Here is a 144,179-nt window from a genome sequence, read left to right as displayed (position 1 = left end):
TTAGTTGAGACCCCTGAACAGCTCCTCCTAAGAATGAGAGCAAACTGGAAGAAGGCCAGTCCTCACAAAGCCTGAAACACAACCTGAAGCCATCTTAATTCCTGATTAAATCAAGGTAGTCTTCCCAAGGTAGTCTGTCAGAAGAAAATTAAATTCTATCTGGAAGAATATAAATCATCTAAAGCCTCTATATTTTAAAAATATACAATAAAACTAACTAAACATGACAGTAAAAAATGACCATATGGCTGAAAATCAAGAGAAAAAAGGTACAGAGCCATAATGTAAAAAAAAAAAACAAACGTACAAACAAAAAACCCCAAAAACCTCCAGATGTACAATGCAACTCCAGCATTTGGAGTTATCAGACAGATACTGTAAAGAAACTATAGTTCACATGTCCAAGAAAATAAATAAAAAATTTCAGTGGAGAACTGGAACCTATAAAAAGAGTAAAGTGGAAATTTTGGAACTGAACTAATTCCAATAGCTGGGTTCAACAGAAGTTTGATTGCAACAGAACTGAGTAATAGTGAACTAAGATATGCAGTAGAAAATATGTACATTTAATCACAAAGATAAAATCTGAAGAAAAAAATGGGGCACACTAAGAAGTCTAAATATGTGTGATTGAAGTCTTGGGAGGAAAGGAGAGAGAGAGAGAAAAAAAACAAAAGCGGGGCATAAGAAATGTTTGAAGAGTTACAGTGTAAGGATTTCACAAAATCTAATGAAAGACCTCAAGACCAAATTCACGAGGTTCTGCAAACCATAGCAGAACAAATACAAAGAAATCTACACTTGAATACATTATAGTAAAATTGCTGTAACCAAAGTCAAAATGAAAATCTTAAATGCAGCCAGAGGAAAAGAAGGCCCATTAGCTTCACAGAAGCAGCAGTAAGACTGACACAAACAACAGAGGGTAAAACAAGACCAAATTCTGAAAGAAAATATTCTCTAACCTGTTGTTCTGTATTTCAAAAATGATGGAAAAATACTTTGCAGACAAACAAAAAAAGAGAATTTATTGCCAGTAGTCTCATGCTAAAATAAAGAATAGGGCTTCCCTGGTGGCGCAGTGGTTGAGAGTCCACCTGCCGATGCAGGGGACACGGGTTCGTGCCCCGGTCTGGGAAGATCCCTCATGCTGTGGAGCGGCTGGGCCCGTGAGCCATGGCCGCTGAGCCTGCGCGTCCGGAGCCTGTGCTCCGCAACGGGAGAGGCCACAACAGTGAGAGGCCCACGTACCGCAAATAAATAAATAAATAAATAAAGTAAAATAAAGAATAAAAATATAAAAAGAGATATCACAATGATTAAAGCCTTTGCTCAAATGGAAATTATAAAGACATAAATTTGTTTGCACTTAATAAGATAAATTATGTAAATTTAAATATATACATAAAGCAAAGTGATAGTGTGAAAGATTTCAGCATGTCCAAAATCATGGTGGAGATTTTAACATCTCTTTCCCAGTAACTGGTAGGAAAAGGAGATACGAAATCAGTGGAGCTATAGAAGACTTTCATAATAACAACAAATCTGTTAACAAATAGAAACAAATGTCATCTGATTATGCATATGTAGTCAAACCCTGCAGAATATATTATCTTTTAAAGTACACATGAAATTTTTATCTAAATAGACCATACGATGGGCCTGAAAGCCACCCACACAAATTTCAAAAATTTGAAGTCATACAGTTTATTCTCTGACCACAGTGGAATCCATCTAGAAATAAAATCCCCAAATACTTGAATATTAAGTAAAACACATTTAAATAAACCGTGGGCCGGGCTTCCCTGGTGGCGCCGTGGTTGAGAGTCCACCTGCCGATGCAGGAGACACGGGTTCGTGCCCCGGTCCGGGAAGATCCCACATGCCGCGGAGCGGCTGGGCCCGTGAGCCATGGCCGCTGAGCCTGCACGTCCGGAGCCCGTGCTCCGCAACGAGAGAGGCCGCAGCGGTGAGAGGCCCGCGTACCGAAAAAAAAATAAACAAATAAAAAAAATAAATAAACCGTGGGCCAAAGAATAAATCACAATGGAAAATTGAAAATATTTTGACTCAAATAATGATGAAAATATAGCATTTTAAAATTTGTGGGATACAACTAAAGCTATGTTTAGAGGAATCTTAGAGCTTAACTTGATATATTATAAAATAAAAGACTGAAAATAGATGTTCTGAGTATGTATCACAAGAAGTCAGGAAAAAAGACACAAAATAAGGAGTACTTTATTTATAATTAATTTATTTTATTTATAGTACTTGATTAAAAATCAAAAAGCCAAATATTATTTCTTTGAAACATCATTTAAACTGACATTTCCTTAGCAAGGGGGAACATGAGAGTAAAGAGAAGATTATATTACCGATAGCAGGAATATAAAAGGGAACATTACTATAGATTTAACAGATATTAAAATGTTAATAAGAGGTACAATTGCAAAGAGAGGCCATTATATATAAAAAAGGAAGACCTTTCATATCAGAGTCATGAGCTGAGGGAAACAATGGACTTATGTGATGAAATAGAGATTATGGAAGTGGGAGCTGCTGCAAGGGAGCAGTTCTCTGAGCCCTGCAGTAACTACTACTGAGGTCCACTAATTCCTCTGCTTTCGTCATATCACTCCCATCCTTCTCCAACTCCTAACCACCCTTTGGTCTATGAGGCTTTTGGAAGGAGACCACTATCTCCCGTCATGTGTTTCCCATGTATGGTGCTTATGCACAGACAGCACTCCATTACCAAAGGACCAGTGCTATTGCAAACCAAAGCCAAGACTTTGGCCCTAACTCACTCCCACTTTATCTTCTCATCACATTCTTTTCCCAAGGCAATGAGCTTGGAAAACTGAATTACCTGGAGGAAAGAAAAAATGATTAACAATTCAGAAATACCTTTTAGTCAAAATTGGCTTGTCACTGCCTATTTTCAATTCTTGTTTTATACCTTCCGAAGTATTCTTGCAGTTAATACATATAATTTATCAAAAATTTTTAATACTTTTAAATAGAGTTCCAGCTGCTTAGTTGATAGTAGAGTATTCTTAATATGACTGTGATTCAAGAACTTCTCAGAGGAAGATGCATCTGAAAACTTCTCACCAGCAACATGAGTAGTATTCGGAAAGTCATATTTAAATATGAGTCAGGTCAGATATTTTGTTAATCATCCTTGCAGATTCAGGAAAATTTTGTTTGTTTGCTTTGGAAGATTTTATACCTATTTCAGTGGGATTTAAGGGAAAGATATTCATGGCATGTAGTAGATCCATGATTTCTGTTTGCTTTCCCATATGGTATTGTCCCACTATTCCACAGTTAAGTCTCTGGTACTCAATTTCCTACCAAGAAGCATTTTTCAAATGCCTTGAATTTAAAACATAAATCCACTCATGCCGGCCTACCTCTGTTTATTTTTATAGGATTATTCTTTCTTTGTGGGCTAATTAGAAATGTAATTAGGATTTGCTTTGTAATCCATGCAAGCCTTCTCACTGATTTCACTGAGTACTTAACTGTAATAGGAGCAGTAGGACACAATTCTCATTTTCACCTCGGAGTTCTAGACTGTTTACTTTGGTCCTTAGAGTTAAAATGATATAGTGATTCCAGTACTCAGATGAATATTAAGTGTGCAGAATCTTTGATTCCCTGTGTCTCTTCCTTTTTAATCTTTCCCAGATGCCAGATATAGTCTGCACTTAGGTGTGAGGAAGACTCATGGGATTCTTCTCTCCTGACCCACAGCCATAAAGAAACCAAAAGCTGGGCTTCCTCCTTTTGAATCCCAGAAACCTCTCTTTGGTGACATTCTACACAGATAAATAAGCTCCTGGTAATCTCCTATTGCTGAGACTCTGCAATGCCCAGGGATATTTGAATCTTTAAACCACTTTATCCAACCTTCAAGGGCTATGGCCCAAAGTCTTCTGGAGTAAGGAATTCATATCGTCTTCCCAATAAAGGAAAAAAGATTTGCTATCAAAATGAATAGTTACATTCCTGACTAGCTTGTCTAATCTGATTTCCAGCAAACATACTTTTGCCATGGACATACATGCTCCATATCTTCAATGGCAGCTTGAACATGAAAGTTTAATTCCAGGCATATAATAGACTGTTGGAAGCTTCAAATGAGACATCTATTTCAGTTTTTTTTTTTTTCTCGGGCATAAGATTGAAAACTAGAGTTAATCCAGATAAACCAGGTGCTAGGAAAACCTGTTTACTATGGCCCATCCAGGATTATTCTAGTTATTACTGCTGCCTTACAAATTCCTCTAAAACTTAATAGCTTAAAACCACCTCTGTTTTGCTCAGAATCTTGTGGGTCAGAAATTTGGAAAAGGCTCATATTACTTGGGTTCTTTCACATAGGTGCAGTCAGATGTTGGCTGGTGCTGCAGAATTGTGAAAGCTTGACAGGCTGGGTATGCAAAATAGCTCACGCACAAGACTGGTAGTTATTGTTGGTTTTCTCCTGGGAACTCATCTGGGCTGTTGAACTGGTGTGTGCCTATACATGGCCTTTCCACTGTGGTGGTCCCAGGGTAGTTGGGCATTTTGCACAATGACTCCGGGCTCCAAAAGTCAGTGTCCTGGCTCATAAGATGGATGCTACATCACCTTCTATGACTCAGCCTTACAAGTCACACAGCATCACTCTGCCACATTCTGTTGGTCCCATATGGGCAACATTCCTGCCCAGATTCAAGAGGGAGGGGGGTAAGACTCTATCTCTTAATGCTGAAGGAGCAAAGTCAGAGATGAGGATGTGGCGTGAAAGTGTTCTAATCAATTTGGGGAAATATAATCTGTTTCAAAGGTAATATAATATTAGAATCTTCAGTTGGACCAAGAAGTGCCCAAAAAGCCACTGCTCAATGTATAACTGAAAAGGGCAGCTGGGACTCCAGTAAACCTACACAGAGGCAAAGTGGAAGCTGAAGATGGGACCAGGAGGATGGCTGAGGTGTCCATGTGAGTGTTTTCTCTCAGAAAATACGTGGACACTAACTGGACAAGAAGTTTCCTTTGTCTACCAGTTCCTGTCCCCCTTGAGGATCTGACCAAGAGGACTTTTAAGTATTGAGACAAAGGAGGAAAACACACTCATTTTATCACCAGTAGATTCATAGAAAACATTGATTAAGTTTGGTACCTACAAACTACAGAAAGACCGAGGCTTTCTGAATACTCTGAAAATTAATGAAGAAACTGGGTAGATCCTTCATCAAGTGACCGGTGACATATCACTTTGAGTAGAGGGAGGGAAGAAGAAGCTTGTGACAAAGTTGCCCAGTCATGGGGTGATAGGGTTTCATTTGTGTGTTCTTTTCAGAGGCTGTTCTACTAAGTAGTATTTTACGATTTTCTGAAGACTCAGTTTTTCCACTATGGGAGGGGGTGCTTTGTGTAATGCTTTAGAGACCCTCCTCTTTTGTGTTACTGCATAGGCCAGAGTGGAAATTTCCTGAGGGGACCTTTACTCCTTCTACAACTGGAGATGAAGAGTGACCTTTGAAGATCATAGAAGGAGTGAAATTAATGTCTTTTTGATCAAGACACTATTTTGGGTGTCCTATTGTCTTATTTTATCTTCAAAACAATCCTGAGATGTTAATAGTATTATTCTCCCTTGACAGATAAGTATATGCTCATTGTTAAAGGATAAATTCTGAGTAAGGTTTTCATAGTTAGTGTTCTCTGTGTCATAAAAAAAAAAAACAACCATGTGTCAAATGCCAAAGCTCTGGTCTCCGTCCTGCTCTTCAATGCTTTTTAGGATACCAGTGACATTCAGAGGAAGACATTTGCCATTAATGCTTCTCTTCTTCTTGATCTTCTCTAAAGTGCTGTTTTGATTTTCTCCAACTCACAGAGGAAACCTCAACATAAGAAAAACAAAGCCTGTGGCAAAAGGGAAGTTATAGATAATTCTGTTTGTAATCCTGCTGAGATCCAACACTGGGCAGTCAATCCCTGTAGTCAAAGGTGGGAAGTCTTAAGACAGTTTGAATGAGATAGGGCTACAGATGCACTTCTACTCTAGTTTAGAGACAAAGGAGAAAGGTCTCAGCCCTTTTATAGGTATTACTCCTGTGCGTGGATGAAGCAGGTGACAGCAAATGCCAAATGAAATTAACAGAAAGCTCAGTGGGTAAAATAATTTCAGGCCTGAGATAGCAGAGAATAGAAAGAGAGCATTCTAGGATTCCCTGCATCCCTACCTATATATAGATTTTTGATAACTACAAAATTAAATTTCAGAAAATGAGATTTGATTTAGTACTACTAATTCTTTTATTCATTTGTGGATATCTGGAATTTGTTTATATATCCAAAAAAGGTGGATTGAACTTCTACCAAGCAGTGAGGATGTATTGGTATATAAGGAAAGCATGATCTCTAGCCTCATGAATAGTCTAGTTGGGCAAGCATACAATACAGTTTTTAAAAAATTACTGTGGGAGGGAGACGCAAGAGGGAAGAGATATGGGAACATATGTATATGTATAACTGATTCACTTTGTTATAAAGCAGAAACTAACACACCATTGTAAAGCAACTATACTCCAATAAAGATGTTAAAAAACAAATTACTGTGAAGTTACCAGTTTTGATAAGTACTGTGAGAGAAAATTGTAAAGTGCAGTGATGGGGATTAGAGTGACCTGCTCTAGAAGGGTCAGCAGAAAATGTCTTGCTGTGAAACTGAGACCTGAGTGCTATGAGAATCCATGAGAAGAGTGATCTAGGCAGAGAGAAAAGATCTATGGAGATGGAAGTCCAGAAGAGGGAAAGTGTGCATGGCCTTTCAAGAACTGTAAGAAGGTGATTGTCCTGGCTCATGGAGTGCAAAGAGAAGCATGTGGCAAGGGTGAGCTGCTGGAGATAGGTCAGGACCAAGGTATGACAGCCCTGTGGGCCATAGGCGACACTTTGCTTTTATTCTCAGTGCAGCAGGTGGCTGTTGGAAGCTCCTTGAGAAAAGAGTGACGTGATCTGATTTACATTTAAATAGTCATTTGTGGAGAAGATGGGTGTTTGATCCTCAGCACTTTTCTGAAGGCTAAATTAATAATGAAGTATACCGGGGCTCTTTTCCAGAGAGCCGATAATGGGATGCTACCTATTTCCTTCTGTTTCTTCTATATTCATCTGAATTCTCTATAAGCAAGCAACAGGAAAAGGAATTCTTCGTAACTAATCAACTCGAGTTTTGATGCATGGTCCTGCTCTAACCAGAACTAGCCCAACCAGCTGATATGATGGAGTCTCCTCAGAATGGAAGGCAGTGAGCTGAGCTCAGAGGGTAGAGACTGAGGGAAGGAAACAGACGGGGAGTTGGCAATGAGGGAACATCCAAATTCTAACCCAAGCTCAGGGATATTGGGGTTATATGAAAAGCATGATCCATAGGGAAGGTCACTTGTTTACTGCAGGAGCAGATCTCAGTACTGGGTGGACTCCTGAGTCCAGAGAGAACTGTCTGCATTGATTCATTTGACATCAGATGTGAAACCCACCCCTGAGTGGCAGTAGCTGGCAAGACCAAGGCTGCCATTGGCTAGATGAGAGTTCAGGTCAAGACTTTCAGCCCAGTGAGTGCAGCAGTGAACACAGGAGCAGACCAGAGGGTCATTCTGGTAGATGGATCACGCCTGTCCAATGCCTGCTTTTGCTTAGCACATGTGTTTTAAAGGCAAGAAAGAGATGACGGCCTTTTTTTTTCCTGTAGTGGTGGGGGACACAAGTGACAATTCTAGCTGTGTTCAGAGAGATGTAAATATCTGATGGGCTTTCTAGCCTATACTTTTTGCCATAATGTGCAGCAGATCCTACTGCTCTATATGTCTAGAGGAAACTCTGGAATCATGCTGACATGTCACTATGAAACTCCTATCCACCAGCAGGAACCTTCCTGCTTAGGAGGAGACAACAAGTCATTCACAGGCTGAACATGGTGCTATACGGGACAACAATGAAACCATCAAACAGACTGCATCTCCTTCTCAAAATGCCCCTTCCAGACTGGCCACTGCTCAAAGCAGGAGGAGCAGACGGAATCAAAAAAATCTACAAACCATAAATGCTGGAGAGGGTGTGGAGAGAAGAGAACCCACCTACACTGTTGGTGGGAATGTAAATTGATGAAGCCACTAGGGAGAACAGTATGGAGGTTCCTTAAAAAACTAAAAATAGAACTATCATATGACCCTGCAATCCCACTCCTAGGTATATATCCAGAGAAAAACATGGTCCAAAAGGATACATGCACCTCAGTGTTCATTGCAGCACTGTTTACAGTAGCCAAGACAAGGCAGCGACCTAAATGTCCATTGACCGAGGAATGGATAAAGAAGATATGGTACATATATACAATGCAATATTACTCAGCCATTAAAAAGAATGAAATCATGCCATTTGCAGCAATATGGATGGACCTAGAGATTGTCATACTGAGTGAGGTAAGTCAGACAGAGAAAGAGAAGTATAGTATGATATCCCTTATATGTGGAATCTAAAAAGAAATGATACAAGTGAACTTATTTACAAAACAGAAACAGACTCACAGACTTAGGGGACGAACTTATGGTTACCAGGGGAGAAGGATGGAGGGAAAGGATAGTTAGGGAGTTTGGGATCGACATGTACACACTGCTATATTTAAAATGGATAACCAACAAGGACCTATTGTATAGCACAGGGAACTCTGCTAAATGTTATGTGACAGCCTGGATGGGAGGAGAGTTTGGGGGAGAATGGATACATGTATATGTATGGCTAAGTCCCTTTGCTGTGCACTTGAAACTATCACAGCATTGTTAATCGGCTATACTCCAATATAAAATTAAAAGTTTAGAAAATAGTTTTAAAAAGCTGATCTTCAGAGAATGACATGGAAGAAAATACGAATATGTGAGATTATTAAAATACGTGACTTTGACATTTAAAAAAAAAAGTGGATTAGACTGAAGTCCAGAAAAGCCCTCTGTAATCATAACAGCCACAGGAAAGCGATCCCTAAATCAAAATCTTCACTGGGGTAATAAACAGGGAATCTGATATGCAGTGCCTAGTTCGTGGAACAATGGTGGCACAATACAGAGGGGGCAGGATGGAGACCGCATCCTGACCAGAGCCCAACATGCTTTACATTCCACCTGAGATGAAGCTAAAATATTAGAGTATCTGAGTGTCTTTGGCTAGCTACTGTGTCACTAAACAAAAATTTTTAAGGTCACAGGGTCAAATGACCACAAGAGATGTGATGTGAATAATACAATAGAGAGTGGTGGAGACTCTGGTCAACTGAAGAACGTATGCTAGTTTCAAGTCCAACAGTTAGCTATTCAGTTCTGGTATACTGTTGCCGTGTTGAAGTCTGGAGCCAGTATTACCAGATATTTCAAGGTTTAAGAATAACCACGTAGGGATTCGCTGGTGGCGCAGTGGTTGAGAGTCCGCCTGCCGATGCAGGGGACACGGGTTCGTGCCCCGGTCTGAGAGGATCCCACATGCCGCCGAGCGGTTGGGCCCGTGAGCCATGGCCGCTGGGCCTGTGCGTCCGGAGCCTGTGCTTCACAACGGGAGAGGCCACCACAGTGAGAGGCCCGCATACCGCAAAAAAAAAAAAAAAAATAACCACGTATCCATGGTTTTAAATGGCATATCCTATTTTAAAAAATTATTGTGTAACTTGGTTGACAACATTGTGTGGACAGAACCTAATGCATCTGCAGTGCTGCACCTGTCCTGGAGGCTATTATTTGTAACCTGGAGGTTTGCAAAGATAATGATTATGTATGGTAGTTCTCCTGCTCACTCTAATCCAATCTAATTCTCTGTGGGACTCTCGGTCTGCTGGTAAGAGTGGCAACAAAGCGAGTTTTATGCACAGCAAATGAGATTGTGAATAGATGACCTGGCTGTAAGCTCCTTAGATACTAAAATAATGTGACAGATTCTCATCTCAGGAGATAGCTGTATGTGACGATGGTGCTTCACCCCTGAAGCTTCAGGGACAAACCCATCTTGCAAGATATGAGCATCCACATGATCTTTGCTTCATAACTGACGAACAGCAGTGGATGATGAGCATAAACTGTATGTTCTCTGTATTACTGGCCTAATCTGATCAAATCCTCCATGTCCATTGGCCAGGGCAGTAATTGCGACTGACAGATGATCCAACTTTAAAGACAGAAGCTTTCACAGACTGGAGAGGACTGGGCAGAAACTCCATGCTAGGACAGAGGCACAGGAGGCAGGCAAAGGTTAGACATCATGCCTGGGTCCCAGCTGCGAGTTTCAGTCTCTGTGGGCTCCGGAAAACAGCTCTTGACTTTTACCAATTTACTGCGGTCTGTTACTTTGGAAAAATGCCTCTAAATATTTCCTGGGCAGCTCAGCCCCTCCCAGAGCCTCCACAGGAAGCTCAAGTCCTTCCTCCTTGTCTCATTAATTCACAGAATGTACTTTGTTTCATATGATGGAAAATTCCTTTGTTGGAAAAGGAGAAGCAACATTGTTCTGTCGGGAATAAAATGCAAAGCATTACCCTAACGTCTGTCTGAGGTGAGCCAGACCTCAGGGAATGGCCAGGAGAGAGTGTGGGAGGCAGCAGTCCAGCCCCACCCTGTTGCTCAGTTCTCTGTGGTCCAAAAGAAGTTGGGCGAGAGGGGTGCACATTCTCCTAGGACGGAGACCCTTGAAATCACAAGGGCTGTGCATGGATCTGTGGAAATCCTGGGTCTAAATTCTCAAAGTCTGCTTTGTGAGTGGGCCCAGGAAAGAGGGCCCCACCAACACACACACCCCACACACAGCCAGAGCCCATGATTTAGAATGTTGCCTGGGGGGAGCTGCGCTCAGTTCAGTGTTTGGAGGATATACCCTTTAGTTGTGAAAAAGCAGGCACAGATGAGATCCATGGCTGGCCTCACCACCTGGCATAAACTAGTTATCACTCTTCCCTCGTTCATCCCAGAGGTTGTTGGAAGAATTTCCCACTCTCTGCATCCCCAACAGAGCACCTGGGCCCAGGCTGAGGGCACAGAGCTTGTCAGCTGGCTCTTTTCTTTCCTCAGACTTTCTCAGAATGAGTAAGTCTAGCAGCAGGTTTGGAAGTTATAGCCAATGTACTTTGAATGTGTGTCAGCGTCACTGACCCTAACTCACATCATGGAAAAGTAAAGCGGCCACATTATACCCGTATGGGATGGCTAAAATCCTAGAGTGGCCCCTCTACCTGTCTCCTTCAGATTGGAGAGTTGGAGGATCATCCCTGAAGAATTGCTAAGCAGGACGAGCCCACTCATCCCAGAGAGCATACGCTCACCAAGGCAGGAACACAGCACCACACAAACATCCACGGGCCAGTGAAGGTCCCCCCACACATACCTTCATCAGCTGAGTGTAGGCTACCTTCTGCTGCATAACACTTGGCCCCAGATTACAGTGGCTTACAACACAGAGTGTTTCTTTCTCACTCACATCCCGTGTCTTTATAATGGATGGACTGGGGCTGTGTCCCACATCTTCATTCCAGGACCAGAGATGCCGGGTTAGCCTCTATCTGGGATGAGAGTGATGGGGAACCACGCTGTGGCTCCTAAAACGTCAGCTTATGAGTGGTATCCACTACTTATACTCCTATTTTCTTAGTGAAAGCAAGTCACCAAGCCAAGTTGGAATCACTGGGACAGGGAAATACAATACTCTTGCATGAGAATAGCAACTACTTGGGAAGGGTAATACACCCATTTCACACCCCTGTTCCTTGCAAGGTATATCCTGTCTTGGGAAAGGGAAGCATAAAGCTCAGAACAATAATCTATTAATTTAATATTAATTGAATACCTACCATGTGTCAGAAAATTCCAGGTATAAGGGATAAGACAAAGCAGGACACATTCCTACTATTAGGGAGCTTAGATTCTAGGGGGGAGACTGGAAATAAAGAAACATGTAAATATACAGTATATTTGTGATTGGTGCTGTGGAAGATGATATAACAAAGTAAACGGGGAAGAAAATTCCGGGATGTGTGTATGTGCACGTGTGCTGTTTTATTTAGTGCTGGGGGGCTGTTGGCTGGCTTTCAGTGGAGGCGTGGCATTATCCTGCTGCCACTTTGAAAGGTTACTCTGTATGCTGACTGGCAGAGGCAGAAGCAGGAGGACGAGGTGGGGGATTTTGTGGGAGTTCAGGCTAGAGGTGGTGGTGGTTTGAATCAGGATGGTGGTGATGGTGAGGGGTATGACAGTGGTCAGATTCGGCATATATTTTGAAAACGGACAATGGATTTGTTGTCGGACTGGTTGTGGGGAGTATGAGAAAAAGAGAATTTGAGGATGACTTGGGTATTTTGTCTTGAGCAATTAGAACAGATGAATTGCATTTGTCAAGACACTGAGCTGCATAGGGAGAGGTTTGGGGGTGAGGGGAATAGGGCAAGGTGGAATTTCAACCTTGGCCCTGTGATGTTTGAGGTTCCTGTCGGACATTTGTTGGAGATGTCGTATGGGCAGTTGTAAATGTGGTTTTGGAGATCAGAGAGATGTTCAGGCCAGAGATTTAAATCTTGAGTCATCATTTGTTTGCTTTTAAGGCCATGAAGCCAGATGAGATGACTCAGGGAGTGATGTGGGCAGAGAAATGGCCTGAGCGTAGAACCTGGGGGAGGAGAAGCTAGTGAAGGAAGCTGGGAAAGGGTGCCCAGCAAGGCTGAGTGAAACCAAGAGAGTGGTGTTATGGACGCCACACAAAGAGGTTGTTCCAAGGAAGAGGGAAAGATCAGCAGTGCCCAGAGTGGCTGGAGGAGCTGAGCATGGCCACCGCGTTTAGCCAAAGGTGGCAGAGAAAAGCTGCTGCACAGACAGGGTGTCTAGGGGGAAATGATGGCACATGGTTCCCGCCTTTCTGAGCGCTCTCAGCCACAACCCTGAGGATTCTCAACCTCCAGACTGAGCGTACCCAAGCCGCTGTTGGCCCGGAATCGCGGGCTATCAGCTGGCTCAGGCTCCAGCCTGCGGAATCTGGAGGCCCTTTTGGACGGCTGGGTGTCAGGCACTCGAAAGTCCACTGAACCACGTTTGTTTAATCAGCATGTAATCCACATAAAACTGGCCCAAATACACGGAGCTGCATTCAGAAGTAAAACTAGTATGATATCCAGAGAGCACTGAGAAGCAATTGACTTTTTTACTGAGGGCTCTTTAAGAAGCACTAGATAGGGATTACTAGCTAACCCACATCCAACACTCTGAAATTCCTTTCCTTGGTGTCTCTCCTACCCTTTCATTTATGAGGTGCTGAAGCTGCCCCTCGATCTCTCCTTTCACGTCTACCAACTCCCATGAACCCTCTGTAAACACAACCTAGGCTGACTCCTCGCTCTCTCCCCTTCTCCTCCTATCTCTTTGGCTCTACTTCTATTTGTTTATTTTCCTATCGTGCATAGCTTTCTGCCCTTTCTAGTGTAGAGTAATTTAGTTTTCCTGGTGGTCTTTCCGTTTTCTTCTCTACAGTTACCAGGATCAGTAAAGCAAAGGCCAGGAAGCTGGCCAGAAAGCACAGGAATCTCAGAAGGAGAGGAAAGTAGCACTGGGACGCAGGGCTGTCCGCCGTGACGTGCCTGCTTGTGCTGCTTGGATTTGCATGTGCCCACAACTCTCTTTTTGGGCCGAGAGTCAGACGGAGCCCCCTCACCGCTCTCTGGGTGCTTGTGTCTGCTGGGGCCCATAGAGGGGTCTCTAGTCAAAAGCAGGGCCCCTCCTCCTAAGCTCCGCCCACTGCTAAGGAATTCAACTTTGCTTCTGTTTTGACCTATTTCTCCTCCCTTCTGGGATGTGTGGGTTGATGTTCCCCTTTGAGGATTTGCCAGAAGCAAAAATCACCATCCCGACTGCCTGTCACTTAAACAAGAGGAGACTTACTAGATTTATCAGAAAGTACATAGTGCAGCAGAGATAAAAACACAAGGTTAACTTCAGGTCAAGCGGTCTCAGCTCCTGCCCAGTCAGGCCTTCCCAAGCAATCATTTTTCAGGCCCCGTGGGCATCTTGCTAGGCCCAGCATCTGACCCCTAGAGAGCATCCAGGAAAAGGAATCAGATGCTCCTGCAGCCCAGGAGGCTCCCCTAGTTCTCCGTCTAGGAATCAGTCGGCTTTAGAGCTTTAGTGGGGTGAGGGGCTGTGACTCAAAGTGGCGGCTGCCTTCTCCCAGCTGCATTGTGTGTGGTCTTTCAGGGGTGGGGATGGGGGAGATTGGTTACCTTCACTCTTGCTGTTAATTCCAAGGGCACAGCAGGGGTGAAGTAAGCTTGCAACTGGACTTAAGGAAGTGAGGGGTAGGGTCTGCAGCTGTGATTCCTGTTGCCACTTTAATCCATCATGGGAGCTTTGAGTGGTGAAGAGTTGAAATTGAAAGTTCCATTCAAGCAGCAATCAAAGCTTATTTAGTATCTCCTTAAACACACAATCCTATATCCCCTTGGACTGAAGACAGCAGCCATTTCCATTGTTACAGAGACCCATTTTCTAGAAAGAAAATACAAGATATTTCAAAATGAGTGTTCAGAAGAGAAAAGAAAGTTTGTGCGTTTGTGTATGATATATGTATGTTTGTGTATTCTGCTCCTATGTGCCCTCTTTCCAGTATCCTATTCCAAAGCAGAATTGTACATTGCCCTTAAAAGACAGCAAGCTCTATGACAACAGGCATCGTGTTTATCGTGCTCACTTCTGTACCCTCAGAGGGGATACTGACCGGAGTTGGGTGTGTTGAATTAATGAAAGCAGAGAGAATCATCAGGGTCTCTCCAGTTCCACCTGCTTGAATGAACACTTCCATGCTCCCTGGTTCTGCTTTCCCCACCGTATCCAATGCCCACAGATAATCTAATGCCAGAACTGAATTTGAGTTTGCTACATCTGCTGGGATGCTTGGCTTTGGACCACACCCCTGAAGCCACAAAGAATAGGCAGAAAGCAACCCTTAGCTCGTGACCCACATATGTCCACCTTTATTCCTCTCCTCCCTCAACAGTAGTTTGAGCAAGAAGCGTAAAAATGGTAAGACTACAAAAGTGTCAATTTTAAAGTATCTTAAAGATCTCAGTATTCAAGGTAAAAAACAACTGCACTGGATCTTGGGTCTCCCCTGCCTGTGATAACCATTCACCAGACACTCAAAGCTGGTCCTCACTTCCTTTCTTTATGTTGGTATAATAGGGACGAACCTGGGGCGGTAGTCAGTGCATGAGAGTGAGATGTTCTCCAGGAACAGGTAACATGACCACTTCCTTGAGTGGGAGGCAGTGTTGATGGGGAGTGGGATGGGCGGTAAGAATTGTTCACCAGGAGCCGTGGAGAAGCTTTTCCAGGAGTTTCAAAGCATATCCTTGAGGGGTGCAGCCAGACCAGAGGGTTTACAGTAAAGTATAAGGAATACCAAGGTAAAGACCCAGCTGTTCAGGGATTCTGCTGGTCACTCTGGTCTGTTTTTATGGAGCATTGTTTTCGTTTTCATGCTCTGCCTTCATACTAATCTCATTGTTTTAAACAAATATATAGTATTCCATTGTGTGACTATACTTTTATTCATTATACTCATTCCCTATTAATGGACATTTAGACTATTATTCTATGTTGTTGTTGTTGTTACAAAGGTGCTATAATATGCGTGTAGCATAATAACTTGTGCTATTATTTTTTAGGATAGATTCTTAAAATTTGAATGATAGGGTCATGGGTGAAGCTTTTTTTCTTTTTGGTAGATATTGCAAACTTACAACCTGGAAATTTTGTTGCAGTTTATTTTTATTTTTTAAATTTAATTTAATTTATTTTTATACAGCAGGTTCTTATTAGTTATCTATTTTATACATATTAGTGTATGTATATGTCAATCCCAATCTCCCAATTCCAAATTCTCATCAACCAGATTTCAATTTCAACTCATCAACCATCATTATACTTACCAACAGTAGGCATTCTATTGCTTTCATGGTTTTACTTATGTATGTGATAATCAGTCTCTAAATACTTGTTTTTATTTATTGATAAAGTATACCTTTTCCATAATTTATTCATTCTTGGTATATCTTTTAATAGAATTTTGATTAAAAATTTTGACCCTTTTTTCTTATTGAAGTGGTATTGGTATTTTTTCTTAATTTGCAAGAATGTTTTGCATATAATGGATAAGGAATTTAAGTCTATGTGTTGCAAAATTTTTCTAAGACAGAAACCATGTCTGTTTTTCACGTGATAGTTTTGTTTTTTTTTTTTCTGTCAATTCACACCATGCTTGGCCCAGAGTGGGCCATCAATAAATATATTTTAAGGAGTGAACAACATGGATGCACAACACTGTAGAAATTATGAGTGCAAAGACCCTTGCTTTACTTAAGCCTTTTTGGTATTGACTTATTGACTAATATCAACCCAACCTCTTTGTCTACCTGAGCCCCGAGAGTATGCCTGGTTCCATTCTCAGACAAACACAGTTCTTCCTTGGTATAATGCCAGTCTTTTCCTGGTATGTGCCTTCAGATCATCTATGGACTTTTTAATAATGTGGGCACAATTTCTCCTCTGCAGGGAATGACGATGGTCCAAGGAATGATCTTTAGTGATGAAATGCAGCGTTACTTGTGTATGTCAGCTTTGTTCTGTTAGTAATTATTTGATTATTAAATAAGATACTCAGTGTTATTTATTTGGGGCTTAGCTCATCATCTGTGGTCTCCTCCAGTTGTTTGTATGTTGGCTTCTTGAAGCGAGACATCCTCTCATGCAGATGGAAGATTTTTTGAAAGTTGATTTAACCTAAAAAAGTACAATAATCACAGCCTGTATATGATAATTTTATTATCTTAACCTCTCAAACCACCAAGATATAATACAAACAAAAGTCAAACTACATCTTTTTTAATTGAAGAGCTCAGTCTTTAAAGGTAATCTTAGCCTCTTAACATTCCTAGAAGAAGCCTTGAATTATCATTTTCTAACCGAAGACATGGACTATCTTGGCACTAATAGAGAGCTATGGCTTCCACTTGACACTTGGAATTTAACGGCGTACCTATGCTGTAATTTGTCAAGTATTGAGCGGGACACTGAATATCCAAGTGCTATTTCCCACCCCAGAGGACTCACAGTAAATGAGCACAAGCATTATCTCCCACCAACCCAAATAATTTGCAGAACACCTGACCTATATGAGCACCCTGAGACAGGTGGAAAAACACAAATAAATTTCTAGGAATACATACCTTTACAGTAGGAGGCTTGTTAACGGGGAAAAGATTCTGATTAATTTCTTCACAGGGCACATACAACACTCAACTTTAAAGGATGGAGGGTGGGGAGTCCTTAGTGGATCAAGGAAGTAAAAAATGTAAACATTTTCTTCCTATTAAGACAAAAAGCAAACAAACCCAGAAACAAACAAAACAAAACAAAAAACAACTTCTATAGAAGAAGTCAAACATAAAGATTGTTTATTTCAGTTCACCCAGAAATTCTTACAGTGTGTACCTAGAACTGCACAGAATGAAGGAAAAGATAGATTTTTATGCCTTGAGAAAACTGGGATCTGATTGATGAGTGGAGGCTTACACATTGCAATTAGACTATTACATAGAGAAAGCGTGTACTATCTTTTAGATTTCACATATGAGTGATATCATATAATATTTGTCTCTGTCTGACTTACTTCACTTAATATGATAAGTTCTGGGTCCATATATGTTGCTGCAAATGGCATTATTTCATTCTTTTTATGGCTGAGTAATATTCCATTATATATATACTATATCTTCTTTATCCAGTCATCTGTCAGTGGACACTTAGGTTGCTTCCATGTCTTGGCTATTGTAAATAGTGCTGCTGTGAACATTGGGGTGCATGTATCTTTTTGAATTAGAGTTTTTGTCTTTTCCACATATATGCCCAGAGTGGGATTTCAGGATCTTATGGCAACTCTATTTTTAGTTTTTTAAGGAATCTCCGTACTGTTTTCCATACTGGCTGTGCCAATTTACATTCCCATCAGCAGTGCAGGAGGGTTCCCCTTTTCTCCTCTCCAGCATTTATTATTTGATATTACTTACATGTGGAATCTAAAAAACAGTACAGGGCTTCCCTGGTGGCGCACTGGTTGAGAATCTGCCTGCCAATTCAGGGGACACGGGTTCGAGCCCTGGTCTGGGAAGATCCCACATGCCACGGAGCACCTAGGCCCATGAGCCACAACTACTGAGCCTGCGCATCTGGGGCCTGTGCTCCACAACAAGAGAGGCCGCGATAGTGAGAGGCCCGTGCAGCACGATGAAGAGTGGCCCCCGCTTGCCACAACTAGAGAAAGCCCTCGCACAGAAATGAAGACCCAACACAGCCAAAAATAAATTAAAAAACAGTACAAATGAACTTATTTACAAAACAGAAACAGACTCCAAGACATAGAAAACAAACTTATGGTTACTAAAGGGGAAGGAGGGGGATAAATTAGGAGTATGGGATTAACAAATACTGTCAAATATAAATAGATAAACAGCAATAATTTACTATATAGCACAGAGAACTGTATTCAATATCTTGTAATAACCTCTATTGGAAAAGAATCAAAAAATATATATATAACTGAATCTCTTTGTGGTATACCTGAAACTAACAGAATATTGTACATTAACTATACTTCAATAAAAATAAACAAATAAATAAAAAATAAAGTATGCCAGAAGACAACAGACAAGCAAACAAAAGCGTGTAGAATATGGTGCTAGGTTCAATTCAACTGAACTTGAGAACCAAGTTTTAGTACATAGTGCCTGCAAAGTACTGTAGAATATAAGATAAAGGAAACAAGTCCCTGTACCCTGGTTGTTTATTATTAAATTAGAAAGTGTGTATGCAGCCAGTAAACACCTAGGAAGTTCCTGAATCTAATAAGCCCCTTCAACAACAGGGAATATGATCTTAGGACAGCATGGGGCTCTCTCCATGGGTGTTAATGAAGACAAGCTTCCAAAACACATTTTTAAACTCTGTATGCCTTGGTTTCCTTGGCTGAAATGATCCCTCCCATTGACAAAGTGAACCAGTGGGCTTGAAAGCACTGTGTCATTGCCAAGAGTGAGCTGTTGGGATACTGCAGGGATCCTTGTAGTAAGTTCTTAGAGGTAACAGTGGGGATAAGCAGGAGGGGACAGAGTGTCTGGATACTGCCTTTACTACTCTTAGATTAGGGACAATAGCTCCTTATCCTACCACTTGGCTTCTCAGGAATTATACCTCCTAACTGTTTACTATTTGGCCTTATTTCTAAGAGTAGATTTGTTTTGGACCTGAACCAGGAAAAACAAACAAACAGAGAAGCAGGAACCCCTCAATGGCAGCCTGACTTTTCAACAAGTATAGGAGATATGCAACATGCAAGGTGAGAAAACCCATGACCCAACATCACTGCATTGAGCAGAAGTGGATGTCAGGACATTTGGCAAAACTGCGTGGCTGAAGTTATTTTCTAGCTATTACCTTGAGCTCTTTATTTTTTCTAAATCTATCCCTGCTTTAGTTTACTTTAACCAAACAACAGAAGGCAAAGGGTATTAAAATGTTTGTTTTTTATTGGAACCCAGATATGATTTGATATTACGAAATCTTATACTGCAAACAAACAACCATACCAATCAAACAGCCATTTAAAAAGTTGGCTTCCAGTAGAGCAAGCCACTGAGTTGAATCAGAATCCTTTCTAATTATCCCAACAAGTTAAGTGCACGGGTCAGGATTCAGGCTGAACAGGGTCCTGGGAGACAGGGCACAGAATGGGGCAAACCTGGGGAGATTCCAGCTCTCGGGAAGCAGTGGACTCATTGGAAGCCACTGAAGAAGCAAATGAAACAGAAGAATAGACTCATATGAGCTGTGGGAGAATCTAGTTAAGTTGAATGTTCTCATACATCTTAGAAGCTGGCCAGGACACATGGTTACTTCCTTGCTCTGACTTCTGATCTTGCCACATCTAATTTTCCTTTCATCTTCCTGACTCTGGGAAGACAAGTTTTAAGCTGATACTAAGGTATAGACAGAGGCAGTGGGGAAAATTTGAAGTCACAGCATATTTATAATTTAGGGGAGACCCATGTATTATGCAAAATGGTTCTGTTCTTTCCAAATCAAAGATAATGAGTGACAACAGAGGGCTTCCCAATGTGGTTCTGCTGGGGAAGAGAAAAGAGAATCATTCAGGACAGTTGACAGGGAAGGATACACACCCCATCCCCAAGCTTTTGTGATTTATTTTCTTGTCTGTTCATGCTCACCTTGGTGGAAAGCCAGGCAAGAGATGAGCTTGGCTAGTTGGACCCTGGAGTCAGATGGAAAATGGCACACCTTTTATCTTCAGTTATCTTTCAGGGACCAGAAAGCACATACTAAATTTATGTTGTTTGAAAATCTTGGAGTTTAATTCAGATAGGCAATTCTAAACATGGCTGTCAGGTAAGAGGTAGGGATAGCATAAAAGTGATATCCTTGGAAAAGTATTGGAAGGCTAGTTGGGAGAAAGGGGATCTTAGGGAACCTAGAATGTCAAGAGTTGAGAGTTAGGGTGGGCAAATAGAAGGTGGTCGCAGAATTCCATTGTCTAAGGCCCCATGTACCTGGCTGATTTGCGATGACGTGGGTTTCTAAGTACTGAGTAGGTTGATTCGAAGAGCAGGGCCAGAGAGCTCCTTCCTTCCCGCTATTAAAGGCCCATGTCTTCCTTGCCCTGTGGTGCCAAATGGAGGTTTTAGCTGTCATTTTCTAGGAGAAAGTTCGTGGGTGTGGGAATTACACGCAAGACCCAAGTTCACTGAAAAAGAGAGGAAGGCTCTGTCAGGTCTCTGGCCACCTCTGACTTCCCAGTAATTTATATTTAGAATCGTGAATTCTGTGTTTGGCTCTCTGCATGTCCTTCTGGCTTGGGTGCTGCCTCTGCCGTACTGGACCCTGAGAACCAGTAACCTCCAGTGTTCTCGTGCCCCAGCACAGACAGATTCTTTTGCATATTAATTCAGTGAGGCGGGGGGGGGATGCACAAAAACTCCAAAGCCTGGAATAATATGAAGCTTAGAGGGACATTAGTCATCTTAAGAAGAGGGTTCTGTCTTGGGGGATGCTAAGACCTCCCCCAACCACATGGGCCTCACCTCAGTCCATTGCTAAATCTGGATTCCCAGACCCCACCATTTAGGCAGTTTTAGGTGAGTGCCGCTTCAAGGTCTTGGGTGTCCTTTGTTCAGTCTGTATGCTGATGTCCCTGCTTCCTCCTGGCTGTGGCACTCAAGATCTTCACTCTGGCGGGGGCCGTCTTAGTGGGCTTCCTTCAACCTTTCGGAGTTCCTGCTTCTGCGACCCTAAACACTAGTGCCTTCCCTTTGACCTATTATGTTAACCTAAAGTGTATTCAGACAAGCTTGGGGGTAAGGCTGTGATCCCCTTTTGCAGACTTCAGCTTTTTTATATGAGTCAAGACAGACATGTAGGTCAGGACAACCCCTGCTTTTGAAAATGCCATAAATCTCTCCTCCATTCTGTTACCAATCAAGTTGTTGCCTCCTTTCTCTCCTTTCTGGAAAAGTCTTCTGCTCTGACTGTTCTTGTCCCTTCACTCCTATGGCCACCAGAGGCCCCTGCAGTCTAGCCTCCTTTCCCATCTCCTCCCAGAAGACTGCTCTCTGGCCCCGACCCCCTACTCAGGCATCCGAGACTTCTCTGCAGTGTTTGACCCTGTGGGTTGCTCTTGCCTTGAAACCTTCTCATCCTTTGCTTTTCTTAACATTACACTCTCCTTGGTTATCTTCTGTGATGTCCATTGGTCTCTCTTCCTAGACTTGCCCCCCAAATATTCGTGATCCTCCTTGTCATTTACTGGCTGAGGAAAGTAAAAGTGTTGGCTAAGCATCTGTGCTGTGACTACTTGGTTGTGAATCCCAGCTTGGTCACTTCTATTCTTGGACAAGTTTTTAACCCCTTCGTGAATCAGCTTCTTGTGGGTAGGAGAAGCAACTATAGTACCTAACGTATGGGGTCGTTGTAAGAATTAAGTAAAATAATATATGTAAAGTGATCACACAGTGAGCACCCAAACACATATATCCTGTTGATTATTAGTCTCTCATCCTCTCTGAGAGCTTTAACTACCAGCACTGGACTCTTGAGTCTCAAATCTATTTCACTAACTCAAAACTCACCTTTAATTTCCAGACCTCTATTTCCATTTTCTACATTTCTGGATATACCAGAGGAACATACAAATCAGCATGTCCAAAGCTAAACTCATTATCTGCTTCCTAAAAACCAGCTCTTTTTCCTGCGTTCCATATCTGGGTTAATGATACTGCCATCTGCTGGGTTGTCATAATTAGAACTTTCAGAGTCCTTATCTACTGCTCTTTCTCTCTCACCTTCACAGTCAGTTTTGAACCAAGCCCTGACTATTCATCTCTCAAAATGTTTCTAAAGTCTTTTTATAGTCCTTCCTTAGTAACAGAGCTTCAGTTCAGTCCCTTATCATCTCTCACTTGGACTGTTAAAATAATTTCTGCCTCCATTTGTACTCCTTTCTTCAAAGCTTTCTGAAAAATAATGATCATGTTTCATTTCTGTTCTTAAGAAAATAAACAAAACAACAGCAACATCGAAAGTACCTTCATGGAGTCTCTGATGCCTAAGGAAGAAGTTACAGATATGCAGCCCTGCATTCTCTCAGCTCTAAACGCTGTCTCTAACTAACTTTGAACTCACATTTGCCACTTTTCACCTGAAGTATTTAAACTCTGGTACTGAAAAGGGATTTTTGATTTTATAAGCAAGTCACACCCTTTCAATTTTCCTTATCATTCTTTTCCCCCTTTTCTCTATTTGACAAAAATCTTACTCAGGTTTAAGTTCCGAAAATATGCCTTTTTCTGGGCAGCTCCTCACTGACCCCAAGCTCTATCCCCCAGTGTTCAAAGCGGATATGCCAATACCTCTTCTAAGCTTCGTTTGCTCTTCTTACAGACCTGGATACTGAGCTTATAATATTACAATGATATTGTTTATTTCTGTTTCTTTCTCTTAGCTGCATGTTCTCAATGATCTCTTATTCACTATATATGACACATATTAGCACTGTCAACTGATTGCATTTTCTGAGACTCTTTCTTCCTCTTGTCAACTTCCCTCCCAGGGCAACTAAACCTGGTGCCTCTTCCCTTTCCATTCAGACATTTGTTTGGCTTCTGCCAGGTGTCTGTGTGCTGGCAGCGGGTCTTCCCAGCCCACTGGCATCACCATGATGGGCACGAATTTGGTTAATCGAAAGTTTCCTAGTGACACTCAAAATCCGTATTTACACAATGAAATGCATGTTATGGGATATACACAGTGTTACACTTATTAGAGTGAGTGCTTGCATCCCTTTGGAAATATTTTGATTTGTTTGGCTACTTTTGAGTATTTCAAGTATTTTTAGAATCAGACAGCTTCCATTTATGAATTTTACATTATGTCATATGCAGTTCATCAGATGCATCCCTTGTGATGTTCTGGCCTACATTTTGCTGTTTAGGGGCTATTTTAGGAGACTTTGCACCCTTTGTGGACCTATGAAGCAAATCATCTGATACCCAATTGGCCATTTTAGTGGAACATTATACTTTGACACAAGGAATAAAAGTTATTTAGCTCCATTTCTCTGTATTATTCAATAATCTACATCATAAAGTAATGCTTGATCAAAAAACAGTTAATCACACGCTACAATAATTTAACCTAAGACTTTGAGATTTGTAGGCTACTGCTTTCACTATAAATATAGTATATACTCATTAAATAAAAGTTGGAAAGCTCAAAAGAAAGCTCAAAAGAAAAAAATTTCCATAATTTTAAGAGACATTCCCTTCTAATTGTTCTATGGTCATTGATGCAATTTTTATTTGATATTTTATCTTTAATATTTATTATATATTAAATACAATTTTTATTTTATGGGGAAGTTTTATTTATTTAACATTGTAAGGATACAAACTTTTATGAAATATGTGATGTGTATTAGGGACAGTTATATCAAATAGATCTTAAAATTAAAAGAAAAAAGGGGGGAAATAGAAAGTCAGTATAACTAAGAATTTTTGTGAGTCAATAGTGAATATGGGTATAATATGAATATTAACTCAAACACTGTGTAAATTGTGATTAAAAATTAATTTTATAGTGAAAAAACAGAAAATTCTTTTAAACCCTGTATCCTACCAGGATCTTACCTTGAGCAAGCTTATAAAACCTATTTATGTTGTGATTCACCACATTGTTTTCAAATATGAACTGACCAAAAACATTCATGGAAAAGAACTAGTCACTGGTAAATTGTCTTCTGGCAAGATGATGATATATTCTTCATGGCTGTAGTTTTGATGATCAGACCGGAGCAGTACTCAGTGGCAGCCCTATGACAGAGATGAAAGACATCATCGCATCCTGATCAGTCACGTTATGTTTTTACAGAGTCAGGTACAATGTGGACACGGACCACAATGATAATTAATACACTTGTGCTCCTCTTGGTATCTTGATGTGCTTTAATGCCATATTGTTTCCTCCAATGTTCTTCTTTTTTTTTTTTTTTTTTTTTTTTTTTGTGGTACGCGGGCCTCTCACTGTTGTGGCCTCTCCCGTTGCGGAGCACAGGCTCCAGACGCGCAGGCTCAGCGGCCATGGCTCACGAGCCCAGCCGCTCCGCAGCATGTGGGATCTTCCCGGACCGGGGCACGAACCCGTGTCCCCTGCATCAGCAGGTGAACTCTCAACCACTGCGCCACCAGGGAAGCCCTGTTCTTCTTCTTTTTTTTTTAATTGAGCAAGGTCACATTTATGAGTAAGTAGCTGATTCAGGATTATGAATCCAAGTCTGTTTCTGTCCAGAGGCTGAGCATTCATCTACAAAGTTGCATTTATTCTACCTCTTATTTATCTTATCACATTTTTAAATTTTTATTTAGGTACAGGTGACGTACAGTATTATATGTTTCAGATGTACAACATAGTGATTCACGATTTTTAAAGGTTATATTCAATTTATAGTTATTATAAAAGAAGATAGTAAAATATAAACATGTCTTTATTCTCTTATATTTTGGGGGGTTAAATCCAATTTAATTATGATTTTGTATAATTGACATTATATTTTGTATAATTGGCATAAAAGAAAATGCACATAAATTTACACTCTGTAATATTATACTTTTGTATAATTGACATACAATAAATTGCATGTAAAGTATATAATTTGATAAGTTTCACAGATGTATACACCTATGAAATTATCAAAACTATCGTGATAATAAATATCCATTATCCACCCCCAAAAAAATTTTTTCATGCACCTTGGTAATCCCTCCCTGATGCCCCTCCCAGCCCTTCCTCTCCATTCCTAGGAAACCACTAATTGGATTTCTGTCATTATAAATTAATGTGCATTTTCTAAAATTATGTATAAATGAAGTCACACAGTATATAATTTTTATGTCAAGCTTTTTTTCACTTACATTAATTATTTAAAAACTTGCTGTTGTGTGTAAAAATAGTTCATTCCTATTTACTGCTGAGTAGTATACCATTGTGTGGATATGAAACAATTTGTTTATCTGTTGATCTGCTGATGTCCATTTGGGTTGTTTCCAGTTTTTGGCTATTTCAGATTAAGCTGTATGAACATTCAGATATAAGTTATATGTTTATATGCTTTTATTACTCTTGGGTAAATACCTTGGCATGGGATGACTGAATCATAAATTAGTGTTCGTTAACTTTTTTAGGAAACTGCAGAAATGTTTTCCAAAGTGTGCCATTTTACAGTCCCACCAGCTATGTATAGGAGTTTAGTTGCTTCACATCCTTGCCAACGCTTGGTATGATCAGTCTTTTAAATTTTACCCATTCTAATAGGTGTGAAGTTGTATCTCATTGTAATTTTAGTTTACAATTCCTAGAGACTAAGGTGTTGAGCATCTCTTCATATGCTTACTTGCCATTGTACATCTTTTTTTTTTTTCTTTAAACTTTTCGCCCATTTTCTTTTGGGCTGTTTTTATTTTGTTGGGCTGTTATTATTGAATTTTGAGACGTCTTTATATTCTGGATATAAATCATTTATCAGATAAATGATTAGCAAATACCTTCTCCTAGTCTGTGCTTATCCTTTTATTCTGTTAACAAATACTTTTGAAGAACAGAAGTTCTTAATTTTGATAACATCCAATTTACCATCATTTTAAAAATTATGGATTATGTTTATGGTGTTTGTATTACTTTCCTATTGCTGCTGTAACAAAGCACCGCAACCTGGCTTACAAAAGCAGGAATTTATTATCTCATAGTTCTGAAATCAAAGTGTCAGCAGGGCTACTTCCTTTGGAGATCTGTGAGGGAGAATCTGTTCCATGCCTCTCTCCTAGTGTCTGGTAATTGCTGACAATCTCTGGCATTCCTTGGTTTGTAGCCCCATCACTCCAGTCCTCTGCTTTCACATGTCATTCTCCCTGTATCTTTTCTCCAAGTCTTCCCACTGTGCATGGCTATCTCTATTGTCCATGTTTCCTTTTTATAAAGACGCCAATCATATTACATTAGGGCTCACCCTAATGGCCTCATTGTAACTCAGTTGCCTCTGTAAAGACTCTGTTTCCAAATAAGTCACATTCTGAGGTATTGGAGATTAGGACTTCAGCATATCGTATTTGGGGGAACAAAAATCTATAGTGGTGTTATATCTAAGATACTTTCAGCTAACCTAAGTTCACAAAGGTTTGTTCTAGTTTTCTTTCTAGAAACTGTATAGTTTAAGTTTTAAATTTTAGGTCTATGATCCCTTTGATTTTTGTATGTGGTGGGAGGTACGGACTAAAGGGTTTTGGGTGTTTTTTTTTTGCATATGGCCATCCAATTGTTCCACCTCCATTTTTTTGTAAAAGACTATACTTTCTCCATTGATTTGCCTTTGCATCATGTCAAAAATGGGTTGTCCATATTTGTGTGGGTCTATTTCTGGCCTCTTTAATTTGTCTGTTTTTACCCCAGTATCACATCATCTTGACTACTGTAACTGTTCTTTCAAATAAATTCTCTCTCTCAATAGCTCTCATTTTCTCAGCAATTCCAACAGATCTTATGTTAGGCGTTTTAACCTTGAATGTTTATTAAAATTTCTCTCCAATTATCTGTGTCTTTGTTAATGTTCTTCATTCTTTATAATTTCCTTTGATCCTATCCTTTATTTTACTCTTCAGCTTTGTTGAATTAGCTGTTGAACTTAGTTATTGAATTTTTAAATTTTCATTACTGACTTTGTTCCACTTCTAGAATCTCAATTTGATAATTTGAAAAATCTATTTTGGTTATATTCTATATTTTCCTGTCCTTCAATCACAGTTTCAATTTTTTTCCTTTAAGCTTACATTTTTAAGTTGATAATTCCACTATTAGACATTTTGCTGATCTGATTTGTCTATGTTGTTTCTTCTGTCCTTCACTCATGATTTTTACCATATGCCTTTTGCTTTCATCTTTAACCAAGAAATATCATTCCTTGAAACTTCATATATTTAAATTCTTTGACACTTATTTTGAATTTTCTTTGCTCCAGAGACTATTTGCCATTTCTTCTATCAAGCTGGAGGTTTCCTGTTTGTTTATTTTGTTTTTTAAATCAATATCATTGATAAATGTAAACATAATTTTTGCTCTGTTTGCCAAGAACTTTTAGTAGTTTCAACAGTTGCATTCATCAGGTCATCTGGTTCCTAGACCACCCAAAGTATAAACATCTAGGCTTTTGTTTTTATGTAGCAATATATCTAATGACTCATGTACCAGGATTGCAATTATGTAGTTAATACCTGACTGAATAACCACATTCAAGCACTTCTCTTCACTTAATGTTACCTTTGGTTCATCACTGATGCTACTAGACACCCTAGATATCAACTAGATATCAACTTTGAGATTTGTATATGATAAATATATCAATAAATTAGTATTTTCCAAATTCTTATTGGCCTTTTAAGTTTTTATTTTACATGTGATATTTACTTTGAGGTAGTCAGAATTGTCTTTTTTTTCCTTTGTCATCTCTTCTATTAAATCTTAGTTTTCAAATGTCCTCCCTGCAGAGGTTGAATAAATATACAGTTCTATTTTTTAGGGATCTATTGCTTTATTTTAAAAATATTTAACTGCTCAGCCATTAGGAATTCATCTTTTTGTGTTACTATATGAGTCTCTGAGCAAGTGTCTCTTTATAACCTCTTGAAGAAAGGATCCATAGTGATCTGGTGCACTGTTCTCCTCTTCACTTCCTGATTATTCATTTTCCTCAAAGCTCAACAGAAGGTAAGATAAATATGTGCTCTGAGATGATAGTCATTCTACTTTATAAGGAAGACATTGACACTTCTTGTACATTTACTTTACTTCCTCTGAAGCTGTACATTTTTTATTATTACATTGAAATTTTCTTTGTTTTAGAAATGCTTAAAAATAAATGAGATGGAAAAAAATACATCTAGAGGAATATAAATAAAAGGATTTCCAATTTCTGCTTTAACAGCAACCTGTCATATCAGAAATAAACTTGATACACAGGCATCTCAGTTAACAGATTATTATTAGAATTTAGTAGAATTGGCATAGGAAAACTGACCTGGAGCCTGAGTTCTCAGGTACTCCCAGGTCCACAAATATTCGTTGGCTTTTCCCACAGGAAATGGTTCTGCTGAGGCTGATTGCCACAGATTCCTCTCAGAAATCCTTGTGACCTGCATGGACTTTGTCACCCATAGCGGGAGGCTGGTCATCTCACAGACCTGCATACAACCTTGATGCAGCATCTGTAAATAGAGGCTTCGTCAGCCATCTCCAAGAATATCATCTGTTTCAATACTGATGCATAAAGCATTTTTTAATGCAATTTGCCTAAACCAGATTCTTATTAATAATAATGAAAACTATCTATATGTTGATAATGGTTTTATGGAAGGTTTCCAGATTCCCTAAATCAAGTGGGTTAACTTATTTCATGGGAAGTTGCTAGTGTTAATCATTTTGAATGATGACTAATTTTATCGGATGATGTTCCTTATTCACTAAAATAAGAATTAGGAATTGCTCATTTAGTTCAATTCAGTCCATGCTTCTCCAGCTACATTGGCCAATGTAAAGGCTGTGGGTTATTCATCTTGAGGCCTGTGGCTCCAGCCTGACAACGGTGTGGACAGGGCCACTGGTGAAGGGAGAGCTTTTTTGATGTACTGGGTTGGCCAAAAAGTTCGGGTTTTTCCATAACATCTTATGGAAAAGCTGGAACGAACGTTTTAGCCAACCCAATATGCTGAACGGATTCTGCTGCCACCATTAGGGAATTCTCTCCTTCCTACCTCTTGTGGCCTGGGCCACTGATGGCTGTGCCCTGTGCTGGAACTTTGCTATTATGAGGTTTTAGGTTTGTTAGGAAACTCTCCCTTTACTTACACAAATTTTGTTTTTTAACTTTACTGAAACCCCAAAAGGTTTTCACCCTCTAAATACCTCTCTTATTTGTCTGCTGTTGCCCATGCCCAAATGCTCCTGACTTGGTTCAGACCTTATCATAAGAACTTTTTTGTTGGGCCTAGTTGACCAGTATCACCCCACAACCTGTTTACCACACTAGGGCTTAGAGGAGCCTCTCTAAGACACAAATGACCTGTGTGGCCTTCTGCTACTGCCTTCTGGAAAAAGTCAGACACTTATGCAGTGTCTTAAGGTCCCCTGTGATCTAGACTGTGCCTGCCTCACCAGCTGCTCCACTTTAGTGCTTGTCTTCACGATCCATGTTTCAGCTAGCAAGACCAAACTGCCACGGTTCCTCTGTTGTTCTCGTGCTTTTGCGAGAAGAGCCCCACCAAAGACTGCCCCCAGCCCTCGAAATAGCCCTCATTTGTCAAGCCTCAAACACTGCCTCTCTGGGGAAACCTCCTCTCTTACTTAAGGTCCCCTTTGTCTCTGTTTAGTGACCTGTGTGTAACTTAGTCATGCATTCCCCACACTGAAGTTGTCTTTCATTTTCTCATGTCCATCCCCCGGCATGGTGTAGGGTAGTGGTTAGCAAAGGCAGATTTGGGGCCAGACGGTCTGAATTCTCATCCTTATGTGCTACTTACTAGCCATGCCATCTTGAGAAAATTGCATCCTCTCAGCCTTTGCCTTGTGTTCCTCATCTGTACAACAGGGGTACTAGTGGTGTGCAATGCGTGTAATGCTGATAGTTAGAAAACAGATAAAGTACTGGGAGTGTCTTGAAACAGAGTAAATACCCAGTGATTGCTATCTCTTCTTAATATCAAGAGCTTTGTCCAACCCAGGAACCTTCCATGTATGGATTTCTCACCCTTTTACCGGGATATCCCTAGCCAGGGGCCGGTTCAGTTTTACATATAGAGTCTATGGCTTCAGTTATACATGAGGAGGCAGAAAAATGATCATAAACCCCAGAAGGAGAAAGGAGGCGGATCATCAGGCTGAGGTCCAGGGTAAGGTTTGGGGCAAGTCAGTGGAGCCAAGGACAGATATCTGAGTCAGGTTAGGAAGCTAAGGGTTGGAGGCTGGACAACGAAGGGGAAGCACGTTAAAGTTAGGGAATGGGGCAGGATGTCTTCCTGATTGTTACATTGATCACCTGCTGGTGTTTGAAGTTCATCTACATGTCTGGCTAGAGTCTGAGGATGGATACTGTTAAGAGGGAGAGTGTTTTCCTTGTTCCTGGTATCTTTGAGGGAGATTTTCCCAAGAATGCTCCTGGCCTCCTGCCCCACCCTTTACTCCTACCTATGAAGATAGAATAAGTTACTTGGGTAGAGAACAACAACCACTGCATCTCTCAATGACAATCTGTCAGAGATTCTGAGCATGGTGTATGGGTTATCATTCTTCTTTCTTCTTCCCCAGGAATAGTGGGATGACCTGTGTAAGTGTGTCTGCTTTACAGACTCATGTTTACCGCAGATGTGCTGCCTACAAGTGTAGCCCAAGTTTTCTCAGCCTCAGCACTATTGCCATTTTGGTCAAGTGATTTGGTGTTAGGGTTGGTGTGGGGTTTAGTAGGAGCTCTCCTGTGCATTGTAGGATCTTTAGCTGCATCCTTGGACTCCGCCTGCTAGACACCCATAGCATCCCCACAGATGTCTCAGATACTGTAAAATTGCATTACCACCCCACCCCGAGAACCACTGTCCTAAACAATTGTGAAGGGTTGGCAGACCACTTGGACCTGACGCCAAATTGTGGCCTCTCATTTAGCTTTATCAACAATAAAGCTGATGTTTTGGGCTCTGTTTTTACTCTTCATTTTAATAGTTTATGACTTAATCAGAACCCAGATGAAAGTCTCTTCAGAGAGCTCAGGGAATTGCATAGGGTGGGTGTGTAGGTCCCAGTTGGAGTGGACCTCTGTCACATGAGTGCTTCACCCCTAGCATAGCTATTCCTCTCATAGTGTTCAGACAGTTATGAAAGAGAGGACTCTGGGCCCTGTCACTGACTGACATTTGTGGCTAAAGTTCAGGGGAGGCTCCATTGGGTCTCCTGAATATCTAACCCTGAGATGAGTCCTGTAACCTCAAAAGCTGGGTCAAAGGCAGGTAGTGACCCCCTTAGCAGGTCAGCAGCCTTATCTTAGTAGCCAGCTGGTAGGTAGACCAGTTGGCTTTGGTCCCAGCTACATTTTCTGGAAAGGCAAAGATAAAATACTTTTGAGGCTGGGAAAGTTCTCTGCAGGGCTTCTGTGCATAGTCAAAACCCAAAGCTGGGCCTGCAAAGTTTGGACTGGGCATTCCAGAGGCTGTTTGCCAAACTTGGGCCACGTTCCCGGCTAAGCATCACCCACAGACACTGTGCCCCAAACAGACCCAATCCACAGAGCAGAAAGGCTTCATTTTCAGCTCTGCAGAGGCAGAAGCCTTTAGGCTAATTAATAAATCATCAACACATTTGTGGTGTGAAAAATGAAATATTTATGTTTGCCAGAGTAATATTTCTGTCTTGCAGCCCCATGCTCTGTTGATACCTGATGGAGGATGAAGTAAATACCAGCTGGTGAAGAATGAGTGGAATATAATTACTCTCTACAAAGTTAAATGAATATTAAAGCACAGAAGTTACAGGCACTGGCACTCATCCCTCCCTGACTCTACTGCCGAGTAACTGGCATACTGACCTGATGTTGGCTTCACTACAGATTCCAGCAGGGATCTCAGTAGAGGGCTTGGTTGTCAGTGATGCTAAAGCAGCTGAGACACAGGCAGGAAGCTGTTGAGCAAGGCAGGAAGTCAGCCACCTTCCAGAAGCATGGGGAGGAGATTTCCCTGATGCCTGAGGGACAAATCAGGGAGATTTCCCTGATGCCTGAGGGACACTGTATTATGAGGAAAAAACATGTAGCTTTGGAGCTAGAGAGACCACATCAAGGTCTTTCATCTCTCTATACCTTAGTTTACTTACGTAGAAAATAAGGGTAATACTGCATTACGTAATAAAAGAACTGTGTTTCAGAAATTAATAGGCAACGTTTTGCATGGTGACGGGGAGGCAGAGATGAAATGTGAGGAGAACTGTAAGGAGATTGGGTAAGTCATCCACAGACCTTAAAATGATGGCCGTGGAAATGCAAAGGAAGGAAGTCTTGTGAAAGGCAACATTGGCAGGTGATTTTTATGACTGGCGGGTGAGTCAAAGGGGACTCAGTTGTGAACCCAAGAGCAGTTGTGAATCCATGACAGAGACTGGGATGTCCAAAAGGAGAGCACACTTAATGAGAGGAGAGGGTGGAGATGGGGGCTGTGTTTGGGCGTGGAATTGAAGTGGGTAGTCTGAGAGGGGTAATGATCAGGGGGATTTCTCCAGCCTTAGAAAAGTGTGTGTGTGTGTGTGTGTGTGTATGTATACGCACACCAGGGTTTCTGGTGCCCTCCATAATTACCCATACCACATAAACACAATTTCCACTCAGCAAAATTTCCACCTTGCGAAGACTACATGGTTCCCTCTGTTCCTTTCTGAGCATCTCTCTGTCCTTCGTTTCCCATGTTGAGTCTCTGTAGCCTCATAGCCAACCCAGATCCTGAAGGTCAGTCCTGTTTATGTGCTGCGGGGACTTGCCCTCACAATAGTCATCTTTTACCTTCACTGGGATCTCACTTTGAAGGTCCAGCCTCACCTCTGTGTAGAATCACTGTGTCATCAGCCCTGCCCAGTGTCCAGGGCAGAAGGTACATGGTGTCCAGTGAATGTGGATGTGGTATAAAAGACATGCATATCTTCTAGGGGATCCCACAGGATGCCAAAGTCCCTGCCCTTGAAGAGCAGAAGCTCTCACTATAATCCAATATGACATCCATGAAACAGTTAGAGAACCAAGTGTGTGCACTTGCGTGTTTTTTTTCTTTTTTAAGATTTTTTTTGATGTGGACCATTTTTAAAGTCTTTGTTGAATTTGTTACAATATTGTTTCTGTTTTATGTTTTGGTTTTTTGGCCGCGAGGCATGTAGGATCTTAGCTCTCCCCGACCAGGGATTGAACTGGCACCCCCCTCACTGGAAGGCGAAGTCTTAACCACTGGACCGCCAGGGAAGTCCCCCTGTATGTTTTAATATTTAATAGACTGTAGGTATTCTAGGGAGAAGAAGAAAATCCACTTTTCTTTGCACTTATTGTGTGCAATCACTGTTTTAAGCATATTACAAAAACTAATTTTATTTAATCCTTATAGCCACCTTGTAAGATAGGCATTTTACAGTTGGGAAAGCAGCCTCTAAGTAACTAATTTGACGTTCATCAATAACTATGGAAGTGATGACAGCAGGTTTCAAACCCAAGTCTACTGTCTTCAAGGTCTATGTCCATTTTATCTTTCCTTCTACACTCATCCCTTTCTTCCTACACGTCTTTCCATTCCCCTCCCCTCTTCATTTTCAAAGAGGTTTACAAGTGTGGCAGTATTATTAGAAGCCTACATCGATTGTGTCCAAGTTGGTAATATGCCAGCTTAAAAAAAATACATTCCTTGTAGATGAATGTGGCCATGTGACATAGTTCTGGCCAATGACATGTATGTGGAGGGGGTAAGTTCAGCTTACCTGGTGCCCACTGTCCTCCCCCTTCCTGGAAGGAAGACTTGGTGCTCACGGTAAAGCTGCCATCCCGTGAGCACTAGGTGTTGGACATATAAGCCTACCTGCGATCAAATATAGGACCTTGGTCTTGGAAGACACAGTCCAACCCTAGACTGCCTGTCTTTGGACATGTTCAAATCACTATTCTCAAGGCTCTGTTACTTGTAGTGGAATGCAATTTCTAACTTCCTTTAGTTAGATGCACTAAAACATTTTCTTAAATTTTTTTAAGAAAATGAACAAATCAAACAAAAGCAATCTCATAGATACAGAGAACAGAGTGGTGGTTACCAGAGGGGTAGGGGTGGGGGGAAGGTTAAAATGCTAAAGTGGATCAACTATATGGTGACAGACGGAAACTAAATTTTTGGTGGTGAGCACACTGTAGTGCATACTACAGTGTACTAAAACACAATGCTTCACGTGTCTTGTACACATGAAACTTCTATAATGTTATAAACCAGTGTTACCTCAATAAAAAATAAATTAAAAGAAAAAACTCCCATTCTCCACTCAGAGTAAACCACTGGCAACAGGGGACTAGTGTTTATTTTCCTATACTCATCCTATTCTTACTCAATGCTTATGTTCACATATATCTTTTTAGGCCATTAATGTTGTGCTCTATGTATTTTTCTGTAACGTGCTCTTTCCACTGGTGTGAAACTATGATTTGGAACCCTACCATTTCAAATATTTAGATATTTACTAGGCACTTTCCTCTGTATATCTGTGAAACAGTGGTTTTTAAGTGGAGGTAATTTTTCTCTAGGCCCACAGGCTGTCTTTTGGCAATGTCTGGAAACATGTTGTCATAAGGCAATGTCTGGAAGCATGTTTGGTTGTCACAGTTGTGGGGAAATGGGTGCCAGGAAGGATAGAGGCCATGTTTAGATGCTGCTAAACATCCTACAATGCACTGGACATCCTCCCACAACAAAGAATGATCCAGCTCAAAATATCAAGGTTCAGATTGAAATGTCAGTGCTGAGGTTGAGAGACCTGGCTGTGGAGCATTCCATAATGTAATATAGTTATATCATAATTTGTTTAAACAGCCCCTGCTAAGCAACACTAAGATTGTTTCTAACAATGCTGAAAAGATCACCACTGCCCATATCTTTTGATATTATGTATTCATGCTGTTTAAGAATAAAGTTTTATTCATGGAGTTGCTTGGAAGAAGAATATGCACAGTAAATATTTAGATGCTGCTGCCAGATCACCTGCCAAAAAAGGCTTCCTTGATTTACACCCCCGTTGAAAGTGCGGTAGACATTGCCCATTTCCCTGAATCTTCACCAACATTAGATATCATCAATCTTTTTAATCTTTGTGAAACAACAGAATTATTGTTGCTTAATTTTCATTCTCTGATGTGAATGAGGTTGAGCATCATTTTGTCTGTTAATTGACCACTTTATTTCCTTTTATGTGAAATGCTTCATTTATTTTCCTTACCCATTTTCTTTCTGATTACTGTCTTTTTTCTTATTGATTTGTAGGAGCTCCTCCTACATATTGAACGTTGGGTTTTGTTTGTTTGTTTGTTTGTTTGCTTGTTTTGTATTGTATACGTTACAATCATGTTCTGTCTGTCTGCCTTTTCCTGCTCCCTAACCATTTAGGAAAGAGAATAAATGAAGGTTGTCGAAGTTAGGAAACATTTCAATCATCATTAATTAAACCTGATGTGTTTGGGTGCTTCTTATGGGTCATGTAGGTACTATGGGCAATGAAGCGGGAGGACAGCCCATCTCTGCCCTCCAATATCTCAGTCTAGATGTGGATGAGAAAACATGCACATTTCATCTTTACTTTAATCCTTGTTAGGAATCAAATGCCTAATAACAGCATCCTCTCCTTTATGCATAGTTAGATGAATCTATGGAGCACTAAGACCAAAAATTAGCAGAAGTGATATCAAAATAGCTCTTCTCTTACCTATAATAATGACACTGGAGAGGAAGGCAGATGTTTGTAGATCATGGCCCTAACACTGATCCCCGGGATTAGATAGACAGACCTGCCCCTTCATTGGCCACATGGCAGAGAGCAGTCGAGGGCATGCACCCTCTGCTGGCAAGGCTTGCTCCTAAGAGGAAGAGGGAGGCCCTGAGTCATGTGCACTGAGTTTATTCTTTCCATGTTTACCAAGAAGATAAATCCCTCCACACACCATGGGGGAAGACTAGGTGGGGGGACAGAGAGAGTCCAGCCAGTGTTATGTTAATGATGACCTTTCACCTGGAAGGAAAAGAAGGGCTGGGGAATAAACTCTGCCTTCCTCTCAGTTATAGAAAACTCCCCTAAGGTCTTTAAAAGACCCTTTACCTCCTCCACCATTTTGTTTTCAAATGATTCATCTGACAGTGTGTCAACTTTTCCATCCCACCTCTGCTATTCGGTGGATCGCGTATTCTTTCTTCCTCCTCTTTGCACTCATCTTTGATGTTGAGTGGTAGCAGCTTTCTTCATGTTCAGAGTTCTCACATCTCCATCTACCGTTTTCCCTTTTACCCTCTGTCTCCCTCCTTCAGCTTTCCAGGTGGGATATTTTCATACCCACAAGTATTTAGAATAGTTTACCAAGAAGACCACTGTGGCTTTGTTTTGTTCATAATTTACTCTTCTTCCTTTAATTCAATGTCCATTCTCCCCTCTGCATTTTTTTTAACAAATTTATTTATTTATGGCTGCACACGGGGGCTACTCTTCATTGCGGTACGTGGGCTTCTCACTGCGGTGGCTTCTCTTGTTGCAGAGCACGGGCTCTAGGTACATGGGCTCAGTAGTTGTGGCATGCAGGCTCAGTAGTTGTGGCTCCTGGGCTCTTGAGCGCAGGCTCAGTAGTTGTGGCACACGGTCTTAGTTGCTCTGCGGCATGTGGGATCTTCCTGGACCAGGGCTCAAACCCATGTCCCCTGCATTGGCAGGCAGATTCTTAACCACTGTGCCACCAGAGAAGTCCCGCCCCTCTGCATTTTGCGACCTTTTCTTTATGTTTATTCACCATTTATTCTAAGTGTTTTTTGGAGTTAATCTTCCTTTACCCTCTCCCTGCTCCCTCTTGCTATATAAAATGCCTGTACATACCAGAATACCATCCTCAGTTCTTTCCTCATTCTCTACCTCCTGTAAATGTGTGATTTTAGCTGTCAACTATATAATAACAATTTCAAAATTCATATCTTCTAAGCTGCACAGACACACATGCCTGTGTTTCCAATGCCTCCTGCATATTTATACCTGGCTGTCACACTGCTATTTCAAACTCAACGTGACCAAATCCTATTTTTCTTTCTATATTTGTCTCAGTTAATATCATTAGCATCTGTTCAATTAAAAATTTAGGCACCATTTGCAATGCAGCCCTACCTATTTTATAAATCATAATTTGATTAAAACTTTTCAAGGGCTCTGTATAACCCAAAAGATAAAAAAAAAAATCCTGGGAATTCTAAACATGTCTTTTTACTTTATGGACCTGTGATGGCTAATTTTATGTCAACTTGGTTGGCCACAGTGCCCAGATACTTGGTGAAACATTATTCTGGATATTTCTATGAAGGGCTATTTTGGATGAGATTAACATTTAAACTGATGCATTTTGAGTAAAACAGAGTATTCTTTTTTTTTTTTTAATTAATTTATTTTATTTTTGGCTGTGTTGGGTCTTCGTTGCTGCGTGTGGGCTTTCTCTAGTTGCAACCAGCGGGGGCTACTCTTCGTTGAGGTGCACAGGCTTCTCATTGCGGTGGCTTCTCTTGTTGCAGAGCATGGGCTCTAGGCACGTGAGCTTCAGTAGTTGTGGCACGTGGGCTTAGTACTTGTGGCTCGTGGGCTCTAGAGCGCAGGCTCAGTAGTTGTGGCACACGGACTTAGTTGCCCCGTGGCATGTGGGATCTTCCTGGACCAGGGCTCGAACCCGTGTCCCCTGCATTGGCGGGCGGGTTCTTAACCACTGGGCCACCAGGGAAGCCCCAAAGCAGAGTATTCTTCATAATGTGGGTGGGGGTCATCCAATAAATTGAAGGTCAAAATAGAGCAAAGACTGACCCCCCACCCCCCACCCCCGCCCGAGCAAGGAGGGATTCTGCCAGCAGCCAGCCTTCAGGCTTGAATGGTATGTAGTACCGGTTCTTCCTTGGGTCTCTAGCCTGCCAGCCTACCCTGCAGATTTTGGATTTACCAAACCTCCACAATTGCATTTGCCAGCTTCTTAAAATAAATCTCTCTTTCTCTTTCAACCATTCTGTTGGTTCTGTTTCTCTGGAGAAAGCTGACTAATATAGATAGGACCTGATCTTCTATCTTTAAATGAGATAATTCACCTTTTGGAATACTTTTTTAAAAGAAAAAGAAAAATCACATAAACCATCAAACAAAACAACCAAACAAGAAACCCACAAGTAGAAAAACAATTCAAAACAACCAGCAGCACAAACCTGTGTTCTAATTGTGTCAAAGCCCCATCGTTCCAGATACACAACTAATTCTTTAGTGCCTGTGTGCCAGATTACGTGCTAGGGTCTCATCTTGGAATACTCTTCCATTTTTCTTTGCCTGACTTTTCTCAGCTACTCCAGGTGGGTTTAGATGTGACCTCCTCTGTGCCCCCGTAACACTTTGCCCCTGTCTTTATTTGGTCCATTCGCACACTGAGTGACAACTTTTTACATCTTACCTTCCCCACTGGGGCTCACAACCTCAACACCCACTGGGTCCTCACTTAATCTCTGTGGAATGGAAGATCTTTAACCTACAACTCACTTCTCCCCATTAAGTTCTTGTCTGCCATAGGTATAATCAGTTCCTCAAGAGGAGATCAAATCCTGCCTCCTCCCCACCAAGTCCCTGACATTCAAGCGTTGTCTACCTCCTCAATTCCTTTGGCAATCCAAGTGCTGTCTAACCTGCAGCGGGAAGTCCAGGAGACAAAGATAGCTGTCCCCTGGGATCCAAGATCCTGCAGCCCTTGGACATCCAAGGCTCATGACTCACAAGGGCAACAACTAGCAACCTCAGAGGAGGCTGCTGCTTTTTTCTTTGCTGAGTAGCAAGCGCAGAGATCATCACACTAAGACCAACCCCAACTTTCTGTACACCTTGGAGAAGTGGTCAAGTCCCTTAATTGTAGACTGGGGGCTCCTTGAGAGCAAGGGCTATTCTCTTCTCCTCATGACTCCCTATTGTGTGCAAAAATAATAGATGAACAGGTGTGTCTTTCTCAGTAGCTATTGATACATATTGCCTTGAGTTGATTGGTATGGTAGGTATGGCTGGGAGACTGGCTTATTGAAGTCAAGTAAACATATGTGATGAGTTTTGAGGGAAGCTAGGACGGACTTTGTGTCTTCCTAAAAACTGAATCTATAACATCACAAGGTATTACCTCACCAGACATCATAGGATTTAGTGTGAGTTATATTAAATGACTTTAACCTTACTGTGTGATGTTGGGTAAATATTTTACCTCACTAATCTCATTGTCCTCATCTGTAGTTAGGTCTAATAAATCCCTCTTTTGGGGAAGAGTAGTTGAATAAAAATATGTCAAAGTGCCCATCACCAGAAGTCCCTCAATAAAATGGTTGTTGAATCTGAGTCTTCAACACCCTCTTTATTATAGGCAATCACAGTTCTTATTTTACCCCCACTCTCTGTGCTGTAAACCTTGCCAAAAACACTCAGACTATATTAACCTTGCAGTAGTAAAGAAAAACAGCAAGCTAATTTGGGAAACTTCCAATAACAAAAATGTCTATTAAAATTTGAAAATGCTGTAAAAACTATATGACCACAATAGCCTCTTTCTGTTTTGCCTGGGAACCAGAGGTGATCATCCGATTTCTAGCTTTTGGTTTTTGCTGTTTGCTTCCAGAAAAGACAATTTAAGTGCTGGTTATTAGAGCCTGTCAATAAATTTCAGAAGTGAAGCAAATCTTGCTCAACTGACTGACAGCTGAAAATTAATTTTGCTTTCTTTAAACAACTAACCAGCCTAATGTTCACACAGCTGACAAGCCTCACTGTGTGCGCTCTCTTAGCCCAGAGCAGGGTGGTCTGAATGTCATCACGTAGTATAAATTCTTTTGCCTTCACTCAACTTCTTATTGGGGAAGACGGTGCAGTGTATTAACAGACACCTTGGTGACAGAGGGTGGCAGTTTAGAATTCTGCCTGTTGAGAAATGCATAGCCCTGCTAGGAGACGTTTATAGCAGGAATGGTTCCACATTTGCAGGGGTCCCACGCAATTCTGTTTGTGATTTCCTATTGCATTCATTCAGCAACATTTGACTAAACACTGTGTTAAGTGCTGGGGAGGAGAAGAAACATGCTATTCAATCCCTTTTCATAAAGATGCCCAAGGCTAAGAACAAAAGAGGCACCAATAAGGGCCATGTGTTGTAATTAAGCTGTAAAAGACAATGGGAATATAAAAGAGAGAGTGATTATTCTATGAGCAGAGTTGGGTGGCAGTGGCCAGTTGGACATAGGAAATGCTTCTTCCAAAATGTCACTTATCTGTTGGTATTTGTTTTCTTTTTAAGTGAGGTATAACATACATACAGTAATGTTCACACATCTTCATTGTATAGCTCAGTGAATTATTGCATATATGCACACTCAGGTAATTATCACTCAGATTAAGATATTGGGTGGGGCATTTCAACATCCCAAGAAAGCTTCTTGTGCCCCTTCCCAGCCAATCCTCCCCACCTCCAAGAGGTAACTACTGGTTGATCACCATGAATTTATTTTGCCTGTTTTTGAATTTCATATAAATGGGTTCATATGATACGGGTGGGTTTTTGTTTGGTAACTGTTTTCTTTATCTCAACTTTGGTCTGTGAGATCCATCCTGGACAATGTGTACCTGTAGCTCTTTTAATCCCTATGAAGTCTTCCATTATAGACAATGGTATTTGAAGGATGGATACAAGTTGCTGCCACATGGACAGTTGGGAGAAGACATACATTTAAGCATGGTATATTTGGAGGGTGGCTGTAGCTACAGTATAGGGATTTGGGGGTTCATATAGGAGACTGCACTGAAAAGATTGGAGCTACATTGGGAAGGATGTAAAATGTACCTCAAGATGCTTGAACTCTGTGTTGGGTGATCATCCCCCAACATCTTCAGAGGTCAACAGGAGGTGTGGTATGAGCAGATCTAAGTGTTGCACCCATTATTCTGATGTAAACATGACTGGTGCATGGTGGCAAGTAGAATTCAGCATCAGGAAACTAGAGGACAGGCCATCATGGTGACCCAGCTGGCTTGATTCAAGGTCAAGGAAAGGAGAGAAGTGGAATAATCAGAGTGAGATTAACATGTTCAGAAGTGGACAAGAGGGGAGGGAGGAGTGAAACACTGAGTTGTAGCATGTAAGGCAGAAGCGGCAGAGGAAACGAGAAGTTAGCGCCCACTTTTGACGTTTATTTGAAACTGGGATGTGGGAGTGTGTGAGAGCATCCAGGCTCTGCTGAGACCCCTCCTGTCCTCCCCCCACCCCCACCCCCATTAGACCTACCCTGACCCACTAGCTTAGCAGCACAGCCCTTAAGGGGAGATGGATGCAAATGCCTCGAGGAATTATGCACATTTAATTTACATCTGGATCTGAATTCCCATGCCCACTCTTCTGTCATTTTGCCATTTCAAAGAAAAACACACCAGGGCTTTTTATTCCAGCCCTGTGGTGGTGCCCTTTTTTGAGAGAATAAATCCCAAGTAGTGTTGCCAAAAGCCAGTGACATTTGCCATGTTTGAAAAGGCATTATTTTGAAGAATGATTATTGATTCTATTTCACATTTCACATCATTCCTTTGATGCTGCCTTTGGCCCTAGTGAGCAACCCTCAGCTGCATTCCTGGCTCCCTGACACAGCAGTTCGCCTGAAGAGCATGGCGTGTTCTTCCAAGCAGTGCTCACCCTGAGCCTAACCACCGGAAAAGTCACTGTTTCTCTGATTATTTCATCACATAGAGGAGCTTCTCCAAGCCTTGGCAGGGTTGTTGAAAATATGCAGAGATGCTTATAAATGAGCACAGGTAATGATGGTGTGTCTGGAGGGAGGGATGAGAGGTACCAGGGCACCTCATTAGAATGAGTAATAGCAACTTTGGGATTCTGTCATTGCTGCGGGCCTGCTGTTTCCATGTTTGGAAAGAGAGGGTAACAAGGGAGTAACAGACCAGGAGAATGTGATAAATAAGCCACTGAAATTGCTCACAACGTATTGACTCCCAAGGAATAAATATTGAAAAGAACCATTGGGTGTGGATGATGTCCCTGGAACAGAAGACCCTGATTTCTGGATTTCAGAATCAGGAAGTCACTCACCCATACATCTTAGTAATCTCGACATCACTCAGGAGTGTTAGAAGTGAAACCTCTCATTCAATTGCAGTGATGGTTTTGTGGGCCTAATAGGAGCAGTAAAAAAAAATAAAGAATGAGGCTTCAAGTTATGGTATAGACTCTGCATATTTGAAATATGTTGTTTATTCTCTATTACATATGTCCCTTGATACTATGTTGCCTTTAGGGTGTTGTCAAGGAGAAGGGACAGGACACTGCATGTCAATGAATTTCTAGGATTAGGAAAGAACTTTTTATCAAATACTGATTTAATTCCTCCATGGGAAGGTAGTGCTAACACCCCAATTATATCAGAATATATCTAAATATATATTGTGTAAATAAATAAATTATATATATAAATAAAATTAAATGTAGTTGAGCACTTACCTCTTGGAAGGTAAAGCCTTAAATTGTCAATAAAATGTTTAGTATAATGCATAGAACAAGGTAATTATTTTTCTATCTTTTCCTTTAGACCAACTCTCTACCATGGGTATGAATGCTTCTGTTTTAGACCTGAAAATCCAAACCTGTACTCTAATGACTATTCTACCAGCATTAGGATTTTTAAGTAGAGAGTCTATGAAATCTCTTTGGCATTGAATGGTTGAAACGTGTCCATAAAGGATGGACAACCCTACGGCACTCCATCTTCTGTCTTCCCTGAATATATCCTTATGCCAACACCATCATGGACCCTGATATAGCTTCAGAAATGGAGAATCTCCTTACAGAAATTTATCCATCCAACTAAGAACCTACAATGGAGTGTGCTATCTCTATATGGCCGAGGTACCTGGGCAAGACGATGGTAAAAGAACAAGACCTGTAATTTAGATAGCTTCTCTCAGATAATATATGTGTTTTCTCCTTTAAAAACTGTATCTTCCCATTTCTAGTATTTAACATCAGAACAAAATGCTTCCATTTATATTTTTTATCAGCCTTAACATTGCCTTTTCATGGATGCTTATACGTTACGATTTACAGTTAATACAGTAGTTCTCAAGTGTTAGTGTACATTGTAAGCACATGGGAAATTGGTTTAAAGTGCCAGTTGTCCAAGCTGAGTTCCAAACTTACTCAAGCAGACTCTTTAGATGTGTTAAAAACAACAACAACAATAATAATTCTGACTTTGATGACCACTGTTGGCTTAATCAACCTGAACTTTTCTTTAAAATTTACCCTAACTTCAATTTTGGAGTCAGATACATCCTATGACTGGACTAGAATCTGGTTATCTAAGTTTGTGCCACTTCTGAGAATTGTTAAGTCCTTTGTCTGCCTGCAGCGTGATCAGTGAGTTCATTTGCTTTATAATTTTTGGATTATTAGAGGTATGGCTTTCTGGTCTACTTCTCAGTGAAAGGGTTGACTATTGCACATGTCATGCCTTGTGTGCACTGGGGAAGAAATAATGAGCATGCACATGGTGACTCTGTGGTCCCCGATGTCCATGACAGGGGCATGAAGTCAAGGAGCAAAATGCCAGAAACTAGGAAGTGTCTCAAACTAGTAATCGATCATATTTAAGAAATAGTTATCAGAATTCCATAGCATGCCAAAGTCAAAAACTCCAGAGATATCACTTCAGCAAGTAGAACAGACATGTGCCCGTGATAAATCCTGTCCTATATTAGACACACCCATGCAGATGTTTCCACTTCTTGGATGACTTAAAGATCTCAAGAACCTTGTGAAAAATGTGTGACTTTCTTTCCTTTGAAAAGAATATATGAGTTGGGGTAATGTTAACTGCTGTAATAAATACTAACAAAATTTCAGTGCCTTGAGACAACAGAAATAAAACGTCTGGCCCCTGAAACAGTACAATATGGATAGTCCTGGTCAACAGGTGACTTTTCTTTGGGCAATAATTATGAGAATCACGCTCCTTACAACTTGTGGTTTCACCATCCCTTTGACCTCAGGCTCCTCGGGAAACAGCTGAGGGAAGGGGAAGTAGAGGATGAAGACAGCATACCCACTTCCTAAATGTTTCTGCCCCAAAGTAACAAGCAGCACATCTGCTCATTTATCTTTGGCAAGGCTTGGTCACATGGCCTCATCTAGATTCAAGAGGTCAGGCAACTGGGGCCGGTGGCCCTTGGGCCCTCCCGCAGCCCTGGAAAGAGCAGGCTGCCCAGAGGAGGTGGCTTGGCCGCTGGCAGTTTTGCAGATTAGTGAGGGAATGAGAAGAGCAAACAGCCATCTCTTCCCCGCGCCAAAGTGTGCTCGCTTTCCTGCTGGGGCTTTTGAGAATCTCAAAGCAGTCTTGCAAGCCAAGTATTTTGGAGTTCATTGGCATCACAACTTGAGTTCCAGCCGTGATGTAACTGTAGCTGTGTCCTAGCAGTGTGACCTTGGGTATTTAAACTGGCCAAAGACAACTTCAGACCTGTCTAATGTAACAGAAAAGGTCAGAAAACATTAAGCAGTAGAAGAGTAGCATATATTAAGCAAGATGAACGTCTCAGGAAGCAGTTGTAGAAGCCCTAGTTCTGCAGATGTATCTAATGACTTTAAGGATCTTTGGATAAAACTAAAGGAGTATCATGATAAAGAAGTACAAGGTTTACAAGTAAAAGTAACCAAACTGAAAAAGGAACAAATTTTAGGACACGGGTTCGATCCCTGGTTGGGGAACTAAGATCCCACATGCCACAGGGCAACTAAGCTTGTGCACTGCAACTACTGAGCCCACGCACCACAACTAGAGAGCCTGCGTGCTGCAACTACAGAGCTCAAGTGCTCTGGAGCCCACACACCTCAACTACTGAGCCCTTGCACCACAACTAGAGAGCGTGCACACCACAACTACTGAGCCTGCACGCCACAACGAAGAGCTCATGTGCCACAACTAAGACCTGATGCAGCCAAAAATAATAAAAATTAAAAAAAAAAAGAGGGCAGGCAACTATAATCCCTGATTGAGCATCCACTTTCCAGCATCAACTCTATTGCAAAGCTGAAATTTTTATTCTTTCTTGGGTAGTTTCAAATGTTAAGACTTGCCTCAATATGAAATTCCCTTTTATATGCATGTAATGTATTTGTTCTCAGTAATGATGGAAAGATAGCCAAGAAGGTCTTTCTCCTAAACCGTCTCTGTCTGAACGAACCCAGCCTTGTCTTAGTAGCCATTTAGCCACTGTCTTCTCTCAGATGTACTACTTGAAATTTTATTATAAAATGAATTCACTTAAAAACAGCTGCCCCAATTAAGATTTAATTTTTCTTTGTTTTTAATTTTTAATTGAAGTATAGTTGATTTACAATATTATATTAGTTTCAAGTGTTCAGCATAGTGATTCAGTATTCTTACAGATCATACTCCATTAAGTTATTAAAAAATAATAGCTATAATTCTCTATGCCATACAATATGTCCTTGTTGCTTATCTATTTTATACATAGTAGTTTGTGTCTCTTAATTCCATCCCCCTATGTTGCCCCTCTTCCCTTCCCTCTCAGCACTGGTAACTACTAGTTTGTTTTCTATATCTGTGAGTTTGTTTCTATTTTGCTATATATGTTTGTTTGTTTTAATTTTTAGATGCCACATATAAGTGATATCATAAAGTATTTGTCTTTCTCTGTCTGATTTATTTCACCAAGCATATTGTTCTCTAGGTCCATCTATATTGCTGCAGATGGCAGAATTTCATTCTTTTTTATGGCTGACTAATATTTCATATATGCCATGTCTTCTTTATCTGTTCATCCGTTGATGGCTACTTGGGTTGCTTCCATATCTTTGCTATTGTAAATAGTGCTGCTGTGAACATTGGTGTGCATGTATCTTTCCGAATTAGAGTTTTCATCTTTTCCAGATATATGCCCAGGAGTGGGATTGCTTGATCATATAGTAACTCTATTTTTAGTTTTCTTAAGGAACCTCCATACTGTTTTCCATAGTGGCTGCACCAGTTTACATTCCCATCAGCAGTGTAGGAAAGTTCCTTTTAGTCCACACCCTCTCCAACATTTGTTATTTGTACATTTTTTGATGATAGCCATCCTGACAGGTGTGAAGTGATATCTCACTGTTGTTTTGATTCACATTTCTCTAATAATTAGCAATGTTGAGCATCTTTTCATGTGTCTGTTAGCTATCTATATGTCTTCTTTGGAAAAATGCCTATTTAGGTCTTCTGTCTATTTTTTGATGGAGTTGTGTGGGTTTTTTTGTTTTTGTTTTGATGTTGAGTTGTATGAGCTGTTTATATATTTTTGGATATTAACCCCTTGTCAGTCATATCATTTGCAAACATTTTCTCCCAGTCTATAGGTTGTCTCTTTGTTTTGTCAATGGTCTCCTTTGCAGTGCAAAAGCTTTTAAGTTTAATTAGGTCCCATTTATTTATTTTTGCTTTTATTTCTTTTGCCTTAGGGGACAGATCCAAAAAAATAATGCTGTGGTTTATGTCAAAGAGTGTTCTGCCTATGTTGTCTTCTGGGAGGTTTATGGTTTCAGGTCTTACACTTAGGTCTTTAATCCATTTTGAGTTTATTTTTGTATATAGTGTGAGGAAATGTTCTAACTTCATTCTTTTACATGTAGCTGTCCAATTTTCCCAGCACCACTTATTGAAGAGACTGTCTTTTCTCTGTTGTATATTCTTGCCTCCTTTGTTGTAGATTAATTGACCATACATACGTGGTTTATTTCTGGGCTCTCTATTTTGTTCCATTGATCTATTTGTCTGTTTTTGTGCCAGTACTATAGTGTTTTGATTACTGTAGCTTCGTAGTATAGTCTTAAGTCTGGGCAGGTGATACCTTCAGCTTTGTTCTTTTTTTCTCAAGATTGTTTTTATCTACAAAGTTCTCCAGAAGTTGTATTCTAAAGGGGCGAGTGCTCCTTCTGGTACAAAATAATTTTCTACAGTGTGTAATTAGAAAGAAAAAGTTATTAAACAGATTTTTTTAAATGATTTTGTTTTGCAGATGTAAAGGACAAACTGCATCTGAAATGGATATGTTGGAGAGACTGGCATGTAAGGAGCTAGATATTCATGTATCCTACCAGTCTGTGTAGACTGTTGGGTGTGGTGAGTGCTACGTGTTTTATACTTAGATGTGAAGTCCATTTGTATGCCCAGACCAGATGTTACCAGAACATTCTCTTTCCTAATGCTGGCTAGTGACTAGAATGTTGCTTAGGTGATAATTATAAGAGCCCCTGCTGAGCCCTCCCAGAAGGAGAGACACCGTACATTGTTTTAAACAGTATAATTGAGGATGGGAGTTTGGCTGTATTTGGGAAGCCAGAAGCTCTCGTGGGAGAAGCTGTGTAGTGCTACAACTTGATGAGGACTGCTTCTCAGGCTGAGCTTGGAGAGGCAGCAGATGGTCTGCCTGTGCTATATCAGGGTCAGTTACACTCTCAATCAGCTTTCAGAAAGAACTGAGCTGCCATTGATGTTAACTCTGCTATGATATCAGCTGCCTGAGCTGAGTTTTAATGATACATGCAAGGCATTTATCATGGAAATAGATTTCTACTCCACATCACTCTTAATAGTAGTGAGCTTTGAGCACTGGGAATTTTTGAGTACTTACCCTGTGCACTATAATAGGTATTTGTGGGTACAACACAACCTGATTTATATCTTACTGTAACCTTATGTGGAAGTACTATATTATCTCCATGTCACAGAAGGGAAAATGCTGAGGCTTAGAGATATTTAGTTCCTTGCTCACAGTCACAGGATAATTAAATAGCAAATCTGTGTTTCCATCCCAAACCTGTCCAGCTCAAAAGCCTGAGCACCAGCCTCAAGATGAAACAGCTTTGGCTTCTCCTACAAGCTTCCTCACTTATTCACCCAGTTCATAAATATTTATTGAACCGGTACTGGGCTAGATGCTCAGAATAGAGCAGTAAATCAAAAAGACATGGTCTCTCTCAATATGAAAAATACACGTTAATAGGGATGACTGCAATTAAGTGAAAATTACATAAGTAACCATTTAAATGCATTTGTGACAAGGGCTATGATGAAAAGTGCAGGGTGCTCTAAAAGGATCGGAGAGGAGAATACGGTATCAGAGGTGTCCCTGAGGAGGAAGCACTTAAGCTGGGAGCTAAACCTAGGTAGACAGCCTCAAAACAAGGGCAGAGAGCATACCATGCAGAGGAGTAATGTGGGTACAAGCCCAGAGACAGGAAATGGCTGGTGGAGAATCAGAAACCAGAAGAGGGAAGGCCAATGTCGCTGGATCAAACAGAGCCCGGCAGAGTGGTGAGAGAGGAACTTGAGGAAGCAAGCAGGGCTGCGCTCAGGGAGAGCCTAGACTCCACAAAAGTGGTAGAGAAAAGCACGGAACAGTTCCCTGACTATGCCTACTGTCATATTCTGGAAGGCTGAAAGCTGCTGACGGTTCTGGTTTGCTTTTTAAAATAACTTTAAAAACATAATCATTGACAGTGCATTAACTCTTTGTGACAAGGCATTTTACCTAGGACTAGTCTGTTTTATCCTTCCTTAGAGAAGTTCATGCAGAATCAAGTGCTCAAAACGTCATCAATAATTGGGAAATCAATTAAGGCAGATTTTCCAGAATAGTGAGTTAAGAAACATAATTTGTAGTTTATTAAATAGACTGCATATATGAGCTATGCCACTTGGGATGATCAAATTACAAATAATTGGAATATAATTAAATACTTTAAAAATTAAAACTATAGTAATGTAGTTTACTTTTCTCTGAGGCTTCCGGTCAAATATAGCATCTTACTGGGTAGTCCATTGCATTATCTCCTTCAGCTTCTCCCAACTTCCCCCCAAAACCACAACTGATGGCATGAGAAAACAAAACCTATCAAATAAATGAAACATTTACCTGAAATTAAAAACACAAATTTCTGGAAATCCTGAAATCTGAAAACCCTCCAGTTAATAATTGTTCATTGAACACCTACTAGGTACTGTCTTAAGCACTTCACGTATTAAGTGCTTTCTATGCTTTATAATCTTTCCAACAACCGTGCCAGCTAGGACTTTTAAATTTAAATTTTAAATGAAGTTAAATGCTGATAATTTAAGTAACTTGTCGAAGATCACACAGCCCATCAGGGATGGACCTGGACTCTGGAGCCTGTGCCTTTAACCACAAAGCCTCATGGCTTCTCCCCTTGAGAGACCCAAGGTGTCAGTGAAGATCCCCTAAACAGAGGCACCAAAGACTTTTTTTTTTGCCCCACTTGCTAATCTCACCTATTCTTAGTGAGTACTGTTGTCACTGATCCCTAAACAAATGCTAACTTATTCTCTGGAGAGTCAGAGTTGTACACGTGTGAGCACCAACTATCGCTAACCGGCCCTTCCCTTTCCTTTCCTCCATCCTGCCATTTCTGGAAAGAGCTGGCTCACCCTCTTCTCCGAAGGGTTGCAGGCCAAATGTGGCCTGCAAGCTTCCCAGCTGAGACTCAAGCACTACCCCACCAAGTGGCCTCGTTTCATATATAACATTTCTCTGTGCTGAGTCCAGATGCTGGGTAAATCCCATGTGTTCTCGTAACACTGGGTCACCTTTTCTGCAGAGAATGGAACAGAGTATGTGGGGCTGAGTCCTGACTGGTCTCATCCAGTAGGTGAGGCAAGCTGGAGGATGCCAGGATGTTTCAGGTGTTGAGAGAAAGCTGGGCAGACAGAACACAAGATGGTTCCAGAGCGGAGATATCTTACTTAGGTGTATTCACGTCACAGGTGTTTTCCTGTAGGTATGCAAACGATCCTGCAAGGCGGGCCAGTTGAGGAAGAGAAGTGCAGTGTACCCCTGAGCTCTGGTCTGTGTCTTGTGCCCCAGCCCACACCTGAGATTCTGTAATGGCTGCACCGTTTCCTGACCTGTTCAGCGTTAACACCTGGGAAGTAAGTCAGACGAGTGCATGAACCATCATAATATAATGTTGTCTCTGTTACATGAGGGACATTCAGAGATGCAGAATTCAAATGAAAAAGTATTAACTCTCTGTGGGTAACTCCAGAAAACTTCCACAAAGGAAAGTATTGATATTAGAGGAGAGAGGGCTTTTTGTGGTCAGACTGATGGGGGAAGGCAGACACGGGGGAGAGAAAATGTTTTATAGACGTGAAAGGATATAACTTAGGGAGTTGAACAGACATGGTATTGTTGATATAAATTAATCTGTTGGTACCGGTAGTGTGAGATATTTTGTGGTGAGCCTTCCTTGTGGTCACTGCATATGTTCCTTGGATGGCAAAGAGACATGGTTTCTTAAGAGCACACAGGAGGCATGGACGTATATACACTACCAAATGTAAAATAGATAACTAGGGGGAAGCAGCTGCATAGCACAGGGACATCAGCTCGGTGCTTTGTGACCACCTACAGGGGTGGGATAGGGAGGGTGGGAGGGAGGGAGAAGCAAGAGGGAAGAGATATGGGGACATATGTATATGTATAACTGATTCACTTTGTTATAAAGCAGAAACTGACACACCATTGTAAAGCAATTTATACTCTATAATAAAGATGTTAAAAAAAAAAGAACACACAGGAGATCCTGAACCGCCAAAAAACTCGGGGTGTGGTCCTTTCCCCAGTATCCGCTCAGAGCCTATTCTCTTCCCAGTCTCACGTGGTAGAAAACCAGGGATTATAAAGTCTAGAGATTATTAGCCTATGACCATGCTCATTCTTTAACAAGAAACAAAATTAACTTGATAGCATTCTTGTCAAGGATATATTCTTTCTAACTTGGGTTAATAGCATTCTCAGCCCCTTGGATGTGGTCACCTCAGTCTCCTTCACACCTCACCCAATGAGCTGCCTTCTCGCCAAGGTTATTTGTGACTGCCTCATTGCTAAATCCAGGGATTCCTGTCAACCCTTATGGTACTGTGTGCTCTGCAGCCTTTGTCACTCTTAACACTTTCCATCTTTCTTTGAAATGATCCTGGCATTTTCCTTCCTTTGCCGTTCATGGCACTCTATCTCCAGGCTTTGTGGCAGATGCCTATCTGTTTGCATTTCTAGCACCCTTTTTTTTTTTCCTCCTGAGAATAGTCCCTCCTTCTCCAAACCCCATCAACACAGTTGCAGTGGGAGCGGTGTGGTTCTAGCCCAAGTGGGCTGGTCCAGTGGTGGGAGTCTGACCCAAGTGGGACCCATCATCATTCTTTGTATTGGAGAGAGAGCACAGGCACTGGGGGAAGCAGTTTTGGGGTGGCTTTGATAAATAGTCTCTCATTAGATATCTGAATTCCCAGATACAAATGGCAGGAACTGATGGCAGTAGAGAAATGGGCCCTTAATGATGCAATGAAAGATAGAGCAGGTGCAGAGAGAGGAGAGACTGAGAAAAATAACTGCTGATGTTTGATACTTGGGCTTGCTCCTCATTGTGAGCCCTTGGTTTCTTATTCCCAGAGCTAGCAAAGGAGGGACAAGGGCGCTTTGAGTCAGGGCAGCATGGACAATGGGAAAAGCCTAGTGTCACTGCAGTGATGTCACCTAAGGATTTGTGGAGGAAATCCTTGAAGGTAAGTCGAGGTACTCTTTGCAGAAAAGGTAGAACGAACCCAAGGCAAATAGAAACAGCAGATGTCCTCCACAGAGGAGCCTTCCTCAGATTTTTTCTCTTTTTGTAATATTAATCAATATGTTTATTGAGAGCCTAATCAAGAAGAAAACTTTCAATGAAGCTTTAGAACATTTGCAGACATATAAAATTAAGCTAATTAATATTCAGTTAAGGCAATAAATCTTTTAAAGAGACTCATCCTTGTTGAGGACTGGCTCACCATTCAAAATGAAAGATGATTTATCACTCAGGTTCTGTTTGAGTATTTCCATAAAATAAGACCATTCAAGTGATTTGTTCAACATTTTAAGTTGATTGATTTATACTTGTAGCCATAAAACAGCACTACGCCCTAAAGTTGGACTAAACCTACCATGTAACGTAATTGTAAATCAGGGGCTCAAACTCCCAATGCAGTCCAGTCAGCTGTGCCAAGAGATGACCTACTTAGCTTGCATGATATTTTTAATAACTTTTGTATTTGAATTCCTTTAGTGTGCTTTTACTCTCTAGTTGCTTCTAGAACCTACTACACCCTACTGTGATTACACTAGTTTCCTTCGATCAGTTGAGTTACCAGTCTATCCTCTGAAGGCTTTTTTTTTTAGCTTTTGTAGAAATTGTAAAATATTGGCATAAATGAATAGATTGGGGCTCATACATGTTATGCAAATTATACATGGCCACATAGGAAATGAGAGGTGGAAGAAATGTCAAATTGAAACTGCTTTCCGCAATGCCTGCACTCTCTCCAATGCAACAAGGATTTTCCAACACCTTTATTTTTCTTCATTGTTTTCTTTTCCTTTCTCCTCCTTCTTTGTCCTCTTCTTCCTCCTCTTCCTTTTTCTCCTTCTCCCCCTCTTTTTCTTCTTGACAGAATAATTTTTTAAAAAATAAACTCTTATCCAGAGATTTAACATATAAGCAGATCTTCTCTGATAGAAATGAGAGTTGAAGATAAAGCCTCACTCTCTTTTCTGGCAAGTTCTTGGTCTTGATTAGTAGAAAAAACCACGTGGGTTGCTTTCTAATCAATTGATCAATTTCTAATCAATCAATAGCATCTCTCTTGCATTCTGACCATCAAGTGACACACTGTATAACACTGAAATATATAAATACCCAACACAAAATATAATCAAATGTCTTTACCAAATTGATAGGCAAGAAATGAGGTAGCAGTTACATTTTCAATTTGCATCTTCCTAATTATCAGTATGAGAGAATGTAGTTTATTCTGAACATTTATAAATTTTATCTTTAAATTATCCATTTTTGTCATTTACTTATGCTTCTGTTGGTTTCTTTGCCTCTTATCTTTTGGTGCAAAGGAGCACATTAAAGAGTGTAGCCATGAATGCTTTATGTATTATATATGTTGCAAATCATTTTCCTTGAGCCATGATGTCTTTTAACCTTATTTATAGAATGTTTTAAACTCAATTGAATAAAGAGGGAGAGTTCATAGTTGAAGGGGTAGAAATGTCACTGCTTTTGTGTCCAAGGAAGATCTGGATTTAAATCCTGACTCCTGCCTTCACTGTCTGACCTTTTGGAAGTAGTCTAACTCTCTTTGAGACTTTATTTCTCTTAAACAAAGAAGGTCAATATTATCTGACTAGTGTAGTTTTGAGAGGATTAAATGAGATAACACAACCAAAAGCACTGTGCAGTTATCAAAGTGCCATTCAAATTTAAGTGGCCCATTGTGATTACACGCATGCTCTTTGATAGCACTTGGTGTGTTCCTCAGCCTGAAATAGACATAACCGCTGTCTTTGCTACAAGCAAAATATTCCACATTTAAAACATGGGTGATCTTAAGCACTAAACCTCAGGTCATTGTTTGCAGTCTTGTCTTTTTCCATAACTGAAAGCATATATACAGATTGAGGGGCTTGCTTAACTTTTTCCCTTTTGTTGAAATAAGAATAGCCTTTTGTGTGAAATGACCCACTCATTTAATGAACTCTGTTCTTCAGTCTAAAATGCACTTTGTATCAGTCTGTTTGTCTGTTTGTTACCAAAAGTCCATTCCTCTTATCTCCTCTGCTCTGTATTTCAGAGGATTATATTTTTCAAGCTTCCTTGCCTGCTGGCTTTGTTTACCACATCTTCTGTAATTAAAAAACAGAACTTCATTTGGAATATATACAATCTATTTTGTCAAATTTGTAGCCTCTAGTTTCTTTTTTTAAATATTCATTAGGAAAGATTTTACCTTATATAAGAATATGAAAATATTCTCTATGTTTTATAGTATATTTTATAGCATTGAAAAGTTATGTTATCTATCTAGAATCTGTTTCTATGTATGGTGTGAGATATTTATATTTTGATCCCAAGTGAATAGTGGTGGGTTGTCCCAATACCATTTTTTGAATAACCGAATAATCTATTCCTTTCTCACCTATTTGAAAAGACACTTTCTGCATATATTAAATTGGCATATATACATTGACTGTCTTGTTCTGTTTCAATGACCTATTCATCTATTTTTATGCATTTTTGCACCTTTTCTGTTACCAACAAATTCAGATTTCTTCTTTTTGAGGCTCTGAAGCACATTAAGTGATACTAAAAACTTGTTGTTCCATCATCAAGTTCCACCATCAAACCTTTGGCACTGCTACTACTGTGGTATTAATACTCTAGTTTAGTTACTACATAAAGTAACTCCTAATATCTGAGAGAATATGTGTGCCCTTACCCACTTCAGATTTGGCCAGAGAGAAGAATGAAAATCATTCCACATACAAGCAGCTGATTTTCACAGAACCTGCCCGGTTAGATTCTATGCTTTTTCCACCACTGTGTATTAGAGCAAATAAAATATTTTTATTCCCAGATCACTGGCCCATGGTGATTTACAAACAAACCTGATGGAGAGGAATGGGAATCATCTGGAAATACCGAACTTTGAACCAGATAGGCATGGGTTATCTCCTTCTATAGGGGGAAGGATAAAATGAATATTTCATGATGAGAACGGTAAGGTGTTTCAGATAAAACACTGTGCATTCATCAATGTCCTTTTCTTACTTTTCCTGGGTTCAAAGCTACCCTGCATTTTCCACTCTTCTTTGCACCTTGTTGTGACTGATGAGCTATTTTCCAGCCAAAAAAATGTGAGCAGAAATGATAGATGACACTAGATAATCAACATTCTCATTTTGGATTTTATGTGAACAAGAAATTAACTTCTATCAGGTTTGAGCCATGAAACATTTTAGGGTTTGTTATGGTAGCTAGCACTCAGGTATGATTTTCATTTTAGTTTTTTTGATTAGGATTTGGTTTATTTCTAGGATTTGAAGAGCGAGGCATTTGATTAGTTATAGACTTAACTAGATATATACTGTCTCTCCTTCATTCTCTCTTTTTTTCTGGACCCCAGTTGCATGTATGTTGGTCCTTATCAGTCTGTCTACCACTGGGTCTCAATCTGTCTTTCATATGCTTAATTGCTGTGTTGCCTTTGGGTTATTTCTTGAAATCAATCTTTTCTTTCACTATTTCTCTATCCAGTTATGTCGATTCTGTGTTTTAACCTATTCACTGAGTTTTTAATTTAAATGAGTATAATTTTTAATTTCAGGACGTGTTTGATTTGGTTCATTTTTCACATACTCATGTTCTTCATAAATAGCATCTTCTTTTACATATTTTAGATTCTCTTTTCTTTAAACATTTTCAGTAAAAGTCTCATGTTCTGTATCTAATTTTTCCTCTGTCTAAACTCCTTGGAGATTTAATTCTGTTGATTGTTGTTTCAGCTTACTTTAGCTTTTAATGACTTCTTTCTGTGCATGAGCTCATTTTCACCAGCTATTTATTAGTGACAAAGTCGAGAAGGCTGTCTTCTTTTTTCTCCTGAAAAGGATGTCAAGAACCTGGAACCTCTTAAAGTTAACATCCAGAATTGGTACTTTCTGGAACATTCAAATAAATTGAATCCCCTTACCTGTGTATGGGCAAGACTGAAATTATGACTTTTTGCTTTTGGTTAGAGCAATCAAAGTTTTGTGTTACCTTTCTTTGAAAACAAGTATCTTTACCTGACAGTATAACCTTCTGAGGGATTTATATGGTGGATTCAATCTAACTCCCACCTATATTCACCTAAGACCCTTTCTCCTAAAGATCTTGAGGTTGTTAAGAGCCAAACCTGGTTTTATTATAACTGGAAAATGCCCTTAGTACAGCCAGGTCTTCAGTTGTAGCTTGTGATCCCAATTACTAGATGTCAGACTATAAAGATTTCTCTAACATTCTTGAAAATTCAGCTAGGCAAGTAAAGTAATCTTTATTGAATTTTATCTGCTATTTCCAGGTCGTTTTAAATGAGAGGATTTTCATAAAATATAATCAACAACATTTCTAGACACAGTTTATGTTTTCTCTTTATTAAGCTTTATTTCATTAAGTTACAATGGATTTTTTTTCCTCTACCCTGAGTTTTGCTAGATTGATCTTTTTCTGTTGTCCTCATGGATTGGACTTTCTACTTCACACATCTGTTCTACTAGTTATTACATTAACTTTTAAGCAGACACATTTGTCAAAACTGGATTGCTAACCATAGCCCAACCCTAGAGTCCCATAGAACAGGCAAAAATTCTAGTAGGATTTGAATTCTCTCTCTCTTTCTTTTTCTTTTTTTTAAATTTTGTAATCTGTCAGTTTTATTCTTTGGTCTTATAGCTTTGAAATGGGTATTTTTTTTACATTCTTTTCTTTTATATATTCTTTTCCATTATGGTTTATCGCAGGATACCCTGTGCTATATGGTAGGACCTTGTTGTTTAGCCATCCTATATATAATAGTTTGCATCTGCCCATCCCACACTCCCAGTCCTTCCCCCGCCCCCCAGCCACAAGTCTGTTCTCTATGTCTGTGAGTCTGTTTCTGTTTTGTAAGTAGGTTCATTTGTGCCATATTTTAGATTCTACATAGAAGGGTTCTCATATGGTATTTGTCTTTCTCTTTCTGACTTACTTCACTTAGTATGATAATCTCTAGTTGCATCCATGTTGCTGCAAATGGTATTATTTCATTCTTTTTTATGGCTGAGTAGTATTCCATTGTACTGTATATATGTACCACATCTTCTTTATCCATTCATCTGTTGATGGACATTTAGGTTGTTTCCATGTTTTGGCTATTGTGAATAGTGCTGCTATGAACATGGAGGTACATGTATCTTTTTGAGTTATAGTGTATGCCCAGGAGTGGGATTGCTGGATCATATGGTAATTCTATTTTTAGTTTTCTGAAGAACCTCCACACTGTTTTACATAGGATTAGAATTCTTCTCTTCCTCTTGGACCCTAATTTTTTGGGACTAGAACACTTTTTATTTATTTATTTATTTTTTGCGGTACGCGGGCCTCTCACTGTTGTGGCCTCTCCCGTTGCGGAGCACAGGCTCCGGACGCGCAGGCTCAGCGGCCATGGCTCACAGACCTAGCCGCTCCACGACATGTGGGATCTTCCCGGACCGGGGCACGAACCTGTGTCCCCTGCATTGGCAGGTGGACTCTCAACCACTGCGCCACCAGGGAAGCCCTAGAACACTTATTTAACAGCTGGATTAGGTTCCATAGCATTATTACCTATGACTATTTAAAGTTAATTACTTTTGTCATTATGTATCCTCCACATACTAAGATTCATTTCTCAGTTTGCAAGGATATGTTAGTGAATACATTTTGTGAAAAAAGAAGTGTAAGTAAAATATAGCTTTTTTCCATTGATGTCTAAAAAGTCTATTTTTTCTCATAGTTGGATCAAAGTTTTGATAGGGATAGGGTTTTTTTAGTTCAAAAATCCTTCATTCTTATTTGCTACTTTCTAGAATTCAGCGTTTGAGATGAGAAGTTGGATGTCAGTCGGAATCTTAAAAGGATATTGGCAACTGTAGATCTAACCTCCATGTCTTCTGCTTAGTATCTTTCAACTCTTACTGCTTTGAAATTTTAAACTGTACATTGGGATCATTCTTCAGCTTTATCTTCCCAATCACAAAAATAATCTTTATCCGTGACAATTTTGCTATCCAACCTTTGTGTTATTATTGTATTTTTAATCTTAGTAATCATGTTTTTAATTTAAAGAAACAATTACTTTCTATTTTTCAGAGCATCCTTTCGTTCTATGAAAATATGAATACAAGACAGTTAAAAAATCTTCCTATATTCAGTGCTAACTCTGATTCCGCTAGTGTAAGTTATCCTGTTTGTTGATTTTGATTTCTCCCTTTCATAGTGTTAAATTTTTTTAATTATTTTTTTCCTCCAATGTCTGATGATTTTTTTCCTTGCTCATTTCCATATATTAATACACTTATAGATTTAGCTGTGATCATTGTTCATGAAAATTTCCTTGGCACATATGACAGTAGTTATTGCCACAATGATGAGTGCTGAGACCAGCTCTGTCCAGTGGACAGGAAGGTAAAAGTAGGCAGGCTGTACCTTAAAGGTGCAGAAAGAACCTATGTGGACAATGTAAGTGGCCCTGTCCCCCACAGGGGGGACAAAAGTCTGAAGTCACCCCTTTATAGACCCTTTGGCTGAATTCCCACAGTCAGTAAAAAGTGGCCCTGCAGATTTTATCCAGTTGGAAAATATAACAGACAGCAGGCCTGAAAGCAGGGACCTGCAGTACCTATTTTGTAATCCTTTAATTACACATTTAAAAAAGCCCACACTCTGTTCTAGCTCCTTTGCTCTTGCTCTCTGTGACCTTGTTTTTGAGGGTCTCTTTTGGACAAACTTAATTTTTCAGAGGTTCTCTCATCTGTTTCGTAAGTTTCAAGGTTCCTCAGACATATTAGGTATGGTGATCAATATTATTGTATTAGCTTAATATTGTCCAGAAATACTCTATATTTCTCTGCTTTTGAAGGCATTCTTAATATTGTAGCATTACCTTTTTTCCCCTACATCAGAGAAATTTTGTCATTTTCATGAGATTTTGAGAGAAAGAAGAGGGAAATTTTTATGCTCAGTGAGTCATTTAAATAAGAATTCAGATTCTCTTTTTTCCTTTCATTTTTTTTAATTTCAGAAAGTTCACCATCAACAGTCTGGGTAGACTTCTTTAATAAAAATTTTCAGTGTGAAGCCTCAATCCTCAACTCAGTAAAATTTCTCTTTTTTTTTTTATTTATTGCTTATTCATCTATTCTATAGTCCTTTTCTTGAATGTGTGTGTCTTTCTCCATAAATACTCTTGTGTTCATAGATTCTGTCCTTGAACTTGCATTTATCTCCTTATCCTTTTCTATTGGGCTCCACTTGATATTTTACAAACTTGATTTTTTAATCCACCTTTTGTCTTCCACAATTTCTTTGTCTTTCCACAGTTTTCTGGGCTTCCACAGAATATCACTGTTTCTGATATTCCCAACCTTCATTGACTTTACACTTTTTGATAATCTAATTTTTCATCTTAAAACAATATTTTCTCATTGTTCATTTACTTCTTTTCACACATTTATTTTAATCTCAGATCTTGATAAGTATATGAAGTAAACTATTTCCTGAAGGTATTTCTTAGAATACCTTCAGGACCTTAGAATACCTCTTCTTAGAATAATCTGTCTTAGAAGGAAACATTTATTCTTATTCCTCAGTTTAAAAAAAAATATATATATATATATATTTTTTTTCTGTTTGCTCTCATTAAAGAGGGAGCTCCATGTCTGTCTAATATTGGGAATCAAGATGGGCATGGTTAGAGACCATGAAGAGCACTGTTCAGATTTCTAGGGCTGGATGAGTGAGAAGAACATGTTTACATTTGCTGACTTTTCTTTTTTGCATGGATGTATAGGGGTCCAAGCACAAGAGGTAAATGTACCTGCACACTCTGAAGGTACAGAAGGCCTTTTCTCTGGCTTTCTTTTTCTCTGGATTTCTTTTTTTTTCTCTCTCTCTCTTGTTTTTATCTTTGCTTTTTTTATGATAGCTTAGAGATATCTGATTAGTATATGCATTTTTTAAGGAGAAGGTCATCCCTCATTTGCAGCCAGTTAGAGCAGGACCTCCTCCCTTCTTTAGAGCAATGTTCGCAAGAACAGGTCTGCTGTGCTGGTTACCACTCGCCCTTGTAGGGCTGCGTTTGAACTGAGCCAGTTATGCAATGGCTGAAGGTTGCCTTCAGGTCCTGCTTCTTGAAATTTGGAATTGATGTTGAGGATTTGCTGGAGGAAGTCCACCCACTCCTAAGCACAGCCGGCTCTGTTGGAGGCCGTTGGCCCTTCCTTTTATCCAGAGCTTTTATGCTCTAGTTCACAGAGCCTTTGAATTTTTCTTTTGCCTTTGGGTGCCATGTTTCCTTAGTTTCATGTGGTGATACATGTTTCTACCAATTTTATATTTCATTATTCATTTTAGTGGGGTTGTTAGAGAGGCAAGTTAAATGTGTGGTTTTAAATTGCCATTTGAACTGAAAGTCCTACTGATTTTGTGTTCAGCCATTTCAGACCTGCTCTTTTTTTATGCTCTAACATGGATGTTAATTCTGTTTTTTGGTTGTGTAGATGCCTTGTAACTCCTTCTGTGATCATCCACCTCTCTGTAAAGCTCATCTTTTTCATTCCTTATTGCATTCTGTTGAATTTCCATCTCTATCTTTCATTGGCTTAAGGTTTTCTACTCTTGTTTCACTGAGGATATGTCTTTTTCTATTTTATTGAAGATGCCAAGATATTTTGGGCATTGTATCCTCAACCAGTGTTTTCCTTATCCTTCCCAGAACTTTGCTATACCTCAGAATCTTTTGACTGTGCTCTTCTTATTTTACGCTATGGTATATTATTATGTGCCATATAATTTATCTTTCATGATGAGACAATTTTGAAGGAGAAAGAGGGTACCTAGATGTTAAATAATATCATTTAAAATATCTCTGAATTAATAGACATTGGTTTTATTATATTGGATACCTATACCATAGTTCTGATGCAGAAATCCTAAACATAATATTAGTGAATCAAATTCAATGATATATTAAAAAGATAATCTATCATGACCTAGTAAGGCTTATCTGGATCTGTAATGCTGAGTTAACATTTGAAAATCAATAATGTTACTGACACACAAAAAGAAAGGAGAAAAACCATGTGATCACTATGACATGTAGAAAAAGCATTTGGTGAAATTCTATAACCATTTATGTTTAAAAAATAAATAGCAAACTAGTATGAGTACTTCTAAAATATCTACAGTAAACATCATATTTATTTTTGAAATACTGAGTTTTCTTTGTAAGTTAAAAAATGAAACGAAGGTCTCATCACTTTTGTTCAACTCTGTATTGGATATCCTAGCCAGTGCAATCCAGTCAAAGTACTAAGTTTAATAGTGGATTCCAACACTTCTTAGCAATTTTTGACTTCTTGTTCCCATGCAGCAAGAAAAAGTACTATGGCCCCATAGTAAAAAGTAAATTTTGATAAAAAATTAAGCTACAGGCTTGTCATCAGCTTTTGTAAGAGATGGAATTTCAGCACTTTTTTTTTTTTAATGAAATTTGCTCTTACTTTTGTTGTTCACTACTGCCAAAGGGCTTACTGCAAAAAATTTTTTTAAAGCATTGCAAAAACAATAAAGTAAATGCATACTTTCAGATTTATAACATATAATAAATAAAATCACAGTAGCAACAGCCGTCAGAGAATTACCTTGTATTCCCTTCACTCTATGACAGGGCTGCTTAGGTTTTATTTTCTACATGTATTTCATGTACATCTAATCTATAATTTACTACATTTTCTTCTAAATCTTCTGACTGGCAGCCCAGCAACTTCACGTGTCGGACAGAAAGAGTCACAATGAACTTGTGCACTAAGCAGCTAGCTGGGAAAGCAGCATCAAATCCTGAGAGAGAAACAATTAGCTGAACCTGGCCACTCCTCTCTGAGCACATTTTGTTGTATTAACAAACTTCCCACAGGAATCGTTGAAAGGGAGGGTTTACTTAAATTGAACTGGGGGGAGTTAGGAAGGGAGGGATGGTCCTCCTTCCTGGCCATCTTGCAGATTTCTCAGTTTAACAAGGAGTTAAAATACCTTTGTGCATTATTTTATACTGGTTGCTATGGAGATTACAACATACAGTCTTAAATTTTCAAATTCTACCTGGAATTTATATAGTATTACTTCATGTAAAATATACAAGCTCTGCAACCATGTAGGCTCTTTAATCTTTTCACCTCCTTTTTCATATAGTTGTTACATGTATTGCATCCACTTACACAAGTAAGATAATTTACATTTTTTATGTATTTTTTGCAGCATATATATTTGTAAAGAAGCTAAGAGAAAAAAATAATCTTTTATGTTTACCATTTCAAATGCTTTTCATTTATTTCTGAAGAGCCTAGTTTTCACTCATGCTGAAAAATTTCCTGTGAACATTTCTTGTGCTACAAAGTCTGGTGACAATGAATTACTCTATTTTTCCTTTAACTACAAGTGTTTTTATTTTCCCTTCATTTATTAAGCTATCTGCTGCTTACAGAATTCTGGGTTGACTGATGTCATTTTTCTTAGTCTTTTGTTTGTTTATTTGTTTTTTTGCGGTACGCGGGCCTCTCACTGTTGTGGCCTCTCCCATTGCAGAGCACAGGCTCCGGACGCACAGGCTCAGCGGCCATGGCTCACGGGCCCAGCCGCTCCGCGGCATGTGGGATCCTCCTGGACCGGGGCACGAACCCGTGTCCCCTGCATCGGCAGGCGGACTCTCAACCACTGCGCCACCAGGGAAGCCCTTTCTTATTCTTTTTAAAGATGTTATTCACCATCTTTTGACCTCCCCTGTTTCTAAGCAGAAGTCTGTTGTCATCCAAATTATTATTTCCCTGTATGTAACGTGTTGATATTCACTGGTTGCTTTCAAACTTTTTCTCTTTGTACTGTGTTTTAGCAATTTGATTATGATGTGCCTAGGTGTGGTTCTCCTCAAATGTATCATGTTTGGTGTTTACTGAGCTGCTCAAATCTGTATATTTGTTTTTGAACAAATTTGGGAAGTTTTTGACATTAATTCTTTAAATATTTTTCTCCCTCTTCTCTCTCCCTCTCTTCTGAACCTTTTGAAATTTTCCTCAGGATTCCCAGACTGTTTAACTTATTTTGATACTTTTCTTTCTTGTCTTTAGAGTCTATGATTTATATTAATCCATCTTTGCATTCACTGATTCTTTCCTTTTCATTGCTACACTTATTAAACCCATCTGTTGAAAAATTTACTTCACATATTGAATTTTTCAGGTCTCGATGGTCCAACTTCTTAAATTTTTTTATTATCTGTTTGTTTGCTGACATTTATTATCTTTTCAATTTAAGTGTGTTGTCTGTGTATTTTACTTTATTTCAGTGTGCATACTTGTAATAGACTTTTTAAAGTCCTTATCTGATATTGCTAGCATCTATATCATCTCAAGATTGGCATCTGTTCCATATCTTTCTTCTTGTTTTTCATATGCCAGGTAACTTTGGATTGCATCTTGGATCATAACATTTTGAATGTTATGTTGTGAGGATTCTGGATTCTCATATTTCCCCAGAGGTTGTTGATTTTTTTAAGCAGGGAATTGACTTGTTAGACTCAAATCCAGCTGATCATCTGTGGTGAGCAGTGGTCCAAATGCCAGTTCAGTTCTTTGAGCTCAAGTTCAAGCTACTTTCAGTTTACCTCACATATATGTGATTTAGAAGTCAGTCACAAACTTTCACAGAGTTTACATATAGAATTAGTGTTCCATAACTGTACTTCTCTTTTGATCTTTCATTTCTAGTGTTTCTCTCTCTTTTTCTGCTCATCCTTGTAGTGCCAGGGTTCTCTCCACTGAATAAGAAAACTAGTGGATTTTCTATCAAAGTTGTAGTTGCCTGGAGCAATTGTGATCATCGTAACTATGGCTGCCCTTGATGTAAAATGTAAGAGAGAGAGAGTAGAAAGGAGGGAAGGAGGGGAAAGAAGGAAGGAAGGAAGAAAGGAAGAAAGAAAAGTAGAAAGAGGGAACGACAGAAAGAGAAGGTAAGCAAAAGATAGCACAGGGAAAAAAAGGTGGGAAGGAACTCACTCCCCACTAGACACTGTGTCTAAATTTTGACTCCCCTCTAAATATTATCTGCTTTTGATGACATGATACTATACGTAGAGAATCCTAAAGATGCTACCAGAAAACTACTAGAGCTAATCAATGAATTTGGTAAAGTAGCAGGATACAAAATCAATGCACAGAAGTCTCTTGCATTCCTATACAGTAATGATGAAAAATCTGAAAGTGAAATTAAGAAAACACTCCCATTTACCATTGAAACAAAAAGAATAAAATATGTAGGAATAAACCTACCTAAGGAGGCAAAAGACCTGTATGCAGAAAATTATAAGACAGTGATGAAAGAAATTAAAAACGATACAAATAGATGGAGAGATATACCATGCTCTTGGATTGGAAGAATCAACATTGTGAAAATGACTCTACTACCCAAAGCAATCTACAGATTCAATGCAATCTCTATCAAACTACCGCTGGCATTTTTCACAGAACTAGAACAAAAAATTTCACAATTTATATGGAAACACAAAAGACCCCGAATAGCCAAAGCAATCTTGAGAAAGAAAAACGGAGCTGGAGGAATCAGGCTCCCTGACTTCAGAGTATACTACAAAGCTACAGTAATCAAGACAGTATGGTACTGGCACAAAAACAGAAATATAGATCAATAGAACAGGATAGAAAGCCCAGAGATAAACCCATGCACATATGGTCACCTTATCTTTGATAAAGGAGGCAAGAATATAGTGTAGAAAAGACAGCCTCTTCAATAAGTGGTGCTGGGAACACAGGACAGCTACATGTTAAAGAATGAAATTAGAACACTCCCTAACACACAAAAATAAATTCAAAATGGATTAAAGACCTAAATGTAAGGCCAGACACCATCAAACTCTTAGAGGGAAACGTAGGCAAAACACTCCATGACATAAATCACAGCAAGACCCACCTCCTAGCGAAATGGAAATAAAAACAAAAATAAACAAATGGGACCTAATGAAACTTAAAGCTTTTGCACAGCAAAGGAAACCATAAACCAGATGAAAAGACAGCCCTCAGAATGGGAGAAAATATTTGCAAATGAAGCAACTGACAAAGGATTAATCTCCAAAATTTATAAGCAGCTCATGCAGCTCGATACCAAAAAAACCAACAACCCAATCCAAAAATGGGCAGAAGACCTAAGTAGTCATTTCTCCAAAGAAGATATACAGACTGCCAACAAACACATGAAAGAACGCTCAACCTCATTAATCATTAGAGAAATGCAAATCAAAACTACAATGAGATATCATTTAACACTGGTCAGAATGGCCATCATTAAAAAATCTACAAACAATAAATGCTGGAGAGGGTGTGGAGAAAAGGGAACACTCTTGCACTGCTGGTGGAGAACACTATGGAGGTTCCTTAAATAACTAAAAATAGAACTACCATACGACCTAGCAATTCCACTAGTGGGCATATACCCTGAGAAAACCATAATTCAAAAAGAGACATGTACCAGAATGTTCATTGCAGCTCTATTTACAATAGCCAGGACATGGAAGCAACCTAAGTGTCCATCAACAGATGAATGGATAAAGAAGATGTGGCACATATATACAATGGAATATTACTCAGCCATAAAAAGGAATGAAACTGAGTTATTTGTAGTGAGGTGGATGGACCTACAGACTGTCATACAGAATGAAGTAAGTCAGAAAGAGAAAAACAAATACCATATGCTAACACATATATATGGAATCTAAAAAAAAAAAAAAGGAAAATGGTCAGAAGAACCTAGGGGCAAGACAGGAATAAAGATGCAGACCTACTAGAGAATGGACTTGAGGATACGGGGAGGGGGAAGGGTAAGCTGGGACAAAGTGAGAGAGTGGCATTGACATATATACACTACCAGACATAAAATAGATAGCTAGTGGGAAGCAGCCGCGTGGCACAGGGAGATCAACTTGGTGCTTTGTGACCACCTAGAGGGGTGGGATAGGGAGGGTGGGAGGGTGGGAGTTGCAAGAGGGAAGAGATACGGGGACATATGTATATGTATAACTGATTCACTTTGTTATAAAGCAGAAACTGACACACCATTGTAAAGCAATTATACTCTAATAAAGATGTTTAAAAAATTAAATTAATAAATATTATCTGCTTTTGTTTAGTCTCCAAAGCCCTCAGAATAGATACTTTGGGTTTTTGTTCTCTTGTTTTGATTTTAAGTTAATTCAGCTTTCATAGCTATCATTTTGGGGTGAATTAGTTTATCAGGAAGTCACTCCTCCTTACTAATGCCATTCCCAGTAAACTGTCACAGCACACGGGCAAAAATCCACACAATCTTCATGGCATAAGTGGTTAGTTGATATTGGATTTCTTACCAATCCCAGGAGGTGGGGCTTACCCAAATTTAAGATTACTTGGGAAAAACATTTTCTGCTCCCAACTATTTTACATGCATGTGTGTGAATTTGTGTGTAATAGGATATTGAAATTAAAGTTTTAACTAGGAAACCAAAGTGCTAAAGATGTTGCTTGTAAAGTAAATTATACCAGACTAAAAGGCAGGATTTCATAATAAGTGACTGGTAACTGATTTCATGACTCATGGTCACTTTAAACAGTGAATCCTGAAACAAATCTAAGCTATAAAAGATTGAGAGAATGGAGACGAAAATAAGATATCATAATGAAATTTCTTTGGCAAGAACTGACATGTTACCTGATTTACCTGGTTCCCACCAAGGTGGGGTAGATGGGTGAGGATGCTACTTCCTTCACTTCATCTCACAGAGGACTTGAGATATGGGGGAGACTGGAAAGGGGACTGAATTCTGTGATGGTATATGGAGGGCAGGCAACATAAGCTGGCAAACTGCTCTACTTGTAGAGAAGAAGGCAAGTTGCTGCTGCTTCTGGGAATTCCCTTCTGTTGGCAGTTCAAATAGGGATGAGCATTTTCTGGGAACCACATGCATACTCTGTGGGAGAGACAGCCAGCCTGGAGCTATTTTGTGGCTTTCTCAAGAACACTAAGTAAGAGGTGATGGAACTTCAATGAGAGTGAATGTGGACCTCTAAAAACAGGGCACTGGGTGAACTGGTTAGTTGAAGGAGTGTGGGAAATTATATGCATCGTGCCTTAGCAGGGGAGCCTCCAAATTTCTGCAAAAATACCCAGGAGAGTCACTATCAACATTGGCCAGGGCTGAAGACCACCAAGACACCTTGTGGATGGGCCAGCTCCAGAAAGAACTTCCCTGTCCTGTTTTCTTCTTCTGTCTCTCTAGAATAAATGATAAAAAAGAGAAGAATCATGGCATCTTCTGCCACTCCCAAGTAGCCAGTGTTATTTTTGGAGCTTATTAAGTTTTTTCGGAACTTGACCTAACATCTCAATTGAGGCTATGCTTGCAAAATTAAGGAACAGGAGAAATGATTATTTTCTAAGAGTGAAGCAGTCAGTTACAGAGCCTAACAAATATTGAAATACGGAAGTCAAAAACAGTCTTTTTTTATTATATACTACAATTTGTGCTTGTGCAATGTGCTGACATTATACACATTCATAAAGAGAAAAGGTGAGCAATCGATTTTGTTCCAGGATCCTAGGGAGCAGCAGAAACTGACATTTGCAGTGCATCTTAACAATGTTGAATAGTAAAGAAAGGAAGCAAAATGAGCAAGGTCTAGAGTCCTGAAATTACACAGAGTGTTATAGGCAATGAGGAGAATTATAGTATATAGAGACAGGAGGGTTTTGAGGAGAAGAAAAGTGTATTTGCAAAAGTGGCGTGAAGCCAGCGTATTAAAAATAGTGTGTGCCACATGGATTTACAACAAAATAACGAGGTAGTGGGAAGCTATCATTTTCCTAGTGTCAGAAATTTTTTTGGAGTCTTGTGAAGGTATTTGTGTTTTAGAAAGATGGTCTTGTCAGTCCGTTCGAGGACCGGTTGTAGGCACAAAGACTAGAGGCAGAGGCATGTTTGTAAACAGTCACAGCAGCACCGTTGAGAGGTGATTCTTACCTGGAGCAGGGAAGAGGCAGTGGAGGCGGATTTGCTGGCCTTGGCAGTGAGCGGACGGTAACGATATCCAACCAAGGAGTGCCCAGAGCAACACTCAGATCGTCTGGTGTGAGGTCTTTAGCTGGCTCACAAGACTTATAAAACAAAACTGGTTGAAGGAGGAACTTCAGGTTTGAGCGGGTGGAAAACGAAGCAGACTTTGAAGCTATTAATGTCAGCTCATCTGTAGTCTATCCAGATGCAGATGTTCAGTCAGTGATTAGAAAGAGCTTCCATTGGTTCAGAGTTGGGAAAAGATGGGTATTTACAAGTTTAGTTTTAGGTAGATAGAGACAGACATTGCAAATCACATTAGAGAAAGTGGAAGGAAGAGGACTTGACAAAAAAGAGAAAGAGCTGTCAGAGGTGTAAGAGGCAGGAGAGAGTGACATCATAGGAATGAAGGAAGAAAAGTGAGGTTTTCATAAATGATGGGGTGTTACACTGACGTCAACTTCTGCAGATAAACCAAATAGAATGAGAACTGAAAAGAATCCACTACATTTGATTACTAGTCAATTGTATTTGGCTTTTGCCTGAATCATTAATAGAGCGGAGGTTCAGGAGTCAAAATGCCACGGAGAGTGAATAAAAGGCAAAAAATTTAAAACAGTGCATACCACCTTGGCTACCTAAAATATCACTGTGGAGGGGAAGGAGAGAGCTGAAAAGCCATGTGGTTATATACGTGCCAGTTTTAGAATGGAGGAACTGAAATAATGTGAGATGCCAGAGATGATATGAATATGAACTAGTAAGGAAAATACAAAGTAAAAATTAGCTCAGCGGTGCCCTCTGTGACTTCTGCAGTGATTAAGAGCAGCACTGTGGATAATAGCATCTGATATGTTCTTACAAAGTATGTTTCCTTGTCTTTGTGCCCTTTGGCCAACTTTAATTAAATTAAATCTAGAGATACTACTTGACAATTTTGTAAGAAAAATTGGATAGATAAAATAAAGTGCAAATAATCTGTCTTCAGATGATCTGAAATGTAGTGGTAAATGCTTTTGCTTAGACCTCTGGGCAACTGTATTTCTAAGCTATTTTCTTGTATTTGTCTTAAGGACAGAAGGTTATTGGCTCCAATCACAGAGCACTTATGGTCTGGGTTTTTTTCGTTTTGTTTTTTTTTTTCATTTCTTTCATCAGTGTTTTGAAATTTGCACTGTACAAATTCTCACCTCCTTGGTTAAGTTTATTCCTAAGTAGTTTATCATGTTTGATACTATTGTAAATGGGATTGTTTTCTTTGTTAAATTTTATTTATTTATTTTTTAATACAGCAGGCTCTTATTAGTTATCGATTTTTTTTTTTTTTTTTTTTTTTTGCGGTATGCGGGCCTCTCACTGTTGTGGCCCCTCCCGTTGCGGAGCACAGGCTCAGGACGCACAGGCCCAGCGGCCATGGCTCACGGGCCCAGCAGCTCCGCAGCATGTGGGATCTTCCCAGACCGGGGCACAGAACCCACGTCCCCCACATCGGCAGGCGGACTCTCAACCACTGCACCACCAGGGAAGCCCTATTAGTTATCGATTTTATACATATTAGTGTATACATGTCAATCCCAATCCCCCAATTCATCCCACCACCCCCCGCCGCTTTCCCCCCTTGGTGTCCGTGCATTTGTTCTCTACACCTGTGTCTCTGTTTCTGTATGGTCTAGTTTTGTTGGTTTGTTTGTAATTTGTGCTTATTCTATTTAGCACTTGGTTTTATATTGATTTATATAGTGGGTTTGAGACCAAACATATGTGAACTTGAATGGCAGTTTTACTCTACTTAGGTGTATGTTCTTGACTAAGAATTAACCTCTCTGAGACTCAGTTTCCTCACCTGTAATGCAGACATAATGCTATCTTGCCTATCTGAGGATTCGTGACGATTCAGGGTAAATGATTCCACAATTATTTGCATTTAGTAGATGCTTAGTAAAACATGATCCAGATTTCCCAAAGGGTGGTCTACAGTACATTTCTCTAAGGACATTTCCAGGGGAACAGTGTTTTCCTCCTGTTAGCAAGTCACATGCTCACTATTATAGTAAAAGTTTGGAGAGGTCAAGTGATGGAGGCAACTGATTGACTGTGTAGTGAAAGTTTCACAATTGCAGGCTATGCTCAGGTGTAAAAAAAAGAGAGAAAGGTTTTTAAATGATTAATTTTATTTTTGGTCTCTTATCGTTTTCTTTTTTTTTTTTTTTTTTTTGGTACGCGGACCTCTCACTGTTGTGGCCTCTCCCGTTGCGGAGCACAGGCTCCGCACGCACAGGCTCAGCGGCCATGGCTCACGGGCGCCGCCGCTCCGTGGCATGTGGGATCCTCCCGGACCGGGGCACGAACCCGTGTCCCCTGCATCGGCAGGCGGACTCTCAACCACTGCGCCACCAGGGAAGCCCTCTTATCGTTTTCTTAAGCCCCCTGTATCCTCCTAGATAAATTGTGTGTGTGTGTGTGTGTGTGTGTGTGTGTGTGTATGTGTGTGAGAGAGAGAGAGAGAGAGAGAGAGAGCGGGAGAGAGGAGGGAGAGACAGGGCAGTGGTGGTGAAAAATCTCATCACCTAAAGTAATTTCATTCTCTTCCATTTAAAAAAATCACTTTCAAGTTAGCTTGATGTTGTTTTGATAAACTCATAAATATTTAGTCAAATTCAAAGTTCAAACTCCTTACCGGGATTGGTTTTTCTTTTGCTGAAGATTTCTTTGGGTCCTCAGGGAGGTTGGAAAGGGACTACTGCCTTACACAAGGGTGCTTGTGCCATCCTCTGGACTCACGAGCCCTCTGTAGTGATGTCCGTCACCCTGCCCAGACACTTGGCATCCAACTAGTACCGACTGCTCACGTTTGTGGCTGGTGAAATCCATGACCTATTTTTTTTTTTAATCAGAGTTCCCTGGCGACTCTGTGCTAACTTAACCTCACTATGGCTCCTGCTGGCCCTTCAAATCCCTGTATTTAGGTCATATCTTCTAACTAGATGTCCACTGCCACAGGAACTCTTTCTTCTTGCTCACACTGACCCCAGGGAAAGCGCATGGTCTTAGTACCTCGCCACCTCCTCCTGCATCCTGGAAGCACACAGAACTTTGGATTTCATCCATGACGCAAGGGAGCAGAGAGCAGGGGTGCTGTCTCTGGTTATCCCTCTTCCTAAGCACACAATGTGGCTGTTCCCGTGTCATTTCCAGGCTCTCTGTTGAGGAGAATTCCCTCCAAGAATTCCAAACATAGCTTCTCCTTCAACCTCCTTGGAATTTCTGTCACTCTTTCATCTTCTTTTCCTAGAGCTTTAGCAACCAAGATTCTTATATCTGATCACCTGATTTCTTTCGTTATCCTCCTCTCATTCCCGCCTCCCAGAATCAGAAGAACTTCCAGCTCCCCTTCACTTTTGATGGAAAAGAAGAACATCTCTGAGTCAGAGCCTCCATCTTTCCTCCAGTGGTTCCTGTGTTCTTGATGGCAGCTACTTTTTCTCTAAAGTAAGAAAAAGCTTTGTTCAATAGATGGAAAACCATAGGGGCTCATAGTTTAAGGCAAAGGATACTTCACAATTTTACTTTGATATCTACACTTTCTTAACCCAGTTTTCCCCAAATCTATTTACTTATACAACTCCTTCCACCCCCACAATGGGTGTATCAGTTCTTAAGCTGTTGGTTATTGTCTGTTGGCTCCAGACCCATCTTTCCATACTTAGCTCTGCCATGTTGAGGCTGGACCTCTGCAAATCACATTTCTGTTTGACTAGATGCTCCTTGATGGGACCTTCAAATAGGGGACGCTAGGTGGAGACAGAAGGCCGGAGGAGGAAGAGGCAGACATGCTCCTTCTTGTCTGTTTCCTTTTGCCTTTTGCTTCCTTTTACTGTGTCCCCCCCAGCAACAACTCTTTGCCCTGGCAGAGGCACTTCCTTCCTGTAGCAGCAGCTGAAGCCAGTTTGCAGTTTTCCCAACACTTGCAGAGCCAACTTTCTTACATCCCTCTCTGAGATACCAGCACCTCCTTACAGGGTCAGGCCCAGGCCCATGGGTCCTCTCCCTCAAGCTCAGACACCGGCCCTGGGGGTCTGAGTTTCAGTTTTCAGGGCCCTTCCTCTGAAGCTTCTCATTTTTGATAAGTTCAACGTCTTCCCCTTGTTGCCCAGCTCTAGGGTGGGAGCTGCTTCCTGCATTTGCCACCTCCATGATACCTAGTGAACAACTTTATACCCAGTTTACAATTCTGTATATCAACCATCCTCTGATAAAATTACTAGTGTAATTTCTATCTCTTGAGTGGATCCATACTGATATAAACTCCACCAGAACTAGTGTTGTGTGAAAGTCACAGTGGAATGCCATTTGTTGGAGGGACTGGGATGGTGAGGGTGGTGATGGGTTGGTGACCATGGTCATGTGTGTCTGTGTGAACACATCTACTTGTTATGTGCATTTGGTGAACATAGTTGTGCTCAGTAGGGTGACACCCAGCCGAGGAGAAAGGGGGATATTGAGCCACAGAAGACTCAAATATACAGGAAGGAAAACTTGGTTTTGTGATTAAAACAACTGAGTGTATCTCCATCAGACTTTTCCCCAAACTCTAAACTCATGGTCATTTAGGGATTAGGAATTCAAAAATGTCTAAGAGTCAGGTTTTAAGACAAAGAGGTATAACTGTGTCACCAGCACAGCCAGATTTAAAAGCACATTTTGTCTTTTCTGAGTGCTCTGCCTTTCAAATCCAAAATGCTTCATTTCAATTCAGTAGAAGAAATGCCTGGAAAGTGTCTGTCACAATCCTGGCACTGAGCTAAGTTCATATAATATGGTCCCTGCCTCAAGGAGCTCACAGTCTTGCACCTCAAAGTGTGGTCCATGAATCAACAGCATTGGCATCATCTGGGAGCTTATTAGAAACACAGAATCACATGCTCCATCCGAGATCTACTAAATTAGAATCTTCATTTTAACTACATTCCCTTGTGACTTTTACACACACTAACGTTTGACAGTGCAAGGATGAAACAAGTGCTACATCAAGCAAAAATCATATATCTGCCATCCATTTCTAATTCCTATCACCCTCCTGTTTCTGGCTTTCTACATCCCGTCAGAAAATAACCCTCACTATACAGTGTTGCTAAAAGTTAGAGAAGGTGGGTTGGGACATTTGGGGAATTATAGTTTTCCCAGGTTAAGTATATTATGTGAGGTGGGAGCAGCAAGTATTGTAGGAGAAGCACACAAACAGTGTTTTGGGTATCACAGTTAGTTTATAAAGAAAAAAAGGTGACTAATGACCACCACATATTCTCCATGGCCTATATTTTCATTCTCTACTGGGAGAATTAGGTGGTGGCATCATGATGCAATTGTATTTCAGGCTAGCAGAATGTGGGCCAGAGGATGGGCACACTCTTTCCAGTTATATCCCCCAAGAAATTTTCTGTGAGGATCCAAATGGGTATGTAGCTGTCTGGGGCCATCCACATACCTGATCCATTGGTGAAGATAGTCATCGAAGGTGGCTCCCTATTCATGGGCTGAAAATGTGTCCACAAGATTTTTTTTTTTTTTTTTTTTTTTTTTGCGGTACGCGGGCCTCTCACTGTTGTGGCCTCTCCCGTTGCGGAGCACAGGCTCCGGACGCGCAGGCTCAGAGGCCATGGCTCACGGGCCCAGCCGCTCCGCGGCATGTGGGATCTTCCCGGACCGGGGCATGAACCCGTGTCCCCTGCATCGGCAGGCGGACTCTCAACCACTGCACCACCAGGGAAGCCCGTGTCCACAAGATTTGAAGATGAGACTTTGATTGTGTAAAGAAAATAGGTTAGGACTCTGGCTAGTATTTAGGTTGGAACAGGGGGCAGAGGGGCCATTTACAAACTTTGAATTCATATTTGCATGAGGCTGGAGATTTGGGATGACCCCTTACTTGGGAGTGTCTCCAGATTTAGAATAGCCAAGTGGAGGCTAGTGACAAATAAGATACAGTGTGTATCCCCTGCACTCTTTTTCTCAGGACCTTCAGAGGCAATACACTACAAAGAGCTGAGGGAATTTGTTTCTCTGCCAAATAGTTTGCTCTCTCGCTGCATGTGACATTGTGGCCTATGAGAAAAGTCTGCAGGATAATAGGTGTGGAGGATTCAGAGGAAAAGCCTATCTTTGACAGTTGCTGTGAAAATAGATCAAATTTTTAAAAAGTGTATCTGATTTGTGTTCTTGGTAAGATAAAGAGGAACCATGAAGCAACAAAATGACATATAAGGAAAGAACAGGTGAGATAAAAAGACAAAATTCTGAGATAAAATAGTATAAGCTAAAAATGTTAAAGTCTGCCACAAAACCAAAAATAAAAAAGCTATGTCAGGTTTAAAATTGGCATTGGGGTCAAAAAGGAATAAAATTGAAGGTGCAGAAAGTTAAATTATGTTGAAAGAACTATTTGAGAAATTATTCCAGAAGTCAGAGGAAAGAGCCAAAGAAGACAGTGAGGAAACAAAGATTTATAGTATTTGGAGGGGTAGAGATGAGAGAGAGAGAGAGAGAGAGAGAGAAGGCAGAAAAGGCACATGGTTGGAAACCACCTATAAATTATAAACATTCCTGTGGAGGATCTTCTCCCTCTATAAAATGAGTCAGAATATTTGGAGAAAAGGGTTATTTTTATAGTACACGAGAATTTTGAGCTAAAATATCCGCCAGTTTAAAAGAAGCATCATAAATCAATAGGGACAAAGTTGATTATTTAATAACTAGTATTGAATAATTGGAAATAAACCATATCCCTACTTTATACAATACTACAAAATAAATTTTATGGATTTAAATTTTTAAAAATCACAAAACAATTTAGTAAAATAGAAGTAAATATGTATTACATGTACGCATGGAAGAGAATTTTCCATTCTTAGATGCAATGAAAGAATTCTCAGTAAAAAAGTGGACAGATGTGGCTAAATTAAGATTAAAGGGTAATGTAATCAGGATGTATCCAAGCTTAAAAAGGCAAAATTAATCTGAGAATGATACTTCAGTAAATAAGACAAACAATGAGAACTCAGTGTCTATCCCAAGTGAATTTATCCAACCAGTGATGGGTGTGAGAACCAGAACCCAGATTCCTGACTCCCACATCCAGCTGGACAGATTAGACAGTGTGCATTGAGCATGAATGGACCTGCACTCCTGAAGGTCGCCCTGTGTCCTGCTCACTGACTCAAGATAAAAACAGTGTTATGGTTGGTCACCTCAGCACTCAGTCATTCTCCTGTAAGGAACTGACTTATGCAGCTATTCATGTATTTGTTATAAGGACCTGAAAATTAATGTAGTTTTTGCACAGTCATTATGCCTACTTCATCAGGCATATTCATACAGAAATGTGCCAAAATTCAGATTACCCCCTGAAGGAAATGAAGAACCAAATATAGAAGAGAACTATCTTCAGGCAAAGCAGGAAGAATCAGAAGGCCAGTAAATCTGCTCACTGTTATTTATCCCGAGGTGTCCTTCCAATACAGACTAAGGGGAAGAGACTCATGAGCCCAGATGCCTCATCTTTTTTTCTCATGGCATATATAGCCTTTATTTTTCTCTTTCTTTTCTCTCCTTGGTCCATTGCCTTTTCTTCATTTTCCATTTTCTCCTTTCCTAGTAAAACGGATCATAGGCTTTGGAATGAGTCAGTGTAGCCAGTTCATCCATTTTAATGACTTTTAAACCTTACATAAATTGTTTATGAGCCAGTTTTCTCTTCTCTAAAATGGAGAGAAGAACACCTAGACTCCAGGATCTTGTGGGCATTAAATGAAATAATGCATGTAAAGTGCTTGGCAATAGTAGGAGTTCAGGAAATATTAGGTCCCTTTTCCCTTGTAGCTCCCCTCGCTCCCAAGTGTTCTACTAGCCTGAGCTTTTCTGGGGTCTCAGGCTAGATAATCCATAAAGCTCTACTTGCCGGATGCCAATCTGTGAAATGTCCAGTTGCTTTTCAGCAACAGGAAATGGGGGATAAGATGGGAGTAGTTTTATATTGGTCTCCTACCCCACAAACACCTCCAACTCTTACGTTCCCCCACCCAACTCCCAACCTCCCACCTGCTCATACCAGGTATCCTCTGGTCTAATCAGTTTAATCTTTTTAAACCAGACATGGAAAGGGTGTGAGGTTCTCCAGGTTCAAGTGGCTTCCAGGACATAGACTCTGCTGAGTGGGGTTTACTCAACACCATTTACAGAGATTTAAGAGTTCCTCCCCTGGAATTTTGTACATGAATGTTATCTGGGGGTTGGCCAGAAATAACAGTCTTTTCTCCCACTGTAGCTGTCCAGACCTGTGGTTCTTTCATTCCTTCTAAGGCAGGCAGTGATTATCTAGCCCCCTCCACATAGCTGTAGAAATAGGAAACTTGCTGGCTTTCTAAGTAGAATGTCCCAGCTTCCTTTCAATATAGCAGGCACCATGTCATCCTCATCAGTTGGAGGCATGAGTGTATGGTGGTGCTCGTTGGTTAAGGGGCCAAGGGATGAAATGTTCTGTAAAGATGAGAGAGGTTTTCCCTCCATACTAACCTGCCTGAGAAATGTGGGGTGGGAAGATAAACAATCAAAGGACATAACAAGAGCACATTTCTGCAAGTCATGGACACTTTATATTTTTTTCTTTGTTTATTTGTTTTTTTATACTGCAGGTTCTCATCAATTTTATACACATCAGTGTATACATGTCAATCCCAATTGCCCAATTCAGCACACCACCATCCTCACCGCACCATGGTTTTCGCCCTTTGTGTCCATACGTTTGTTCTCTACATCTGTTTCTCAACTTCTGCCCTGCAAACCGGTTCATCTGTACCATTTTTCTAGGTTCCACATACATGTGTTAATATACGATATTTGTTTTTTCTCTTTCTGACTTACTTCACTCTGTATAACAGTCTCTAGATCCATCCACGTCTCAAAAATTGACTCAATTTCGTTCTTTTTCTATGGGTGAGTAATATTCCATTGTATATATGTACCAAAACTTCTTTATCCATTCGTCTGTCGATGGGCAGTTAGATTGCTTCCATGACCTGGCTATTGTAAATAGTGCTGCACTGAACATTGGGGTGCATGTGTCTCTTTGAATTTTGGTTTTCTCTGGCTATATGTCCAGTAGTGGGATTGCTGGATCATATGGTAATTCTATTTTTAGTTTTTTAAGGAACCTCCATACTGTTCTCCATAGTGACTGTATCAATTTACATTCCCACCAACAGTGCAAGAGGGTTCCCTTTTCTCCACACCCTCTCCAGCATTTGTTGTTCATAGATTTTCTGATGATGCCCATTCTGACTCATGTGAGGTGATACCTCATTGTAGTTTAGATTTGCATTTCTCTAATAATTAGTGATGTTGAGCAGCTTTTCATGTGCTTCTTGGCCATCTGTATGTCTTCTTTGGAGAAATGTCTAGGTCTTCTGCACATTTTTGGATTGGGTTGCTTGTTTCTTTAATATTGAGCTGCATGAGCTGTTTATATATTTTGGAGATTAATCCTGTGTCAGTTGATTCGTTTGCGAATATTTTCTGCCACTCTGAGGGTTGTCTTTTTGACTTGTTTATGGTTTCTTTTGCTGTGCAAAAGCTTTTAAGTTTCATTAGGTCCCATTTGTTTATTTTTGTTTTTATTTTCATTACTCTAGAAGGTGGATCAAAAAAGATCTTGCTGTGATTTATGTCAAAGAGTGTTCTTCCTATGTTTTCCTCTAAGAGTTTTATAGTGTCCGGTCTTACATTTAGGTCTCGAATCCATTTTGAGTTTATTTTTGTGTACGGTGCTAGGGAGTGTTCTAATTTCATTCTTTTACATGTAGCTGTCCAGTTTTCCCAGCACCACTTATTGAAGAGGCTGTCTTTTCTCCATTGTATATCTTTCCCTCCTTTGTCATAGATTAGTTGACCATAGGTGCATGGGTTTATCTCTGGGCTTTCTATCTTGTTCCATTGATCTATGTTTCTGTTTTTGTGCCAGTACCATATTGTCTTGATTACTGTAGCTTTGTAGTATGGTCTGAAGTCAGGGAGTCTGATTCCTCCAGCTCCGTTTTTTTCCCTCAAGACTGCTTTAGCTATTCGGGGTCTTTTGTGTCTCCATACAAATTTTAAGATGATTTGTTCTAGTTCCGTAAAAAAATGCCATTGGTAATTTGACAGGGATTGCATTGAATCTGTAGATTGCTTTGGGTAGTATAGTCATTTTCACAATATTGATTCTTCCAATCCAAGAACATGGTGTATCTCTCCATCTGTTGGTATCATCTTTAATTTCTTTCATCAGTGTCTTATAGTTTTTTGCATACAGGTCTTTTGTCTCCCTAGGTAGGTTTATTCCTAGGTATTTTATTGTTTTTGTTGTATTGGTAAATGGGAGTGATTCCATTATTTCTCTTTCAGATTTTTCATCATTAGTGTATAGGAATGCAAGAGATTTCTGTGCATTAATTTTATATCCTGCAACTTTACCAAGTTCATTGATTAGCTCTAGTAGTTTTCTGGTAGCATCTTTAGGATTCTCTACGTATAGTATCATGTCATCTGCAAACAGTGACACTTTTACTTCTTCTTTTACAATTTGTATTCCTTTTGTTTCTTTTTCTTCTCTGATTGCCGTGGCTAGGACTTCCAAAACTATGTTGAATAATAGTGCTGAGAGTGGACATCCTTGTCTCATTCCTAATCTTAGAGGAAATGCTTTTAGTTTTTCACCATTAAGAATGATGTTTGCTGTGGGTTTGTCGTATATGGCCTTTATTATGTTGGGGTAGGTTCCCTCTATGCCCACTTTCTGGAGAGTGTTTATCATAAATGGGTGTTGAATTTTGTCAGAAGTTTTTTCTGCATCTATTGAGATGATCATATGGTTTTTATTCTTCAATTTGTTCATATGGTGTATCACATTGATTGATTTGTGTATATTGAAGAATCCTTGCATCCCTGGGATAAATCCCACTTGATCATGGTGTATGATCCTTTTAATGTGCTGTTGGATCCTGTTTGCTAGTATTTTGTTGAGGATTTTTGCATCTATATTCATTAGTGATATTGGTCTGTAATTTTCTTTTTTTGTAGTATCTTTGTCTGGTTTTGGTATCAGGGTGCTGGTGGCCTCATAGAATGAGTTTGGGAGTGTTCCTTCCTCTGCAGTTTTTTGGAAGAGTTTGAGAAGGATGGGTCTTAACTTTTCTCTAAATCTTTGATAGAATTCACCTGTGAAGCCATCTGCTCCTGGACTTTTGTTTGTTGGAAGATTTTTAATCACAGTTTCAATTTCATTACTTGTGCTTAGTCTGTTCATATTTTCTGTTTCTTCCTGGTTCAGTCTTGGATGGTTATACCTTTCTAAGAATTTGTCCATTTCTTCCAGGTTCTCCATTTTATTGGCATAGAGTTGCTTGTAGTAGTCTCTTAGGATGTTTTGTATTTCTGCGGTGTCTGTTGTAAATTCTCTTTTTTCATTTCTAATTTTATTGATTTGAGTCCTCTTCCTCTTTTTCTTGATGAGTCTGGATACTGGTTTATCAATTTTGTTTATCTTCTCAAAGAACCAGCTTTTAGTTTTATTGATCTTTGCTATCATTTCCTTCATTTCTTTTTCATTTATTTCTGCTGTGATCTTTATGATTTCTTTCCTTCTGCTAACTTTGGGTTTTGTTTCTTCTTCTTTCTCTTGTTCCTTTAGATGTAAGGTTAGATTGTTTACTTGAGATTTTTCTTGTTTCTTGAGGTAGGCTTGTATAGCTATAAACATCCCTCTTAGAACTGCTGTTGCTGCATCCCATAGATTTTGGATCGTCGTGTTTTCATTGTCATTTGTCTCTACGTATTTTTTGATTTCCTCTTTGATTTCTTCAGTGATCTCTTGGTTATTTAGTAACGTATTGTTTAGCCTCCATGTGTTTGTGTTCTTTACGTTTTTTTCCCTGTGAGTCATTTCTAATCTCATAGCGTTGTGGTCAGAAAAGATGCTTGATATGATTTCAGTTTTCTTAAATTTACTGAGGCTTGATTTGTGACCCAAGATGTGATCTATCCTGGAGAATGTTCTGTGAGCACTTGAGAAGAAAGTGTAATCTGCTGTTTTTGGATGGAATGTCCTATAAATATCAATTAAATCTATCTGGTCTATTGTGTCATTTAAAGCTTGTGTTTCCTTAGTAATTTTCTGTTTGGATGATCTGTCCATTGGTATAAGTGAGGTGTTAAAGTCCCCCACTATTATTGTGGTACTGTCGATTTCCTCTTTTATAGCTGTTAGCAGTTGCCTTATGTATTGAGGTGCTCCTATGTTGGGTGCAAGTATATTTATAATTGTTATATCTTCTTCTTGGGTTGATCCCTTGATCATTATGTAGTGTGCTTCCTTGTCTATTGTAACATTCTTTATTTTAAAGTCTATTTTATCTGATATGAGTATAGCTTTCTTTTGATTTCCATTTGCATGGAATATCTTTTTCCATCCCCTCACTTTCCGTCTTTATGTGTCCCTAGGTCTGATGTGGGTCTCTTGTAGACAGCATATATATGGGTGTTGTTTTTGTATCCATTCAGCAAGCCTGTGTCTTTTGGTGGGAGCATTTAGTCCATTCACGTTTAAGGCAATTATTGACATGTTATGTTCCTATGACCATTTTCTTAATTGTTTTGGAGTTTTTTTTGTAGATCCTTTTCTTCTCTTGTGTTTCCCACTTAGAGAAGTGCCTTTAGCATTTGTTGTAGAGCTGGTTTGGTGGTGCAGAGTTCTCTTAGCTTTTGCTTGTCTGTAAAGCTTTTGATTTCTCTGTCAAATCTGAATTTATCCTTGCCGGGTAGAGTAATCTTCCTTGTAGGTTCTTCCCTTTCATCACTTTAAGTATATCACGCCACTCTTTTCTGGCTTGTAGAGTTTCTGCTGAGAAATCAGCTGTTAACCTTTTGGGAGTTCCCTTGTATGTTATTTGTCATTTTTCCCTTGCTGCTTTCAATAATTTTTCTTTGTCTTTAATTTTTGCCGATTTGATTACTATGTGTCTCGGTGTGTTTCTCCTTGGGTTTATCCTGTATGGGACTCACTGCGCTTCCTGGACTTGGGTGGCTATTTCCTTTCCCATGTTAGGGAAGTTTTCGACCATAATCTCTTCAAATATTTTCTCTGGTCCTTTCTCTCTATCTTCTCCTTCTGGGACCCCTATAATGCGAATGTTGTTGCATTTAATGTTGTCCCAGAGGTCTCTTAGGCTGTCTTCATTTCTTTTCATTCTTTTCTCTTTATTCTGTTCCATAGCAGTGAATTCCACCATTCTGTCTTCCAGGTCACTTATCCGTTCTCCTGCCTCAGTTATTCTGCCATTTATTCCTTCTAGTGTATTTTTCATTTCAGTTATTTTATTGTTCATCTCTGTTTGTTTGTTCTTTAATTCTTCTAGGTCTTTGTTAAACATTTCTTGCATCTTCTCGATCTTTGCCTCCATTGTTTTTCCGAGGTCCTGGATCATCTTCACTATCATTATTCTGAATTCTTTTTCTGGAAGGTTGCCTATCTCCACTTCACTTAGTTGTTTTTCTGGGGTTTTATCTTTTTCCTTCATCTGGTACATAGCCCTCTGCCTTCTCATCTTGTCTACCTTTCTGTGAATGTGGTTTTTGTTCCGCAGGCTGCAGGATTCTAGTTCTTCTTGCTGCTGCCGTCATGGACACTTTAGACAGCCTTTTAAAAAGGTCAGCTCAAGTATTGATTGACTACCTACTGAGTGCCAAGGTCTAGAAAGATAAAGACAAAGGTAACACAATTATGGTGTTGAAGTGCTCTCCCTCTAGTGGGTAAGACAAATACATAAGAGCAATTTAGTGTTCATAACTGTTACTATAGATATCTGAGGAGCCCCTTGGTGGCATGTGGGGAGAGGCTTCTTTTGAGGCAGTGGGTCGTGGTGGCAGATGGTGGTGATCAACAAATGCTTCCTGTTGAGGTTATCCTGAAGGGCTCTCTGAGGTCTCCTAGACCCCATGTAAACATCAGGGCTTTCTCACCACTGCTGAAATACCCACCCAGACACCATTTGTCCTTTCAGGGTCTTGATAAGTTTCTCATATCATGTCTTACTCAACTAGAGGTACAGACTCCAATTTCAATTACATTTTCTGAGAAAGACTTATAGGATCCAGTTTAGGAGAAATGCTGAAAGTGTTTTCATAGAATTCCGAATCTGCCATCCTTCTTCCAACTCCCACTCTGAGGTCCCTAGTAGAATGCCCGGTGTGGGCGGAATCTATAAATCATTCAGGGAAAAGCAGCATCAAGGCAATTGAGAGACATCAGCATCACAACAGCAGCTCATCTTGTCATGGCTGGTCCATCTCATTAAACGGCCATAAAAATACATGGTGGAAATCAAAGAGGAGTCAGAGCTGGCCCATGTGCTTGATTTGCCCTCTTTTTCATGCCACTGTCCTCTGAGTTCCATTTTTACTCTTTTCCAGGAAATGTTCCTATCTATGAATTTTCAGCAGGCTGTTTGCATAAGCCCTTCCTGTACAGCATATCTCACCAATGGGTGAAATGTTTTGCAGTTAATTCCAATAAAGGAAGAGTTTTAGCGCCTTCAGCATTGTCATGGTCAATTACATTTGAATTAAAACTGTGGAGTAAAATCTGCAAAGGAGCAGACCTCGGTTAATGCACACAGTTTGGCATTTTGTGCTTCAGAACACTTGCACACAAACACACTATAGAGGGCAAAACAGTTCCCTTAGTAACAATTTGAAGACTTTGGAGCCACATTTGGATGGAAAGAAGTCACTTAATCTCCAGTATTGAATGTTAGACAACCAATTTCCATACTGCCCTGCAAAATGACTCAGGCAGGAAAAAAGCCCTCTTTTGTGTTTTGTGTTGAGGAATGCAGGCAGTTCTGTCCTTGCTCTTCACCTCTGGAAGCTAAATTAATGAACACGGCTTCTTGAGTTTTGAAATAGGAGTGCCCCCAATTCTGGGCTGCAAAGACCCAGTGAGTATGATTTCTTCTTAGTGGGATGGTAATGCTACCAAATTGGAGGAAGAAGAGAGTGACTACTCTATACAGGTAAATGTGTGTCGATGCACAAAAGGTTAATTAGCATGTAAATTGAATTCTGAAGAGGAGAGCACAAGTAATCATGCCACTAAGGACCTACCTACAGTGGATTTTTGGTGCCAGAGTTTGACCTGCAGCCCTCTCTGACGAGGTGATAATGATCTGTGAAAGCCCAAATGAGCTGTTGGGTAGCAATCCTTATAGGGTAAGGTAAGCACATTTCCATACACACAACCAGTCCTGGAACGCAGCAGTAGAGTCACTAATGAAAGCTGCCGTAACTTCCCTCAACAAGCACATGTTGTTTTAGAAATGGCACTGGCTGAGGCTGCTCCTCTTTTGAAGTTGTCAGTGTCTCATCTTTTGAAGTTGCAGACATCAGGAAATGAGAGCAGACCTGGCGAGATATAAAGATGCTGGCATCATAAGAACAAACAATCTGCATTTACCCGTAGATGGAGACATCTGACTTGAAACTCCAGACCCGGGACCATTCCTCATTATTGGGATTAATTCTCAATTTAGGCCAAAGGGAATCAGAGGTTCCTTTTCCACACTCTGAACTCATCATTAAGACTCTCTTGCTCTAGGTGGGTTTGGAGCTCTGGTTATTAAATTCAAGAATAAAATGTCTGCCGCATGGAGAAATAAAACTACTTATTCTAAAGTTCTTTCCTCCTAAAGATTAAGATCCCCTTTTTTTTTTTTTTTTTTTTTTTTGCTGGGGATTTTAACTCTTCCTCAGAACACAGGCTAAGGCCTGAACACTTATATTTAAGGACCAGCTGAGAATGGCTGGTGACAGGTCAGACCCCAGCTGAGATATGACAGATGTCAAAGTCTAAGAGATATGTTCAGAGCCATCCAGAAAGGAGACCAGGGGAGGGGAGTTAACTAGTAAGAGGACACAGATTCTCAGGACAAAGGTAAAGAAGAAAAGCCAGGAATTTTTCATAGATTCGTGCCAGAAAATTATTTTCAAGACAGCAGAATATATATATTTAATATATATTTAAAATCCAGCAGAACTTGGTTGAAAATACAATATTTTTAAGTGGGTCTGGGGCAGTGATGGAATCCTTAGAGTATGAGAATATCCACAGAGCAAGAAGACAAATTAGTTTGCCCAAAGGTCTGTCCCAGCTGTCTTTAGTTGGAGTTGCCCCCTATGGCTTGCTTTGATCCTGATGCTCTTGGAGAGGCTGAACCATTGTGTGCATATTGATGAGGTGCCAATCGGCTCCCTTGGCCTTATAAGACCCCATGTTCTGGTTCTCTGACTCCTGCTGACCACTCAGAATCCCTTTGTCATTTCTTGTGATAATATAAAAGAGAAGTCTAGGATAGAGAGAAAACCAATCACAGGAGATATGGCGTGGTCTCCACGGGCCAGATAAAGCCTGTCTGGGGAAATGACATTTAACACGAGAGCTGAAAGATGAGGGAGGATTTGGCCAGAAGAGTGTAAGGTGAGGGTTGTCTCCTAGTCATAAGGCACAGCAGGTGCAAAGGTCCTGAGGCACAAAACTGACAAGGCTCCTGGTTCTGTATATCCTGGGTCAATCTCACTCCTATAGGTCCTGCCCTGCCCTGAAAAGATAGCTACCAGAGGGGAGAAAGGAAGGGAATGAATGCATTTATTTGTAGAGATGCCCAACCTGCTCAGGGAGGAAAGATGTGGGGAATGGAAAGAAAAAAAAATGTGCTCAGAGAGATCTAGTTTTCTATTTCCCATCACTTTGGCTGACATTTCTGAATTGGAAATTAAAGAAAATGTTTGGCAGTTCTGACATTTTACAACATTCCAGCTGACCTCCAGTTACAACTAGAAAGAATCACGAACCTCAGTGTCGAGAAGTTGTAAGGAAAAGTGTTATATATATGTGGCTCCATTTTCTTAGTATTGAATGATTTGGGACTCACTGTATATTTACTCAGCTGTGCAGAGCAATTACCAAATAGCTAAATGGTCAAGAACTTGCGTAAAGTAAAATACAAGTACCTGGTATTTATGCTTTAATGTCTTCCCTTTCAAACCATCATATTTTAACCCACGGCATGGGAATTTCCTGCTGACACTAGGATTTGAATGACGGACGGGATCAGCCACTATATTTTGTTTCCATTGGGATCACATTTTCAACCTGTAATTTCTCCATATTAGAAAATAGCACTTGATTTCCGCATAATCAGCAGTTGGACGGTTTTGCCCCCCTGGCGCCTAACACTAGTGCCATTTATATCCCTCCATTTGGAGGTAGCCACAGAGACCTGCTTTCTCTAGTCACTTATAGACAGAACCCTGGGGCTTCTGAGAACAGGGCCACACCACACCATCCTTCAGAAACAACACTGCCCCAAAGTCCCCCTTGCCTCCTGCTCTCACTGCTGAGAGCTCCAGGCCCAGGGAGCCCTTGGTGCCTCTCTGAAGAGGAGCATTTCCAAGCACCCTCCACATGACCGATGCCTTTCCTGAGTGGCAGGGACACTGTCCTCTGGAGGCTTCAAGACAAAGTGGGTTGCCCATAGAGATATATTTAAAAGAACATGGTTCAAGCAAACCCTTTGCAGAGAAGTCCTGTCTAGATATTAAATTCATTTTGAGAGCCTTGAACCATGTAAGTTCTGAGGTTCCATGTCCAGGGAAAGGTAGTGACCATTTGTGGTCTTAGAATCCCCAGAAGCAACTGCGTTCAGGAGAGGGTTGAAACTCCTGTACAACTCACTGGAAAGGAGGGGCACAGACTAAGAGGGAGGGAGGAGAAGTTGCGGCCCTTCAAGTCCAGGGAGACCAGAATCACACAAAAGACCAATGGTTGTGAAAAGGCTTGAATGCACTTATTGGCACATGCTATTTCCGTGGGGGGCGTGTAAGGGCATTGATTCTAAGGAAGGAGACTGTGAGCTTAACCCTCAGAGTCCAGACATGCAGAGCTAAGTCATGTCCAGGGATGGCCAGTGGAGATATTGCTTGGATGATAAAAAAGAAACAGGAGCTTGGCTGGAAAAGTGGGCAGGCTTCCAGGAAAGGAGAATGACACAGCAATGCTTTCCCCACGTTTCAAAGAATCAGAGGGACAGAGAATCCTGGGCTGCCCTCACCACTCCCACCCCCTCAAAAATAGTGAAAGGCTTTGCATCCTTTAGCTGCAAGCCCCTGAGGCCTGATGGGCTTGTTCGCTCTGGCTTTGGAAAGAGGTAGTCCTGCCTCTGGCCACCTGACTAATCCCAGTGCCCAGCAGGGAAGAGGCTTGCACTTCGACTGGCCACAAGGCAGGGCAAGTGACACTTTTTAGTCAAATAAGGCCTCTGTTCTCCACACAGAGTGTTCATGTACCTTGCTCTGACTCTGTTCTAGGCACGGACAGAGAATGTGGCTTATGCCTGTCCTTGGGATGTTAATATTTCCCAGGCTTAAAAGTATGGGAGCACCATCAGCTGCATACTGCCCATACACATGCAGGCCTGATTCTGATTTCCATGGCCTTCATTGACAAGCTTTATTTTTACTTCTCAAAGTCCTCTTCAAAACACTGCCCACTCCTTTCTTCAGTAAGGAATACATTCTCACAGAAAACTATCAGCATGAGAGTGAGGCAGACTTGAGATAACTAACTGTGTGACATTGGGCAAGTCATTGAATTCGTCTCCCACTATAGAGAAAGAGAGATGGTATTGCAACTTGAAATGCTGGGAATAGGAATGAATGATAGGTCATGTACTAAAGGTCTAGCATTTACCTTAATCCAGCATGTCTCAAACTTCTGTGTGACCAGAGGTATCCTTCTCTCTCATCTAACTCCTATATTAACAGGATGAATATAATTCCTAGAAATACTTAGGAAAAAATCCCAGCTGCCCCCATCTGCAGATCCCCATTTCCCAGCCTCCCCCTCTTCTTGTACAGATAAGATGCAAACTCTTAGGCTGGGACATCACAATTCTTTTGCCTTGGGCTAGCCAACCTCTGTTGGATGTCAAGATATTGTGAACTCTCACTAGGGATCCCCTAGTGGCTCTTTTCCAGGCTGATCTGACAAGGCTATGATAATCTGAGCATCTTTGCAAAAATGACTGCCCCACTGTGCCCTTCCTGCATTTATCATTTAATGGGATACATGCTTGGATTTTGGCAGTGGATACTTTTCCTCCCAGAGCAACGATGGGTTGAGGATGTTATTCAAGGACCCTCTCCTAGGTCTTATTGATCTTCCTTCAAGTTCCATCATGGTCACATACAGATTTGTGCCCTTTGTCTGTGTTGCTGAATGACTGGGGAGGTGGGGAGAAGAGGATAACAATGAATGGGCCCCTCTGAGTGTTCTCAGAGGAACGTGTGGTGGGATCACAAGACACAGGTCTAGAGCTCTATAGAGACAGCTCACCCACTGCAAGATGGGCAACCACCCTATTTACAGATGAGCAAACAGAGGTCCAGAGAGGTTATTCAATTGGTCCATGTTGATGCAGTTACTAAATGGTGCTGGATATATGTGGTTTGTTTTTCCTACTGCAGACCAATGTCCTATCAGTCTTCTTCTTTAAAAAGCTTGAAAGTTTAGTGCTGGCCTCTCGGGATTTGCTCTGCCTTATGCTGTCTGGGGATTGCACACAAAAACTCAGCTGACTTTGTCAAGTTGACAGTCGATGCTACAAAAGTCCAGAGGACCAAGAATCCTGGAGGACGAACTTTCGCCACTTGACCTGGTGTCCTGGGAGATGTCTGAGTGATTGATCTCCTCACTGGGCGCTGGATGGGTCTGGCTCAGAGATCGAAGCGCAAGGTCCTTGAGGAGGCATTGGGCCAAAAGTACACCCTTCACAGAAAACTTGAAGACAATACCCCTGCATAAAAGGAGAAGTATGATTAAATATAACTGAAAGATTAAATAAAAATTGGCACACGTGCCAAATTTTACATTAAGGTTCATCCTAATCTCCAGCAGGGCTTTAAGATCTCTTTGGTTCATTATATCCACCAGGAAAAGTAGAGCTATTACTTATTCTTGTTCTGTAGCTTGTAGTCTTTTTGTTTTTTTAAGTCTCACACTAGATACAATATCAGGTTATTTTAATTAGTTTTTCTATAAAAACACATTTTCAAATATAGTCTGGTTTAAAATCTAATAGAACCATAGTTTGTAAATGCTCAGTTAAAGATTTAGGTGAATATGATTGTCCCATCAGTGAGTGCTCAGAAAATTTGTTCGTGGAAATTAGAGTTTTGATGCTTCCTCATTTCCCAGGTGGCACGTTATCATCTCTTTAGCTACATTTTCCATTGGGTTATTGCTGCAGACCTAACCTCAATGTCAAAACAGTTGGGAAAACAGTATCATATTTGTGAACAGACTCAATAATATTTTGCTGGCATTTGGGGAAAATGACAGGATATTCAGGGTACAACCCCATCATGCCCATAATGACCTTAAAGAAGAGCAGACCCCTGTGGGCTGGCAGTCCCCTGCCTAGACCAAGAATGAGGCTTGAAAGCTGCAAGTTGATGGGCTGGTTAAGGATGGCAGAGGCAGCCCTGAAATTGTCAGTGTGTAATCGTGTCTGTGCCAGGTTATCATTATTCTCTCTGGACTGCATAAGGATCACATTAATATACTGACAGCTGACTCCATAGAATGACTGGACAGAAAGTCATCCTTGTAAGAAACAATTCAATATCCAATCAGGGTGGGCTATAGAAGTCAATTTTCCTTAAGTCCCTTTCCATTTCTTCCTCCGATGTTCCCTTGGTCAGCTCATTGATAATGTAGCAAGGGTTGCAGAGATATTTCTCTTCTGTAAACCAGTCTGAGAAGAGACTCTGAGATGGTGCACTGTATCAGGGCTGGCCCCCAAGGGTTCTATTTGCAGAAGGGACATATAGGCATTTGGGGAGAGAAAATACCCACTGGGCACTTTGGAATTAAATTCATGGACAGTAAGACTCTGATGTAAATGTCACACCTTAGCAGATAAGGGAAAATGCTGAGACTCAGAGAAGATAGAAGAGTTGACTTTGGATATGATGCTGTGGATGCAGGCACTTTCTTCAGACCAATCCTACAGATAATATGCCTTGAGATCTTTGAGAGATGAGGTAGGATAAAAAAAAATGGACTAGTATCACTAGTAGAATTGCTGTTATAATAGAGCAAAGATGAAGAGAGAGGACCCATGTGTTGGGGACACCACAAAATGGAGGATACCACAAAAAGTGGGATAGGGCTTCCCTGGTGGCGCGGTGGTTGAGGATCCGCCTGCCGATGCAGGGGACATGGGTTCCTGCCCCGGTCTGGGAAGATCCCACATGCCGCGTAGCGGCTGGGCCCGTGAGCCATGGCCGCTGAGCCTGCGCGTCCGGAGACTGTGCTCCACAATGGGAGAGGCCACAACAGTGAGAGGCCCACGTACCGCAAAAAAAAAAAAAAAAAAAAAAAAAAGTAGGATAAAAGTCAATAGATGCAGAAAAAACTTTTGACAAAGTTCAACATCCATTTATGGCTTAAAAAAAAAAACCCAAAAACTGCCAACAAAGTGGGTATAGAGGGAATATATCTCAACATTATAAAGACTATATATGACAAAACAATCAACAGATTCAATGCAATCCCTATCAAAATATGAATAGCATTTTTCTCAGAACTAGAATGAACAATCCTAAAATTTGTATGAAACCACAGAAGACCCAGAACAGCCAAAGCAATCTTGAGAAAGAAGAACAAAACTAGAGGTGTCAGACTCCCATACTTGAAACTACACTACAAAGCTGTAGTAATCAAAAGAGTGTGGTAATGACACAAACACAGACATGTAGATCAATGCAACAGGCTAGAGAGTCCAGAAGTAAACCTGTGCTTAGATGGTTAATTAATCTATGACAAGGAAGCAAGAACATACAGTGGGGAAAAGACAGTCTCTTCAGTAAATGGTGTTGGGAAAATTGGACAGCTACGTACAAAAGAATCAAACTGGACTACATTCTCACACCATGTAAAAAATAAACTCAAAATGGATTAAAGACTTAAATGTAAGACCTGAATTCATAAAACTCCTAGACAAAAACATGGGCAGTGACTTTTTTGACATCAGTCTTAGCAACATATTTTTTTTATATGTCTCCTAAGGCAAGGACAACAAATGAAAAATAAACAAATGGGACTACATCAAACTAAAAGCTTTTGCATAGAATAGGAAACCACCAACAAAAGAAAAAGTCAACCTATTGAGTGGGGAAAAAATATTTGCGAATGAAATATCCAAGAAGGGGTTGATATCCAAAATATACAAAGAACTCATACAACTCAATAAAAAAAATTTTTTAAATGGACAGAAGATCTGAATAGACATTTTTCCAAAGAAGACATACAGATAACCAACAGGCACAAGGAAAGGTGATCAACATCATTAATCATCAGGGAAATGCAAATCAAAACCACAATGAGCTGTCATCTCACTCCTGTCAGAATGAATATCATCAAAAAGACAAGAAATAACAAGTATTGGAGAGGACATGGAGAAAAGGGAACCCTCGTGCATGGTTAGTGGGGATGTACATTGTTGCAGTCACTGTGGAAAACAGTATGGGGGTACTCAAAAAACTAAAAATAGAATTACCATACGATCCAGAAATTTTACTTCTGGGTATTTATCCAAAGAAAACATAGATACTAAATTAAAAGATATATGCTCCTCAATATTCATTGCAGCATTATTTCTGATAGTCAAGATATGGAAGCAACCTAGGTGTCCATGGATAGATGAATGGATAATATTTCAAGGCTAAATAATATATTTTTATATATATACATATATAAATATATTACTTAGCCTTAAAAAAATAATGAAATCTTGCCATTTGTGGCAACCTACATAGATGGACCCAGAGTATATTATGCTAAATGAAATAAGTCAGAGATAAAAACTAATTCCATATGATTTCACATACATCAATCCAAAATACAAAACAAATGAACAAACCAAACGAAACAGAAACAGACTCATAGATACAGAGAATAAACTGGCGATTGCCAGAGTGGAGGGGTTTTGAGGGACGAACAGAATAGGTGACATGAGATTAACAGGTACAAACTTCCAGCTATAAAATAAATAAATCACAGGGATATAATGTACACATAGGGAATATAGTCAGTAATATTGTATCAACTTTGGTGATGGCTGGTAACTGGTCTTATTTGGTGATCATTTCCTTGTGTATAAAAATATTGAATTACTATGTTGTACACCTGAAGCTAATATAATATGTGTGTTAATTATAACTCAAAAAACAAAAACAAAGCTCATATGGCTGGAACTTAAGCTTTTATTTCTTTCCTTCTTTTCTCTCTTTCTCTCTCTTTCCCACTCCCCCCGCCTTTACTTTCCTTCTTCATTTATGCATTCAGGAAACTACTGATCTCTTGCTAGGTCCTCGGGTTACATAGAGAAATATTAAGTAAGTACATGTAGTAAGTACTGTTAACAAGGAAATTGTGCTCTGAACCATGTCTTTGGCGGTGGCTTGGGCTGCTCATGGTCAAATTATTCTCTCACCCTCACTGCCATATGCATCGGCCCTGACCAACCACACCCCACTTATCACCATGACTTTGTTTCTTCACTCACTTTCTATGTTTTTCAGCTTTTCCAGATTTAACAAAGTTCTAAATTGGTATAGTATTTTAGCTGAGCATATTTAGTTGATTGACATTTATAGTTAAATGTCATGTTCTTATTTCATGTCCGTCACTACACACACAACCTTTTCCTCTTGCATTAGCATCATGGCATATCCACTCTCTGGTTGTAGAGTTCTTATCGCTATTCACACTACACTGTCTCCAACTCACCAAGATTACCATGACCCTTAGCCCTTTATCCTGCCTCTGAAGGAGAAAATATAAAAAAGCATTGCCGTCCCATCTAGCAAACATGCTTCTTGAACAGACTAACATATCTGTCCCAAACACACTGGATGGGAAGCAGGTTTATAGAAGGTTCCCAGGTTTTCTAGAGAGTGGGTATCGTAAGTCTTACTTGATGCTGAGCTCAGGTTCTCAAAAGCAGAGGAGGTGGGGTCATTGGTATTTTAAAGTAATACCCACCAAAAGAGGCTGCTGGGAAACCCTATGTAAAAGGAGGAAAATAGGGACTATTAGATAAGCATCCCAATCCCAACCAAACTAGTATATGACCTTGCGCAGGTTACTTAACTTTTCCCTGCCTGGGTTTTTAAAAGGGGGAAGATAGGGCTTCCCTGGTGGCGCAGTGGTTGAGAGTCCGCCTGCCAATGCAGGGGACACGGGTTCGTGCCCCGGTCTGGGAGGATCCCACATGCTGCAGAGCGGCTGGGCCCGTGAGCCATGGCCGCTGGGCCCGCGTGTCCGGAGCCTGTGCTCTGCAACGGGAGAGGCCACAACAGTGAGAGGCCCACGTACCGCAAAAAAATAAATAAATAAAAGGGAAAGATAATCACATTATCTTCATCATAAGACCGTTATGAGAATGAATTGAAGCAAGAAAATGCACCAGGCCCTTGCACAGTGCTTGGAAAGTGCTCCCTACATGTTAGACATTATTATTTTTGTTTCCTAGCTTGACAAATAAATGCAAAGTTTACAGTCATAAGAAAAACAGAATTCTAACTTATGTTTCACAATTTATGCTGCAGACTTACTGTCCTTTTGATAATTTCATCATATTTCCAAGTATAGTTATGTTTGCTCCACTGGGCCATTGAGGTTTTAGATTGGATGGTAAGGGAGAATCATTCACTTGGTTTGCCATTCTCCTAATACAGCATGAAAAGCCCAAAGATCATGTTCGGTCTAATGTATCATGCAATCTGTTCAGTGTTTTACTTTTCCACAAATGAAATGTTAATGCTTGAAAGATCATTTACATGTGGCCTACTAGTTATTTAAGAAAACAGCAATTAACCATGTTGAGATAATTAACAATGCTTTTTAGATGTTAGACATTAATGGAGTAGATGCCAAATAAATGTAATTCACAGTTTCATTAGGATTTCTTCGTTGATTATATTAATTTACAAATTTAAAACAACAATCATACTCATTCACACAAAATGAGTATTTTAAAAGTTGAAATAATCAAAGGGGGTCTCCATTCTGAGGACAGAATGTAATGGATTAACCTTATTTTCCATCCCCACCAGAGGACAGTGTAATTAAGGACAAGAAATAACCTGCTATACTGCAGGCCCGTCCACAATGGACCCATCCAACCCTTTCGTAGGCATAATTTGTTTTCAAGCTAACTCGCCTGCTGGTATCCAACAAAGCAGAATTGTTCTGCAGCTGTGACGCATGTGCTCTTCCCTGGGTCTGAGTCCTGTGTTGACCTCGCAACATGGATTCTCAATGGAACACGTGGAAACATCAGGTGGGCACACTTTCAGGCCAGCCCCTTCGCTGCCTGGCCTGGAATCATAGACGTAGCAGATTGAAGGGATTCTCATATCCACTCACATTCATGGCAACATTTCACAGGCCACAACTGCCCCCAAGATCATCATAGTCTGTTTCTGAGAATAATGACCCAACCACTACCGCAACTGGGGCATCTCTAGTGTCTGCTGAGCCACTGACACATGAAACAGCCCCATTGAGGGGCAGCCTGGTCCCGGGAAAAACCTTGGATTGACCATTTCCACCACTTACTAGATGGGGGGTTTTGGACAAGATGATATGCCTCTATGTTGCTGAACTTGTAAAATGGGGATAATATATTATTATCTACTTCATGGAGTTATTTTGAGGATTGAAATGAGATCATCCCTTGAATGTTAATTCTTTTCCACTTGTTTCGAATGTTTTTTAAGCCCTCAGTATTCAGGCAGCTGCAGCATGAAAATTTAAATCTAAAGGAAGGGAGGGAGGGAAGAGAAACCTAAACTTTAAGTTCTAGAGCTGACTACTGTACAGATCTGCAGTCACCAACAGAAGAGGCACTGGCTGTAAGCCTAAAGGTCAGGATATAAATATACCAGGCAATATATGGGAGGTGAATAGGGCAAGTGACAGTTGGAATCTTCTCCAGGAAGCCTTCCCTGGCTTACACCTCCCCCTCAATATGTGGTTATGGGTCTTCCCTTCTGGGGCTTCCATTATCCTCATCACACTGAATGTTACATGTATCTTTGAGCCTCTGCCCCCCTTAGTATACCAGGTACCTCCAGACAGACACTGGGTTTTGATCTCTGTACCCTAATACCTCTCCATGCCCAGAACTAAATAGGTTCACCAAAAAAAATTGTCCTAATCTGGTCGAGATATTAAGGTTCCATGGAATCTATACATGACTTCAGCAGTCCAGACAAGAGATTGTTGGAGGAATCCCAGCCCATCCTCATTAGCATGGACACAGAGGAAACAAGTCATTAACATGTACCAGCCACACTTTCTGGAAGAGAATGAGATCTATTTAGAGCAGGCAGTTTAACCCAGCTCCCTTCACTAAGTTCATCAGTAGCCACAGGGACTGGGAAGGAAAGTCAGCAACTGTTCCATAATTTAATCAATGCAAGAGCTCATCTTGGCAATTCATACTAAAGGAACAACCTGTTCATCAATCGTCTTTTGTTTGGACCTCATTACAGTTCAGTCTGAAAGTGAAATTTCCCTTTCATTCCTGTCTTCTGTTCCTCAGCATTTTGCCCTGCTCTGGAACAGCACTTCTCAAATTTTCATGTATCTAAGGTCACCTTGAGATGTTATTAAAATGCTGATTCTGATTCAGGAGTTCTGGGTTGGGACCTGAGATTCGGAGATTCCATCAGACTCCCAGGCTAAGCGCTGCTGCCGCAGGTCCAGGGAACCCACTTTGAGTAGCAAGGGTTTAGAGATGTAATTTTCAGCCTCAGCTGTGCATTCAGATCACCAGGGAAGTTTTATTAAAGTGCTAGTTCCCAAACCCCACCTCAGACCATGTAAATCAGAATATAGATGAGGTCTGAGTGGTATTTTGTAAAATGTTCTCTGGAGATTCCAGTTGGACATGGGATGCCAAGGTTGAGAACCGCTGGCCTAAATCAGTGATTCTCAAAAGTGTAGCCAAAAAAAAAAAAAAAAAAAGTGTAGCCACTAGAACAGCAGTGTCAGCATCACCTGGGAACTTGTTAGAAATGCGCTTTCTCAGTGAATAGATAAACAAATAGTGGTGTAGCCAACGAATAGAATATTATTCAGCAATAAAAAAGGAATGAAGTACTGCAACGTACTATAACATGGATGGACCTCAAGAATGTTACACTAAGTGAAAGAAGATAGATGCAAAAGATCACATATTGTATGATTGCAGATAGGCCAATTATAGAGACAGAAAGTAGATTAGTGCTTGTCAGGGGCCGAGAATGACAGCGAACAGGTACGAAGGATCTTTCTGGAGTGATGGGAACGTTCCAAAACTCGATTGTGGTGATGGTTGTATAAGTAGGTCAAGTTGTTAAAAATCACTGAATTGCACACTTAATATGGTTGAATTTTACGGTATGTAAAGTCTGTTTCAATGAAGTTGTTAAATTAAAAAAAAAGAAAGAAAGAAATGCAAATTCTCTGGCCATTCCTAACCTACTTAATTAGAAGACTCTGGAATAGGGCCCAGAAATGTGGTAACTCTGAGATGGACTCCCACTTGAGAACCCCTGGTCTAGGGTGCTAGGGTCTTGAGATCTGCCTGCTGCTGGGATAGGGGTCCTGGTAGGAGTTTTAGGGTAGAACCTCCAGGAAAGTGCTCTGAAGAATTGCAAAAACGGAAGCAAAACAGTATTCCAGAGACCGTAGAGTAAAACACTCAATCATTGGAGGAAAGAGCCTGTGTTCCACATCTCAACTGCACTCCTTATGGCTGTGTGAACCTGGGAAAATGACTTCCCTTTTCTCAGCCCTGGTAGCCTAACATGTAAATGGGAGTAAAAGAGATACCCATTAGGGTTGATGTGTAGATAAAACTGGAGGGCAAACATGAAAGCTCTTCAGAGTAATATACTCATATCAGGCATTGGTACAAGAAACATTGAAGAGAGTAATGGATATGGGTCCATTTTTCCTTCATATAAAATGCTATAATCCAGCCTCTTCTGAAAAGCTCATCCTGGAATTTTCTGTTGCATTGGGGAAGCTTTGGTTGCTGTATTTAGAAGGTTATTTATTCCAGTAAATGCATATTCTTCTGGATTCTTTCTTGACTCTAGGGTCTTACTTATTTAAGGCTGCTTACTTTCAAAGTCATATATATATGCTACTTGGAAAAAGCTTCAGGACAATGCCCTGGATTCAGTTTTCTTCTCTTTGTTATCACTAAAGCAGAAACAGTGTTTCTACTGGGGAAATTGACACCCTGAAAGAGTTCCCATCCTTATCTTGGAGCCAAGGAATTATTCTTTGCACTCTCTGACCTAGTAAGTGGACTGAATGTTACAAGAGACCATGTGTTTGTTCCCCAAAGCTGTCCCTTAGGTGTGCTAAGAGAATCTCAGCCTAGCCTCAATACAACAAGAAGCAAGTGGAAATAGTCTTCAGTGGAATATATTTTAAAGTGACATATAGCACTTAATAGCAATTGTAGCTCAAGTCAAGACATAATCAACTAATCATTGGTAATCATTGGTAATTCAGATGTGAATCAGGCTAATTTCCAGACAAACAGCCCTTCAGATGGTCCCATCAAATTGCAGGCATAGATGTTTATGATGAGTAGCGTCTGGACTCAGGGAAAAAGGCAAAGAGCTGTACTGTGGGACAGTCAGACGAATCCTCCGTCAGCTTCTGTTGCCCCTGCACACTTCAGCCCACAAAAAGACAGAGTCACTGTCCTCTTTCCTGAAACCCTGCCATATCCTTTAAAGGCAGTCATTTCAACTGGCTTTATCTTTCGGTTGCTCATTAATGCTTAGTTAGTGATTCAAATAGAAAAGCCTTCATCCCAGCTAATATAATTTGTTGGCCGTCTACAACACACTGTAAACCTCTTTAAGTGTCTTTATCTTGCCCACTGATGTGTCCTACCCAGAGAATACTACCCATCACAGCAGAGCACTGTGCATTTAACATGTTCTGTTAACGGTTAGCATCCGCACTGCTCCTGGGAGCGGGAATTATCATTTGGCTGTATCAGGAAGTACGTGGTAGAATTGGGGCATGAGCATACATTGCAAACTCCAAAGCCCATGCTTTGCATTTCGTCCCTCTTTGCTTCATTTCGTATTTATATCTAGGAATGGGCAGCAAGTGTGATACACTGGAACTTGACCCTCCAGTTCATCTCTTGGTTTCTGGGTTATCTGAGACAACGGAGGCTTAAAAGCCTTACATGTCCGTGCAGTGACAAGAGAACAAGTCCATGCTCCCTGCTTACCGTTTTCTGAGGCAGCCCTGATTGTTTGAACCAGATCCATCTCTGCCAAAATCTCTGAGTCCATTTCTGCCCATAAGCTCTTTAAACAGCTTGCTCATCCTGTCTATAACAGTAAAAATCCCTGGTACGACAAGCCAGGAATTGCTTGAGATTCCAATTAAGCCAAATCTGACCAAGGCCTTTTCCATTATCTCAGTAAGCTGCTTTTTACATTAAAAGGCTCTCCTTAATTAATTCTTCTGGCTGGTCTGTGGACATGCAATGCTTTATTATGACCTGCAAATTCAAAAGCAAGAAAATAAAAGTGTAGATAAGCAAGGCGCTGAGCTCCCATCATCAGATCAGAGCAGCATCGTAACTCCCAGTAGCTGGTCGTGGAAAACTGTTTCTCACAACTCAAGAAAGAAAGCACATCTCAAGAGAGGGGTGGGGAAGGCTCCGTCAAAGGGTCTCTGGTGTCTTTGGTCTGAACAGTGGCATCTTCTGGAGGGCTGCTTGGATAGCTGTGTCATGTCCTTTTTTAGATGGGAAGCTGAAAAAGGAGAAGGATAGCACTTTCCCACCTTTCTTGCCCAGCAGTGAATGCACATGAGGGGTTTGTTGCATGAATAAATGCACGGTGGTGACAGTTTTTGCATGCTGGGTACTGACATTGTACCATCAGATGCCCACCTGCCAGGGGACCTGTCACGTAGAGCCCACCTTACTGAGGTGCTTTTTATCTTGTGACTGCTCCGTTCTGCCAGTGCCCCAGCTATCCTAGTTGCAGAGGCCTGATCCCTTTCCAGTGAAATCCACAATAAAGATATTGAGGCAGTGGACATCCTGCCCAGCTTAACCCAGTCTTGTCCAAAGCCACACTGGGGTCGAAGAAAGTGGCGTTACCCTTACAGGGCATATAGCACTTTCCCTGGTTCTATGTGGATTTTGAGTCTCTCTGCTCCTCTGATGTTTGTTTGTTTCTCTCTTCACTGCTGAGTTAGTGTCAACACAGGGTTATATATATATATATATATATATATATGTATGTATATATATATATATTTAACTAAATACCCTGGGATCTACCACCAATCTCTGGACTGAAAAAAAAAAATTCTTCTCAAACTTTGCAATATTTCCACTTCATGTAGTTGTTGCTCTAGTGCTAGATTTGCCCAAACTCTAGCCTTCTATGTGAGAGCCAAAGTCCCGCTAACCTAGACACTTTCTCTGGGCAGAGAAGCCAAGGCAAGCAGTCTTGGATTTGGAGTTAAACAGGATCCCTGGGGACCGGGGGTCTGGCTGCATGTGGGTGCCTACAGTGTCAAAAAGTGATGGTGATGCTATAGGAGAAGAGGCCTCTCCACTGAGTCTGACAACAGGTTTAGATTTTAGTAATGCCAGGATAAAGCTTTAATAAACTTGGCACCAGTACTGGGCCATGTAGACCCTGGGCCAGGGTCCTCACTTTAGTGTTTCATCACTCACTGAGCAGTGTGGGCAGGTGACTGACTATAGGGCTGAATGGTTATAGTGACATCAATTTCTCCTGAGCGTGCACAAGGACAACCTCGATTTTGATGAAGAAGACAGTTTGAAAGTATTTATAATTGCCTTTATTGAAAGGGATAAAAGGAAACAACTCTAGCAGATGAAGTGAGATGGCTTCTGGAAATTCTATCTGCCTCTCAAGATTATGCCTGATTTATTGTTTTGCATTACTGAAGGCTAGGGTTCTGCCTCCACCTTTCTCTCAAAGCCATTTCTTTCTCTCCATCCCCATGAATCTATTGTCTTAGGTCAAACAAGGGTCTTTTCTCATAGGGCCTATCACAGCAGCCCCCTGTCTCCCTGCTCCCACTGCCCTCCCAGCTCCATGAAGCACTTAGAGATATTTTTCTAAGATACAAAACTGATCATATCAGCCCTTGAAGGAAATCCTGCCATGGTTCTCCATCTCCCTCTTCAGGATGAAGGGCATGTGCCCACATCACGGAGCTGCAAGGGCTAGTGAGATGCCACTCAGCATGACGTAGGCATCCGCGGAGCTGACCACCAACGCCTGCCCACTCCGCAGCCCTTTTCTTCCACTTACCTCCTCCTCTAGACTGTGATGTTTTCTTAGTACGTAGTGGCTTCCTCAGCATCTGTGTGGTTTCTGATTCCTAACCTGTTCTCAGTAAATGTTTTGAATGAACTCATCTACTCCCCCACCATTTAAGGAGAACTGCCTCAGGACAGGTAACGTCCTGAACACTGAAAATACAGCCACGAACCCAAGAGAGCTCCCTGCCCTCATGGAGTTGACCTAGACAATGGCAGAGGGCAGTTTCGTATAAGGTATCCAGGATGGCCTCCCTGTTAAACAGAGACCTGAAAAAAGTGAGGAAAGGAGTCTTACAGATACCCGGTGAAAGAACACTGCAAGCCGAGGGAGGGCTCGGTGCCTTCCCTGAGCTGAAGCTGCTCGCAGGGTTCCGGGAATAGCGAGGGACCGGTGTGGCTAGAGGAGGGGAGTTGTGAGAGACAAGGATGCCATGGTGTCAGAGAGGAGTATGGGAGGCATGTGGACAAACGCAAGGTGTTTGGGTTTTATTGTCAATAAGATGAAAAACCACTGGAGGATAGTAAGCAAAGAAGTAACGTGACCTGACTTAGGTTTTCAAAGGACTGTGTAGGCTGCTATATGGAGATGAAGCAGATTGAAAGGAGGAAAGGACAGGAAAGGGGGGAGCAACTGGGAGACTACAGGATGTGGGTGCTCGTTGTGCAGGAGGTAAGGGATTGGATTCCGGGGACATCCTGAAGGTAAAGCAAACTGGATCTGCTTATTGATTGGATGAGTGGTATAAAGAGAGGAGTTGGGGAACAAGGAACAATGGCTCCAAAGTCTTGGCCTGGATAACTTAACCGAATGGCCTCTTACCCCAGAATCTTTACTCTTGTCTCCGGCAGTCAGGATCGCATTACCTAGGATCACATCTTCTTTACTTTGCTGGCTGACGCTGCACATAATGTTACCCAAAGCCCTCCTCACCCTGGACCACTGTCATGGCCTCCCAGCCAACACAGCCGCACCCGTCCCTCCACCCTGTCTGCCTCCAGGGTGAACCAGATGCTGTGTTACCTCCAAAGGCTTTTGTCAAATTAGAATAAAAACGAAACTCTTTGTCCTGGCCTAAGTCTCCCACCACTTTTCATACCACTCAGCCACCGCTGTCTCCTTTCCATTCTCGTAACACCACTAACCACTGTCTCCCGAGGCTTGACACCTGCTGTTCCCGTGGTCTCCACACCTTTCCCTCAATACTTTAATTTAACCTCATCTTCCAGGTTCTATTTCTACTATTGCCTGCTCAGAGAAATTACTTTATTGGAAGGAGAACCCCATTACTCCCTACATGTACCTTTAGAGCTCCTGTATGCATTTGTAACTAATGGCCTTACCAACTGGTTAGTTCATCTGTTTCCTGGCTGCTCCCCCCTGAGATGGACAGAGGGCATCTGTTTTGCTAAGCACTGTATCATCAGTTTCCATAACGCCTGGCACCTAGTAGAGAGGCCACGACTAGAGGGTGAGTGGAAGATCATGGGGCACATTAAAATGTAATTGTAAACACCAAAGACATAAGAAAAAATGAAATGTTACCCACGTCTCCAAATAAATTACTGATATAATTTTGGTGCAAATCCTTCTGAAATCTTTCTTACAAGGATGCTTTTCCAACATAGATGAAAACATACTGAATGTGAAGTTTCATAATTTTAAAAAATGTAGAATTAAATTGTGAGCACCATCACACGAAGAATATGCTAGTAATAATATACTAGTAATCGTATATTTCCATTAATGTACACATCACATTTTGTACATTATGTGTAATATATAAAATGTGATAGTATTCTTAATGTGTCGTATAACATTGTGTACCGTAATTTAAAGTACAGATATTTTTAGATGTTTAATCTCCACTCCCCCGATTTTGGAGTTTATAAACAGTATTTCACAGAACAAACTTATCTAAGCACACGTTTCTAGTTTTTACCTGGCGTATATACCTAAAAGTAGGTTAGTTTGATTATTTCGTATTAGACTTTTACTTATTAATTTGCAGGAGTTTTTTTTTTTTAAGATTAAAAACATAGACTCTTTGCCTGTATTATACACTCTTCAGTTTTCTGCTTACTTCTATTATGATTTATAGTGAGTTTCTTTGTATACAACTTTTCTATTTTTATTTAGTAAAATCTATTAACGATATTCGTCATTTGCCTTTGATGTTATTCTTAGAGGGTTTCCCCAGTTGGATATTTAACATATATTTGCCATTGTTTAATTGTATTCATGTTTTTATTTATCACTTAACTCATAATCCATCAGAAAATTTTTGGTTTGTATCGTGGCATGAGCATCTAAATTATACTTTTCTGTAGTGGTGTACCAGTTGCTTAATTTTTCTTTTAATCTTTTCTTCCAGTGACTAAAAAATATCATATGTATTATTCAGATGCTTTGTTGAATGTCTTGGGTTCTGTTGGTTGCCTATTACCGTCTTTTCTTATTTTACTGCATATTTTATATTATTTTATGATCCCCAAATAAAATGTAATATATGTTAGTTCAAGTCTGTGAATTTGGGCAAGTTACTGAATCAGTATTCTTGTCTGCAAAATGAAGATAATTATGTCTACCTCATAGTCTAGTTATGAGGATTACATTATATAATGCATATAAAGTGTTTATTTCCTTCAGTGAAAATTATGGCTTTGCTCAAAATAATTCTGCAGATTACTTACTAAATTTCTATAATACATATGATACTGGAAAGGGAGTTTTTTTTTTAATCTTTTCCAAATGGTTACTTCTGAATGGTAGGATAAATCTTTAAACATGACTTATATGTAAACTAGCTTCCTTAGATTATTTCACTCTTTCTAAATTTGTTGAGTAAATTCTTTTGATTTGCCAAGTAATCAGTCACCTCTTCCATTTTCCTATAGGTATGTTTGTCATATTTATTTCTCTTGCCTTCTTGCACTGACCTTAGCAATGTTAAATAACAGCAATGCCCCTGAGACCCTTTGGGGCTCTAGTGGCGGTGTCACTAGTATGTCCTTTTAACATAATGATGGCTGTTGACTTCAAACAGAGGGCTTATTCTTTTTTTTTTTTTTAATATTTATTTATTTGGCTGCATCGGGTCTTAGTTGCGGCACTCAGGAGGTTTGTTGAAGCACGTGGACTTCTCTCTAGTTGTGGTGCGTGGGCTCTCTAGGTGTAGCGCGTTAGCTTAGTTGCCCTAGGCATGTGGGATCTTAGTTCCCTGACCAGGGATTGAACCTGTGTCCCCTGCATTGGAAGGCAGATTCTTAACCACTGGACCACCAGGGAAGTCCCTGAGGGCTTATTCTTATCTTCCTAGTGGTCTACATTAAAATAGTATATTTGATGCAAATCTTCATCAAATACCTTTTCTACTTATCTTTCTGATAATCATATTGACCTTTTTTTCTCTATTAATTACATATTAGGATTTCCAAAATTTTTTAATTCCTTTGACTTGTTGCTTTATTGGGATTAACACTTACATGTCTATAGTATATCATTTTAAACGTTTTGAAATATTTTATTTATGATTGTACCCACACATATTCATAGTGAGATTTGCACGTTTTCTTTTGGTGCTATCTTTTTTTCAAGTTCTGCATCAGTTTTACCCTAGTTTTATGCTGCTCATTGAGAAATTTGCATTAATTTTTTATATGTTGACAGTTTAAGTAGCATTGGATAAAATTCTTTCAAAGAATGATTTGGTTTAAACATTTATTTTGGAGGAAGTTCTTTGACAACTTTTGTCATTTTCTAACATAGTTAATGGCCTATTTCCCTTTTCTAACTTTTCATGAATAAGTGTTGGTAGTTTACATTTTTCTAGAAAGTCATGCATTTATCAATGAACTGCATGTTGTTAAGCTTATAATGACATTTTGCATCCCATTGTAATTGTTTCACCCATTCTTATTCTGTGTGTATATGCTACTTTGCATAATGTAATAAATTTTTGTGTTTTTATTTTTGCCTTTTTTGTGTGTGTGTGTGCTGCCAGAGACACATCCATCTTATTTCTCTTTTCTAGGAATCAGGTCGTTGACTTTTTTTTTTTTTTTTTTTGCGGTACGCGCAGGCCTCTCACTGTTGTGGCCTCTCACTGTTGTGGCCTCTCCCGTTGCGGAGCACAGGCTCCGGACGCGCAGGCTCAGCGGCCATGGCTCACGGGCCCAGCTGCTCCGCGGCATGTGGGATCCTCCCGGACCGGGGCACGAACCCGTGTCCCCTGCATCAGCAGGCGGACTCTCAATGTATTATTTTTATAACTGATAAATTTTGGCTTACTGCAAATCTCTTACAATTCCTTACTGTCATCTTTCTTTTTCCTTTTTCCTTCCTTCTTGATTTCTTTTTTCCTCTAAGTGATTTGGAAGTTGTAGCTTTCATGGGTAAATCAAAACTGTGCCAAAGCATTCTATACAATTAAATAAAAATCGATTTTATCCAGTTGGTGGGCAAATGCTATGGCTGGGAGTGTGACAATGGCCTGGGATCTCCCCTCTGGGAGCTCCCTTTATTATCCGCTGGAGTCTACACAATTGCTCCCCCCAGTACAGAGGGGAAGATGTTCTTCATTCTCAGTCTCACTTCTTTACTGTCCTCCTGACACTCTGTTCTGTCTTATGTGCCAGGTAATATAGATCCATCATTATTTTAACCTCCTATTTAAAAAAAAAATTAAACCTACCCAAAAGTTGTAAGAATAATACAATGGACACCCACATACTGTTTACCTAGATTTGGCCAAATGTTAAGATTTTCCAAATTTACATCGTGTGTGTGTATGTGTGTGCGTGTGTGCCAAATCATTTGATATGTGGTAATTATAATGACCCTCCATCCCTAAATACTTCAGTACAAATTTCCTAAGAACAAGGACTTTTTAATATAACCACATCGCAATGATCAAATGGAAATTTAATATGCCAAAATTTCTGTTACCAAATATACAACCTGTATTTGAATGTTACTAATCTTCCAGATAATGTCTTTTAGAGCAAAATAAAATATTTTTTCTTCTGGAGGACACCACCTTAGCCAGCTGACCAAAGCTACCTGAATCATCAATATTGGGATAAAACCATTTTAAGAGTTCTCATCACAAGGAGAAATTTTTTCTTTTCTTCTTTCTTTTCTTTTTATTGTGTTGAAGATGGATGTTATCTGAACCTATTTTGATAACTTCACAATATATGTAAATCAGACCTTCATGTTGTATGCCTTAAACATATACAGTAATATATATCAATTATTTCTCAATGAAACTGGAAAAAAACAAAAAATAAACTCACATGTCTCTTAATCTGAGGTATTGAAAAGGATGCAACATCCATCTGTTCTTGCCAGAAATGCATAACCTGAATCTCATCATGAGGAAACATCAGATAAACCCAAGTTGAGTGTAATTCTACAAAACAGACCTGCAGTCTTAAAAAAATGCCAAGGTTAAGAAACACAAAGAAAGGGTTTGGAGCTAATTCAGATTAAAAGAGATGTTAAGGACCTGACAACTGAGTACAATATATTACCCTGGATGAGACTGGAATAAAATAGCTCTAAAGCAGGGGTTGGCAAACTATTTTTGTAAAGAGCCAGATAATAAATATTTTAGGCTTTATGGACCATATGGTCTCTGTTGCATCTACTCAAGTCTGTGGTTGTAATGCGAAAGCAGCCATAGACAACATGTAAACAAATGGGGCATGGTTTTGTTCCAATAAAACTTTACTTATGAAAACAGTTGGCGGGTGGGCTGTAGTTTGCAAACCCCTACTCTAAAGGGCATTATTGGGACAATCAGCAAATTTGAATATGGACAGAGAGCTAGATAATATTTTTATTTTATTTTATCAGTGTTAAATTTTCCAAAACTTGATAACTGTGGATAGTTATGTGAATGTCCTTCTTCTCTTCAGATATACACACACAGATTTAGAGGGGAAATTATGTATGGATAAATAGATTAAATAGATTGATCAATAGATCTTTAATCTATATCCAAGTGCTAATCTAGGGTCATGGCTTAAATGGAAATGATTTCTCCCCTTTTCTTTCTTTTCTATGGTTTTGATGTTTTTGAAGAATCAAACTTTTTTTTTAGACTATCCCTCAATTTGCATTTATCTCGGGATTAGATTCAAGCTATACATTTTTGGTACAAGTACTATGAAAGCAATATTCTTTTTTTTTTTTTTTTTTTCGTGACCTTGCTGAACTTATTTATTAGTTCTAGGAGTGTTTTTTCTTTTTTTTAACATCTTTATTGGAGAATAATTGCTTTACAATGGTGTGTTAGTTTCTGCTTTATAACAAAGTGAATCAGTTATACATATACATATGTCCCCATATCTCTTCCCTCTTGCATCTCCCGCCCTCCCACCCTCCCTATCCCACCCCTCCAGGCAGTCACAAAGCACCGAGCTGAACTCCCTGTGCTATGCGGCTGCTTCCCACTAGCTATCTACCTTACATTTGGTGGTGTATATATGTCCATGCCTCTCTCTCGCTTTGTCACAGCTTACCCTTCCCCCTCCCCATATCCTCAAGTCCATTCTCTAGTAGATCTGCATCTTTATTCCTGTCTTACCCCTAGGTTCTTCATGACATTATTTTTTCTTAAATTCCACATATATGTGTTAGCATACGGTATTTGTCTTTCTCTTTCTGACTTACTTCACTCTGTATGACAGACTCTAGGTCTATCCACCTCATTACAAATAGCTGAATTTCGTTTCTTTTTATGGCTGAGTAATATTCCGTTGTATATATGTGCCACATCTTCTTTATCCATTCATCTGTTGATGGACACTTAGGTTGCTTCCATGTCCTGGCTATTGTAAATAGAGCTGCAATGAACATTTTGGTACATGACTCTTTTTGAATTATGGTTTTCTCAGGGTATATGCCCAGTAGTGGGATTGCTGGGTCATATGGTAGTTCTATTTGTACTTTTTTATGAAAGCAATATTCTGCTCTATTCAGCACATCAAACTAGGAGGCACATGATGCCAATTTATGCTGTTATCGGTGAGGTTAGCATTGATCACTCGGTAAACAAAGGGTTTTCCAGATTACTCCACTGTAAAAGTAATTTGGTTCCTCATTATTTTAAAATTTATTCAAACAGCCTTCCTAGTGAGATCTGACAACTTCCTCTGTTCAGAGGAGCCATCATTTTTTGTATTTCATACACTTGCGTAAAAGAACCATCTGCATTGTGTCGATGATCTTCGAACTCTATAGATACTTGTGAATTCTTCTTGTAAGAGTTGACATTCGTTTCTGCCACATTAAAATTCTTTCCATTATATTTTCACGTGCAACACAGAGGCCAGGCCTCTTCGTCATGTGGGTGGGCCCCTTGTTGAGGCCCAGTATGCTTAAGAACACACACTTCTATTTAAAGGTTATTGTGTGAATAGCAAATAACTTCCACAGCTGGGTGTGAGGTGATGGCATTGATTCATAGAGCTTTCAGGGCTGCTATGATTTGCATTACTATAGTTGGAAGGTTTTATTAAAAGTTATACATTATAATAACCTAGTTTTTTTAATGAATATGGGTCTTAAGATATTGATGTACCAGCTACACAGCTAATTAAGAGTCCTGAAAATCAAAAATACCAAGTTTAAGGTTTTCAGTGTTTTAAATGACTTTTACAACCGAGAATATATAGAATCACCAAAATGATTGTCTTTGCTTCAGCTGCATACCTCAGGGGGCACTAATAAGCAAGCTGGGATCCAGAGAGCTCAGGCACATGCAAATCTGTCATCATATCTACTTTAACAATTGGGCATCCTGGAACAGTGATGGGCATATGGTCAGTTGCATTTGAAATGAACAAATGAATATGCTCATTAAAAGAGAGGAAGTCTTAACTCCAAACAGAGCAATGGGGTTAGTAGTGTGGGTACATCCTTCCTGAGGAATTAGGCAACATGATGTGCTTAGCTGTGATGGAAAAGGCCAAGCACCTTGCAAAGCCAGTGGATTACGAGAATTCTCAAGCTCAGCACATTGGAGTTGAAATAGGAAATCATTTGAGGTTCCTTCACCTTGATGGATGGGACCATGTAGTACATTTTGTCTTTGAAAACAAATATACCCAGAAGGGTCAAAGGGAGGTGACTACTGAAAGAGAGTAAACTCAGAAGTCACTGTCCTTCCAGTTATCTTCAGAAGAGATAAAGATTTATTGAAGGATGTTTGTTCAGGATGATCAATGGTTTCCTGTCCGGCTCTGGGTACCCAGCAGAAAATTTTCATTTTCTGTAGTGAATGGAGGATACCAATTTATCTCTTTTTCCAGAGGCTGTGCTTTGCTGGAGGGGCAGAGAGTGAGCACACCTAACTCAGGCTCTTCCATCATGATCTTCATACAATGGGGTTTGATAAATTCTCCTTATGAAAATATCCTGCAGTGCATTGGCTTCCTACAGGAAGTTTTGGTGGTTGTTCCTCTCAGACATGGGCCAGCAGAACACTTGGGCAGAAGTGAGTGTGGGAGGAGTGGGCAAGGGTGCTGAGGTACAGCCAGAACACACAGTTACTTGTCTGGCTCTGAGGTCTGTGGGACAGAATCAGTGCTGATCAAAATTTCACCTGAGAAGCCCGGAAGTAGCCAGGGAACCAAAGCTTCTAGCTGGAGCTGAGTTGTAAGATGAGGGTGGTGGGACAGGACGCAGTATAGCTGTTTCTTTTGCTCTCATTGGTCAGCCATGTGTTGACTAGCTTTCATCCCCAGAGCAATGCTCATTCCCAAATGCTCACTCTGTTTCTGCAACCCACAGAGGCCCAACCCAAGTCTAGGCAGCCATCCTCACTGTGGTCTGACAGAAGGCGAGGACTTTCGACAACTACTTGTGGTAGGAAACGAAAAAAGGTTTTCCAGCATGATGTTCCTGATGCTAATGGGGATTTCCAGTCCCCTGGGAGCCTGCATCCCTTCCTCATTCCTGTCTACGCATCCATCTTAACTATTCTTCCTTCCTCAGAGACCCCACTACGCTGTAAAAGTGGCCCTGGGTAGCTGCAGCTCTTCTCCATGTATGTGATTTGCTTCTAACCCAATTTTCCATCTGAGTTAACAAGACCAAGTGAGGTGAAGCAATTTGACCTTGATCCCCAGTGAGCCTGGGACTGAGTCTACATTTAGCAGAGAACTCACCTCTTGCCTCCAAGGACTGCTCCCAATAGCCACTATGTCCCTGAGCCTTTCAGCTGCACTTGGATATGGGTGAGATTAATATCTACTTAAGCACCAGATGGATGTTTGCCGACCCATATCACCTGCCAGGCCATGCTGAAGAGTCCTTCATCCCTCCTAAGCCAGGCACCATCATTTCTTCCATCCATCCATCCAACATCCATCAATCAACTTTTGTAAGTTAGGAAGACAAAGTTTCCAAAGGGCATGCTTGTCCCTCACAGTGCGGTGGGAGGTAGTCTGTGGCTCAAGGCAGTACATTCAGTTCGGCAGAAAACCTCTGGCAGAGACTGGATTTAAGGGGACAAGGATTTCCCCTAGAAAGAGGCATGTGGCAGGAATTTCAGACCCCGGAAAAGTATGGAGAGCAGGAAAGCAAAGTAAGAAATGAGGCAAAGGTACAAATGCATCGCATTGGGAATATATGGTGGAGATCAGTAGAAGCTCACACTCTACCACAGATAAAGCAACAATCCAGGGTTAGAGCAGTGAGACAAATCCAGTCCCTGTCTGCAAAGGCCTGGCCTGCGGAAACTCAGCTGGCTTTACTTAGGGCCTGGATGGCCTGGATGTGAAGGTTCCAAGCCTCGAGGACTCAGAGGGAGTGTGATTGCTGAGGTCAGAACCCAACACAAATATGCAAAGATAAGCGCAAAGGAGAGTCATCTGTTCCAGGGAGGGGAGAACAGGTGGCAGACAAGTGGTCCCGGCAAAAGGCTGAGATGGACCCAAGTATCCAGAGTGGACATTCAAGTAGAGGGTAGGCAGACAATTGGCAGATGGGTGGCAGCCAGTGTCCGGCATTCATACAGGTGGGCAGCCAGACGGTTCCCATTGTAAAGATAGCTGGCACCGTGTGACTATGGTCTACACGAGGTCCAGGCAAGTCACTGATGAGATCTGAGCTCAGCAGAGACTCAGGTGAACAGAGAGGTGGCACCACAGGATGGCCAGGCATTCAGAGAGCATCATGGAATCCCACCAAGTCCATGTATCCCTCACTATCCAAATTGTCTGCTATCCAAACTCGAGTATTGAATAGAGTTGGGTGGGTAGGAATTCTTGTATCAGGGACCCAGTCTTATGAAGATTGAGTTCCATAGAGTAGATTATCCTGAAACTGGAAAGACTGGGAAAGACCTCGATGCCAGGTTAGCGAATATAGGCTTCCTAAATAAGTGCTACCTGGCCTTTACTGGTAAGGTCTCAGTCCTGTGAGAGGTCAGACAGGCTATAATGTCTGGAGCCACTGGACAGTGTACCATTTAAGATTCCAGTTCCTTGTACACCTGTTCCCCATCCTGTAAGAGGCTCTGTTTGTGACAGAGCAAACAACAAGGGCTGGGCGTAGCTGCGAGTCGAGCCATCACCAACTCTGTGGTCTCACGTGGCTCGGCCAAGCCTGACTTCCACACAAACTCTTTGGCCTCACATGGCCCTGTGGCTCCCCCCTCTGCTCTCTTTCAGCTCCTCAAATGGGTCACATTCTCTCCTTCCACAGGGTCTTCATACTTGCTTTTCTATCTGCCTAAAACCATCTTCCCTCTCCCCTTCACCACCTATGCATCCTTTAGACCTCATCTCAGCCATCAGTTCTTTTGGGAAGCCTCCTCTGACCCCCTGAGGAGACATACATTCCGAGAGCACCATGGCGAGCACTTACTTGTGACAGTTGTAACCATATATCCATTCTTGTGACTGTCTGATTAGTGTGCAGCCCCTTCCCTGAGCTGTAATGTCACTTATTTCATTCATTCCAGCTTCCAGAACAGGACATGATCCCCTGTAGATGTCCAGTGAAGGGCTGTTGAGTGAATGAATGAATGAATGAATGAATATCCCTGGGGAACACACTCACAGCCTCAATCTTATATTTACACACATGCACAATGTGGGCAATGAAAGTAACCTGCCAGCATGATTGTGGTGAGGGTTCAATCATAAATCATCTCTCTATATATATCCTCCCAGGGTGCCTGGCACACGGTGGCACCCCTTACCGTCCAATTCTTTTGTTCTGTTCTTCCCAGTACCCAAGACAGAGGAGGCCTCCTTGCACCTGCCTGGGGCTCTAACCTGCACTTAGCCTTGAGAGAGACACAACATGCTAAGGGTACTGATTAGGGTGCCAAACTGACCTATAGCGTGGCCGTGGCAAGGCTTTATTTCTCGTTGTTTCTCTTAAGCCTCACTTTTCTCACCTGTAAAGTGGGGATTTTAATTCTACTTGCCTCACAGAGCTGTCATTGATGATGCATGGCACAGTGCTTACAACAGTCTCTGACGTGAGATTCGGGAATTGGTGGTGGTTGTTACTCTGTATATCTTTATATCTCTGTCACAGGGACCCAATTAGACACTCGTGGGAAAGGAATTCTTTGGAAAGACTCCTATCAGCAGTGCTGCCCTGCATATGGATTTAACTTCAGGTGATCTCTACAGGTCTGGAATTAGAACCAGGACAATTAATGAGCCTCCTTTGAGCAGGACAGGGTTAAGCTCTGCCTTACCCCAGTGGAGATGGAATTTGCTTAAGCTCTGTCTTATGATGGGGCGTGGTCACCTGCTCCGCAAGCTGCATGGTACGTGGGTCCCAAAGACTTCAATGATTCTTCAGTATTACTAGGGTCAAAGAGGAATATTGAGAGCAACTGAACCATATACACTCTGCAATGAATGATAGGCAATTATGCATAGCTATTTTGGGTGCACACACACATGCATACTCATCAAGCTATAATTAGTATGCTTTGGGATTCTGTATTATCTCTGATCATTCGCTCCACACCAAACTGAAGAGCTGCTTGATCTTCTTGGTCAAGTATCTCCAAAGGAAATCTCTCTTCCTTAGTGATGTTGCCTTCCTCTTCTCTGCTTCTCCCTAGTTCCCTCACTTTTCCATTTTCACTATTGCAGATTAAAAAGGTACTGTAGGGCTTCCCTGGCAGCACAGTGGTTGAGAGTCCGCCTGCCGATGCTGAGGGCGCGGGTTCGTGCCCCAGTCCAGGAAGATCCCACATGCCGCGGAGCGGCTGGGCCCGTGAGCCATGGCCGCTGAGCCTGCGCGTCCGGAGCCTGTGCTCCGCAACGGGAGAGGCCACAACAGTGAGAGGCCCGCGTACCGGAAAAAAAATAAATAAATAAAAAATAAAAAGCTACCGTAGCCTTTGAAACCACCGGGACCAGAGCTCAGGTGACTTCTGTGCCATTTATGAAGTCTATAGCCTCTGGCTACTTGTTAAGCTTTCTGAGTCCATTTCCTCCATTAGAGAACCAGAATAACAATAATCGCCCTAATAGTATTGGTATAAAGATTAAATGTCATCATTAAGGTAAAACACCTTTAAACATGCCTGGCAAGAGGAAGCAAAGTAAGTGATAATCCTCTGTTTTTGCTTCCCTATTTTAGTGCACTTTGGACTCATCTCATATTTACTTCAGGGTTTTACACTAACTACAGAAAACTTTTCAACCGCCCTTTGTCAAAGTTTGGATTTTAATCTAGACTCTTCATCAACCACGTAAAAAGCTCTCACTGCTGCTGCTCCTGTTTTGCTGTTCTTCAGAACTGTGCACTTCTTGAATGTGGGTACATCTCCTCCGCCTTAATTCTAAATTGATTATTTGAAACAGATTTGGTTTCTCTTTTTCTCTCTGCATCGTTTTGGGAGGAGGAGATTTTGGATTGCCATGGCTTTTTGTGGCAAGAGAACCACTTTCAGATTAAATGCCCGTTAAAAATTTCCCTCTAGTTGCCAAAGTCATTGCAAATTTCAAAGAAGGCCCTAAGTAATTTAACCATTTCTTGCATTGCCATAGTGATACAGACAGAGCAAGAAGTAGCTACTATTCATACTGTATTTGGACCTGAACCCTCTTGTACTTAAAACTGAGAAGAGGGTCCATATGTTTGGCCTGGAGTGGCAGGGGCTTTGGAAATCAACCATTGTAGTTGGCAGGGGTGTGGATCCCTGGGCTGGTCAGGGTGGAGTGTTCATGTAATTGAGAGTAATTATGTTGACAAAATGGGGAAGTGTAAGGGCACCTCATAATTACAAACAGATGTGTTTGAAGAATGGCAGCCAATCTTTCAGGGGCCCCACAGACTGATGCTTCAGCATGAACTCATATCCCCAGTGGGACACAGAGGCTTCAGCACCTCTGATGACCCAAACATTGCAAGCCAGGGTGATTGAGCTATTTTCAAAGAAAACTGTACACCAGGAAATCAGATGAGGAGGGTAGTATAGTAAGAAAAACATCAGTTTTAGAACCAAATGGTCTAGTTTAAATAGCAGATATACTACTTAATAGCTGGGGGATTTCACGGTAGCTATATGAACAATCTATCTTGCTTTCCCTATCTCTAAAATGGGTAGCGCAATACCCACCTTGTGGAGTTGTTAGTAGAACTTACACAGTGTAGGTAAACTGTCGACATATAACAGGCACACAACAGTTGTTAGTCCAACCAACGTCATTGCTGTAGTCTCCTACCTGATCTCCCTGCTTCTATTCTGACCCCAGGAGTTTCTGTCCTCTGGAGGAATTTTTTAAACGTAAGTCAGAACACACAACTGCTCAAAACTTTCTAATAGCTTCCCATTACACTTGGACTACAATCCAGGATCTTCCTCCTGTAAGATCTGGGCCCAGCTCTTGGGGCTCCTCCAACCTCCTCTATTTCCACCTTCCCTCTTCCTAATGCCTGCCACCCAAGATCTTCTCTTGGTTCTTTAAGCATATGTCAAGTTTGTGCCACAGATGTTTGCATTCTTGGCTACTTCTCATCCCTCATTTCCCAGCTTCAATATGCTAACTCAAAAGAGACTTTCCTTGACCACTGTCTTGGCTGTGCTTCCTAGAAATAGAGCCTGAGAGAAGGGTTTGGGAGCACATGCTTTGTTTAAAGTGTATACTTAGGAAAAACCTACAAAAGGGTGAGGGCAGCGAGGAGGGGGAGAGGAAAAGAGAAACAGGACATGGTCTGAGATGTGATCTTAGGTAATGTCTAGCTTGGCCTGATCTACGGGTTGTGATGGTCATGGGGGATCTGGAGGGTAAATCATTCCTCATAGGTGGCCAGCCTTGAAGGAAGGAGCCAGGCTTTTGTACCACTGTATCAATCCATCACTGGCTGACTCCAAGGCACCTCCTACCAGCCAAGGACAATTTTCCTGAGAAGGTCTCGCATTTAAGCCACTGGCCACAGGATTATCCTCCAGCAGCTGGAGGATGTGTGCACTGGCTTGACGATAGGATCCAGCAGTACATCAGCTCACCTGCTGCCACCACCTGCCCCAGCGTTGCCATCTACGCACTGTCACGTAAACCTAGCTTAACTTTTGGCTTACATTTATTCTCTGATATTTTTCTTGCTTAATTACTTGTTGATTTTCTGTCTCCCTGACTAGAGCATAGGATCTTGAAAGCAGTGACATCGTCTGTTTTGTTCATAGATACATCTCTAGACTCTAGAACAAAGGCTGGTTTAATGAGTGAGTGTTGATTGCCATCCACCTTCTCCTGGAATGAGGAAGAAAAATTGTGTTCAGACAAAGAATGCGTTAAAAGCAAAATGAGAAGACTGACTTTTCCATTGTCCTTGTCATGGTTACCTGCTCCCTGGAGTTCCTTAGTTTCCTCGGCCATTTTCATGTTCCATGAGTGAAAAGTAAAGTTGGCTGCTTTTTTTAAAAAAAGGCATTCCACAGAAACTTGCTTATAAACCATGTTTTCTGAAACAATGGTATGTGTCACCAGGGAGGCAAAGTCAGCTCTCAGCACTTATCCTGAAATATTTACAGAACAGATTTGAAGAAAGGGAAAGGAAGAGCTGTCCCCAGAAGCTTATTTCCATAGTTTATTTAATATGACTCACCCTCCCCCTGAAAATATTCCCCAACCAGTTAATTGCTACTGGGGCCAAATTTTATGGAGTAAGTATTTTCTGTGGATGAAGTGATTCTCCCCCCAGATCATTCATGGGTATCAAAGCACAATCTGTTATGTGCGGTACTGTTGTTGTCTCCCTCTCCCTTTTCGTCTTTGGGGAAAGGAGATTATGGCCAAATAGCAACATGTTAGAGGATTAATAGGATAATGAGATGTGTACTTCCGTCTCATACCGTCTCTACACAAATCACACACACACAACCCCCGCTGAAAGATGATGGCTGCCAACAGCTTTTGTAGCAGCCTTTCTGAAAGTTCCAGCTTCCCATGGACCCTCTGGCCATCAAAAATTCAGATTGTCTAACAAATTCCGGACCATTTAAATAAGGAGCCAGAGGCATGAGGAAAATACAGCAATACAGTTGCATGTAGGAAGGCATGAGAAGAGAGTCATGAGGCCTGGGGCAGTGTAATGTAAAATAATTCAACGCTATTGCATGTAGAAGTCATGAGGCCTGGGACATTGTAATATAAAATAATACAATGCTATTCGGAGGCCTTGCAAAGCATCAAGCATTGTGCTAAGCAATTTCAAACATTATATCATTGGATCCTTTTCAAATGCTGTGAGATACACAGTATGTTTGTTTTACAGATAAGGAAACTGATATACATATAGGGTACGCAAGCTATCCTATATCACACTGTTGGTTTGATGGTTATTTATTGGTTTTGCCTGTCCAGCAATCATTTGCCATTATTCAGGTCATAGTACCCTGATTTGCCTTTGAAAATGCATTTTTCCAATTTTTTAGTACATGTTGTATGGAAATGGGGCTGACTCCATTTCACAACCTGGGTCTGGCTAAGCAGATTGTTCCATTATCCTGACCATTTTGTGAATTCAGTATGGGCACATGGCCTTGGCCAGGCCAGTGAGACTGAGCTCCTGCATTTTCCTGGATATGTTAGGAAAGATAATAGCTCTTTCTTGTGATTGCTCGGGTAAGATAAGTGTAGCTAATTGTGATGCTGATATGAAAGAAATTAGAGACGTATGATAAAGAGAGACATAATCCCAGTGCCATAGTTTTAGCACCTGTGTTCCACCATTGCTGAAGTTGGTGCTACCCATGTGACTTTTTAGGAGGCCAACACTTTTCCTTTATTCCTTAAGACAGTTTAAGGTAGATTTCTCTCTCTAGCAGTTGGATGAGTGTTAAGATTGAATTAAATAAGTAATGGTTGACCTTGGATATTAAGAACGGCTGACCCCTCAGTGCTTATGTACAGAGCTGGAGAGCAGATACACTCCAAGGATCATGCGAGGGGAAAAGATTGGATATTTAATCTGCTTTTTCTATTGAACCTTTGACTATTTTAAACACAGTTCTTATTCAACTGGCCACAGAAGTAACCTAGAAGAGAAAGAATGAGACTAGGAATACAGATTGAAACACTAAAGAAACCTGGGCTTGGAATCAGTCAGTACCTGGTTCAAATCTCAGCTCTGATGCTACATATCAAGTAGAGAATTACTGAACCTCTCTGCACCATGGTTTTCTCATCAGTAACATGTGATGATAAAACCTGTCTCATAGGGTTATTCTGAGAAATAAGGAGCTGTATTTATGTAAAGCCCTTGGCCAGTGTAGCCACCCTATAAATATTAGTTTCCCATCCACCCTCAAGTGCAACCTATCTGACCCTGACTACCGAAGCTCACAAATACTGACATAGGGAAGTAGTTAGGAGCTCTCCACCATGTCCAACCACAAATAGTAGTTCCTGGTTTTAGGACAAGTAAATGAGGCACGTTTGGGCTCATTCTCTAGGGGTTTGAATAACTAAGTATATGTGTACTTTATAGAGTCTTTGAGGGAAGGCACGTTTCTAAACAAAACCACCCTAACTGATAGAAAAATCTTGTTTCAACCAAATAACAAGTGTCTTTGACACCTTGTCAAATAACTGATTTGACTGATTTGTCTCTCCCCTCTGAATAAAGGTTGTCTGGATGGATCAAGCCAAGGAGATCTCTTGACAACTTATAATAAGAGCAGGACCATCCTTCATCTCCACGCTGGCCCCTGAACAGGAAACAGGTGTGTACAAGGTCATCTGCACTCCAAAGAGTCCTTTAAAGTCAATGACACGTGGTAATGAAAAACTAGTTAGAGTTAGGGCATAGATAATGACTGGAAAAAAGTCTAGATAGATTTGTTTTCTGAAGAAAGGGGTGATGCCTTTATCATCTTCCTGCTCTGGGTCTCTGGGTCTAGTCAAAGGCCATGTGCATAGCAGTGAGAAATAAAACTGAGAGGGGATAGATGGAGAGATGACCAGATCCCAGACCTGGCTGCAATTATTAGAGTCCACTTAACCAACATGTATTTATTGAGAGCCCACTATGTACCAGGAAGTGTTCTAGGTGCTGGGATGCAGATAAAACTCCTATCCATAGTATGTTAGAACATGATAAGTACTGTGAACAAAACAATAAGGCAAGGAAGGGGAATCAGAATGATAGATGCCAGAGTACAGGAGGCAAAAACTGCAATTTAAAATGGAGTGTTTGCTGAAGACCTCAATGAAAAGGCGGTATTTGAGGGGGGAAAAAAAGGAAATGAAGAAAAAAATAAAATGCTGGATTTCTGGGAGAAGAGCATTCCTCGAAGCAGAGGCCTGCCTAGCATGTCGGCAGACAGCAAGAGGGAGTCAAGGGGCAGAGAAGACAGTAGGAGGTGGGGTCAGGTCGTGGGTAGCCTGGGATGGAAAGGGGAGGCTGGGATACTGAAAGCCTTTTCCTCCTTGGAAGAGAGGAAGACACAAGCCAGTTCTGAGCAGCTCTTACTTCCGTTTAATGAGTCCCTCTGTTGCCACTGCTCTGAGAATAGACTCTGGAGGCACATGAAGAGGGGGAGCAAGACATGGGCAGGGGAACAAGGCAAGCAGTTATTACAGCAAATGCAGGTGACCCATGAGAGTGACTTAAACAGAGAAGACGGCAGTGAGAGGATGAGGCATGGCTGGCGTACAGAATGTTTTAGACTGTGCTCAGCCTTCACCTATAGACAGGGGTAAAACAAGTGGTCATCCTGCTGGAACAGACCCGAAAGAAAAGTTCTAGACGTTAATAAAATTGACAGTGTCTCTGGTCAAGAACCTTAAGGCCATTTGGCAAAGTGCCATGTTGGAATCATAGGCAAGAGTACACGTTTAGGGCTTCCCTGGTGGCGCAGTGGTTGGGAGTCTGCCTGCCGATGCAGGGGACACGGGTTCGTGCCCCGGTCCGGGAAGATCCCACATGCCGCGGAGTGGCTGGGCCCGTGAGCCATGGCCGCTGAGCCTGCGCGTCCGGAGCCTGTAATCCGCAACGGGAGAGGCCACAACAGTGAGAGGCCCGCGTACCGCAAAAAAAAAAAAAAAAAAAGAGTACACGTTTATAATTCCTCCAGCCCTGGAAGTGAGGCAAAAAGAAAATGAAGGAGGTGGGGACATCTGTGAGCGAGGCATGGCCAAGGGCGGTGACTGGTGTTTGGGGGCGGGGGTGTTACAGAGCCCCCCTTGAATGTCCTCTGTGCACGGGATGCAGAAACAAGAAGCTTCACGGAGCCCCAGCGCACCCGCTGGGTGTCAGCTGTGGAGCACCTCCGAGAAACAAGGTGGAAATGGGGTCTACAGAGAACGGCAGTCTCCCCAAGTCTGTGGGCTGCACTTTGTGCTCTTCGGGAGGTGTTTCAGGTGGGGGAGGTGTGAATGGGGAGGACGGTGGATGCCCAGGGCTGGCCTCATCCAGGTTTTCTTTTTGTGGGAAATCAGAAGGAACATATAAAATGACTCCTTCTCCGCCGGAGAATGATACTGATTGAAGATGATCCTTCCAAATTTCATTGCAGAAAATGAAGAACGGCTCCCAGTGAGTGTGATTTTCTGCCTTCCTGACCCAGTGCTGAGGCGGGAGAAGGCTCATCCTTCATGCTGCTTCCTCCGTGCCAGAAGGCGGCACTCACCTCAGGGCACCGAGCATCTTTCACCTGGATGGAGTCCTGGATCTGACGAGAGTCAGAGCTCATTTTGTTAATCTTCCAAATCCTATCAGAGATCAACCCCTGGCAGAGGTCTGAATCTGAACACGAAAGGAAATATAGGAGTCAAGAGAGAGTGTACACGCATTAACCATTGCCTCTCAACGAGGCATCATGCCAAATACTTCTCAGGTGTCATCGTATATAACTTTCAAACACGCTCAGAAGCAGGGTCTGGAAGGTGACTTAATCAACAAACTGAAAACAGTTAAGTGACTTGCGCCAGGTCACCTCTACCCTAAGTTTCTTACCCCAACATCATGATCTCCACGTTTCAGGATGCTGCTTCCTGTACAGGCTCTAGAAAAGGGGTATTCAGCCTGTCCCTGTCTCTGACCGTGCCACCGGGAAATGTTCCACATGAAGCCATGCCACCTGGCTGCTGCTGTCCATGGGCCTGCCTGGCACGAGCCTGCAGATTACAGGAGAGGGAATGAGGGCAGGCACTTATGTTTTCCAAGCACATCCTTTGTGACAGGTTTTGTACTGTCTTTTACATACAGGATTTCATTTATCCCCCATCATAGCTGCTTGGGGAAAATATTACCTTCCATGGAGAAGCTCAGTGTTTACCCAGCTCACAGGTAGCTTTTCTGGGAGGCTGGGGCAGCCCCCAGTATGTTTCCAAATTCCATGCTCATGGGTGCATGAGCCCTGGGGAATCTCCCTGGTCGACAAGGTCTGGGGGCAACTCTCTGATTCTTTTCATCAAGAGTCACAGAAATTAAATTCAGAAAATCAGACTTGTCAGAATTGCTGAGGTCCGACTGTACCAAAGAGGCGTCCTGGATTTCCTGCTCTCATGGGTAAGTGATCAGTAGGGAGGGTGGATTGCAACCTGCTCCCCACTGCCATTATCAGAGAGTGTCGATGGGCCTGGGGCTCCAAAACCTGGCATTGCCACTCACTAGCCGTGTGACCTCATACATGTTACCTGGCCTTTCTGTTTCCTCAGCCACAAACGATATTGGGTATAAAAATTTGCTCCCTCCCAAGTTTCTTGTGAGGAAAAATGAGACACTGTTTAATAGCGTTTAGTGCCGTGCTTATTGTGTGCTGGATAAGTCCTAGCAGTAGTACTGGTTGCCGAATAACTAGTACTTGTAACCAAAGTCTTTTCACTGTCAACAGCAGTTTGCTCTGCAGGGTCATATTTATTTGAAATCATTTAGAGTCACCATTGCAAGAAAGAGATGAGAAGGGACAAACAGGAACAGGAGACAAAGGACAGGAAAGCTGGTGGACAATGCTTGAGAATGCTGGGGGGGACCACAGTACCATGTGTGGGGCCACTGATGGTCAGGATCGCTTTCCCAGGAGGCAGTAGGGCCCCACGGAAAAGGGAATGAGCACCCAGACCTGGGCCAGTAGTGATAGGTAAAGGAGGAAAAGAGGGGCCTTATCTTACCTGCTAGGTCATTTTCTCATGAAAGTGTTACACGCCCCCGTGCTTCGCAGGGCTCAGGCATGGGTGGGGTGTGACTCCATCTTCACTTCTGCTTTATCAGAATTCCCAGCCGTCTCCTGTCTGACCAACCAGCCCTTCACTCCAGCGCGTGTGGTACAGACAGGCTGCCTAGATGTATTCATCATGCAAATGGTTGCAATTTTTCTGCTTGGCTTGCTCCAGTCCCAGCATCCCACCCACACACAGACACACACTTCCATCCCTTCTGGACAACCTTATTTTGCTCTGATGGCTTTAAGGATCATTATTTCTCATGTGTTTTCTACTGAAAAAGACAAAGGAGAGAGTTGTAATCCTCACCTCAGGCTGTGGCTTCTAATTATCTTATTAAAACCATTTGGGTTCCTTAAGCCTTTTATGTTGGTGGCCCTAGGACAATCTTCCTAATTTCTCATGTCATTTTCAAGGATGTCTTAATACCTGCTGATGAATCCAAGGTGAGGGAACTTTGCTGTAAATTTTTTTTTTTATCAAAACATTATTCTCACACACAAGTAGTCTTGGCTTTAAGAGGTCTGTGCAGGGAAAAGGGTCATTTTGGAGTGTTTGCTCTTCACAATGAAGGCCCACCTTCTCTAAGTCTTCCTGTTTCATAGATTTAGGAAACAGGAAGACTTAGAGAACTCAAGCTTATTTTAAAATATAATATAGTAATTTTTTTAAATGCCTTTGTTGTTAGTCTGAAGGTAGCTTACCTGCTCATTTGTCAAATCTGTGATTCTTATTGCCAGCAGAATGAGAAATAGGTATAGGACAAGAGAGGACAGAAAACATTTATTTCAAAGGGGAAAATAAGGATCTTCTTCTAACATGATTACCAATGCTCCATCTCCCTGATGGAAGATAATGCACTAGATATCTGAGTCATTGTATGGCAACCTCTTTGGATACAACAAGTTTTCAAAATTATCTAAGTAGTTGTGGGTTAAAGATAGGAAAGTCACATCATTAGAAGCTTCCATGATCCACAAAATAGACCACCCTGAGAAGCCCAGCTACCTGCAGGATGTCACTAACCCCTTATCTGCCTTTTAAGACTACCATGTCTCCTCGTCTGTGTAGCTTGGTTTCTTGTCCCATCAACCTCTTGTCTCTCAAAATATGTGCTCACACCATATCTAATCACATCTTTGAGTTCCCCAAACCATCCTGCCCCTAACACTTCCAGACTGACTCTACCCATGCTCTCCACTCTCACCTCCTGCCTCAACCCTCTACCCCTTGCCCTCCTAGCACAGGGGTCCCCAACCCGCATTAGGAACCAGAGTTGAGCGGCAGGCAAGTGAGCGAAGCTTCACCTGTATTTACAGCCACTCCCCATCACTCGCATAACCACCTGAGCTCCGCCTCCTGTCAGATCAGCGGCAGCATAAGATTCTCATAGGAGCGCGAACCCTACTGTGAACTGCGCGCGCAAGGGATCTAGGTTGCGTGCTCCTTATGAGACTGTAATGCCTGATGATCTGAGGTGGAGCTGAGGCAGTGATGCTAGCGCTGGGAAGCGGCTGCAAATACAGATTATCGTTAGCAGAGAGGTTTGACTGCACAGAGACCAAAATAAATCAACTGCTTGCAGACTCATATCAAAACCCGCTCAGTGAGTGGCAAGTGAAAACAAGCTCAGGGCTCCCTCTGGTTCTGCATTATGGTGAGTTGTGTAATTATTACATTATATACAATGTAATAATAATAGAAATAAAGTGCACAATAAATGTAATGCGATTGAATCATCACAAAACCATCCCACCTCCCCCGCAGCCCCCCAGTCCATGGAAAAATTGTCTTCCATGAAACCGGTCCCTGGTGCCAAAGAGGTTGGGGACCGCTGACCTAGCAAATTCAGCAGAAATATCACCTCCTCTGTGAAACCTTTCCTGACCCCCACAGGCAGCCTTATGTCCTTCCTCCCTGCTATTTCTACCTGGCTCCATTGAGTTTCAATCATCGTCAATCAATGTCAACAAGTGGCAGAAAGAGTAGTATCACAAGATATCCTATCTTTATGTATCTCCAAGTGCGTATCATTTAGGCTTATGGACTCCTGGGGATTTCTTTTGTACATATGGAGAAACTGAGGAAGTGCACTGTTTTAGCCTCAAGAAGTTATATACCACAGGGAATACAAGTTAAAACGTTCGTGTGCTGGGCAGTCCTTATCTGTGGATTAACTATGATGAGTGAGGACGAAAAGAATTGTATGAAAAACTGCCATACTGGACACAAATCAACACCAAAGCAGTGAATCCACTTAATTCAGTTCATTGCACAATTATCCATCTCCTACTAGGAGCAGGCACCGTACTGGCTACTTGTTTGGGGATCCACCCAAAGCTCCAAGATGAGGTCTGGACATCGCAGAGCTATAAATTGAATGAGATCATAGACAAGGCAATGATATATCCCCTGCGGGGTAAATGCTAATATTGGAGGGATTTTTTTTTTTTTTTTCTGATAGGAGACCAACAGCATTTCTTTTTTTTTTTTTTTTGGGATGTTCTAGATTTTATTTACACCCACATATGTGGATACACCTATTGTTCCTTTTTTAACCTTCCTTTGCCCTTGGGAATGGCCATACTTTTTTTTTCACATGCTGTTCCAAGTCTTTTTTTTTTTTTTTTTTAATTAATTAATTTATTTATTTTTGGCTGTGTTGGGTCTTCGTTTCTGTGCGAGGGCTTTCTCTAGTTGTGGCAAGCGGGGGCCCCTCTTCATCGCGGTGCGCGGGCCTCTCACTATCGCGGCCTCTCCCGTTGCGAAGCACAGGCTCCAGACGCGCAGGCTCAGTAATTGTGGCTCACGGGCCCAGTTGCTCCGCGGCATGTGGGATCTTCCCAGACCAGGGCTCGAACCCGTGTCCCCTGCATCGGCAGGCAGATTCTCAACCACTGCGCCACCAGGGAAGCCCCTTTTTTTTTTTTTAACATCTTTATTGGGGTATAATTGCTTCACAATGGTGTGTTAGTTTCTGCTTTATAACAAAGTGAATCAGTCATACATAAACACATGTTCCCATATGTCCTCCCTCTTGCGTCTCCCTCCCTCCCACCCTCCCTATCCCACCCCTCCAGGCTGTCACAAAGCACCGAACCAATATCCCTGTGCCATGCGGCTGCTTCCCACTAGCTATCTACCTTACTACGTTTGTTAGCAACAGCGTTTCTTGTAGTTTCCATCCACTCTCCCTAGTTCTGCCTCCTGGTGGGACACATAAAAAGTTCAAAATTCTTTATAATACAACTGTATAACTTTTTTTTTTTTTTTTTTTACGAGCATTCTTAGGCTACTCTCTCCATTTTGCCTCAAGCCATCTCTTCTTTTATGAAACAACTGTCTTCCTGGGACTTCCCTGGCGGTCCAGTGATTAAGACTCTGTGCTTCCACTGCAGGGGGCAAGGGTTCAATCCCTAGTCAGGAACTAAGCTCCCGTAAGCCTCTCAGCATGGCTGAAAAACAAAAAAAGAAGAAACGACTCTCTTCCAATTGTTTCCTGTTCTGAAACGATGGCTTCTACATCCTGGCGAGTCTTTCCTTGACTCCCCCTGTCAGTATTGCTCTTAGAGTAGGCCGGCCAGCTCTAGACCCAGTGTGCAGCTGTGGTCTGAACCACGCTGCCGTGTGTCACCAGCTACTTCCATAATCTGTCTCCTGAAGGCACTGGCAATTTTTTTGGAAAGTTTTGGATCATGATTCAGCATATTAGATATCTACATATTAGACCCTTTTCCTATTCTTGTCATGCAGAAACTTGATAGGAATATCATCATTGCCTTTATAAGTCCATAATAATCACTTGAACAGGATAAAAACAATGTGCAGCCTCTGTCATGAAGCAGTGATTTCTACCCTGGAGTCACGGACCAGCAAGGGAGGTGGGGTATTAACATAAGGTTGCTGATATTTTATTTTGCCAAGTTATGACATTATTTACTTATTTTAAAAAGGAAAGAAAAGAAAGTACTGCCATCACCATCATTTGATAAGGGAAAGGACAGGCACACTCGCATCTCTACCACCATTAATGTTCTATATATCACGGTGCCACAGCCCATACTTAACTGATATTTGTGAATACATGGATGTAAAAATAAATATGATATATAGGAACTATGCTCCACTGAGTTAAAAATTATCTCTAACAATTCTTTAGCTCAGTGACTATTGATCTGGTAGCAAGAGAAGTTTCACTTGTCAGAGGGGACATGGCCAAGAGAACAGTTGACTGTGCTTGTGGGATGAAGTGAACTTGTGTGGCATGGTGTCCTGAGTCCTGCAAATACCCTGTCTTCCAGAATGCCTTAAACCCTGGCCCTACAATCTCGACACCCCCACCAGCCACAGGATGGCACAACCCTTGCCCAGTACCTCCCATGTCCACAGCGGTGAAAACTCAGAGATACCTGCAGTCATCCCGGGATGATGCATACCACCGAGGCTCCAGCTCCAAGGAGATTCATTTAATAAATCAGTAATAGCTCACCTTTCCTCAGCCCCCAACTGATAAGCCTAACTCTAGTCATCTTCATCTCCTCATCCTTCTGCAGCATTACCTGATACACTTACCTAAAGCTCAGCTCTCACTATAGCCTTCTCCAGCTCAGAGGTCTTTAATGATTTCCCATTAGGCACAGAAAAAGGCCGAGTCCTTAGACAAACATTAAAAGACTCTCATAATCTGACTTTAGTGTATCTTTTCAACCTTCCAGTAGTTTGTCTTCAACTCCCCTCTGGCCTTTTCAATATCTACCTTACCTATTAGTAAGTGTCTCCTGTCCTCTGCCAGAGAATGAGCTGGGTGCCTCCCTGACCCCAGCACAAAGTCCTGCAAATGTTATCTCAAATTACAACTGTTAGATGAATAAATAAGGTAGGCAGGCACAGATAAATGAAGCTGTACGTTTACTCAGTTACTCAGATGGTGACCTGCCCCAGCACCTAGCACAGTGTTAGGTACATCATAGGTACTCGATGCATAGAACTTGCATGAGGAAAGGATAGAAGGCAGGAAGGCAAGATGAAAGGGAGGGAGAGAGGGAGGAATGAGCTCAAGTGAGGTCAAGATTTAACTGCATTACAGTCCCATCAATTAAATTTTCTCTCTTGGACCAGAAGGCAAAGGGGGGGTTGGATAATGCTGGGAGAGTGCAAGTGCTTCAGGCACTGTGAATCAAGTCTGTCCACAAAGAGTTAGGGAAGGGAGACACGGTCTCCTGCCGTAGGAAGTGGGAAGCACTGTCCTCAGCAAAGGAGAGAAAAACTGAAACTGAATGTCTGAAGTAAAGGCAGGTGTGGCAAAGATTTGATGAAGGTCAAATGCCTCGTGCCCGATGGCTTTCAGCTGACCCTTGTGCTCATCTGCTATGTGTCCTGATCTTCCAGATGCTGGCTCTGCTAACCAATAGTGGTCCTTGGCCATTATCAGAAAGTTGTTTGCAGGCCCCCAAAGGCAGTAGTCACACAAAAACAGCAGCTTTCCGTAGATGTCTTTCCAGACCCTCTTCCCCATCCACTTTGGTGTTTTCTCAGCCAGCTTCTGCTTGTCCGCCTGCTCCATTTCTCCAGGACACCGAGTTTGTGACTTTCCTACGATCTTGTACCTTTTCCTTCTAGACCTTGACTTACCCAGCTCCTTCCACAAACTGCGGAAATTCTAATTACTGTAACAAATCCCCTATTCCACTGTGCTTTTAGTGGATCTCCTTCATGGTTGAACCCTGACTGTAGAAAATGAGGAAGATTCCATGCTTGCAATCTTCTTTAGACAGGAAGCAGCCTGAGAAAGCTATTGTACTGTAAACATGAATTATTTCTTATGTAAAAGAAGATGTATTAAAATGTTCCCAGGGTTTGTTTTAATCAAATATGGTACGACAGCAGACACAGAAATGACTGTCATGAGGGAAGAAGTTTATACTCACCGATCCCTAAAAGCTGAAGGCATGCCATGCAGGGCCTTATGGGGAAGGGCCAGGGAAGGTCAGGAGGCAGAGAGGGGCGTGTATGATCCAGAGACAAAAAACCAATTAAGGGTTTTTGTAGGAAGGAATGGGTGAGGCAGGGTAGAATATGCTAGGTTTAAAGGGTTTGATAGTTTGAATAATTTCAGGTGGGCGCTAGGTTATAGGGGTAATTCCCAGTTTTCAAGTGTCTTTCCCCTGGGGTGATTTAGGACAGAGGAATCATTGGCTTAGTGTGTGAGAGTTTAATAAAGGAAATGGTTGGAGGTGTGAGCTCTGGATTGATTGACATCAAAGGTGTACTATAAAGGGAGGTGTTTCCTATCTCTAGGAATTAGCTAGCCTTGGGAGGGGCATTCTGTTTCGGATGAAGGCCCCAAATGTCAGAGCATCAAGAGTATAGAAGGGAGACTCTTTGGTGGGGCTAATGGCGGACTCTGGGAGGGCTCATGCCAAGGATTACTTCCCAGAACTTCTGCTGCCAGTGTCCTTGTCCCTGCAGTGAGCCACAGCCACCCCCCGCCTCTGCAGAAGACCCTCCAATACTAGCAGGTGTGGAGGAGGAAAGGAAGAAGGAAGAACTGAATATATTGAAACAATTATTTTTGCTTCCAAATGTAGGATTGCATCTTATTCAAAATACTCCTGGTGTTCAGCTTTGGATTTGGCCGCACCTCTGTATGTAGGTCATCCTCTGGTGTCTGTTCTTCGCCCAGACGGGAGGGGTTTAAAGGAGCGGCTGATTAGGCAGCGCTGGCTAACTCAGGCAGGTGTTTCTTATCCTAGTTAAAACATCGCGTTAAACATTAAAGGCCGGGGAATCCCGGAAGATGGCGGAAGAGTGAGACGTGGAGATCACCTTCCTCCCCACGGATACACCAGAAATACATCTACACTTGGAACAACTCCTACAGAACACCTACTGAACGCTGGCAGAAGACCTCAGACCTCCCAAAAGGCAAGAAAAACCCCACGTCCCTGGGTAGGGCAAAAGGAAAAAAGAAAAAACAGAGACAAAAGAATAGGGACGGGACCTGCACCATTGGGAGGGAGCTGTGAAGGAGGAAGGGTTTACACACTAGAAGCCCCTTCGCGGGCGGAGACTGTGGGTGGCGGAGGGGGGAACCTTCGGGGCCGCGGAGGAGAGCACAGCAACAGGGGTGCGGAGGGCAAAGCGGAGAGATTCCCGCACAGAGGATCGGTGCCGACCGGCACTCACCAGCCCGAGAGGCTTGTCTGCTCACCCGCCGGGGCGGGTGGGGGCTGGGAGCTGAGACTCGGGCTTCGGTCAGAGCACAGGGAGAGGACTGGGGTGGGCGGCATAAACACAGCCTGAAGGGGTTAGTGCACCACTGCTAGCCGGGAGGGAATACGGGGAAAAGACCTGCCAAAGAGGCAAGAGACTTCTTCTTCCCTCTTTGTTTCCTGGTGTATGAGGAGAGGGGATTAAGAGTGCCGCTTAAAGGAGCTCCAGAAACAGGCGCGAGCCGCAGCTAACAGCGCGGACCCCAGAGACGGGCAGGAGACGCTAAGGCTGCTGCTGCCGCCACCCAGAAGCCTGTGTGCGAGCACAGGTCACTCTCCACATCTCCCCTCCTGAGAGCCTGTGCAGCCCGCCACTGCCAGGGTCCCGGGATCCAGGGACAACTTCCCCGGGAGAACGCACGGCACGCCTCAGGCTGGTGCAACGTCACGGCAGCCTCTGCTGCCGCAGACTCGCCCCGCACTCCATACCTCTCCCTCCCCCCCGGCCTGAGTGAGCCAGAGCCCCCGCATCAGCGGCTCCTTTGGCCCCGTCCTGTTTGAGCGAAGAACAGATGCCCTCCGGCGACCTACACGCAGAGGCAGGGCCAAATCCAAAGCTGAGCCCCTGTGAGCTGTGCGAACAAAGAAGAGAAAGGGAAATCTCTCCCAGCAGCCTCAGGAGCATCGGATTAAAGCTCCACAATCAACTTGATATACCCTGCATCTGTGGAATACCTGAATAGACAACGAATCATCCCAAATTGAGGAGGTGGACTCTGAGAGCAAGATTTATGATTTTTTCCCCTTTTCCTCTTCTTGTGAGTGTGTATGTATATGCTTCTGTGTGAGATTTTGTCTGTATAGCTTTGCTTTCACCATTTGTCCTAGGGTTCTATCCGTCCGTTTTTTTTTTTTTTACTTAAAAAACTTTTTTAATAATTATTTTCTTATTTTAATAACTTTATTTTAATTTACCTTACTTTATTTTAATTTTTTTATTCTCTTTCTTTCCTTCTTTCTTTCTTTCTACTTTTTCTCCCTTTTATTCTGAGCTGTGTGGCTGAAAGGCTCTTGGTGCAGCCAGGAGTCAGTGCTGTGCCTCTGAGGTGGGAGAGCCAACTTCAGAACACTGGTCCACAAAGAGACCTCCCAGCTCCACATAATATCAAACGGTGAAAATCTCCCAGAGATCTCCATCTCAACACCAACAACCAGCTTCACTCAACGACCAGCAAGCTACAGTGCTGGACACCCTATGCCAAACAACTAGCAAGACAGGAACACAACCCCACCCAGTAGCAGAGAGGCTGCCTAAAATCATAATAAGTCCACAGACACCCCAAAACACACCACCAGACGTGGACCTGCCCACCAGAAAGACAAGATCCAGCCTCATCCACGAGAACACAGGCACTAGTCCCCTCCACAAGGAAGCCTACACAACCCACTGAACCAACTTTAGCCACTGGGGACAGACACCAAAAACAACGGAAGCTATGAACCTGCAGCCTGCAAAAAGGAGACCCCAAACACAGTAAGATTAGCAAAATGAGAAGACAGAAAAACACACCGCAGATGAAGGAGCAAGATAAAAACCCACCAGACCTAACAAATGAAGAGTAAATAGGTAGTCTACCTGAAAAAGAATTCAGAATAATGATAGTAAAGATGATCCAAAATCTTGGAAACAGAATAGACAAAATGCAAGAAACATTTAACAAGGACCTAGAAGAACTAAAGATGAAACAAACAATGATGAACAACACAATACGTGAAATTTAAAATACTCTAGAAGGGATCAATAGCAGAATAACTGAGGCAGAAGAACGGATAAGTGACCTGGAAGATAAAATAGTGGAAATAAGTACTGCAGAGCAGAATAAAGAAAAAAGAATGAAAAGAACTGAGGACAGTCTCAGAGACCTCTGGGACAACATTAAATGCACCAACATTTGAATTATAGGGGTTCCAGAAGAAGAAGAGATAAAAAAAAGGGACTGAGAAAATATTTGAAGAGATTATAGTTGAAAACGTCCCTAATATGGGAAAGGAAATAGTTAATCAAGTCCAGAGAGTCCCATACAGGATAAATCCAAGGAGAAACATGCCAAGACACACATCAAACTGTCAAAAATTAAATACAAAGAAAACATATTAAAAGCAGCAAGGGAAAAATGACAACACACAAGAGAATCTCCATAAGGTTAACAGCTGATCTTTCAGCAGAAACTCTTCAAGCCAGAAGGGAGTGTCAGGACATACTTGAAGTGATGAAGGAGAAAAACCTACAACCAAGACTACTCTACCCAGCAAGGATCTCATTCAGATTTGATGGAGAAATTAAAACCTTTACAGACAAGCAAAAGCTGAGAGAGTTCAGCACCACCAAACCAGCTTTACAACAACTGCTAAAGGATCTTCTCTAGGCATGAAACACAAGAGAAGGAAAAGGCCTATAATAACAAACCCAAAACAATTAAGAAAATGGGAATAGGAACATACATATCGATAATTATCTTAAATGTAAATGGATTAAATGCTCCCACGAAAAGACACAGATTGGCTGAATGGACACAAAAACAAGACCTGTATATATGCTGTCTACAAGAGACCCACTTCCGACCTAGAGACATATACAGACTGAAAGTGAGAGGCTGGAAAAAGATATTCCATGCAAATGGAAACCAAAAGAAAGCTGGAATAGCAATTCTTATATCAGACAAAATAGACGTCAAAATAAAGACTATTAGAAGAGACAAAGAAGGACACTACATAATGATCAAGGGATCGATCCAAGAAGAAGATATAACAATTGGAGATATTTATGTACGTAACGTAGGAGCACCTCAATACATAAGGTAAATACTAACAGCCATAAAAGGGGAAATCGACAGTAACACATTCATAGTAGGGGACTTTAACACCCCACTTTCACCAATGGACAGATCATCCAAAATGAAAATAAATAAGGAAACACAAGCTTTAAATGATACATTAAACAAGATGGACTTAATTGATATTTATACGACACTCCATCCAAAAACAACAGAATACACATTCTTCTCAAGTGCTCATGGAACATTCTCCAGGATAGATCATATCTTGGGTCACAAATCAAGCCTTGGTAAATTTAAGAAAATTGAAATTGTATCAAGTATCTTTTCCGACCACAACGCTATGAGACTAGATATCAATTACAGGAAAAGATCTGTAAAAAATACAAACACATGAAACTTCAAAGCTTTTGCACAGCAAAGGAAACCATAAACAAGACCAAAAGACAACCCTCAGAGTGGGAGAAAATATTTACAAGTGAAGCAACTGACAAAGGATTAATCTCCAAGATTTACAAGCTGCTCATACAGCTCAATAACAAAAAAAACAACCCAATCCAAAAATGGGCAGAAGACCTAAATAGACATTTCTCCAAAGAAGATATACAGACTGCCAACAAACACATGAAAGAATGCTCAATATCATTAATCATTAGAGAAACGCAAATCAAAATGAGATATCATCTCACACCGGCCAGAATGGCCATCATCAAAAAATCTAGAAACAATAAATGCTGGAGAGGGTGTGGAGAAAAGGGAACACTCTTGCACTGCTGGTGGGAATGTGAATTGGTACAGCCACTATGGAGAACAGTATGGAGGTTCTTTAAAAAACTAAAAATAGAACTACCATATGACCCAGCAATCCCACTACTGGGCATATACCCTGAGAAAGCCATAATTCAAAAAGAGTCATGTATCAAAATGTTCATTGCAGCTTTATTTACAACAGCCAGGAGATGGAAACAACCTAAGTGTCTATCATTGGATGAATGGATAAAGAAGATGTGGCACAAATGTACAGTGGAATATTACTCAGCCATAAAAAGAAACAAATTGAGCTATTTGTAATGAGGTAGATGGATCTAGAGTCTGTCATACAGAGTGAAGTAAGTCAGAAAGAGAAAGACAAATATCGTATGCTAACACATATATATGGAATTTAAGAAAAAAAATGTCATGAAGAACCTAGGGGTAAGACAGGAATAAAGACACAGACCTACTAGAGAATGAACTTGAGGATATAGGGAGGGGGAAGGGTAAGCTGTGACAAAGTGAGAGAGTGGCATGGACATATATACACTACCAAACGTAAATTAGATAGCTAGTGGGAAGCAGCCACATAGCACAGGGAGTTCAGCTCGGTGCTTTGTGACCACCTAGAGGGGTGCGATAGGGAGGGTGGACGGGAGGGGGACCCAAGAGGGAAGGGATATGGGAACATATGTATATGTATAACTGATTCACTTTGTTTAAAGCAGAAACTAACACACCATTGTAAAGCAATTATACTCCAAGAAAGATGTAAAAAAAAAAAGTATATAGAAGGGGCTTCCCTGGTGGCACAGTGGTTAAGAATCTGCCTGCCAATACAGGGAACACCGGGTCGATCCCTGGTTCGGGAAGATTCCACATGTTGCGGAGCAACTAAGCCCGTGCGCCACAACTACTGAGCCTACGCTCTTGAGTCCGCGAGCCACAACTACTGAGCCTGTGTGCCACAACTACTGAAACCCGTGCGCCTAGAGCCCGTGCTTCACAACAAAAGAAGCCACCGCAATAGGAAGCCTGCGCACTGCAACAAAGATTAGCCCCTGCTCCCAGCAACTAGAGAAAGCCAGCATGCAGCAATGAAGACCCAATGCAGCCATAAATAAATAAACAAACAAATAAATTTATTTAAAAAAAAGAATATAGAATATAAGAAAACATAGCCATACAGGAAAGATGATTCAGATAGAACCAAGGGCCTAGACAACAAAGCTAAGACTGCAGGAGAACCAGATCTAACAAAGCTAAGGTCTGAGGGAGCAAAACCAGGCCCTAATCAATATGCATCCCTTGCCCCCAAAGGAGGGGGAGTTGTGACATTTGCCCAGCTAGATTTCAGATTTCTATGGAATAGTGATGTTTATATACCTCATATTTCCTCCCTTTGTGAACATGAGTTTCTCTAGTAGTTATTCTATGCCTGTTTCATCATTGCATGTTAAATTGTATCTCTTTAATTCCTAGGTCATCAAATTGAGATGAAACCATACTAAAAGACCTACCCCCAAGGAATGACACATCAGGGTAAGTTTCTCATACACTCTTGAACATGATTAAATGACAAGATCCTGGACTTCAAACCTAAGTTTGATACTATAATTGAATAAGACTTTTGTGGTTCCTGGGGTGTATGGGAGTATATTTTCATGTGGGAAGAATGTAAATGATCTGTGGCCACAAGATGAACTGTGGGTAATGAGAGGTGGTGGTCATTTTTTGCCACCTCCTGCATCTAGGGGTGAAACCTATTCCTCTCCACTTGAATGTGGGCTGTCTTTGGACCTGCTTTGACCAATAGAGTGTGGTGGAAGTGACCTTGCATATTTTGCAAGTCTGGACCTTAAGAGATGTGCAGCTTTTGTGCACTAGGAACACTTTCTCTTGGAGCCCAGTGGCTGCACTGTGAGAAGATCAAGCAGTTAGAGTCTGGGTAGAGGACCAGCAAGCTCTCTAGTTGACAGCCCCTGGCAAGCTCCCAGCCAACAGTGCTAATAAACATCAGCCGTTTGAGTGCGTCATCTTGGTTGTTCCAGCCTCGCCAAGCCTACAGGTGGTAGTGTTACCGGACCAAACTTGGGTCCACTGTCCGTACTCACAGTAAAGCCAATCTACTAACAGCATGTTGTAGTGAAGGAAAGAGCAGTGTTTATTGCAGGGCACCAAGCAAGGAGTCCACGCAGCTATTGCTTAAAAGGCCCAATCTCCCAAAGGCTTTCAGGGAAAGGTTTTTAAAGACAGTGTGAGGGAGGGGGATTGTGGGGTGCGTGATCAGCTGGTGAACATTCTTCTGATTGGTTGGTGGTGAGGTAATTGGGAGTCAACGGTATCAACCTTCTGGTTCCAACTGGTCTTGGGTCTCTGGCCTGTGGGCAGCATATAGTTAACTTCTTCCACCTGGTGGGGGTTTCAGTGTCTGCCAAACAGCTCAAAGGACGTGGCTCAGAATATTATCTGTAGTCCTGGAGGAAGAACTGAAGCTTCTTGACTTTGTTTAATAGCTAAACTATTATTATTTTGTCTTGCTAGATTGTTTTCCTTTCTGCATTTTCTCACTTCTCTGATTAAATTTATTCTTTGACTGAAGTTTTTCTACAGACAAAAGGCAGGCAGATGACATGGGGGTGGGGTCTATTCTGGGAAAACCCCATAGGGTCCTGCTTGTTTACCACAGCAGTCCCAGCCAAAAGCATGAGGAGCAAAAGCACCCTAGCTAAGCCCACGTGATCTGTGGAATTGTGAGAGATAATAAATGGTGGTTATTATTTTTAAGTAAGTAGTGTGTGTGTGTGTGTGTGTGTGTGTGTGTGTGTAGGGGGTGTGTGGTTGGTACACAGCAATAGACAGCTGAAACAAGAGAACAGCAAACTTGGAAATGCCTCAAAACATCTAGATTATGGGATCTAGCCTGTGATCTCAGATTTTCCCAATGCACATCCTTCTAAGAGTCTACTTGCCTGTACCCCTCTCCAAAGAACCACCTTCCTCTAAAAGAAGGAGAACCACAGATCAGGCATTTAGAAGGACACACTGAATCTTCTATCTGGACAGATCTTATCTGTCCTTTGGAAAGTTTTCCTCTCCTATTTCTTATGTTAGCACAAAGAAATATTCTTAAAACAAAAAAAAGTTACAATTTCTTTGGAGATCGACGCTCCTGAATGGAGAGTTAACACGCGTTCTGCGGGTTCTATCCACTCTGTTCTCATCTTGCCTTTATACTGCTCCTGGCAAACCTACATATCATAAAAGTATATCTCCACACTCTTACGGCAAAACTTAAATTTCCCTTATAGATTGCTGCCTCTGAACGAAGAAGTCACGCGTTGTATCTGGTTCTGCCTGCTCTGTTTTCATTTTGCTATTGTATTGCTTTTGGCAAACCTCCATATCATAAAAAAGATGTTTGTGTATATTTGCCTGAAGCTTGTTAATATCTTTCCAATGTTGCCTAAAACATGGTTAAGATTATGCAGGACAGTCATCTGGGCTTGGGATCCAAATTAGGGCAACGTCATTTGACTAGTGCCCTTGAGCTCTTAACATTGCTCAATCGGGTAGGGCAAATTGAGAGTCGTGAGACACAAGTAGCTGCCAGAATTAATGAATCAAAATACAGGACAGCCCATTAAATTTAAAATTCAGGTAAACAATAAATAATTTTTTAGTATGAGTGTATCCTACACAAGTTTGGAAATACTTAAACTAAAACCATATTTAACTGGATACCCCATATTTTACCTGACAACCCTATTCTAGGTCTCAGTAAGGTATAAGGATGCCAGGTATGTTTCCTATGGTTATACATCCTTTTAAAAATGTGTCTTTTTGTCTGCTTTTGTGGGATCCACAGTAATGTGGTTATGCTTTAACATGAGGCAGGAAAAGGTGATATAGACTTCCGGGAACCCAGAGCAATGGGGAAGAGCCCTCTCATCTGTTGGACACTTATAATACATCCAGTATTTCACATGAACCTCTCGACAACCCCAACAGATATGAGTGTCACCGCTCTGAGGAAATAGATGCTCAGAGAGGACTTGCCCAGGGTCACACGGCTGGTAGGTGAGGCTCAGCTCTCTGATCACAGCTACCTGGTTCCTAAGCCTGTGTGTCTATATCTCCACAATGTGCTGATCTCTAGGGAGATACATCAGGAGACTGGAGGGTGTGAGGAGGGGCGGAGTTCTTGCTATTTTTCTGTCACTCTTGTGTACCCTTGTCGCATGGCATTTGAAAGGCTTGTTGATAACTATATACTTTACTGAGAACAAATGAGAGTAAGAGATAACAGGGAAGGTGTGGCAAAGACATAAATGTGCTTCTTTTTTCATCTCTGAAGGAGGAATAAATCCTTATTCAGTGACTTAGTCCCCTAGCCACTTGCTCTTGTCACATACAGATGGTAGCAGATTCCTCTTCCACAGGAAGGGAGCCTAGTGGTGGGATTGCTCGGCAGTAAACTTGCGGTTAAGTGATCCCTCTTCGGTCCCTCAGAGTCTTGAGTGGAACAGAGTGTATTTTTACATGGAAGAGGCCCTTGGCACAAAGTAGATTTAGTACGACTCCTCTTCTGAAGCTTCAGAACACAACTGTCTGTCCCGAAATATTGCAGGAGGGAGTAAAGGGAGAAGAAAATGAGGACACAGGGCAATGTCAAGTAATTAATGGGTCCCTGTGCTGTGTAGTTCTGATTTACGCTGCTTGGTAGGGAAGCAGAACCTTAGCAAGCCAAGTTTAGGAATTCAGTTATAAAAAGGTGGTGGGATATTATATCACCCACAGGTAGAGGTTTCCTTTCCCAAAAGGAACAAATCAAAATTCAGATCCAAAATTTCAGCAGGTTGGTATATTTTCCATGGAAGACTGACGTCTCTTAGCCAGGTTAAGTAACTCCTAACTTGGCTTGTATTTTCCATCACTCTTCTGCTTATACTTGAGAGCTTGGAATAAACCAGTCAGCAATTATGCTACAGCTTGACCTAAATCATTTTCTGGAAGGACACTGACACGAAGGGAAACCAATGGCCCAAAGCCGAACTGAGCAAATGATTCACAACATGCTTCTGTCTCTGCCGAAACATGTGGTCCTGATGCTGCTGGGAACCGGGATACAGAATAAGGGTCCTAGCTGGCCCTCAGCCATTCAGAGACACCATAAATGATGTTTTTCTTCTAAGAGTCCACACAGGCTTACATCACTACCAGGATTATGACTAGGGAATGCTCATAGTAGGCAAAACCCAGCAAATTCACTAAATGTACTTGTGTTTCCTATTGATTCCCCCAGATAATTGTGGAAGTATCTCTTTTGCCTCCTGCAGATTATCTTTTTGTATCTTCTGTGTGTATTTCTGGGATGGAGCTGGGAGATTTCAATAGATTTTCAAAGAAATCCATGACCCCTTGGATAGAGAAGTTACAAGTTACATTTTACTCTTTAGAGAACCCATCTGAAGAATGATTTGATATTTTGGCTAGACCAGAAATTGCCTTTTATTGTTTGGTTTTAAAGCAGTTTTCAAGGTGCAGGTGACTTACTCTCTTGAGCAGCAAATGCCTGCCAGATAAGTACAGTGTTGGGATCGGACAGGTCTTATCCCTAGAATCTTCTAATCCACTCTGGATGTGTGCATCAGTCTCCCTGGCCCATGTGTGAGTTGATCTAGACTGAGTGGAAGATGGTGAGCACATTAGCCCAGGTCAGTCACTGCCAGAGGATGATACAGCAAGCAGACCTAAGCAGGTCTATCGCATTCCAGAGCTATTCTTTCTGTTGCCTCTCCTTTGCTTCCTGGTTCATTGAAGACGAGTTTGTTCCATTACTGTTGAACTGGTCTTTACCACTTGTGCCTGAATTCTTTTGCTGAGGGCCTTCTCTTGCTCTGGAACCTATTTTGCTATCTTTGTCATAAGTTGAAAGCATGGAAGGATTAAGTCTCCCACCTCCGGATTCCCCAGCTATGACTGCTGAAGTCGATAGATGAATACCCACCCTGTTGCTCTGCAGTGAGTGCTGTGTGTGGTCTACACTGTTTTCTAGCTTCCCGGTGAGGCCGTATCCAGGCTCTAACATTGCTTGCCTCCTTGCTAGCTCATCCTTTCTTGGCTGCCTTAACTTCCTTGTGCCATTTCTCCATCCCCCTGGTGCTTCTTAGGGTATCTCTTGTATTGTTGGCTCACGGCCTGCTTTTGAGGGAAACCCCAAAAGTGTGGCTTCAGCTTCTTGAAACTAGAGATGGAGGGACAGAAGAAATGTGGTATGTGCGGGGGGCGGGGCGGGGGCGGTGTGAGATGGGAAGTGTAGGAGAGGATGATAGTCCAGAACAGGAACTTCCACCATTCCTGTTGATTTCTACTTTTTCATTTGTAAATGTGATAAAATGCACCTACCCAATGTACCTGTTGAAAGTATTAAATCGCATGATGTGTGGAAAGCCAGTGCCTAGAGTGGGTACTCAATAAATGTTGAGCAATTATAGAGTTAAATGGTCATGAACTTTGAGCGTGACATAAATTAAACCCGCGGATTTAAATTCTGGATCTGTCACTTACTAGCTATAAGAGTTTGGGTAAATTACTCCAAATCTCGATGCTTTTATCTATGCATTGGGTGTAAAGATATGTTCTCTACAAAGCCGTACTGAGGACTGAAGTTAGTACTGTGTAAAAAGCAGCTACAGACAGAGCACTGTAAGTTCCCAGACCATGGGAGCACATTTGCTTCTGCTTTTTCCACTTCTTCAAGGACACAGACGGAGCCTTCTGGGCAGAGTGGATTTCCAGCCTTCTTAGTCTTACTCTAACAGGAATTAAAATCACACTTGCAATTTCTCTGAGTGATAGGCGTTACATGATGATTTTATCACTTGGTAGAGGGTGAAAGTCACTCAATGATTAGCAGGATTCCTCCATTAAAACCCACCACCCAAGACACACTCTAATTACCCACAAATTCCTGTTGGGCTTTATAGTGTAATTGCTATTCATGGTCCAATTAAGGGGCAATTGCCAGCCGAGAAAAAAAAAAAGTGCTTTATTGCTTCAATTTTGAAATTCGTGTATCTTGGAGCCTTAATCTACTCTTGGTCTATAGGGTTCCACATAGAATGATGCCCATGCTGCTGCCGTGAGGCTTGTGGGACTCCCTCCCTGTGTCCAGCCTCCTGCGGAAGAGCTCTGTGGTCGACAGCAGAGCTTCCACAGGCTCCGATGGTTTACAGTTTAGAAGGCTGGGTGACAGATGGACAAGGGCCTTCCTTTTTCTTTCTTGAAAGAAAATCATCATGTCCTTTTAGAGTTTGAGCTACCAGCGTGGGTGGGGCTCTGCTGGGTTGGAGGCTGGCCCTTCCCCGAGGGAAGGCAGCCTGCCATTGCTTAGGAGAAAAGCAGACACCACCCAGGGGCTGAGAATTCAGGTGGGTCTGGGTTCAAATTCCTGTTTTACCATTTCCTAATAGTATGACCTTTGGCAAGATAGCTCTCAAAATCCCAGTGTCCTCATCTACTATGAATAGGGATGATAATAACACTCACTCTTTACCAAAATTGTAAGACTTAGATGAGATAATACGTGGAAAACACCTGGCACATGATAGGCTCTCAGTAAATACTATCATCACCATCCCCACCACCACCACCAGTACTACTACTCCAACTTCTACAGGATTGTCCTCCTCTGAACATAGAGGTCAGGAAGGGACAGACCTGCTGATAGTGGCAGTGGTACCTAGAAAAGCTTTACAAAGCTCTCCACGTTAAGACGAAGCAAAATTAATGTTCTTTACTGAGTACACCTCAGGGCATTCAATCCTCAAATTTGTATTGTATATCTGAAAAAAAGGCGTTTTGAGGCAGCACAGAGCATAGCAGTCAAGGAAGAGGCTTTGAAGTCAGAGACATCTGGGTGCAAATACCTTGTTCTGTACTATTGGCACCTTGATTCTCAGTCCCTATAAAATGGGGATAAGAGTCTTCTTCATAGATGCATGTGTGGTGATTAGATGAGATAATGTATGAAAAGTGCTTAATACAGTACATGTATTTAAGCATGCAGTAGAAGTTAATTCATCATTATAATTCTTATTTTTATTTTTAAGAAGAGATGGGATCATACTATTTCATGGAAGCTGCCCAGAGCCTCTCTTCTATAAAATTACTGAATCCTAAGAAGAGAACAAATATCTGTCCTGTAGGTTCCTCTCCGAAAACCTTGGTGCTATTATACAAAGTGAGGATAGATGGTGGGCAAGGAAAAACAAATTTCTCCATATGATTCACACTTTCCAGTGGCTGCATAAGGACCCTGAGGGGGAGGGGCTGTTAGTTTGGTACTGATGATCAATGAAATCTTCCTGAGGAAGACACTTTTCTGAGGAGAAGCAGAATGGAATTCCCAAGTAGACAGAGATTTGGGGGAAATTTGGACCATGCCCAAGTAGGGACAGAGTGAAAATTTTGGCCTAATGATCACACATCCCCCTGATCAACTAGGAACTGTCCCTTTGTCAGAAAGGACCCGGGCTTGCTGAACAGATTTTGTTCTAAGAGGCATCATGTTGGATGCCGTGTCCAACTTCCTGGAGTGGCCTTATCTTCCAGCTGCCATCTTTAGAACGAACCTGAGGAGTGTGGAACAAGCCCTGATCTCCAAACTCTGCCAAGTCTGCAGGGCCATGGCCAAGGGGCTTTAAGCCACCTGCAGGAGAATCCGCCGAGCTTCTGTCCACAGGCCCAAAGGAATATTCTTTAGCATTCCTTCATCTTCCCGAAGGCAAAACCCAGATCCATAGATCTTACAGTTGAGAAGCAGGTGGTTAAGCTGCCTTTCCTCTATTTTGCCAGAGAATTCATTTCATGCTGAACAGAATGGATCATTTTGCTGAGAGCTTGGCCTGATGGTTCCCAGGTTCCCCTTGGTGAAGCATTACCCATTCACACTCTGGCCCATTTGTTTCCACTGCAAACTCCCCAGAGACTTATGGATATGACACTCATAGATTTTTCCGTTTATGTTGCTTCCTCGTGCGTAACAATGATCCACCGGCTTTCATTTCCGTTAATGATCCTCTGAATGGGGAAAATGTTCCCTTGTCATGTCACATGTCGATGCTGCTTGATTTCAGAAGTTGAAACATGATGCTGACATAAAAAGGGTCACCCTTCACCATTTTGCAGGTTGGTAGCAAGTCTCCATCCAAAAAGGAGGGTGTCAGAGAAAGGCAGGCTGGGGTAAGGTAAAGAGCGAGACCTTTGGAGTCAAATAGGTAAGAATTTGATTTATAGCTCTGCCACTTTCTTGATGTCTGGCCTTGGGAAAGTCATTTAACTGCTTTAAGCCTCAGTTTCCTTGGCAGTTAATGGAACTAGTGCTTACAGATACTTGAAGATCACAGTAAGGCTTGTAATATTATTGTCACTCTCGGTAATAATGAGATCCCTGGGAATTATGAGTCAGATGCTCTATTCCACCCTGGCTTCTCCAGAGCTGAACACATATCTGTAAATGCAAACATCTCCAAATTATAAAGGACACTTAAAATAATCTACTGAACTTATTTGTTTACATCTTTCTCTTTCCTCTAGATTGTGGTTTTCTTACAGGCAGGAGCTATGTCTTATTTTCATTTGTATCCCCAATAATCACTAATCAGTAAACATTTATTGAACTAATGGAAATGCCAGCTGTGTACTGAAGCTCAAACAGGGACGGTGGTCCCTATCGCAGTAAACAGTGCAGCCTTGAATGGATACTGTCTTACGCTGGAAAGGTGGTAATCTCTGGGGAGAAGATGATAACCTATTCCAACATAGGCCCTGGGAGAAGGGGCAAAGCAGCTCTGAGAAGGGGGGACCCAATCCAGTGTCTGTTCCTACGGAGATCCAGGACCTCCTCTAGGGTTCAAGATTTCAGTCTGAGAGAAGGTGAGAGCAGAACTCCTAGGAGCTGAGCTGGGATAGACAAGATTGCTCATCACTTGGGAAAGGGAAGGAGAGAGAACGGATGAGACCCACGACTATGGATGCAATCTGAGATTGAGCTATTTTGCTGTGGCCCTTGTAGAAGTCTTTTTTTGTTGTTGTTGTTATCTTTTTTTTTTAACATCTTTATTGGGGTATAATTGCTTTACAATGGTGTGTTAGTTTCTGCTTTATAACAAAGTGAATCAGTTATACATATGTTCCCATATCTCTTCCCTCTTGCGTCTTCCTCCCTCCCACCCTCCCTATCCCACCCCTCCAGGCGGTCACAAAGCACTGAGCCGATATCCCTGTGCCATGCGGCTGCTTCCCACTAGCTATCTACCTTACTACGTTTGTTAGCGTGTATATGTCCATGACTCTCTCTCGCCCTGTCACAGCTCACCCTTCCCCCTCCCCATATCCTCAAGTCCGTTCTCCAGTAGGTCTGTGTCTTTATTCCTGTCTTACCCCTACGTTCTTCATGACATTTTTTTTCTTCTTAAATTCCATATATATGTGTTAGCATATGGTATTTGTCTTTTTTTTTCTGACTTACTTCACTCTGTATGACAGACTCTAGGTCTATCCACCTCACTACAAATAGCTCAATTTCGTTTCTTTTTATGGCTGAGTAATATTCCATTGTATATATGTGCCACATCTTCTTTAGCCATTCATCTGATGATGGGCACTTAGGTTGTTTCCATCTCCGGGCTATTGTGAATAGAGCTGCAATGAACATTTTGGTACATGACTCTTATTGAATTTTGGTTTTCTCAGGGTTTATGCCCAGTAGTGGGATTGCTGGGTCATATGGTAGTTCTATTTGTAGTTTTTTAAGGAACCTCCATACTGTTCTCCATAGTGGCTGTACCAATTCACATTCCCACCAGCAGTGCAAGAGTGTTCCCTTTTCTCCACACCCTCTCCAGCATTTATTGTTTCTAGATTTTTTGATGATGGCCATTCTGACTGGTGTGAGATGATATCTCATTGTAGTTTTGATTTGCATTTCTCTAATGATTAATGATGTTGAGCATTCTTTCATGTGTTTGTTGGCAGTCTGTATATCTTCTTTGGAGAAATGTCTATTTAGGTCTTCTGCTCATTTTTGGATTGGGTTTTTATTTTTTTTGTTATTGAGCTGCATGAGCTGCTTGTAAATTTTGGAGATTAATCCTTTGTCAGTTGCTTCATTTGCAAATATTTTCTCCCGTTCTGAGGGTTGTCTTTTGGTCTTGTTTATGGTCTCCTTTGCTGTGCAAAAGCTTTGAAGTTTCATTAGTTCAAGGTTTCAGTCTGAGAGAAGGTGAGAGCAGAGCTCCTAGGAGCTGAGCTGGGATAGACAAGATTGCTCATCACTTGGGGAAGGGAAGGAGAGAGAACGGATGAGACCCACGACTGTGGATGCAATCTGAGATTGAGCTATTTTGCTGTGGCCCTTGTAGGAGTCTTGATATAAAATCCTTCACAGCAGATGAGTCTGCTGATGTTTGCAGATTCTTTTGGAACTTCAGGGGCCTCACAGTTCAAGTAGCCACTGTGCTCTGAGCAAGTCCTCAAGATGCTTGGCTGGAGCGAGAGGACAGGAGGCACCCCTGGGCCACAGTGCACACACGTGTACACACACAAGGATGGGAAAGCCACGTGTTCACCTGTGCATCACATTCCAAGGGACAGAATCAAGTGTGTGTGTGACCACAGGCTTCCCACAATTCTCCCCCATAGCACCCGCGCAGAGAAGCTCCCATGGATGCCCCCATCACTAAACTGCTGGGCTCCAAATGCATCAGGGTACATGCCTCGGGGATTACTTCCTAATGTCACAGTAGGAGATGGAAAGACCTGAGGGACAGGAGGAGGAAGGGAAATAGAAGTGGGCGGGAAGAGAAAAGAGAGGAAAGGAAAGAAGGAAGGGATCAGCTATGAGTAAAATGACTTCCATGGTGTGTCACGCCCAGCCTTGCCCTAAATAGGTTTCCATTTCCAAAGCCCAATGAAGAGGAATTTATCTTAAGTTCTCTGTTAATGCTTTGCGCAGGGAGCCCCTGCTGGGAGTGCCTGTTTGCATCCAGAGCCAGCTGCCAGTGCAGCTTAATCATGGGAGGATGCTTGGTAATCATGTCATTGCCGTCTTAACCCCCATTAGAGTTGATGGGGATTATTTCTTTGCAGGCACTGAATCACCCGAGGCTGCCGCCTTTCCTCTGATGATGTACACAGCTTTGCCTAGCAAATCATTTTAAATGAGAGATACGTTAAGGGCATTGTTGGGAAAGGTGGGCCCCTGGGGAGTTAGCTCAGGCCATGTCCAGAGGCCCTGGCAGGTAGGACCCGGGGCCTGCCATCGCCTCCTTTGTTGCTGCCTCTGGAGCAGCCAGACACTGTCATCCAGTTATTGGGTCACATTCTATACAAGGAAATGAAGGGTAATAAAAATAGCACCTCACATTTGACACAATGTTTTACAATTGCCAAAGTGCTTTTCATACCTGCCATCTGACTTAGTCCTCACAATACTCTTCTCTGGGAAGCAGAAAAATATCCTGTTTGACAGAAAGAAGGCCCACGTGGCAGAGTCACCTGCCTGACATCCCGCAGCAGGTTCCCCAAAGCCCTGCCTCCTCGTAGTTTGAAGGGAGGTTGGGGAGAGGCGCGTCCTGTTCCTGTGGCAGGCTCCCTCCATGGCCCGAGCCCCTTTGCCATCCAGAACAATCCACGGCTGTTCATCGCCCCTCCTAAATACCTCTGTCACCACCTGCCCCACCGGTCCCTCACATTGTAGACTGCTAGCGTCTCCCCCTCGCCCACAACCTTTGACCTCCGCCCACTCCCCACGCCGCACACAGGAGAAAACGAGCTGACAGGT

General features: G+C 41.4%; 1 long non-coding RNA gene across 1 annotated transcript; it reads left to right on the top strand.

Moving 5' to 3' along the window:
* Nucleotides 1-50,368: 50,368 nt before the first annotated feature.
* Nucleotides 50,369-119,257, top strand: LOC132593579 (uncharacterized). The gene is made up of 3 exons (XR_009559223.1): nt 50,369-50,515; nt 116,996-117,092; nt 118,887-119,257. It is a non-coding gene; the product is annotated as an uncharacterized lncRNA (long non-coding RNA).
* Nucleotides 119,258-144,179: the final 24,922 nt, after the last annotated feature.

Source organism: Globicephala melas, chromosome 16, assembly GCF_963455315.2.
Source record: "Globicephala melas chromosome 16, mGloMel1.2, whole genome shotgun sequence".
Lineage (NCBI taxonomy): Eukaryota > Metazoa > Chordata > Mammalia > Artiodactyla > Delphinidae > Globicephala > Globicephala melas.
This window is presented reverse-complemented; position numbering and strand designations above follow the sequence as displayed.